This window comes from Myotis daubentonii, chromosome 3 (genome assembly GCF_963259705.1).
Source record: "Myotis daubentonii chromosome 3, mMyoDau2.1, whole genome shotgun sequence".
NCBI classification, from domain to species: domain Eukaryota; kingdom Metazoa; phylum Chordata; class Mammalia; order Chiroptera; family Vespertilionidae; genus Myotis; species Myotis daubentonii.
The window spans coordinates 133,834,883-133,957,085 of NC_081842.1; the positions used below are offsets into that span (position 1 = coordinate 133,834,883).

Genomic DNA, 122,203 nt, shown 5'->3' on the forward strand with positions numbered 1-122,203 from the left:
TTTAAAAATACTAGAGGGACATCATAAAGACAAGTGACTATTGAAATTCCAATTTTCATTCCCAGCTTTTTTGATTTCTTAAAATGCATATTTCTTGATTAGAGTCAAAATGGAACATTTGGGGGAAGTTATGTTAAAAAAGAAACCACTTCAGGAAATCAAGGAAGCTTTTTAAGAATAGGAGGTACATGTCAGGAGGTACATGTAAGCTTCCGATTTTTCAAACACCATACAAGTCTTTCAGTGTGGTTTTTTAATCGACTTCATACAGAGATTTTAGAGATATTTACTTAGATATGATTTTATAATGTCAAGATGTATAGTTTTTTTTTATTGCTTAAAGTATTACAAAGGGTATTACATATGTGTCCATTTTATCCCCCCGCCCTAGACAGTCCCCTAGCCTCCCCTATCACCCAGTGTCTTATGTCCATTGGTTATGCTTATATGCATGCATACAAGTCCTTTAGTTGATCTCTTACCCCCCTACCTCCTGCCCCCCAACCCTCCCCGGCCTTCCCGCTGCAGTTTGACAATCTGTTTGAGGCAGCTCTGCCTCTGTATCTATTATTGTTCAAAAGTTTATAATGGTCTCTATTGTCCATGAATGAGTGAGATCATGTGGTATTTTTCCTTAATTGACTGGCTTATTTCACTTAGCATAATGCTCTCCAGTTCCATCCATGCTGTTGCAAATGGTAAGAGTTCCTTCCTTTTAGAGCAGCATAGTATTCCATCGTGTAGATGTACCACAGTTTTCTAATCCATTCATCTACTGATGGGCACTTAGGCTGTTTCCAGATCTTAGCTATGGTGAATTGTGCTGCTATGAACATAGGGGTGCATATATCCTTTCTGATTGGTGTTTCTGGTTTCTTGGGATATATTCCTAGAAGTGGGATCACAGGGTCAAATGGGAGTTCCATTTTCAGTTTTTTAAGGAAACTCCATACTGTCTTCCATAGTGGCTGCACCAGTCTGCATTCCCACCAGCAGTGCACAAGTGTTCCTTTTTCTCCACATCCTCTCCAGCACTTGTCGTTTGTTGATTTGTTGATGATAGCCAGTCTGACAGGTGTGAGATGGTACCTCATTGTTGTTTTGATTTGCATCTCTCAGATGATTAGTGACTTTGAGCATGTTTTCATATGTCTCTTGGCTTTCTGAATGTCCTCTTTTGAAAGGTGTCTATTTAGGTCCTTTGCCCATTTTTTGATTGGATTGTTTATCTTTCTTTTGTTAAGTTGTATGAGTTCCCTATAAATTTTGGAGATTAGGCCCTTATCAGATATGACATTGGCAAATATGTTTTCCCACACAGTGGGTTTTCTCGTCGTTTTATTGATGGTTTCTTTTGCTGTGCAGAAGCTTTTTATTTTGATGTAATCCCATTTGTTCATTTTCTCTTTAGTTTCAAGTGCCCTAGGAGCTGTATCAGTGAAGAAATTGCTTCGGCATATGTCTGAGATTTTGTTGCCTTTGGATTCTTCTAGAATTTTTATGGTTTCCTGTCGTACATTTAAGTCCTTTATCCATTTTGAGTTTATTTTTGTGTATGGTGTAAGTTGGTGGTCTAGTTTCATTTTCTTGCATATATCTGTCCAATTTTCCCAACACCATTTATTGAAGAGACTATCCTGGCTCCATTGTATGTACTTGCCTCCTTTGTCAAATATTAATTGAGCATATTGGTTCGGGCCGATTTCTGGGCTCTCTATTCTATTCTCTTTGGCACTTTGAGTGTGGCTCTTCCTAAGCCTTAGGAGTACCCTAATTAAGTTAATAACAATGTACCTACCTATATAGTTTAAGTTTAAAAAATTTGGCTCTCAAAAGAAATTTCAATCGTTGTACTGTTGATATTTGGCTCTGTTGACTAATGAGTTTGCCTAGAGCAAGGGAAACAAAGGAAAAAATAAACAAATAGGGCTACATCAAAATAAATGCTTCTGCACAGCAAAAGAAACCATCAACAAAATGAAAAGGGATCCCACTGTATGGGAGAACATATTTGCCAAGTATATATCTGATAAGAGGTTAATTTCCAAAATATATAAAGATCTTCATTTAGTTTTAATTTTTCATTTCCCTGATGACTAACAACATTGAGCATTTTTTTCATGTATATATTAGCTATTCATACATTTTCTTTCGTGAAGAACCTGTTCAAGTGCTTTGGCAATTGTTTATTGGGTTTTTTGTTTTCTTGTTACTGATTAGCTTCAGTTTTAATATATTCTGCATACAGGGTTTTTTTAGTCAGATACATATTTTGCAAATATTTTCTTTTTGTAGCTTGCTTTTTCTCTTTCTTAGTGGTCTCATTTGCTAAGCAGAAGTTTTACATTTTGATAATGTCCTACTTTTCTTTAACAGTTAGTGCTTCTGTGTTCTCTGTAAGAAATCTTTACCTACCACAAGATTGCAAAGATATTCTCCTATGTTTTCTTGAAGCTTTATAGTTTTAGCTTTTACAATTAGGTCTATGGCCTATCACAAACTAATTTTTGTGTGAAGTGTGATATAGGGGTTGAGGCTCATTCCTCTTTGCCCCCCAGGTGGATAGCTAGTGTAGTATATTAACTTCTTAAATGTTAAATCAAAAACCTGGGATAAACTTCATATGAAAATGATGTATCTTTTTAAGTGTGTTGTTTGAATTTAATTTAATATTATTTTGGTAGGGATTTTTCAATTGTGTTCATGAGGGACATTGATTTGAAATTTGTTTTCTTACTATATTTTGTCAAATTTTCCTTTTAGCACTGTGCTAGACTCATGAACACATCTAGAAAGTATTTCCTTCTCTTTTACTTCCTGAAAGAATTTGGGTAGATTAATATTACTTCTCCTTTAAATGTTTGGTAGCATTCAACAGTGGAATAATCTAAGCCAAGTAGTTTCTTTGTAGAAAAGTTTTTAATTATAAATTCATCTTCTTTAATAATCATAGATTTATTCATACTTTTTATTTTGTGTCAGTCTTGGTAAGTCTTTTTTCAAGGAACTTTCTTATTTCGTCTCAGTTGTCTAATTCACTGGCTTCCAGCTATTCATAACATTTCCTTATTGTCCTTTTGATGCCTGTAGGATGTGTCTTCATTGTGCCTTCATTTTTGAAAAACACTTCTGCTGGGTATGGGACTCTGGGTTGACATGGTTAATCTTAATAGAGGCTACTTTAAATTCTCCTAACAGGATGGAATGTTCAAAAGTACTAGTATGTATATTTTTAAACTACCAGCATATTTCTTATCAAAGATTGGCCAAATATCATTCAGTACTTGATTGTTATCAAGACAATGGCTGACCTAGCAGCTTCATGCTTCTTTAAGACTGTGCATTTCACATTCAAGCTTTTCTATTTCGAGGAAGATAAGCATTCTCGAAGAAGATGTCATTACAGGGCCTTCTCAGAACTTTCAAATTGATCATACCTTGTAAGCCTAGTAAAATCAGTTAAGAACCTCTGAACTTCTTAGTATTTAAGATCAGCAATAAAATAGTCGAGGAGTAGAATAAGAAAAAGTTAACACTTGCATATGTCCTATTTTCTAAAAACAATTGTGTACTATTAAGGATATGTTTTTTAAGTATCTTTGGTGTTCTAGAGTTGTTAGTAAGCCAATGGTTGTTGCTGTGTTATATGCATGAATAATTACTAGGTAAGATACTTTATATTTGAATAGCATTTTACAATCTACAAATGCCAAATATTATATGATAATTTCCAAATTTGTATCTTCAAGTCTGTGTCTCTATGCTAAACTCATAAATCCAACTGCCTACTCAACACTTCACTTAGAAATCTAATAGTTTGAACTTAACATGTTAAAAACTGAGCTCTTATTACTCTCTTCTTCCTCCACTTTCCCAAAGTGCTTCTCCTCAGCCTTCCCCATCCCAGTTGATGGCAACTCCATGATTTCAGCTGTCAGATCAAATATTTGGTGTGTCATTCTTGAATCTTCTCTCTCTTATTCTCCACATTAACAGAATCCATAAATTTGGCTTTATAATATCCTGAACTTGACCATGTCTCACCATCCCTGCTGCTCACTACTCTGGTTCAAGCTGCCATCATATATCATGTGCATTATTGTAATAACTTTCTAACTAGCCTCCCCACTTCCACACTTACCCTTCCTCAGTCTATTTCCAACAAACCAGAGTGATTCTGTTACAACACTCACACATCAGATCAAAACCTTTTGCTCAAAACCCTCCAAGGTTTTCCTGTGTCACTCCAATAAAAGGCATAGTGCTTATTAAGACTTACAAGGCCCTCCCTTTTGTTCACTCATCTCCCCTCGCTTACTCAGCTACAGAAACTGGAGCTTCCCAAACATGCTGAACATTTGATGTACCCTCTGCCTGGAATACTCTTACACCATGTAGCCACAGGGCCAGCTCTGGCATTTTCTTCGGATTGTTACCCAAAGGCCACATTCTTAGTGACTCTCTAAATTTGAATACCACCTTGCAACATATGCTTCCCAATTCCTTTTGTCTTCTTTATTTTCTTTCTTAGCACTTATCACTATATGCCATACTATATATGTCCTCATTGAGGTCTTGTGTGTTGACAATCTCCATAACTAGAATGTAAACTCAATGAGGGCAGGGACTTGAGTTGGTTGTTCTCTGCTCTATCTCCAGTGCCTAGTACACAGGGTCTAGTACACAGTAGAAGCTCCAAACACATTTGTTGAATGACTCCACCTTTCTCTCTCTCCCTCTCCCTCCTCTTCTCCCTCTCCCTCTCCCTCTCCTTCTCCCTCTCCCCCTTCTCTTCCCCTCCCCCTCCCCCTCCCCTTCCCTTCCCCTCCTCCCCTTCCCTCCTCCTCCTCCTCCTCCTTTTTCTTCTTTTAATACTCACCTGAGGCTATGTCTTCTATTGATTTTTTAGCACATTAATTAGATTGAACCCACAACCTAGGTATGTGTTCTGACCGAGAATCAAACCCTCAACTATTTTTGGTTTTTGGTGTACAGACAATGCTCCAACTGACCGAGTCAACCAGCCAGCGTTACACTGCTCCACCTTAAAGTCGAGATCAGTGTAGTTTGTGAATCATCTGAAACCAAAGAGTAAAAGCAAATGTTTTTATAAGCCAAGAAGAAGGGACTTTTCAGGTGTTGCTATTTCTATATTATTATAATACTTCCTCCAAAATAATAAGATTTTTAAAATTGTAATAAGATTTTTTAAATTGAGGTGGGATTTATATAATATAAATTTAACTATTTGGAAGTGAAAAATTCAGTGGCTTTTAATACATTCACAATGTTGTGCAAGGAACACCTCTAGAAATACAGAATTTTAGTGATAGGTTTCCTTTCTTTCTTCCCTCTTTTCTTCCTTTTTTCTTTCCTTCTTTCTCTCTCTTCCTATTTTGTTTTCTTCAAATCATGCTATGACAAATATAGAGAACAGGTCAGAAGAAAACTTAGAGAATTCATATTCCTTTTCGTGAATCAGTTCCTTCTTTTCTAAACACTGATATTTTTTCTACTATGTCATTGGACTATTTCTAGACTTTAATACTTTGGAAGTACTCGGAGGACTTTGGAAGAAAAATAGCTTATAAATAGCATGGTGATATATGCATCCTTTTGATGTCTGGTTAGTTATTACTAGTCACAGCATGTTCTTGATACTTACATGAGCATTATCCATAAATTATCTGGTGTCTGTTAAGAGCTCACCTTTGTCTGTATGCTTTCTGTAAAACTGTAGTTTTACATTTACAAAGTCTATTTATTATTATTTTATTTTAAAATATATTTGTATTGATTTCAGAGAGGAAGGGAGAGAGAGAGAGAGAGAGAGAGAGAGAGAGAGAGAGAGAGAGAGAGAGAGAGAGAGAGAGAGAGAAACATCAATGATGAGAGAGAATCATTGATTGGCTGCCTCTTGCATTCTTCCTGCATGTCTACAACCCGGGCATTTGCCCTTGACTGGAATCAAACCTGGGACCCTTCAGTCCACAGGCCTTCGCTCTATCCTCTGAGCCAAACCAGCTAGTGCTATTTACTATTATTTTAGTAACTACATATTATATAACTTATTGCCATTTATTCTTGTGAGTTTGTCTTAAGAACATACCAGGCTCTGTCCTGTCTTGTGTCCTCTCAGTGGGTTCACTTTTCCTAAATGCCATCTCTGTTCTCAACATACCAAATTTTCTCCACACCCAAAAACTCAGGCCGTTTCTGTGAGGTTCTCACCAGCACCTCAAAGTGTCACTGGTTTTCTTCCCCCTCTGAATTTCTTCTTTTGCTCTTATTGCCTGCACCCATGATAATCACTCCATTACATTGTGTCCTGTCTTGTTCATTATCATTTCATCACTTGCTACTCTGGGCCCCCTTGCATTTTCCATAAACTGAAAAGATGAAACTAGATGCCCTTTAAAGTTTCTTCCTTTGCTGAAAATTCTCATTATGTATAATAGTTTTTTTCTTCTTGGATTTTAGACTTCTTGAGAGAAATACTAACCTAGATGTGCTATGAGGATAGATACATAAACTTTTTTAATCCCATAAAGTCTCTGTTTAGCATAGTCAGGTGTTTAGTAAATGATTAGCCACTATAAGCATGCACATTTATGTGTGTGTAGAAGTGTGATATGACTTTTAGAAATGATTATGATGTGTTAGATCAAATTAATAGACTTATAGTGTTCAGGTCTTGGAAGTGTCAGTCTTGCTACTTGTGCTGGTTACAACACACAGGATGATGTGTTCCACTCTGGCAGGTCCACATTAGGGTAGAGATCTTTCAATTGGATACCAAGTTGGGTAGGCTCTGGAAACCACTAATGGTATTTAGCCTGGATAACAAATGATTAATAGGAGACAAGAACACTGTATTCAAATGTTTACAGATATAGAATGAGAAACAATTATTCTGGGAGGTCTAGAAGATAAATCTAGGACAAATTGATGGTCTTTCATACAGGATTATTTCAGCCTAGCATAGTAACAACTTTATCATAATTTGAGCTATTTAAAAATAGAATCAGCCGTGCCCAGCTGGTGTGGCCCAGTGGTTGAGCATCGACCTATGAACCAGGAGGTCACAGTTTGATTCCCAGTCAGGGCACATGCCCGGGTTGCAGGCTCCATTCCCAGTGTGGGGAGATTCTCTCTCATCATTGATGTTTCTATCTCTCTCTCCTTCGTCCTTCCTCTCTGAAATGAATAAAAATATATTTAAAATAAAATAAAAGTAGAATGAACTACCTGCCTCATTGGATCTATTAATTGTACAAATATTTATTAAATGCCCACTATATGCCAGACACTGCTTTTGATGTGAACAAGTAATGATAGACATGGACCTGCTGTAATAGAACTTACATTCTAGTAGGAGAGATAAATATGTATGTGTTTTTTTCCACAAAGTGAATAAAATTTCCACAACAAAAATAAAACAGAGAACTGTGAAAGAGAAAATGGGGTGGAAAGGGTTGCTGAGCAAGCATAGATAAGTGGCCAGGGAAAGCGCCTGTGAGGATGACATTTGAGCTGATACCTAAATGACCAGAAGAACTAGCCATATAATATCTCAGGGAAAGGCATTCCAGGCAGTCGGTGCAGTAAGGGTAGATGTTGGAGGGCCCTCAGCCAATGAACCTGAGGGTTTAAATCTGACGCCCAGTTTGTTTGGTCAAACACTAACCTACATGTGCTATGACGATAGTTTGTAGATGTGATTAACATTTACAACCCATTGGCTTTAAGTAAAGGAGCTTACCCTCCATACTGTGGGTGGGTCTTCTCTAGTCAGTTGAAGGCCTTAAGAGGAAAAACTGAGGTTTCTCAGGGAAAAAATAATTTTGCCTCAAGAGTGCAGCATCAAATCCTGCTGAATTGCCACTCTGCCAGCCTGCTCTGCAGATTGCAGACTTACCAGTCTCTACAACTATCAGAGGCAATTCCTGAAAATAAATCTTATATATGGTGTTTATATATATACTATACATATATAGACACAAATACATACATATATGCACACACATACATGTTATAGTATCTGTGCGTGTGTATTTGTGTGTGTCCTATTTAGTCTGTATCTCTGGAGAACTCTGACTGATACATATATCTTCTGGGGCGTTTCTGAACTACCTGGAATGAAGTGTCTATGAGTTCACAGCCAATTGAGTGAGTATAGAGAGTAGACACTAATGGGTTATGGTGCCAGAATTATTTAGGGACCAAAAAAGCTGTGGGTGAGACTTTTAGAAAACACGTCACAAGCATTTCTGTGGTCTATTGAATCCTACAGTGTAGTGGGGTAGCCTACCAGAGCAAATGTTTAACAAAAATGGAGAATTCATCCCTTACTCCATTTCTGTATTTAAAAATATATATATTTTCTTGATTTCAGAGAGAAGGGAGAGGAAGAGCGAGAGATAGAAACATCAATGATGAGAGAGAATTATTGATTGGCTGCCTCCTGCACGCCCCCTACTGGGGATCAGGCCTGCAACCTAGGCATGTGCCCCTGACCAGACTGGGACCCTTCATTCTGTAGGCCAACGTTCTAACCACTGAGCCAAACCAGCTAGGGCTCCATTTCTACAATTTAAAATTGATTTCTACTTAAGAATTTACTTCAGGGAACATTCAGAGAGTAAGAGGTAATTGTGGGAGTTCGAATTAGATCTGTCTATTCTTTGCTGGATCATTTAAAGTAGACATAATTATATTTTTGAGAACAACTTTTATATTTACAGTCCAGGGGATACTCTAGAAATTCAAGGTGGAATACATGATGATAGAAGCCAGCAACCATTTTGATTTATGATCTATTACAAATACCTGTGAAATCACCTGGAAATTATTTTCCTGGCATTTGCACAACTGCTACAGGTCACTGATAAACATTTGTTATTCTGTCACCACTTGCTACTCCCTTCAAATTTAGCAAATGCTTGGTATAACATTTCACAGACTCAAAGCAACTTGTCCTCATCAGAGAACTGAATCTCCCGGGTCTCCGGCCATAGCTGACAATCATGGGTATATCTTCAATATTTTCCACCAGCAGTGCAAAGTGTAGACGAATGTCATTACCTACCAAATAGCTGATAGCAGAGTAAAAATTACAGTTTACTATGGTAAACAAAAAATTATACATATATTACCTTGGCATGTTATTAGTTCCCTGTTCTTCTCCATACAAAATACATTTTATTTTTATTTATTTTATTTATTTATTTATTTATTTATTTATTTTTTAATTAAATCTTTATTGTTCAGATTATTACATTTGTTCCTCTTTTTCCCCCCCCATAACTCCCCTCCTCCCAGTTCCTGCCCCACCCTCTGCCCTCACTCCCCACCCACTGTCCTCATCCATAGGTGCACGATTTTTGTCCAGTTTCTTCCCACATCTCCCACACCCCTTTCCCCCCCAAGAATAGTCAGTCCATTCCCTTTCTATGTCCCTGATTCTATTATGATTACCAGTTCATTCTGTTCATCAGATTATTTATTCACTTGATTCTTAGATTCACTTGTTGATAGATGCATATTTGTTGTTCATAATTTGTATCTTTACCTTTTTCTTCCTCTTCCTCTTCTTAAAGGATACCTTTCAGCATTTCATATAATCCTGGTTTGGTGGTGATGAACTCCTTTAGCTTTTCCTTATCTGTGAAGCTCTTTATCTGACCTTCAATTCTGAATGATAGCTTTGCTGGATAAAGTAATCTTGGTTGTAGGTTCTTGGTATTCATCACTTTGAATATTTCTTGCCACTCCCTTCTGGCCTGCAAAGTTTCTGTTGAGAAATCAGCTGACAGTCGTATGGGTATTCCCTTGTAGGTAACTGAGTTACTTTCTCTTGCTGTTTTTAAGATTCTCTCTTTATCTTTTGCTCTTGGCATTTTAATTATGATGTGTCTTGGTGTGGTCCTCTTTGGATTCCTTTTGTTTGGGGTTCTCCGTGCTTCCTGGACCTGTAAGTCCATTTCTTTCACCAGGTAGGGGAAGTTTTCTGTCATTATTTCTTCAAATAGGTTTTCAATATCTTGCTCTCTCTCATCTTCTGGCACCCCTATAATTCTGATGTTGGTACGCTTGAAGCTGTCCCAGAGGCTCCTTACACTATCCTCGCATTTTTGGATTCTTTTTTCATTTTGCTTTTCCGGTTGGGTGTTTTTTGCTTCCTCGCATTTCAAATCATTGACTTGAGTCTTGCGCTCCTCTGGTCTGCTGTCGGGAGTCTGTATAATATTCGTTATTTCAGTCCGTGTATGCTTAATTTCTAGTTGGTTCCCCAATATAACATCGAGGGTCTCATTAGTTTTCTTGTAGATCTCATTAAGTTTATCGGCGGCTTCTAAACAGTTCTTGAGAGACCTTAAAAGTGTGGTTCTGAACTCTATATCTTCCATTGACAATTTTGTCCTGTTTCTTTGTCTCCGCATTTTGTTATGCTTCCTTGGTGCACCCCCTAGTGGTCTTTGTTCGCAGTCTTATAGTTAAACCTTGATTGTTGTAGCTAATACCAGGGAGGGTTTTTTTTTTTTTTAATTAAATCTTTATTGTTCAGATTATTACATTTGTTCCTTTTTTTTTCCCCCCCCATAACTCCCCTCCTCCCAGTTCCCGCCCCACCCTCCGCCCTCACTCCCCACCCACTGTCCTCATCCATAGGTGCACGATTTTTGTCCAGTCTCTTCTCACATCTTCCACACCCCTTTCCCCCCCAAGAATAGTCAGTCCATTCCCTTTCTATGTCCCTGATTCTATTATAATCAACAGTTCATTCTGTTCATCAGATTATTTATTCACTTGATTCTTAGATTCACTTGTTGATAGATGCATATTTGTTGTTCATAATTTGTATCTTTACCTTTTTCTTCCTCTTCCTCTTCTTAAAGGATACCTTTCAGCATTTCATATAATCCTGGTTTGGTGGTGATGAACTCCTTTAGCTTTTCCTTATCTGTGAAGCTCTTTATCTGACCTTCAATTCTGAATGATAGCTTTGCTGGATAAAGTAATCTTGGTTGTAGTTTCTTGGTATTCATCACTTTGAATATTTCTTGCCACTCCCTTCTGGCCTGCAAAGTTTCTGTTGAGAAATCAGCTGACAGTCGTATGGGTATTCCCTTGTAGGTAACTGAGTTACTTTCTCTTGCTGTTTTTAAGATTCTCTCTTTATCTTTTGCTCTTGGCATTTTAATTATGATGTGTCTTGGTGTGGTCCTCTTTGGATTCCTTTTGTTTGGGGTTCTCCGCGCTTCTTGGACCTGTAAGTCCATTTCTTTCACCAGGTGGGGGAAGTTTTCTGTCATTATTTCTTCAAATAGGTTTTCAATATCTTGCTCTCTCTCATCTTCTGGCACCCCTATAATTCTGATGTTGGTACGCTTGAAGCTGTCCCAGAGGCTCCTTACACTATCCTCGCATTTTTGGATTCTTTTTTCATTTTGCTTTTCCGGTTGGATGTTTTTTGCTTCCTCGCAATTCAAATCATTGACTTGATTCTTGCGCTCCTCTGGTCTGCTGTCGGGCGTCTGTTTAATATTCGTTATTTCAGACCGTGTGTGCTTAATTTCTAGTTGGTTCCCCAATATAAGATCGAGGGTCTTATTAGTTTTCGTGTAGATCTCATTAAGTCTATCGGCAGCTTCTAAACAGTTCTTGAGAGACCTTAAAAGTGTGGTTCTGAACTCTATTTCTTCCATTGACAATTTTGTCCTGTTTCTTTGTCTCCGCATTTTGTTATGCTTCCTTGGTGCACCCCCTAGTGGTCTTTGTTCGCAGTCTTATAGATAAATCTTGATTGTTGTAGCTAATTCCAGGGAGGGTTTGACCTCCAGGCCAAGTGGCTATGAGAATCAGCTGTGTCAGCAGTGAGAGAACTTCTGTCCTCTAGGGAGGTGCTAATCTAGCCTTTGCCTGAGGCTATCCGGTAAATGCCTCTGTGCAGGGCTTGGGCAGGGCGGGTCGCACAGGATCAACAGGGTAGGCCGGAGAGAGCAGTTATGGCGGCTCTCAGTCCTGTCCCGAGGGGCTCTGCCTCTCTGAGTCCCAGCACCCGCTGCAAGGCTCGGAGAGAAAGCTGCACTCGCTCTGACCGAAGCCAGACAGTCCGCTTCTCCCGTTTGAGCCTGGGTCCCTAAAGACTCGCCTGTATCTGGAGCTCAGAGTCTGCGACTCCCTCCCGATTGAAAACAACAACCGCGCCCTCCGCCGCCAGCCCGCTCCGCGCACTCCGCACCTCAGAATTTGACTTCAGCACTGCGCCTCCTCTGAGTGTCCGTATGCGTTTCTCTTTCCTCCTAGTTGTAGGACTTCCACTCAGCCAGCGTTCCTGTGGTTCTGGGTGATGTCCGTTCCGTCTTTTAGTTTCACTTTTGAAGTAGTTGTTCAAAGCAGCAAACTCCGGCGTTAACCTATGCTGCCATCTTGGTTCTTCCACATTTTATTTTTAAATGAATAATCTTGTCTAATATTAAATTGTGCTAATTAAAATTTGTCAAAATAAATTAAGTCAGTATTCTAAGCTGTGTTTATGAATAGGCAGTTTGTAAGCCTGACTTTTAACTTTTGTCCTGAACAAATTCTGAAAGAATACAAAACAAGAGATGTGTGATGGAAGTCGGTATTTGAAGTGTTGGAGTGTCACCTTTTATCTTCCTCCTAAGGATGTACTAGTCCCATTTTGAGAGGGCTTAGCTTGATTCAAGAATTCCAAGGTCCAGGGAAAAGGTTCTATGATAACAAAATGCTTTTGCTTAACTGGATGCGTTACTTTCCCCAGTCTTCTCCTTTGCACCTTAATGGGTTGATTTTAAGGAAACTTCTTAACAAGCTGTTTTCTGGTTTACCTTCATTCCTAATTATCTCAGATTGTAAAGCACATATTTCCCATGTTCCCATGCAAGTCTTTCAAGTTATTTAGAACCCCTGGATAAGAAGGAGGCATTTCAGGTACTCTGAGGAGAAGAAATACAGCCTTTAAACCATCTCCGAAAGGAACTGCTTACCTGATCTTCACAGAGCACAAAATCTCTGAGTTCAAACCCCCACTCTCACTAAATAGCTGTGTGAGTTCTGCAAAATCCATTCTCAATCTCACTATTTTCAGTTTTGTCTGAAGACCATGTCTGTTGGGGTCCAACCCCAGCAGGTCCAGGGGGCCCCAAAGGTGTGGACGGAGTCGGTGAAGAAGGAATGACACGGAGACAGCATTCGGTTGATCAGCAGCCTAGCCAGGATATCTAGCCAGGATCTCCAGCCAAGTTCTGTCTGGGTTCTCTTGCCATGTTCTCTGGCTAGGTTCTCCAGCCAGGTTCTGTGTTTTATTGTCTTGTTACATCTGTATTTATACCAGTTGTTTTTAATCCTATCAATTTCTATTCCAAAGGTTAGGGCATTTCTTATCTCCATTCCAGGGAGTAAAGATTATGTAGCTTAAGCATGATTGTTTGTAGTTAAAGTGATTAACTACCCGCCTGGCACTTAGTTAAGGGGTTTTATTCCCTCCCTAACTTCAGGGGAAAATCCTTACCTGGGAAACAACCTTTCTTGGAGAGGTGACCTTGGTTAAAACACATAGCGCCAAGAAGGGGAGCAAACATATTAAGAACACTATGCCATATACGCCAGGTCCCTTGAAACTTATGCTGTGCAGATGTTTCTTCCCTGCAGCCACTGTGTCAAGCAGCAAGGATGGATCAGCTTCCGGCACATGTCCCTAAACTCTACACTATACTACTTAACCCCATCTCTGTACAAGGTTACTGCAAATATTTGTAGACTTTATCATGAACCATCTGTGTCTTTCCTTCTAGCTAAATATCCCTGATCCCTTTAATTCATCCTTATTGAGTATAGTGGTTAATTTTATAAGGTCACATGGATAGGTCAAGCATTATAGTTCTTTGGTCAAGCATTATTCTAGAAGTTTGTGAAGGTATTTATAGACAGGAATAAACATTTAAGTCAGTAGACTATGAATAGAGCAGATTACCCTCTATCCTTCCATTAAGTGGATGGGCCTCATTTAATCAGTTGAAGGCCTTAAGAGGAAAGACAGGTCGCCCAAAGAAAACACAATTTTACCTCAAGACTGCAACAAAGAAATGCTGCCTGAGTTTTCAGCCTACTCCCCCCTCCCTGCAGAATTTGGACTCAAGACTGCAAATCAACTTTCGCCAGAATTTCCAGCCTATGGGCCTTCCCTACAGATTTTTAACTTGATAGGCCCCACAATTGTATGAGCCAATTCCTTAAATCTCTCTCTCTCTCTGTCATATATCTATATTTCTCTATCTCTATCTCTGTCTCTGTCTCTATCTCTATCTATCTCTATATATCTTCATCTCATACTTACCTATGTATCTCTTCCTCTGGCAAACCCTAACTAAAACATAAAGCAACAATTTTTTTATTTTTTTCTTTTTACCTCCTTATTGTTTTCTGAATATGTTCTAGATTACTAATACCTCACCTATACACAAGGTATGATAAGTACAAGGTGGGGCAATATTATTCCCATCTTATCCTATCCCCGTATAATTTAGGGCTTAAGAAAAAAGGCTTATATATAGAGAGAGCCACATTTAAGTCGCATGTTACTAATTTGTGTCTTAAACCAGTTACTTAATTCAATCTCAGTTTCTTTAAATCTCTACATGAGGATAATAATAATAGCAACTACATTATAGGGTTTCAGGAGATGATAATAAAAAGATACCCCACTCCAAGGAAAGAACCACTTCTTTGGCTTGAGCAACAAGTGATCATCAGAATCAGGTTTAAACCCACCTGGATTGATCAACGACACCCTGCCACAGTAATCAGTAAGCCAACCAGTGGCGGCTCACATTTAAAAACAGTTGTTTAGCAGTAGCCTCACTATACTTCTAAAGGGCAGCCTATCAACAACTGTCTTACTCAAATCACTATGTTTCCAGAGCTAAATACCAACCAACGCATCCCCAATACCTCTACATCTGAAAAAGCAGAAGTCCCTGAACTCCATGCTGACCTAAACCCTATGTCAGTGCAGCTCTTTGCTCTGCTCAGAGACGCTGCTGCTTATAAGCACAGCTCTCCCTCACTTAGCAACGCTTCCAGCTTCTTATTCCAGGCATTCAGCGGTGGCCACATCTTTTGACAGAGAATAAAACAGGATCATATATGAAAAACATTTAGCATAATCCCTGGCATAGAATAATCACTCAATACAAGTTAGCTACTCTCTTCACATATAATCCTGTTGCTGTCCTCTACAGTTACTTTGGCTTTTCTGCCAGCAAAGGCTGTCAGCCTGGGAACGAGGGTGAGGTAAAACACCCACACACAAAATGGGCATGAAGCCAACATCATATTGGGCCTAGAGGTGACTAGACCAAGGAATGGCCGATCAGGGAGGATGATCAAGACAATAGCAGTTTACTGGGAAGGCTTGTGACCATGGCCACCTCTTGTCTAGCCATGCTCCTGTCTGCTTCCTGAGCTGCTGTCTGAGAGTAATCCTATTACACTGTTGAATCCCAGTGTCAGCTAAATCCCAGAGTTCTTTGGATGGGACACTTATCCCATTAAATTTCATCTTGCTAAATTTGGTTCAATGCACTAATATGATTAAAATCCAATATAAGAAAATGCCTTCAAATATATGTGGATGCAGGATATAACAAGGTTTTAGACACATAGACAAGGACATGTTTGCCCTTCTAGTGAAAGGCTCTGCTCTATTATTCTTTTGTGTATGGGATCCTGCTGACAAAGATGGGACACAGGAAGATAGAATATTTATTTTGTACTTTAAATAGACTTTATTTTTTAGAACAGTTTTAGATTTACAAAATAATTGAGAAAATAGTACAGAGTTCACCTATGTTCTGCACCCAGGTTCCTGTTATTAACGTCTTAATAATGTGATGTGTGGTACGTTTGTTATAATTAATTGATACATTATTGTTAAAGTTCTTATTTTATTCTGACTGCCTCAGTTTTTACCTACTGTCCTTTTTCTTTCCCAGGATTCCACTCAGGATACCACAGTACATGTGGTTTTCAGGTAAGCCTCTTTAGGGTCCTCTACACTGTGAGCCTCCCAGGTTTTCCTTGTTTTGATGACCTTCACAGTTTTGAGGAGTACTCTTTTGTAGAATGGTCCTCAACTAGAATTCATCTGTTGTTTTACTCTTGCTTAGGTTGGGATTCTGGTTTTGGGGGGAGGAAAAGCACAGAGGCGAAGTGCCATTTTCAACACATGATATCAAGGGTACATACTATCAGTATGACTTATCACTCTTGATGTTGACCTTGATCACCTGGCTGAGGTAGTGTTTGTCAGATTTTCTACTACTATAAAGTTACTCTTTTTCCCTTCCTATACAGTACTCTGGAAGGAAGTCGCTATGCACAGCCCAAAGTAAGGAGTGGGTGCCAGAAGCCAATCCCAGCATGTCAGCAGGGCTGAATCATCTGGAAATGGCTGAGGGCATTTCCCCAAATCTACGTGTTATTGCCTCCTACTGACCAAACACCTGAACAGCTGTAGGCAGTTCTTCCAATTTGACAATGGGTTCTGTATACTAAACCCTGGCCTTTGATGTATATCTACTTTGCCTTAGGAAAATTTGTGTTAATAAATAGCAAGGGGTCCTGAGACAAGGAGAACTTAGTTCTTTCAGCTAAGTCTTCTCTGACTCCCCAAAATGCCTTTCAAAATTATGTTTTGTCTCTGGACTCTTTATTAGTTTACACACAGCACCTTCTCCAGATTCCTGAACGCTTCTAGATGCTGGATCAAGACCACCGGCATTAAGTGGGGAATTATGCTCCATCCCCTTGAAGGCGAGGTATTCCACATCAATTATTTGGAATTATTCTATACAGAATATTTTTCTATTCTCCCTCATTTGTTTAATCATGTATTTATATCAGGATGGACTCATGGATTTTTTTAAATATCTTGGTTTATAATCCAATGCTATTTTTTTCTTAACTTGTTCCAGCTTTGGCCATTGGGGGCTCTTTCATATAACTTCTGTGTCCTTTTGACATGACCTCTGCCATTGTGGGGGTTTGTTTGTTTGTTTAGCACTCCCTTCCTTTGTAGCTACAAGATGCTCTGGACTCATCCTGTTCTCCTGGAAGTAGGGGAGAGCTGTTTCACTGAAGCCAGGTAAGGCACTGACACACAGGAGCAGGCTTGGTGATGTCTATCTTACCAACTCCCACACTGGAGACTCTCCTCTACTTCCAGACTGAATCCGGGCAGCCTTCAGGGCTCTCTCCTCCATTTCAACACAAGTCTCAAGTCTCTCAGCTTCAGCAGAGGATGGTGTAAACCATCTGGCAGGGGGTGCCCAGTGGGGAGCCAGTGCAAGACAGCAGGATGATAGGAGTGAATTTCTTGATGAAAGACATTTATTGGAAGCCAATTTTCCAAGCAGTCATTTCTCTGACTTTAAATAAACAAACAAAAACCCCTAAAACAACTTATAAAGTTTATAGCAATTACTATTGGATGGGATGGGTTGTTTTTTTTAAGTTTCGAAGACTTCTGCAAAATTTTGGGTTTCTAACAGCATCTTGAGGAATATTTAATTTGTTTCTGCCTCAAATGTCTACTGCTGTGTTAGAGGGAGTTAGGCAGAAAGGAGATTATTTGCTCGGGGAAGGACAGGGAGCAGAGGTGGAGAAAATTAGGACATTAAATTACATTCCTTACTAATATTTCTTAGTTATAAGACTAAACATAATGTCCTGGCTGGTGTGGCTAAGAGGTTAGAGGATTGGCCTGCACACTGAAAGGTCTCAGGTTTGATTCCCAGTCAAGGGCATGTACTTGGGTTGCAGTTTGATCCCTGACCCCTGTCGGGACTTGTGCAGGAGACAACCAATCAATCAATGTGTCAATGTGTCTCTCTCACAATATTTCTCTCTCTTTCTCTCCCCCATCTCTCTTTTTCTCCACTCCCACCCACACTTTCACTCTCTCTAAAAATCAATGGAAAAAATGTCCTTTGGTGTGGCTCATTAGTTGAGCATTGACCTATGAACCAGGAGGTCATGGTTCAATTGCAGGTCAGGAACATGCCTGGGTTGTGGGCTCAATCCCCAGTGTGGGGTATGCAGGAGGCAGCCAATTAATGATTCTCTCTCATTACTGATGTTTCTCTCTCTCTCCATCTTCCTCTCTGAAATCGATAAAAAATATTTTTTAAAATGTCCTCGGGTGAGGATTAACAACAATGAAAAAATAATATACATAACATTTCCCTCTTTATTGAGAACACTAGAGGTCTAGTACATGGGTGTCCCTCAGCCTGGCCTACATCCTTTCGCAATCCGGGACCCCTCCGGGGATATTGGGCCTAAACCGGCAGTCAGACATCCCTCTCGCAATCTGGGACACCGCATGCACCAGTGATCATACTTTTCATACAGGTGAAAGGTATCTTGCTGTTGTATGGGCAGCTACATTTTTTTTTGCCCTGATTATAAAAAGTAGTACATAACATGATCCTTCTGAGGCAGTAGTGCTATTTTCCCCATCTTATGGGTAGAAAAAAAAAAAAACTGAAGCAGAAAGAAGTTAAGCAATTGGCTTTGTCACAGAGTTATAAGTGTCAGAATCAGGGCTGACCACAAAATGTGCAAGCCAGAGTCCATGCATGTCATCGCTGCATCACCCTGTTTTTTTAGTGTTAGAGTAGCCTTTCCAGGTTTTAATTTTTAAATCTAAAAGACTGTTCCCAATATAATGGGTAGAGTCCCTAGGCCTGGCCGGCAAACAGGGCCATCTGATTGCCACCGCTGGTCACCTCCCTCTGGAGGGGGGCAAGTGCTTAACCCAGGAGCTGTCCCCAGTGGGTCAGTGCACGTCATAGCAACTGGTCATTCCACTGGTCATTCTGCCCTTCAGTCAATTTGCATGTTAGAGTTTTATTATATAGGATATTTGTCACAAAAAATGTAAACTCCATAGGAACAAGGACCAGGCATGGTGCCCATCACTTTATCGTAGGACCCAGAAAAGCATCCTGCACATTGTAAGTGTTCAAATATTTGCTTGAATAAACAATCATACATATGTTCATTATGAATGTGGACATATATAAAGCCTATCTTTAAAAATTGACTCTTTAGCCCAGCTGATGGGGCTCAGTGGTTGAGCATCAATGTATGAACCAGGAGGTCACGGTTCTATTTCAGATCAGGGCACATGCCTGGGTTGTGGGTTCAATTCCCAGTGTGAGGTGTGCAGGAGGCAGCCGATCAATGATTCTCTCTCATCATTGATGTTTCTCTCTCTCTATTCTCTATCCCTCTTCCTTCGAGATACACACACACACACACACACACACACATACACACACACACACATACACACACACTGAGTGGCCAGATTATTATGAGCAGCCAGATTATTATGACCACCCCATCACTACTTCATTGACACTTCCAAAAATACTGAATATTGAAAGCTTCTAAGCAAATAGTCTCAAGGTTTTATTATTATTATTATTATTTGAATAACTAATTCACTTCATTGTACTGATGGGATGGTCATAATAATCTTGCCACTCAGTATATATATATATTTAGAAAAGAGACTGTTTATCACCCATAGACAGAAACCTCCATAGGCAGACAGTGGCATTTTTACTCAGTAATGTCTTTCTGGTACATGAGTCAGGACAGCCTCAGGTGGCTGAGGTCTGAGAGTAGCTTCTTAAATCTCTTCTCTCCATGCCCCAGCCCCAGAATTCATCTTTAAAAAGATTTATCAAACTGTAAAACGCAATGTTATGTGGATAGCTTAGCTATGAGAGGATCAGAAGACCAAGCTCTAATGGACCAATTAATGGACAATCTATTACTGACATATGATATGAAGAACTCTCTTTTGCTTTAACCAAGTGGTATAGAAATATGAATAAACAAAGTGACTATTAACTGAAGAGGTTCATGTTAGAGAATCTGGTTGACTGATCAAAGTGGTTTGTAAGTAGAAATATTAAAGGGTGATTTTTGCCTGTTAAAAATCCTTATTAACTTTATGATCTTTATAGTTTAAAAGATGATAAAATATATTTTCTCTCATTGACTATACAGTTAAAATAAATACTATTTCCTTGAGGAAGTTCAACAACCAAATTGTTTTATGTAAAGACATTTTTAGTCTTAGTTCATCAAATGTCATTCACCATATTTTGAACAAGAATGAAATTGAATTATAATATTTTTACCAAGTAAAAGTGCCAGGTAAAATACAGGACATCCAATTAAATTTTAATTTCAGATAAACAATGAATAGTTTTTGTATGTCCATGCAATATTTGGGATATACTTACACTCAAAAATTATTCATCTTTGCCAAGCCAGTTTGGCTCAGTGGATGGAGTGTGGGCCTGCGGACTGGGGAGTCCCGGGTTTGATTCTGGTCAAGGGCATGTGCCTTGGTTGCGGGCACATCTCCAGTGGGAGGTGTGCAGGAGGCAGCTGGTCGATGTTTCTCTCTCATCGATGTTTCTAGCTCTCTGTCCCTCTCCCTTCCTCTCTGTAAAAAATCAATAAAATATATTTTTTTAAAAATTATTCATCTTAATTCTAATTTAACAGGGCATCCTGTCTATTTATTTGCTAACTCTGGCAACTGTATCACCAAGGCAGGTGTCACCTCACACCTGTTAGAATGGCTAGTATAAAAACACAATATACAGAACAGACTGTGGAATCTCAGAGGGAAGGCAGGGGAGGGTGGGTGGGTGGGAAGGGATCAACCAAAGAACTTGTATGCATATATGCGTAACCCATGGACACCGACAATAGGGTGGTGAAGGCCTGGGTTGGGGGGTGGGGGCAGGCTAGAAGGGGCCAATGGGGGGAGGAAAGGAGGACATACGTAATTCTTTCAACAATAAAGATTCAATTAAAAATAAAAACAATATAACGTCCCTGGCTGGTGTGCCTCAGTAGTTAGAGTGTCAGCCTGAGCACCAAAGGGTCACTGCAGGTTCAATCCTGCCTCAGTCAGGGAGCCTTCAGGAAGCCACCAATTGATGTCTCTCGCTCTCTGGCTCTCTTTCTCTCTCTCTCTCCCTCTCCCTCTCCTCCTTTTCTTCCACTCTCTCTAAAAATCAATGGAAAAAACATCCTTGGGTTATCGAATTAACAACAAGAAAGCAATATAACAAATGTGGGTGAGGACGTGGAGAAAAGAGAACACTTGCACATTGGTGGGAATGAAAATTGGTAAAACCACTATGGAAACAGTAGGCAGGTTCTTCAAAAAATTTAAAATAGAAGTACTACATGATACAGCAATTCTACTTCTGGCTATTTATTTAAAGAAAATGAAAACACTAATTTGAAAGTATATATGCACCCCATGTTCATTATAGCATTATTTACAATAGCCAAGATAGGGAAATAACCTAAGCATTCATCAACAGATGAATGGATAAAGAAAATGTGGCCTATCTATCTATCTATCTATGCCACATTATACACACACACACACACACACACACACATATACACATATATACATACACACATATATACACATATATAAAGTATATATAACTATCTACACTAATAAAAGAGAAAAATGGTAATTGGCGTACGAGCTACCCTTTTCATTGGCTAATCAGGGCTATATGCAAATTAACTGCCAACTAAGATTGGCAGTTAACTGCCAACAAGATGGCGGTTAATTTGCATATGTAGGCACAATGCAGGGAGGCAAAAGGGAAAGCAGGAAGAAGCCCCCTGCCACTGACAGTGATCGGAAACCCAGGGGGGAGCTAAGAGCTGGGGGGCAGGGCAAAGGCGGCCTCTGTCAGAGGCGTCAGGCCTGGGCAAGGGGCCGATCCTGCGATTGGAGGGTGATGGGGGTCAACGCCTGAGGGCTCCCAGTATGTGAGAGGGGGCAGGCTGGGCTGAGGGACACTCCCCCCACCACACACCCAGTGCACGAATTTTGTGCACCGGGCCCCTAGTATCATATAATAGAATATTATTCAGCTATATAAAAGAATGAAATTTTGCTACATGCGACAATATGGATGAGCCTTGGAGACATTATGCTAAGTGAATTCAGACAGGAAAAGACAAATACCATATGATTTTACCTATATGTGCAATTTAAACAATAAAACTAACAATAGAATTGAGCTCATATACTAGTATACAGAGAACAGATTGGTAGTTGTCAGAGGTAGGAGGTGGTGGTGGGCAAAATGGATGAAGGGGGTGTAAACCAAAATTAAATTTAGATTGTAATAAAGAATACTTGAGTGAAAGGAGCTGTAGCTCCAGAGACACAGAGTCAGGTAACAACCTAAACTGTGCTCCAGCGAGAACAAACAAAGGCAGGGTTTATAAAAGTAGAACCTGGAAAATGTAATTCTTTCATGCAAATGAAGTATTGTAGGCTAGGTAAACAGGGATTGGTTAGTTCCAATATGTAAACGAGGGAGGTGAAACAACACTGTTAAAGAGGGTAATATGTTCTCATCTATTATAACAACTGTTTCTCAGGTCATAATATGAACAATATTTTTTCTATTTGTTTTGAAATAACTTAAGCATTAGCTACATTACTCTAAAGCTTCTTTATTACATTTAATTGAACATTATCAATTACATTTATAAGAAGTAACAAAGAAATGGTAAGCTGTTTTTGACTAAAATATCTCAATTCTAATTTTAAAACCTAATCAGAAAAACTATAATTAGTATAATAATAATAATTAGTATATTAGATAAATAGTATAATAATCCATTAAGTACACATCATCATTAGGCTATCTCTATTATGAAGACATTTGTCAATGCTAATAAAAGCTCTTCAGCTGACAAAGGAAAACAAATTATCTTAAAAATAACTGCATTTTATCATTGCAATCGTGTAAATATTTTAAAATAGTGTGAATATTTTAAAAGCTGTAGACAAAGAATTTGGAGGTAAAGTGATCAAAATTACTACCTGAAACTATTTTAACAGGTTTTAAACGCTAAACAAAAATCCCGAGAAACGACTCCAGAGGTAAGATTGTAAAGATTTCCTTCTGAAGCTGTTTGGCAACCTCAAAGTGCCAAGTAAAGATGCTCTAATATGGTCTAATTCAGGGGTCCTCAAACTTTTTGAACAGGGGGCCAGTTCACTGTCCCCTCAGACTGTTGGAGGGCCGGACTATAGTTTAAAAAACAACTACGAACAAATTCCTATGCACACTGCACATATCTTATTTTGAAGTAAAAAAACAAAACGGGAACAAATACAATATTTGTATTTGCATGTGGCCTGCGGGCCGTAGTTTGAGGACCCTTGGTCTAATGGGAAAAGGCTTAGAATGAGAACCAGGTTTAATTTGTATTCCATCTTCGTGGTCTCCAGTTTTCTCATTTGTTCATTTAACAAAGACACATTCCAGACCTTATTCTGTGTAGTATAGTGGGTTTAAAAATGTTGTGCTGCATAAATTTCCCAACTCAACATGAGAGAGTGGCCATTTCATGTTCCATTGCCGGCATGGACACCAATATTATGTTGTGACCAGGTTTGCTGTTTAAAAGTCCTCATTGTCATAGCTGAAGAATGGACTAACTCTGTCTGAATGACTGATTCTAGACCCCAGTCCGGATGCACACACATCCCAGGTCTCTGCTCGGTCTGTCCTGGAAGGAGCTGACTCCTGAGGAAAAGCCACAGTGGGTCTGATGGCCCTGCAATCTCCTGGAATTTTCAAGGGAAGTGACATTGATGGAGAGGCTGCCCTGGTGACTGTAGCTGGAAGGTCCAAGGCTTCTGGATACATGGGCATCGGGGTGTTTTCAGAAGTATAGTTACAGCCCCAAAGGCTCCTAGCTTCCCGCACATTGTCACAGTATTTCAGAGCTGGCGGCTGGTAAGCCTGGTAGGACACTTTGGTGGTGGTAGTGATCACCGTCTGTAGGGCTGGGGCACCTGGTGGGGGAGTGGTGAGGTACCTACCGGGAAGCTCTGCGTTATAAGAGGGGCGAGTGGCCATGGCCTGGAACTGTCCAGGGTCAGTCCTCTGCCCAAGGCCAGGTTTTCCAAGAGCTGGTTTCCAGCCATGTTGTTTACTGGTGAAATCACAGCTGCTCTGGAAGCTGCTGTATGACTTGACGTTATACTGTAGTGCATTCAGGTGGATCCACTCTGTGTCATTAGCGTTGCTGCTGGAATCTTTATACAGGGTGGAATATGCACTCGAATTTATATAACCAGGACCTGCCAATTCATAGCTGCAAGGAGACCTAGGCAAATAGATTCTTGGGTTTGGATATTTCTGAAAGGGTGGCATTATGTCCCCTTGAAAGGTGGCTAGGTCACAGGTAGCCTTATAAGCATCAGAGTTTTGGAAGGAAAAGCAAGACTGCCCTAGAATAGGAAAGCCAGCGTCAGCAGTTATATCAAATTCTTCTGGATTTTCCAGGGTAGGTATGTTGTTGAAGTGTCCACTGTTGTCTTGATCCTCTCCTGCCTAAAAAGATATACATTTTTATTTGTAAATAAAATGCAACTCTCACCTGTAATAGTAGCCAACCAACCAACCAAAAATCCACTTCCAACCAACTTCCACCAGCCCGTGTGCTCAGTGGTGGAGCACCGACCTATGAACCAGGAGGTCATGGTTTGATTCCCAGTCAGGGCACATGCCCGGGTTGTGGGCTCAATCCCCAGTAAGGGGCATGCAGGAGGCAGCCAATCAATGATTCTCTCTTTTTTTTTTCTTCCCATTTCCTTTTTATAAGTGAAAAGCATCTGGTCCAACTACCTCATTCCTCTCAGCAGAGAGGGAAGCCCAGACAGTCTTAAATGAAGATCAGAGGGCTTGCCAAAAAGTCAGGAAGGAAAGCTGGCTTCCAAGGGTCCAGGCTGTGCTGAGGGAAAGCTGAAAGCAGTTGAGGCAGCTGCTTCAATCTTGGTGTGCAAAATAGAGCCGGTAGGTTAGGGTGGTCCCATCCTCTCCCTGGTTTTAGGCCTTTTGTTCAGCGTCTGACTTATTGAAGAAAGGGGGTGTTGAAAGCACTCCCACCAGAGCAGTGGAAGGGTATAATGAGAGGGCCTGGCATGCGTTAAAGAAGTTGGTCATCATTCTAGGTAAGAAGAGCCAACTCCAACTTCAGCACAGCAGGCAAACTGGCCCCCTCTCGGTGCAGTTGACTCCCTGAGCATAGAGCTTGGACAGGGCGGGCCACAGAGAGGAAAGCTCAGCTGCTGTGCTAGTGGAGGACCCATGGTGGGAGGGAAACCCAGGCTTCTATCACTCTCCTTCTCTCTTGCTCTCTAAAATCAATTATATATATATATATATATATATATATTTAAAAAAACTTCCAATTGGTGGGTTCTGTGTTGTGAGCACTACACAGCTCAGGACATGAATTGGGCTTCTGGTTCAGGGGTTGCATAGCTGGAGCTTGCTTGGGTGTATATACCACATGGCTGCATGTGGGTCCACAGTATCCAGGCAAGAGTGGGTCTGAGTGGCAGATGGTCTTGTCCTCCCCTATACTATGTTTGTAAGAGTGGAGATTCTAGAGCCTGACACAGATCAGGGTTCAAATCCTGACCCTGTTCCTCATTATTTGAACAAGTTACTTAATCTCTCCGAGTCTCAGATTCCTAATTTTAAAAATGGGGCTCAATAATAGTAGCCTCCTCTTCAGGCTTTTGTGAACGTCTCATGTGTGAAACTTTAGACCTTATGTGCCTAGCACATAGAAAGAGCTCAAACAATGCCTGTTTCTCTTATCCTCAGACTAACAGTCTGCCCGCTTGGCATGCTTTGGTTGAAAAGCCAAACTGGATCTAGTTGGCCAAACAAATGCTATCTGTTCTATGTAAATAATGTAAAGGGCTCTCTCAAGGATGCATGTGAACTCACTGTTGGTATGCAAATATATCTTTCTTTAGTACCATCATATAACTGCCCTTGTATCAGCAAGTCAGCATACTCACTGTATTATTGACTGTGTAGATAGTTGACTTTTTTTTTTTAAGAGAAGAGATGAAATTGGAAACGCTATCCAAAATGTTAATTCAATGACATTTTGTTGGAGATACACAATTTTCACAGATAATCAAACCTTTTAAATTATTGTCTGACCTTGCTTGGGTGTGAATACCACACCCAACATTTAATACCACACTTAACATTTTACATAATTACCAGTATACGTTGTGATGAAAATAAACACAGACCACAATGTAACGTCAGCTCCCCATTACCTCCAGTTCTCGAATTCTCTTTTCCCGGGGTTGATAAAAACAGGCCATTTGTCTCTTGATGGCACTTCTTCTAGCTTCTGTTTCTGATTTACTCTCTGGTCTTGGGTGATCATGAACCCCCTTGGCCTGCATTAATAGGGAAGGAAACTGGCAATGTTAGTAAAAATTATGTCTTTCCCAAGATCCCAAGTTGATGTCTGTTTTTTCAAACTGACAGGAAAAAATTCTTGAGCTAATAAAACAGCATCAATAATAGACATCTGCCAGCTGGCGTGGCTTAGTGGTTGAGTGTCAACCTATGAACCAGGAGGTCAGTTTCGATTCCTGGTCAGGGCACATGTCTGGGTTGTGGAATCAGTCCCCAGTAGGGGGCGTGCAGGAGGCAACCAGTCAATGATTCTCTCCCATCATTGATGTTTCTATCTCTCTCTCCCTTCCTCTCTGAAATCAATAAAAATGTATTTTAAAAAAATAAGAATAGACATTTTAAAAGATTACCAACAGTCCTTTCACCATATTAAATCAACTCTAACTGCAACATGCTCACTATCTCTTGCCCTTGCAGAGCACACAGTAGGAAGGAGCACACTAATTACTCAAGGAGCCTGAAAGGCCCTGGGAGACCCAGCACCTACTTCTGGCCACGGAGCTGTATTTGGTTTGGTCCAGAGTTCCTAAGGCACATGGCAGGTGGTTTGGTCTCTACTATACAATGAAAATATGCATCCGAAATGGTGGTGTCCCCCCAACCACCTGGAAAAATATGGCGTTGCCATCAAGCCTCCAGAAGTTGGTTACTGGGTATCCGCTGTGCCCTCGACAGGGAACCAATTCCAAAGCGGAATGACAGTTGGGGCATGCTTTCTCTGCAAAGCCAGAGGGGAGAATATTAATAACAGCTCGATTCCAGACCCTTTCAAAAGAACAAAAGGGAAATTACTGGATGTAGGGAACTCAGGACTGCAAGGCCGCCCCCACCCCAGGCCTCGGGGCCTCACTCTGCTGCTTCAGCCGCGCCTTGTCACAGATGGCAGGCCTCAGCTGCAGGCGGGAGCCATCGGGCAGGGCGCAGGCCTGCGCACACACCACCACGCCCAGGCAGGACTTCTTGAGGATGTGGCCGTTGTGGTTGTTGGTGTTGCGCATGGCCCAGCCGCTCAGGTGGCGCTGCGCCTTCTTCTCATCGCTGCGGTAGATGAAGCGCACGAAGCCATCAGGCCACTCGCAGAAGTGGTCGAAGTGGGCTGGCTCCTGGACAGGCGCACAAAAGGAAGGGCGGTCAAGTCTACCAAGACCAAACCCAACACAATGCGCTTTTAATTTTCTCCAAGCATATCAGAATAAAAATTGGTCCCTTTTAGATCTGGAAATGTTGTAAAACTTGGAAGCAATGTCATCACAAATGCTACACATCTTGTCTATAATAGCTTACTGACAACTGGCTAATTGATGTTCATATTGTGCTGTTCTTCTCAATGCTGTACATGTATCAATTCATCTACACTTCATAACACCCAGGCAATAGATAATATTATTCTCCCAGTGTTACCTAATAATAATTGGGGGCCAGAGAGGTTAACTGACTTGCCCAAAGTCACCCAGCTAGTAAGACCTGGCTCTAGGTCTAGGATTTGAGCCCTAGCAGTGTGACTCCAGAGCCTTTTCTCCTTATCACCATGTTATACCACTTCTTGTATATTTAAATGTTGGAAACATTTCCAGATTAAGTATTAAAGAACCAGGGCAAAAAGTGATTGGGATGGTCTCTTACTGGCCTGCAATTGAGACTGTAAATAGCTTTACTTCAATTCAGCACTTTTTCTTCAAAACTCCTGGCTCTATTCCAAACCTGTCAGTCACATTAGCAGTGACACTCAGAGCAAGATCAGAGAGGCAGGAACAACTTCCGACGTTCCTCCCAGTTTAGCTCTCCAAGTTTTCAAGGACGTTGTGATGAAGGGCCTGACATCAAGGTAAACCCCGGCACTGGGAAGAAGCCTGCTAAGAACTGGGCCTCTCCCCAGAGCAACCGGGAATGTCATTCTCAACAAAGAGCCACATGGCTGCAATCATGTTACATCACGTTCTGCATTATTAAGCCGCAATGTCTTTCTTATATATCAGTTTAATATAAAATTACCCTTCAATGAGCACTTACTGACCCCTGCCCTAAAGGCACCTGGTACAGACAGAGGTCAGTAGACAAGGGACTGTGGGCCAAGTCCAGCCTGCCACAGGTTTTAGCACACGCTAAGGATGGTTTTAAATATTTTTTAATGGTTGGGGGAAATTTTTAAAAAATTATATTATTTGATACATGAAAATGATGTGAAAATCAAATTTCAGTATCCATAAGTAAAGTTGTATTGGGTATGTCCATGTCCATGAGTCTATGTATTGTCTATGGCTGTTTTCACACTACGATGCAGAATTGAGTATTTAGGATAGAGACAGTATGGCCCACAAAGCCACATTAATGCAGTATCTATAATCCTTACAGCAATGTTGCATGAGGTGCACGGTTACTCTTATGTATTAGATAAGGATGTGGAAGTGAGAGAGAGAGAACCTTCTACAGTGGCATAGCTGGGATTTAAACAGAAGTCTGAGTTGCCAGACCCCACTGGCTTTACTGGTATGACAGAGGCTCAGAAGAGTATTACCACAGTAATAAGACATTTGCAACATCTCTCCCTCCCACCACCCCAGAGAATTAGATCCAACATTTGCAGAGCAAAAGTATTCTCAGTTGGACAATTCAGACTTGCACACATTGTTAGTTTTGTACATTTTAGCAGTAATAAGTAAATAGGCAATTTTGTTTCCAAAGCCACAGAGATATTGTTGAAATCATTATTATTACTAATAGGCATTCTTATCTTTTCTAGAAATATTATAATTGAAATAAATTAATAGATTGACTTAAGGTTAGTGACAAATGAAATATATAATGATGTGCTATCAACTCTAAGTTCATACTAAATGCTAATATCTTGTTAAAGTGAACATTTCAATTTAAGGACCTTACTAACAAATTGAAAGTTTTCCAGAACAGGCTATTTTTTTAGTGCTGCCCTGTATACAGACTAGACTCCCATGTCTCACACCAGCTACTGAAGTAGTGACACTGAAAATGAAGCCACAGAGACGGTATTTTTAAGTCAAAACAAGAATGGAGGACTCCAGGATTGGGTTTCATTTGCTCTAATGTGTTGGCACGTGCAAGTGCATGCACTCAGACACAGACAAACATGCACACGCTGAACACCACAGCCGACCTGGCCGAGAGCTTAAGATTGTTATCTATTTTGCCCCGTGATGACAGGTGAGCAGCCTGAGACTAAGGCAAATTCAATAACTACCTCAAGGTCATACAGCCAGTTTAGCTCTTGCTCCTTCAATTAGCCAAAACAGGGCTAGAAGCCTACATTTTCCCAGTTCTCTTTATATAGCCCAGTGTACCTGTCCCCTTGGAGATGTCACACACACTCCCTTGCTTAAGAGCCAGTCTCCAAAGGAAAAATTGCCCACATTTATGGAAGTCCAGAAAATATGGCTTGTGAGGGGAGCCCTATTTTAATTATTTGGTTGTGGCTCTAAAATGCAGGATTAGCTTTTTTCCTATGAAAATTTATATGGACTGAAGTCAGCAAGAATGAGATGCCCTTACTGTCCTGTGGTCTACTCTCACAAAAATGATACAGTGTGACGGTAGAGTAGGCAGACTTTAAAACAAATAAAAAGAACAAACTTTCTACAAAAAACACATCCAAAAATTGCTGATCTCTTTGAGAGGCTACGAAACTTTGCTACTGAATTGCTATCCATCTGAACAACTATACGGCACATGTTAGATGCTTAGTAAAAACCAAGTCTCTCATTCCCATGTCACAACAGTGTGGAAAGTCCACTTTTGCAAATGCTTGGGAGGCCACTCCCACTCTCCCTCCACCTACACCTGGGACTTTAAAGTCACTCTTCAGCTTTTGCCCCAAACCAGTATGACAAAGCATAAATTCCCTGGACTTGGCTCCAAACCACTTTGTTTCATTAAAACAAAACCAAAAACACACACAAATCCACCCTAAAAGGACATAGATATTCTTGTCATTAAAGTAAACCCAGAAGTTATGTCCAAACTCTGGATTCCAGGGGCCCTGTGGGCACCCAGGGCCTGGTTAGCATGACTGGAGTTTCCTAGGAGCCATGCTTCATCCAGACAGCACCCCCGGGGATCTGAATAAATTGCCTAAGGCATGCTATTTGTTCACCATTCCCCTCACAGGGATTGCAGTCCTGTCTCACATGTTGGTGCATGTGAAGCAATGCTATGAGATTCTCCCCTACCTTTCTCATGGATTTCAAAGAATGGAAAAGGAGAGATTCACTTGATTTCTACCTTGGTTAAAGGAAAGTGAGGAGCAAGGCATCCCACCCCCGCCCCCAAGAGGACTGGAAAGGTGGAGCCTGGTGGACAGTTTCAATGTTCTTGGACAGGCCATAAGAAAGAGCTGGGCAAAGATACATCTAGAAACCCAACTCTGCCCTTTGTAGAGTCCATCTACATTTGAGGACTCTCCTGTGTTTGTTGGCATGTGTGTTTGTGTATGCTCTGTCCACAGTCTCTGCAAGGACTGGTGGCGAGCTGGCAGGGCCAAGGCATACTCAGCCCCACTTTGGGCGCCTTATGTGCCCAGCCAGCTCAGCCAGGTTCGGTGAGCCTGAGGGGGCGGTGAAGGATTGAGAAAAGACAGCCAAGAGAAGGAAAGCTGGGTCTGGGTGGGACGCTGTCCTCTCTGATGGAGAGCTAGCGACAGCGCCCGCCCGAGAGCCAAGTCTTTATTTTATAGCCAGATTCCACGAGGTAAAGTAAGGACGTGGTCAAGATGTTTACATTGTTCTAATCTACTCAATTACATGCACCTGAACTCTATCAAGCCCACATCACTCAGACACATGGCCACGTGTTCAGACCATAGGTTCAAGCTTACAACTACAGCTGTTGGCTATAATTGTGCTGGGAAGGCTCTGCCCTCCAAGCTGGGACTTGCACGTGGCAGTGAGAGGACTGTGCCCTCTCAGTCCGGTGGTTCTCAACCCTGGCTGCACATTAGAATCACCTGGGAACCTTTTTAAAATCCTGATTTCTGGGCCTCATCCTCCCGAAATTCTGTTTCTTTGTTATGGGGTGGGGCCACAACATTAGTAACAAAGAAACGATTTCCAGAGGATGAGGCCCAGAAATCAGGATTTTAAAAGATTCCCAGGTGATTCTAATGTGCAGCCAAGGTTGAGAACCACTGCATTAGTCCGAGGCTTGAACCTGTCGAAACGCTGTAGCTGCTCTCCACAAGGACTTGAATGCCACCCTCCTTCTTTGGACGGACAGCACTACCTGTGCACTCACGCTGTGTCACATACCTGAGGCATCTGCGGGTCGTTGATGTCCCAACTGAGCTTCATCCCGTAGGAGCGCACACAGTCCGCCTTCTGCATCTGCCCACCTTGCCCACCAAGTCCCGCAAGGATCCTGAAAGATAGAAGACGAAAACAAATCTAGAGGCACGCCAGGTGAATTTTCCCCAATAAAAAAATAAATAAAGAAAGAAAAAAAAGTGGAGATTGGGAGAGAGGGAGTGGGAAGGAGAGGGAGAGGGAGTGGGAAGGAGAGGAGAGGGAGAGAGAAGGAGAGGGAGAGAGAGAGAGAGAGAGAGAGAGAGAGAGAGAGAGAGAGAGAGAGAGAGAGAGAGAGAGATTGGAAGTCCACGGGGATTAAGGACCCGGGTGGAGCCCAGATCTGGGCCTCAGTCCTGAAGGCGCCAGGCAGCTCCGCCTTTACTCTCTTTCTCCAACTCTCAGGTCCCGCACCAGCAGGGCCGGTCACCCCCTCCCGGACAGAATAGGAACAGGAGGGGGAGGTTGACCTGAGCCCTTAGGTGACAGGAAACTGAAGCCAAGATGTTAAGGGGCGAGGCTGGAGGTGTGGAGGTTGGACTGCCTCATTTATATTGATGATTTTTTTTTTGTCTTTCTTTCTTTCGAACCGGCCTCTGGGGTTTCCGGAAGCTTTGGAGACTGTGGCTTTCGAGCCGCTACTCCGTTCTCCTGCCGCGGGGGAACCTCAGGCCGCTGCGCCGCAGGCTGAGTAACTGTGCCCCTGCCGCGGCGTCTGTCGGACTTCTTTGGGCCTTTCCCCGGCTTTTGCTGTAGCTGCTGTTATACGTGTCCGGACTGTGGACTGTGTGCCCTTTTGTGTGAGTGTGTGAGGGGGGCGGGAGGGGGCGCCGAAGCAGATGTCCAGGGGAGGGCCAAAGGTCCCTGTGTGCTCGTGAGCCTGGGTGCACCCACCCCGGGGCGGCGGGGGACCCTGCCCAGTGGGAAGAGAGTCCTGGAAAGTGAACCTGGAGAAAGTGGGGAAGACCATAGGGGCAGGTGGAGAGAGTGGGGGGGGGGAGCTCTGTGCCCCTCAGGTGCAGGAGCTCCCGCAGAACCCGCAGCTCTCTCTGTCTGAGCCAGTTTCCCTATCTGCTTACAGGAGGGATGGGGGCTCGGGTGAGTCGCCATCCACCTGACATAACCCTTTTAAACAATCATCTTTATTACCTTGTATGCATATATGCATAGCCCATGGACACAGACAATGGGGTGCTGATGGCCTGGGGGGGCGGGCTGAAGGGAGTCAATGGGGGGCGGGGGAAGGGTGGCATATGTAATACTTTCAACAATAAAGAATCACTTAAAAGTCATCTTTATTGATATTGTTGTGGAAATACCACGGCAAAATGTATTTACCCCCAGTCCATCTGGGGAGGCTTTTCTGGAGACTCCAACAGCTAGGCGAGGGGGCACAGGACGCTGTGGGCTCCCCGAGGAACCCGGTAGCACCCAAGAAAAGGATTGAAATGACTTAAGTCGCTCATTACCCATGCTGGGCGAGAGAGAAGATGGGTTTCTGGAATTTATTTTGTTTTGCCGGAGGGTTGCCAGTCCTAGCCAGAGAAGAGCCACCCTGAAGGGGCGGGGGTGGGGGTGGGGTGGGGGTGGGGTGGGGGGGAAGGGTGGTGGTCACTGTTAGAGGAGGATGTTTCGAACCTACATCCCTCTAGAGCAGTGGTTCTCAACCTTCCTAATGCCGCGACCCTTTAATACAGTTCCTCATGTTGTGGTGACCCCCAACCATAAAATTATTTTCGTTGCTACTTCATAATTGTAATTTTGCTACTGTTATGAATCATAATATAAATATCTGATATGCAGGATGTATTTTCATTGTTACAAATTGAACATAAAACATAGTGATTAATCACAGAAACAATATGTAATTATATGTGTTTTCCGATGGTGTTAGGCGACCCCTGTGAAATGGTCATTCGACCCCCAAAGGGGTTGCAACCCACAGGTTGAGAACCGCTGCTCTAGAGTCTACATCAGGGAGCTGGCGCTCTAGACCTTGGTCTCTCCGAGCGCATGCCGGCGCACAGACTAGTGCCAGGTGGGACCCGGCTGGTAGGGTGCCCAGGCCAGCGCCTCTTGCAGGATTTGTCTTTTCCTTTGATGAACCTTAAACCCATCACCTGAACAACCATCTACACTCCTGATTTTCTCACCTCTCCAGTCAAGGGCATAGTCAGGCGTGTTAGCAAAGTCAATCCCATTGGCAGTTGATCAGCGGAGAACTCTTGTGACTGGAAATGCCATTTTTGGGCAGTTTTATGACTTATCTTTCTCTAGATTCCAGTTCGGATACTCCTCCCAATCAGAGGCGAAATATCCACGCGGGAGAAAGTGACTTGTTCATCCCCCCAGCCTCCCTTGCCCCAAAGTTGTCTCCTGAAAGGTCGAGTCAGTCTGGGTTTGCGATTAAAATCACTCTCAGATAATCATCAGGAAACGTAGAGAGGGTCCACTCTTCACCCCCTGGTTTTATCCTCAGCTTCATCGCAATCCTGTCATCCAGTTGCTTTTTACGTTGCTTTGTCTTTCAGAGGTTAAAACAATGGACACTTTATTTTTTTTACAAATCGTTATTTTGTTAATTTGATAGTTTAACCTAATGTATACTTTAAAATGTTTTTAATATAACTTCAAAAATATTTACAATCACCTCTGAGAATGCACAGGAATTAATTTCTGGTCTTCCTGTAAACATTGTTAGAATATTTATTGTCTCTCTAATTTTGGGATGTTCCTAGAGAGCCCATATCTTTCAAAAAACATAAATACAAGTTTTAATGTTAAAGCAAATCCATTACTCATGTACGTATTTTCTAAATGGATTCTGGTATCCACATAAATGTCATAGAGTCTCCGCCGTATTCCATTTACAGAATTCCATTTACAGAATTAGAAAACACATATTCCAACTCCCCTAAAAATGTGTCTGGGTAAAATATGTTAGTAAAACGAATCAAAGTGATGATATAACAAAATGAAAATAAACAAGTCGATGTGTTCTCTATTTTATTATCTTTCATTTCTCCTGAAAGACTGAATGCATTAACAACCATATGGCTTGGAAAGGCATATTTTTCCTGAAAAGTCTGAAGATAATGGATTATGAAGTTTTAAAGTCTAATATTAACAATTTTATTATATTATGTTATATTGTTATTATATTACTATATTGTTTTATTTCCTAAAGTAAAATATATTTAAACTGTGTTTTGATTATTGTTTATTCTTCTTCAATTCTTTCCTGCAGTTAGTGTTTGCCCTGATTGAGAACACTCTATTTTCAAAGCTGGCTCTTCCTTAATTACTATTTTGATATTTTAAAAGCCCATTAATTCAAAAGCAAGGAAGAAGGCTTTGAATTTGCTAGGTTGAGATTAAAATTGATAAATTAACGTAAGTATATTTACATCATCTTTCCCCGGAAAGGGATATAATGAGCTTTGAAATAAGTATCATTTCAAATGAACTGGAGGTGGGAGGCACAGTCCTGGGCTGACAGCTGAGATTCCGGTTATAGGATGTTTTGCTTGGATATAAACAAATACCTTCCGTAAATGTCATAACACGAAATACCCTTAACATCTAGTTATAATTCAAGTTGATTTACATCTAAAGAATGTTTGGAATTGAGGGGTCTTTTTTTTTTTTTTTTAAGAAAACACCAGTCCAATTTATTTTTGCCACCGTGTTCACATACCAGGCCACCTACTGGCCTAAACCTGGCCATTAGTACACATACTTGTCCGGCTAAAGGAAGTCGGCAGAAAACAAACTGGATGAAAATATTTGCTTGCTTTTTTGGTTTTGTTTTATTTTGACTGAATACACCTAGGTATTTTTTTTTAAATAACCCTTTTTTGTGATATGAGAAATAGACTCAAATTTGGTTCCTATGGTGAAAGTTCAGCCTTAATTCGTATCAATATTAATGGACCCCAAACAGCTGAAAAGCTGTCAAAAATGGAGAGGAAACTGCTCGCTGAGGCAAAGGGGCACCTATCAGTGTAGAATTTTGCAAATATAGAATGTTTAAATGACGTTGTTCACATTCTTTGAGTAATCACTTAAAGCGTGTGCGCGCGCGCGCGTGCGCCCAGGTGGCCTGGCCAGGATTGCTAGTTCCTTGCAAGCGTCCCTCGCGTCTCTAACACTGGATTCCAGTGCGCTTCAGGGGCGGGCTCAGCAATTAGCCTTCCTGGCCAAGACTGGAATCCTAGAGCCGAGGTCCATCCGGGCTCCCCCGGCAGCACCCCAGCGCGCGGGTCTCAGGAGGCAGAATCGCGTGAAGTTGAGCGCGGCGCGGGCCGGAAGCCTCGGGATGCAGGCGGTGAGTGACACCGGGGAACCCCGGCGCCTTTAGCCCCGGCCTCCTCCCCGCGGTTCAAGAGGGGCGCCAGGGCGCGCGGTCCGCCCCTGCGGGCGCAGAGCCTCGCGTGCACGTCCATTCACTGGCTCGGGACACCGAGCCCCAGCCGCCGCGGGAGGAGCCCTTCGGAGAACCTTTGAGCGCTTCCACCGCTTTAGATCTGCGTGGAGTTTATTGGCAGCTTGCAGTGCGAAAAGAAACCTCTGGTCCTTTGCTAATAGAGCGCTGGGGGAGGAGAAAGTGGATAATCAATGCTTGGAAGGCAAGGAGATGTTTCTTTTCAAGTTGCTTCGGCTGTTTGCCTAGAGCCCGTTCCCCACCTTGCTGCGTACGCAGCGCAGTGATGTTAACCCAGCGGCCCGGGAGTGTAGTTCCGAGCGCTGGGACTTCAGCCAGCCCCGGGAAGTGATAATCCCGAAAACGCAACCCGGGTGGGGTGTGGATTGGCACTACCAGAGCCAATACTTTTCAGCATTTACGGAACGGAATGCACGGCTGGTGAGAAAAAAAAGTTTAGGTTTGGTTTTTTAAATTCTCCCTATTTTTCATATTTATAAATAATGACAACATTGTAAAATATACTGACGTTTAAGGATATGGGCAAGTACATAGAGAAGTAGGGTTGTCCGCCCAAGCTAGATTTTTAAAAAACTTTAGAAGAAGAGATTTTTAAAAATTTCTTTTTGTGTTATACTTTTACATTGAATTAATTTAATTAGGAAGAAGTGAGCAGATGAGATGCGATGCTTCTAGCTCGAATAGTACAGTGTGCTGTTAAAACCATGAGGGCAGACCCAGAGACCACTTTTTGAAGAAAATGTGTAACAATGTGCTGCTGTTTTGTAAATTCCTGCTGTAGTAGTTGTTGAAATGCATCTTTTAAAACCTTATTTTACAAATTCTTGACAGCCTTTCTTCTATTTTATAGTTCTCACTATAGAGTTTAAATTTACCAATCTTGTGTGTGTTTATTACAATGATGTTTGCTTTGCTTCTTGTGATAGCTGAATTTCTCATAGATAGTGCTAAAGAGGTTGGCTAGTTGTTCCTAGAGAGCCCATATCTGATAAGTAGTATCTTACTTAGACTTAAAATCAGGGGCATGAGCAAACAAAAATTTTTTGTTCAATAAAATAATATGAACCTTTATTTCTTTTGTTTTATTTTAAAAACTTGAACTGACTTTTTAAAAATAAAAATAAAATTTTTTTTTGTTGTTGTTCACAGGAAAAGGAAAGCCCTTTGCAATCTATTAAGGAAGATGATGGGAGTGAAATGGCCCAGGATGCTTTCCATGTAAAGATCAAGTTAATTTTGTGTGAGTGTGTGTGTGTGTGTGTGTGTGTGTGTGTGTGGAGAGGGGGGAGGTGTGGTGTGTGTTTTTTGTATGTGTATGTATGTGTGTGTGGTCTTCCTAGTTCTCTGTTCCCTGGGCTTTCAGCACAACTGTTCCTCCAGTTGCTCACACCAAAGACAGAGAAATCACCTTTTGCTGCTTCTCCTTCCCTAATCTCTGACAACCAGTTATCATGGGGTCTTGTGATAAGTCTAAGGTAGTCAAGCCATCTTGTGTGAGGCACTATTCTAGATGTAGGTAGGCAGTACGGAACAAAGCAAACATAGTGTGTCCTCATGGAGCTTACAGCCTTGCAGAGAGCCAAAGAAACAGGTTACTAAAGGAAGGTAGTAGGGGGGAAAGGAACAGGGTATGTGATGGAGACTAAGGGTGGAGGGAGGTACTAGGCTTATTTTAGATAAGGTTCTGGAAGACAGACCTGAAAATGGGATACTGAAGCTGAGGTTTGAGGGATGACAAGGAGCCAGGAGGGTGGAAAGTTGTGGGGAGAAGAGTTCCAGGCCCCCAGTAGCCAGTGCAGAGGCCCTGAGGCAAGGAAGAGTTTGACTCATTTGAGGACTCAACGCCTGGGAGGGCAAGCAGAGGAAGCTGATAGAGAACGAACCAGGCAGAGCCCTGCAGAGCAAGGCAAAGGGTTTGGGTTATTTCCGAGCACAGAGGAGCCAGGCAGAGTGTTAAGCAGGTGGAAGGCTGAGGTTCTGAGTCAAAGAACCTGAGTGTGAATGTCAGCTGGGTGATCTTGTGCAAGTTCTTAACCTTCCCCAGCCTTGCTATTATTATCCCCAGAAAAAGAATCGAACCTCTCAGAGTGGTGGAGAGGATTAAATGAGAACATCTGCAGAACACTTAAGTCGGCACAAAAAGGTTCACTATGTGGTAACTTAATAAAGAAAATAATGTTTAAATCTTTAATTTCAAATGAGAAATCTATACTGAGGATAAGTGGAATTTTGGTCATTATATGGTAAAATATCTCCTTATTAAAATAACCTTACACGTTATAATTTAGTCTGTAGGATTGGATTGGATTTTTATAAATAAAAAAATCATATGTCTGTAGCACAGATAATTAAGGAATTGTATTATTCAAGTATATACTTAGAAGTATGTCTTGGCAAATGTTCAGAAAAAATCAGTTTTATCCTGGCAATTTACATATTTATCAGCTTTCATTATCTGTCATTATTAGTGGAGTAATTTTCTTCCTTTTATGATCATTCATGTTTCTTGGGTGATATTAGGCTTGAATTTTTTAGTGTTTTAGAATTTCTAACATTAGTGATAATTAACACTCTTCACCCTCAGATATCTGTAACTCAAGTGCAATTTCTCTTAAGTCAGTGGTTCTCAAACTTTAGCATGATGATAATCACCTGAACACCACCTTCAACGTTCCTGATTCCTAATAAGTCTCAGGTGATGCCCATGCTACTGGTGGTCCAGGAACCACATTTGGAAACTGCAGGCATACCTCATTTTATTGTGCTTTGCTTTATTGCACTTCACAGGTGTTGCTTTTTTTTTTTTTTTTTACAAACTGAAGGGAAAACCTTCTACCAGGAGAAAGGTTACGACTGGCTTTGTTGTGATACTTGCTTCATTGGGGTGGTCTGGAACTGAGCCTGCAATATCTCCGAGATGGGCCTGTACTGTCTTAAGCCAATGAACTTGCTCACTGGCTACATGACTATTTACTGCTCAAGATATAACTCTCTGTTTTATAGTTACCTTTTATTATTTCCACATTGAATTATTGTTGAGAATAGTAGTTACAAATGTTACTACAAAATTAATGTTTTTGGGAAAAAAGTAATTTGCAAACTATCAACTTTCCAGCTTCAGTCACTTATTATTGATGCATTCCATGGTAAAGGATTTCAGAAAATAAAAGAATATTTTCAACAGAGAGGGAGCCACATTCCTCAAAAATATAATCATCTTGAATTATACCATCTTGACGAATCTATAAATAAGGCAAGTAAGTTGTTTTGTTTTGTTATCTGACCAGAATCCCAGTGTATAATGATATTTGTCAGGCTTTCCCTCCAGTTTTATTTAAATGTAATTAGCATGCAGCAATATATAAGTTTAAGGGATATGGTATAGTGATTCGACTTACATATGGATGGGAAATGATTGCCATGGTACGTTTTGTTATCATCTGTCATCTCATATAATACAAAATAAAAGAAAATTTAAAAAATATATATTTTTCCTTGTGATGAGAACACTTAGAATCTACCCTCTTAACTTTCACTGTAAGACTTCTAACTTAGTGTGGTCTCATACCTAGGAACTGGATAAAAATGAATTTCAGTATGTTTCACTGTTGCTGAAATGCATTCAGCGGTTCTTCATTGATGGCCTCAAAGAAGATGAGCCTTTGCTAATTCAGCAGGGACTGATCCCAAAGATAAGTGTCCTGTTTTAATTTTGTATGGCTTTGGGTAACTTAAAGAACTAGAGTGGATTCAGTTATCTCACGAAGTTTGGTATTTTCTGTTCCTTTAAAATCAAATATGAAAACAAATTGGTAACAAAGTTTATTGCCCACTAGAGGCCCGATGCACGAAATTCATACAAGAGTAGGCCTTCCTTCCCCCGGCTGCTGGCACCTGCTTCCCTCCGGCACCCAGGACCTGGGCTTCACTCACAGCCCCGGCTTCATCCAGAAGGTTGTCCGGAAGGACATCTGGTCTAATAGCATATTATGCTTTTATTATTATAGATATCCAATCAAAACTTGAGGTCAACATATGTTTCCTGATGGAGGTGCTGGACAGGGCACTTTGGGAGCCTACAGCAAGGAGTCAGACACCACCTCCTTCTCCCCTTGACAAACCAATGCAGTGATCACATGTTTTAATTATTTTAGTGAATTTGACTCAGGAATATAGGATGAGAGGAGTAGACTATTCCACACTTCTTCCCCACCAAAGGCTCTAAAAGTATTTTAATAGTCGTTAGTAACAAGATTGGACCTAGATAAGTTATCAAATACTTCCCCTTGCCATAGTCCACTTTTCCAACTTTCTAAAAATCCCAGTTAAAGCAGAAAAAAAATGGCAAAAACATTTTATGTTTATTTTAGGTCATCCCAATTATGAAATTCTATTCTGCCTTTTAATTAACTAGAAGGTAACATTGTGGGTGCCTTAGAATGGCATCTGGAAGCAAAGCAGAGTTCCCTTTTCATGATGGGATTCAGGTTTACTGGGCCTGTGATGGGTCCCAGGCCTCGGTGTTTCTGAGCTCCCAGGGCTCCCCGAATGTGCAGCCAACGGTGAGAGCTGATTGATTTGCTCATGGTCTTCAGCTGGTGTGCCTTGTGTTCTTGGCTCCAAATTGGACAGCTTCCAAGCCCCACTCCTATAAGAATTGTTCATCATGAGCTCATCATGTCACCGACTTTGTGTTCAACTGACAACTTCTAACTATGCACACAGGGTTTTCCCTTTTTCTTTTTTTTCCGTAAGAGTGAAAATGGCCTTTGCTTAATTGAATAAATATGTGGTAGGAGGGTTTATAGAAGTTTATTTTAAATCATCCCAATCTTAGCAATGCAATATGAATTTAGATATATATGCCTATAGAAAAGAAAAATCTCCAAGTAGCTGGAAAAGAAAGGCAAAAGAAATGTAGCCAGATGTAGGCATATGTACTGTACTATGTGTACTTCTGGAGCACGTTCCAAATTCTGCATCTCTTTGGATAGCTTGTCTTCTACAGCTTCCCAGAGGACAGGAACTCCTCCTGTGCTGGGAGCTCATTTACCTCTTCACCCTTCCTCACTAGTCCCTTCATGTGCCTCTCTGGCATTGCTACTGGCCAAGTCCAACCATTTCTTGCTGGTATCTGAGAACTTACTGCAACTCGGTAGCAGTACGATACCATCCTGGAGTGTTCTAAATGGAGGCCTCAGAGCCAGGCCCAGTGGAACTGATGGAATGGGAAAAGGTCTTTAAAATTATTTGCTCTAGTGAAAGAATTATCTTAGGAAATTTTATCGAATAGGGAGTAGTTATGCAGTCATGGGAGTTCCATCTGTGTTTCTTCTTCTCATGCACATGGCTACCTGGTTTGAAAGAACAGTAGAATTTCTGACCATGGAAGATCTCGCTTCAGACACATCCCTGACTAATGTCACGGAAGACTTCTTTGACACAGTGCTGGTAAGGAAGGGGGGTGGGTGCTTTGCTGAATAGATAACATTGGTAATTTGCAGGAATCTTTGAGTTATTTCTAAAACTTACATTTTTCTAAGATGTGGGTTTTACTAAAAATGTTACTATTAGAATATTATGTTAAATAGAAGCAAGCATTAATATAATCAATGTTATAAAAAGAGGTGTTTTATTTTCGTACATACTAGTATATTATTCACCTGATTGACAGTGATATGCTGTTTTTAATAAAGTGAAGATCAAATAGGATTTCTCTAAATTTTTTTCTACTGTATTTAAAGTCAATTCTGCCTGTTAGAGAAATGTCAGCATTAATGTATTAACATTATAGTTTATAATTTTTTTTAAGTACAAGCTTTACTTTTTCTCGTTTTATTAGATTATTTCCAGGAGGAGTAGTAAAGGTAAGTGAATTATTTACCACTAATTGCCTATTTACTTTTTATTAATAGAATATTCTGTTACAGGGAGAATATTTATCTAAATGATATATAAAACTAAAGTGGGTTTAATTGTTATATTTGCATTTATTGACCATCATATGTGATGTTGAAGTGAGCTTTGTTGTAAAGTTTGCCTCAGCCTGAGGACTACCTTAATTTAGCTGCTCCTATCCCATTGGCTACCTGCTCTATTCAGACTGGAGAGCCACTTTTGTCATGAGGAACCAGCAAAGTTTAGCTCTTACTGATTTGACTTGGAGCGGATTCAGATACCTTCTGTCTTTCAAGAGTGTAAAAGGCAAATTTTTAGAATATTTGGAAGTTATACTGATAATTCTGTTCCATTTACTCAAAGGTAATTGGATATCTTGAATTATGATACTATGGATTCAAACACACTGAAAATATTTGAATATTTCAGAAATTGAGGCCATCTTAAAATGGATATGTTCTCTTCCTATTTAACTTCTTATTTTTCTTTTGAGAAGCTGTTATTAAATTGATATTATATTCTACAATGGATGGTATCTCATAAGAGAGGAAATTCAATGCTAGGAGATTAGGTATATGGTGTTTACTTGATTAAAACAAAAAAAAAGGTCCCCCTATTCTAGTCAGTGGATCCAAATACTTTCAAGCCAATTTTTTATGAACTTCATAAGTGATAGTTACTGTCTCTAAAATTAATGAAATACACAACAGTAAAACTTTGAATTTTGTAACATTTAAAAATAAATTTGTCTTTTATTACAGCAGTGGATACCACTGCATATTTGAAAAAAAAAAAACATATGAGAGAGATCTAGTTAGTACACTGCTCTAGATGTACTGTTTTAATAATCCCCGGCTGCCATCACAAAATACCATAGGCTTATTGGCTTACCCAACAGAAATTTACTTTCTCGAAGTTCTGGAAGCTGGAAGTTTGAGATCAGGGTGCCAGGATGTTGGGTTCTGGTGAGAACTCTATTCCTGGCGTGCAGATGGCCACTTCTTGTTCCTTTTGGGACATTTTATTCTTTGATAACTTTATCAGTTAGAGCAGCGTTTCTCAACTCTGACACTATTGCCATTTGGGGCCAGGTAATTCTTTGTTTTGGGGTGATTGTCCTGTACATCTAGAATGTTTGGCAGCTTTCATAGCCTTTATCCACTAGATGCCAATAGCAGCCCCTCCCACTTCCCCAGTTGTAACAAGCTAAAAAAAATCTACAAAAATTGCTAAGTGCCTCCCTGGGTGAAGGTGGGGGTAAAAGTCATCTCTAGTTGAAAACCATTGAGTTAAAGTGTTTTTTGGTATATGTCACAATATCTAGTTCAAGTAGGCTTGACTGATTAAGATAAATTACAGGCACAGGAGCTAAAAAGTCCAGAGACAGGAGTTTCAGGAGAAGTTTGGTTGTGGCTATGCGCCATTCACTGCAGTTCTTTCAATTCCGCCTTCCTCAGAGTCTCGAGTCTGCTTTCAAGTTGGTCTCCCTTGATGGTTGTTAGATGGTGGCCAGTAACCAGCACTTTGTGCTTCTAGGACCAGGGGTGGGCAAACTTTTTGACTCGAGGGCCACAATGGGTTCTTAAACTGGACCGGAGGGCCGGAACAAAAGCATGGATGGAGTGTTTGTGTGAACTAATATAAATTCAAAGTAAACATCATTACATAAAAGGGTACGGTCTTTTTTTTCAATAGTTTTATTCATTTCAAATGGGCTGGATCCGGCCCGCGGGCCATAGTTTGCCCACAGCTGTTCTAGGTTTATGTCCAAGGAAAGAAACATTATTTCTTCAACCACCAAAAGAAAGCCCTAGCTTTGCTCTAACAGGATGCCCCCTTTAATGAACCAATCACTATGAAAAGATGAATGGGATGTCAGCATAGCTTAAGCCAATCAGGATCCACCCCTGAAGCAAGTCCGCCCATCCCATAGAAAGACTGCTACATAACTGAGGAAGGGGAAAGGATGATGGGAAGGCACCAGAAAGTCCATTACAGTTACTCCTTCCATTCTATTCTCTTTGTAAGATTATCTGTTATTCATCCATTGCATCTTTTTTGTCTTCATATGCATCATTTTTTGTCATTTCCCCCTGTGTATTTTGAAAGCAGTTCTTAAGTTTTTCTTGGAAGCCATCGCTTTAACTAATTCTGCTCATTGCTTCCAGTGCAGACTTGAATTCTGCTATCACATCTTTGCTTCTTGTGGTGGGTGTGATCTGCCTCTACTTTTGTATCCATTGCTCTCTCTCTCTTTCTCTTTGTAGTACACTTTGTATTACAGAGAACTACTTTTTCTAGGTTTTCTTATCAACTGGCTGCCTGCTAGGTTTAGCCAAAGGAAAGAAATTAGAAGCAGGAAGGAGCAGAGAAGGCATTTCTCCCCTCGCTTCTGCAGTGCCACCTCCAGGAGTATCTGCATAGTCTCTGTGGCTCTGGCTCACTCATGTTACTAGAGCTTTTGCTAGGTGACCTTGATTCTTGGGATCTGGTAATACCTCCCACTTCCTCCACGTGACTTTGGGGGAGGGTGCAGCTGCTGGGAAGGGGCTAATAATTATGTTAATGATGTTAATTTCTGGGCCACCTCACTTTCCAATTTGACTTCTTAGCTTCTTTCATTGTTTTTGTAATTAATTTCCTGTATTAAGTTCCCTCAGATTGAAATATCTAGAATAACTTCAGTTTCCGTATTGCATGTTTCTTTCTCATTTACTTCTGTGTTCTCTATGTTCATCTTAGACTGTTGCCTTTTCTTGCAGATCTAATTTTTTATTTCATAGAATTCTGTGTTCATTTGAGATGATAACTCAGATGCTTCAAAAAAAATTTGTTTCCTGAAGTAAGCATATTTTCAAAAGTCACTTTTCTGCTACCTCTTGACTTGCCATGCTCCTCTCTCCTTTTTCAGTGGGCAGTATAATAGGTCTGATCAAATAATTGAATCAACATCCACTCCCCTGGGAACTGACCTTTAGACCCTTTCACAACTGACATTCCCTTTTGCTTAGTCCGCATTTCAGTTGCTAAGACCACATTCCACTTGCTAAGACCATTACCTTTCCCTCAGAACCCGCCCAGATAATTCTCCGCCCAGAAAAAGCCCGCCTAGAGTCCTTTAAAACCTCTGACTCTGGGTCCCTGGGTGCTGGCGCTATTTTGGGGCTCAGCCCATCTGGTATCCAGATGACCTAATAAATTCAAAATTCTTTACCCCTTTTGGCCTCATGCGTTCCTCCTTTGGCAGCCCTAACATTATATTTGTTAGTTTTTCTTTATTACCCTTTAAATGAAAAGATCTAATGACAGCTGATATTTGCTAATAGGGTGCATTAATATCTTTAAGGTCCCCTGCTGTCCACCTGTGCTCTGTTAGAATCTTCATCTCAAGTTATAAACTGACAGGCAAGTTGTTGCCACAGTCCCTAGCCATATATCTGGTTTCCAGAGATTATCTAGCAGTATTAATCTGGCTCTTTTGGGATTGGAGAGGGATCTTTAAAGAACAAACAAATGTTTCTATTGATTTTTAGAGAGAGAGGAAGGGAGATGGGGAGAGAGAGAAAATTGATGTGAGAGTAAAACTGCAATTACTTACAACTGGGAATTGAACCAGCAGCCTTTTGGTGCATGGGACAATGCCCAAACAACTGAGCCACACTAGCCAGAGCTGAAGAGGGACCTTTTAAAGAACTGCTTTCTGGTTTGGGTTCCTACAATTTCATAAGTTACAAAGGAGTTTAATAGTGTATGATATGTGATGAATTCACATATCAAAATTGCACATCTGAACCTATCAAAATAATACTGTGATCTTACTATACATTTTTGCAATGTACACTACTGCTGTCATTTCGTATCTTATCAGAATGTGCTTAAATAAAATAAAAAATAATCTCTCTATATAAAAGCCTAAGCGACTGTTTGACCGTTCAACTGGTAGCTATTGCGTGCACTGACCACCAGGGGGCAGATGCTCAATGCACAGGCATGGAAACATGGAACAGACTGATGAATCTTGGAGGGAAAGGGGAGGGTGACAAAAGGTTAACTAAAGATTTCATATGCATACTAGGGGTCCCTCGGCCTGGCCTGCACTCTCTTGCAATCCGGGACCCCTTGGGGGATGTTGGAGAGCCAGTTTAGGCCTGATCCCCGCAGGCCAGGCTGAGGGACCCCACCGGTGCATGAATTCATGCACCGGGCCTCTAGTTGTTTAATAAACATCGAGTATTACCATATACCATTTATAAGCTATGTACTGACATCTAAATAGTTGTTGATATTTCTGTGATTATGCTATTTAATAAAGGTCAACACTTTACTTAAAAAGAATTCCTGCTCTGTTAACATAAGACCTTTAAAATTTTTAATTTTTAGTCCAGGCGGTGTGGCTTAGTGGTTGAGTGTTGACCTGTGAACCAGGAGGTCATGGTTTGACTCCCGGTCAGGGTACATGCGTGGGTTGCAAGCTCGATCTCCAGTGTGGGGCATACAGGAGGCAGCTGATCAATGATTTCTCTCATCATTAATGTTTCTATCTGTCCCCCTCACTTCTTCTCTGAAATCAATTAAAAATAAAAATAAAATTTTAATTTTTATAAAATATGTAAATGTAAGAAACACATAGAAGCAGGAGGACACTGTGTGCAGGAGCTGCCCTTTGCACATGGCTCAGTCTGGACCAAAGTGGCTTTGTTTGAGCTGTGATATCACAACAGTCCCACGTTGCATGTGCTGCTCTTGTTTTCCTTGGTGGGCGTCTGCACAGTAGAAGCGTATTGTGGCCTGGTGGTTTCTAGACCTCAAAGCAGGTGTCTTGCGCAGACTATGTAATTTCCAGTCTTTGCCTCTTCCTGCAGTGTAGGAGGCATTTCCTTATTCTTTCCGGCATCCATTTGATTGTTTTAAAATTATATTTTCAGGGAAAATTCAGATGTTGTATTCCTTCATGTTTACCTTAGGATTTCTAGTGACAGAAAAGACAGTCAATCATTTGATTCAACAAGAGGTAAGTTGCAAATAACAAAGCAGATAACAAAGTAGAAACCTGGGAGAAGGTTGTGCACTGGTCCCTGTTTTGTTTCTTCCCTATGGATGCTTTTCTCCAACTCTGAACAGGCTTTGATGACTTTGAACAGCATTTTGCATGCTGTACCTTGGGAAGAGAGAAAACTTCCTTTATCAGAAGACCGGTGTCATCTCATGTAAGTGACCTTGTACTCAACTCTGTGATGATGTCAGGCAAAATCTCTCTTTGTTCTCCTCAGGCCTGATCGCTTCATTCCTTCCTTCAGCAAATGCTTTGCACTTATAATGAGTCTGGCACTACGCTAAGCAGTGAAGTAGGACTGGGGGAAAAACTAGCCTTTTTTAAGCTTTTCTTTTTTAGTAGTATGGGGTGTGTGTGTGTTGTTTTTTATTTTTAAAACCTCAGGTTTTTAAAAAATATATTTTTATTGATTTCAGAGAAGAAGGGAGAGGGAGAGAGAGATAGAAACATTAATAGTGAGAGAGAACCATTGATCAGCTGCCTTCTGCACACCTCCCACTAGGGATCATCAAGCCACAACCTGGGCATGTACCCTTGACTGGAATCAAACCTGGTACCCTCAGCCCCCAGGCTGACGCTCTATTCACTGAGCCAAACCAGCTAGGGCTGTTTTGTTTTTATTTGTTTGTTTTTCTAAGTATGGATTTTTTGGGTTTTTTTTTGTAGTATTTTTTTGTTTTTGTTTTTGTGTGTGTTTGTTTTTTAGTAGTATGGGTTTATAATTTTTTTCCCATCAAGTTTGTGAGGTAAAATGCTTTCTCGGGCTATAGATAATTTTTTCACTGTTACTGTGAACTAAATTGCTAGTTACTCATGGGACACTGTTGAGTATAGATCCTGCTGGTGAACTGCTTGGCTTCAGATCCTGATTTTGCCATTTATGCTCATTGCATTATCTAGAGTACAGTCTTAACCTCACTGTACCTTGGTTTGCTTGCCTATAAAATGAAGCCAACATTAATACCTGATTGATAGTTATGTACTGGTTGAATCAGGCGATCCATTGAAAGTGATGAGCACATTACCTAGTAGAGAGCAAATACCCAAAGGTTACCAACTATTAACATACCAGTAGGGCATGGAATTTATATTTGCATTTTGGTGCCTCACTCACAATTATGAGTTTGGGGACATTGAAATTTGGAGTGAAGTTTGTAATGTGTGACCATGGAAAGAGCAAAACCTGCCCCTGTTTTGAAATTGAACTTAGACCTATGACTGTGAGCTAACCACTAAATAGCATTGGTGACATCAGAGTGGCACGCAGTCCTTCATGTGAAAAGCACCCATGACTGCGTGAGGAAGGGTGACCAGGTTTACCATAGTGTAGGCCTGGAAGAGGTGACTGGTCAGCATGAGCTCATGGCTATAATGTTTGTCCATTTAGCTAGTCTTTGCAGGATGCAGTTTTTCCACTAAGGTTTTCCTAAAAAATATTTATTGAATATATTAGGGCAGCGGTTCTCAACCTGTGGGTAGCGACCCCTTTGGGGGTCGAATGACCCTTTCACAGGGGTCGCCTAAGACCATCGGAAAACACATATATAATTACATATTGTTTTTGTGATTAATCACTATGCTTTAATTATGTTCAATTTGTAATAATGAAAGTTGGGGTCACCACAACATGAGGAACTGTATTAAAGGGTCATGACATTAGGAAGGTTGAGAACCACTTTATTAGGGAAATCATTCTTTTTAAAAAATCCTCACCCAAGGATACATTCTAATTGATTTTTTAGAGAGAGCCCTCGCCAGTTTGGCTCGGTGGAGGTGGATAGAGTGTCAGCCTGCAGACTGAAGGGTCCCAAGTTTGATTCCGGCCAAGGGCACATGCCGAGGTTGTGGGCTCGATCCCCAGTAGGGGGCGTGCAGGAGGCAGCCGATCAATGATTCTCTCTCATCATTGATGTTTCTCTCTCTCTCTCCCTTTCTGAAATAAATAAAAAATTTATTTAGAGAGAGAGGAAGGGGAGAAAGAGAGGGAGAGAAACTTCGGTGCAAGAGAGAAACATTGATGGTTGCCTCCCTTAAGCATGCTGATTGAGGATGGAACCCGAAACCTTCAGGTGCAGGGAACAGTGCTCCAACCAACTGAGCCACCCGGCTAGGACACAATCATTATTCTTAGTGGTGTATTTAGACTTTGATAATCACCAAGTTATATATGAAAGTCTGGTTACTCCAACCTCTTTTCAAGTGTATTAAAAAAATAAATAAATAAAACCGCCTGTCGGACCCCTGAGTGTAACCTGAAAGAAGACAACGATGCTTTTAGCTCTGTTCTGAACAGAGGTAAATGCACAAATTACCAACATCATCTTAAAACAAACAAATAAAAAATGTAAGCATCTACAAAGTTTAAGGTAAAAGCAGTTTTGTAAACAATAACTGCAGATGCCGATGTTATTGTAAAATCACAGTTTATTAATGTCCATCAAACTGATCAGGAGGTTCTGGGTTTGGAGCTGACTGAATTTTTCTCCTAAGCTTTCAGTCTAATCCTATGGTCCTTCCTACCTTATTGTTTGTGTGTTCCAGAAAGTTTGGAGTATTCTAGGTTACAAGTAAAATATGCAAGTATAAAATTAAGCAGAACTGTCAGTGGTGCTGTTTTAAGGCTTCTATTTAATAGTAACAAATCAATCATTTATTATGAGAAACCAAAGTACTCCAAGATTTCTTAACAAATCTGTTCTTTAAAATGAGAGCTATTTCAAACATTAAAAAAAGTCTTCATCACACTTATTAGCATTTAATTAAAATTGTTAAATACAGATGCTCTTCTACTTGCAATGGGGTTATGTCCCAGTAAGCACATCATAAATTGGAAATATTATTAGTTGAAAATGAATTGACTATACCTAACCTACTATCATCATAGCTGAGCCTAGCCGACCTTAGGTGTGCTTAGAACACTTGTGTAGTCTAAAGTTGGGAACAGTCATCTAACCCAAAGCCTATTTTATAATAAAATGTTGACTATATCATGTTCCTTATTATGCATATGGTTTTTGCACCATTGTGGGTCGAAAATATATAAGTCAAACCATTATAAGTTGGGGGCACTCTGTGTATAATATGGGAGTCTGTGTTAGTTACAATAATGTAATAACTTAATCCCACTATACCTGTAATATAATCAGTTTTAAAAATAAGTTCAAAAAACTCACTGGAAAGACTCACAGCACCTGTTGTTAATATTTCTTCCAGATGTTAAACTATGTTAAAAAAAGGGTACACATCCTCACAAGGTTGGTGAGATGATTATAAAATTCCAGAATCTTAACATTTGATGAATCCTCAGAGATCAGAAGGAGAACTAGAACTACAGCGGTGTGTGTGTGTGTGTCTTAAAAAATGTACATTTAAGTTATTAATATACAAACTTGAGAAAGATTGCCATAAAAATCTATTTTTGACATTGAGAAAATGCTGATGCTAAATTGAAATAAATAATTTCAAAAACATAAATCTTGGTTTTAAATTCTAATGTCAATAGAGTGAAGTTTTGCCTACTTAGGTTCATATCTGTAAAATGCAGTTTATCTAAATGTTTTTCAGGAAAGATTTTGCAAGAACAATCTTGACTGTGGGTGGTAAGAAATATTTAGAATTTTAAATATAAGAATATTAAATATTGGACATTAGATTGTTTTTAAGCATCTTGAAACTATGGGGAATAAATTATGGCCAAATTGAAAATAAGAATTAGGATTTTGTTTTTCATTTACTATGAGAAACTTCAGCATGCTAAAAACCATAAAGAATAATTAAAGAATGCTCATTTACTCACCAACCAGCTTTATCAAATATTATCATTTTGCCACATTCGTTTCAAATATTTTTAAAACTAAATCTGGGTCCATGTCACTGTTCCCAATCCCCTCTTTATTGGTGGAGGTAATCCTTGACTTGGATTTGTTTTTCATTCTTAAGTATATTGTTTTACTTTTTCATTATGTATTCAAAAGCAACATACATTATTGTTTTGCGATTTTAAAAGCATTTTCTAAATCTCATCCTGAGGTACATATACAGCTGCAACTTTCTTTTTATCCTTAGAATTATTTGAGATTTAAACATGCTGATATATGTAGTTTTTATTAATCTTCTGTGAAATTCCACAATCAGTCTTGAAATTTAATCTTTGTAGTAGAAGTATTTTTTAAAGGCTATTTGATGAGCTGCTTTTGATGAATGTTTAATATATGTAATATAAAATGCAAAGATATTTATTTAAAATTGTTATATGCTGACCTACTGTTTAGATTTTCTCCTATTTCTTAAATATTGAATTTAAATGATTGTATTTACTCCCGGATACATCTTGCTGCTTATAAGATGATGCTAGGCTTCTAAGATGGAATTTCTTAGAGCAAGTGCTAATCTTTGGAACTCATTTCTTCTTTTGCTTTGAGCCTAGAATTACCCATGTCTGCCATGTTTTTAATCTCTAGATTATGGCCAGCAGGTTGCTCTTTCTGAAGCATTGTGTAGACTGACAACTAAACAATCAAGGGATGACCTTGTCCATCAGTGGTTTGAGGATGACGTCATTGCTGAAGCTTTCAAAAAAATTAAGGATCACGAATTTGAAACGGTGCGATTCCTGGTCCTCAAAATTCTGTTTAATCTATATTTATTTTTGTTGTTAATTCTCACCTGAAGATACGTTATCCATTGATTTTTAGAGAGAGTGGAAGGGAGGGGGGGAGAGAGAGAGAAAGAAAGAAAGAAATGTGAGAGAGACAAATTGATTAGTTGCCTCCCTCCCTCATGTGCCCTGACCAGGGGTGGGGGTGCGGGAAGCTAATGACAACCCAGGTACGTATCCTTGACCTGGGATTGAAACCGAGACCTTTCAGTTCTTGGGCTGGCATTCTAACCACTGACCACACCAGCCAGGGCAGAAAAGGTAAAATTCTTTATAGCTGTATTCATGTTGAACAAAAGCTTTTTGGTAAATGGCTATGCAATTAGGATTCTGTTAAATCTAAACCTTTAAATATATAATTAAATATATTATATTTGACTTTGAGCCTATGGCCAGATCTGCAATAGTCAGGATTTAGTTTGATCTGTATAGAAACACCATGAGCCCCTGGAGTCCCACCTTCCTGATTTATATGTATTTTGATGCTTGCATTTTGGCAAGTTGATTTAGGAGAAACCTGAGTGTCTTCATCTGTAAAATGAAAATGAAACTGATCTCAATATTTAGAGGATGAAATGAGAGAAAATGAAAGTGCTAGGACACTCAGATGTTAGTTTCTTTTCTCCTCTGTGTCATGCCCTCATCTGCATGGAAATTAGATGAAAAGAAGACAAAAGTAATTATCCTGGTTTTCAAGTTATACCTCCCACCCCAGAGCCATCAACTTCTTAATTGAACTGTTTTTATATGAAGGTTTAGATTACCGTTGTCTATTTCGTGCTGAATATAGACAGAGGGTGAGGACTGAAGACAACAGCCAGTCTTCACTTTGACAAAAGGGACAAAATGCCTGGATCAGAGTCTCTTTGGCTTTTGAATTTTGGAGGCAACACATTTACCTTCCTAATAGCTGTTGGATAGGAGAACTCTAAAAAATATTCTTTATTCTTAGAACATATACTGGGAGAGAAAACTCAGAAGTAGCAGGAAAGAGTATTCTGGATAAGGAAAATTGGCAGGTGATAATATAACCAGGTAAACCCAAAGTCAGTAAGTTTTATGGGTTTGTGGTTGGCTTGTGCTGGGCAGATGTTAGGGAAATGGAAGCCCAGTGGGTTAATCACATATTGTAATGCAGCTCATCAGTAAGATGTATTTCTATTGCTACTCTTCTAACCAGGAGAAATGTAATTGCGCATATAACTTTCGGAGACCTACACATTCCTCAGCTGAAAATCTCCTGGCTGGGGGACTCCTTCTAGAACATATGTCTGGAGCCTCCTCTTTGTGACACAAAGTATTATTTTAGTTGGCACATAATAATGAATCCTTGTGAAGCCTTGTGATATTACTAGATCCTGGAAATTTAGAGGCACACACTGGCCCTTACGTGCTGGTGAGAGTAGTACTGTTTAACTAAGACATCTTGGTGTTCTGTTAAAAAACTTGCATTATTTACTTTGAAGGACAGTAGGCTGTTTCTCAATTACCTAAACAACAGACTTGGTGACCAAAGAAGGTAAGATGTTTCTCTGAGCATTATTTTATTGGCTAGATGTATTTGAAAATGTCTAATGTAAAAAAATCTAGGATTTATTTTATTTTATTTTAGGACAGAATATAGGATACATAATTTATTGAGCACTACAGAGTTATTGAGTAGGAACCTCAGAAGATTAGACACATTCTCCCTATTGATTCATTTTGTTTTGAAAAATAATCTCTATCAGTCTTTTAGCATATTTATGATTTGGAGTATTTTTAACATTACGTTCTCTGGGAAGATTTTATGAAGAGTGATCCCCTGCAGACTTGAGGCCACTAGGGAGAGGTGTATTATGGACAGTAAAGTACGTGATGAAAAGATATTTGCTAAATTCACTCCTTTCATTGGGGATTTTGCCAAGTGACTGAGCAGAGATATAATATTGGTAAACCTGGCTTGTAGGCTAACAGATGGAGACTTGAAATCCAGCCACAATGGATCTCCACTTGGAGGTTTAAGGTCCTCTTCCATACTTTGTACCAAGAAACTTGATGGCATCCCCTAGTTATAAATGCTTATTTGCAGAACATCTGTAGGTGGTGCATGGGTTGCATCCATATTATTACCTTTTTAATTGTGAAGTGTTTTACAGGGTCTATTCATTCCCATGTATTGCCGCTTTTGCTGACTGGCATGAGGTATGTTTGTATTTCTTGGGTGCTGTGAGGGTGGTGTGTAATGAAACCCATGATTTTGTTTACTTAGTCACGCTGCTCTTACTACTCAGGAGGGCTCTTTAAAAAGGAAGCTCACTTCTTGTAGCGAGGTCTCAACTCTGAAGCTTATTGCCCCTTTTCCCTGTCTTCTCTCACACTGTAACTGCGGTGCAAACCGGTAAGTTTAAGTGTCCTGCTGTTATTAGATCAAGACATTTTAGGGTGTATATGTGTTCATGAGCTCCATTACAGGAACCTAGCCTTATTTTACTCTGTTAGTAGTTAACATTATTCATGTCTGGATAAAAGAGAAAAGAGCAACTATTTTGCTTCTTCACACAGTTGATGCTTCTTACTCCATCTCCAGCAAATTGGGGACACTTTTCTTTTTTTCTAAATAATTTTATTTTGTACTCTACAGTCCAAAATTGAGTAGCCTCTTTTTACTCCTTCCTTTGATTTCCAAGGTCCTTCATAGTTAAGGTGCCCCACCCCGCAACATCTCAATTTTGGCATAAAATCTTTAAAGGTATCTGACCCTTGACTCTATCGGGGGTTTCTTGGACCATGTCTTCAGAATGTCCTAATTAACCATCTCTTTGTTTTGGGTTCAGAACCCCTTTCTTGGCCTCTGTGAACTGCATCTGTAACTCATGACTACACTACAAATTTCTCTCTGGAACTGGTTTTGGTAGCCTGACTTCTGTATCTAAATTCTATTTGTCCTTTTAATTGTCTGGGGAATCTAATCTCTGTTTGGTTCTTCTTTCTTGGACTTCAGAATTTCCATCAACTATAATCAGGGCTCTTACACTGGCTTTTAGTAATATACATTGTGGGTTAAAACCTTTATTTTAACTCTATAGCTATCAGAAAGTAGGTATATGTGATGAAAGGGTGTCCAAGAAATACTGTTTATTGGAAAACCAGGTGGTACAATGGTAAGTCTAATATGTGCTTCATTGTTGTGGAATAAAAATTATATTTCCTGATAATTTGTCTACAATACGTCTGGGAGAAAACAAAGGCATTGTTAATGGTGCCTAAGTGAAGATACCTCTGGGAAGTTGGGAGAGGCAGAGAAGGAGATATTTGCTGTTTCTGTATAAACACCGTACTGTTTGACTCTTTTTTTCTCTTGTGTTGTTTCCTTTTGGTCTTCATAGATTTTTATTTTTAATCTTTATTGTTGATATTATTACAGATATCCATCTCCCCCCCAACCCCCACCCCCCCATAGCTTTCCTCCACCTGGTTCCCACCCCGCACCAGGCTATTGCCACCCTATTGTCTATATCCATATGTATTGCTTTACATGCTTATAAGATCTTTTTCTAATCTCTTCCTGCATCCCCCCCCCACACCCTCTCCCCTCTGAGTATCACCAGTCTGTTCCATTTCCATGCCCTTGATTCTATTCCATTCACCACTTTATTCTATTCATCAGATTTTTTATTCATTTGATTTTTAGATTCAGTTGTTGATAGATATGTATTTGTTATCACTTTGTTGTTCATATTTTTTTTATCTTTTTCTTCTTCTTCCTCTTTTTAAAGAATACCCTTCAGCATTTCATATAATACTGGTTTGGTGGTGATGATCTCCTTTAGCTTTTTCTTGTTTGTGAAGCTCTTTATCTGACCTTCAATTCTAAATGATAGCTTTGCTGGGTAGAGTAATCTTGGTTGTAGGTTCTTGCTATTCATTACTTTGAATATTTCTTGCCATTCCCGTCTGGCTTGCATAGTTTCTGCTGAGAAATCAGCTGACAATCATATGGGCACTCCCTTCTAGGTAATTTGTAGAGTGCGGCTATAATAGGGTTAAGCCTCGGACTGATCTGTTGGCAAAGCCACAAACAAGTCCCAGCTTAGAGGTCACAGTCCTCTTAGCATAATTAGGCTTGACCTTATGATGCTCCCTAGATCCTTCGTAGGAAGCTAATGGGCTGTGGAAGGTGCAGCAAGTGCTGCCAAAACAAGTGAAACTCACAACAATAGTGTAACTATGGTAACCACTACCTTGTTTATCTCTGACTATAAAATAAAGGCTCAGCTTGCCTCTGGATCTCTCTCTGTGGCCTCAGCCAGGCACAGGAAGATCCACCTAGACCAGTGATGGCAAACCTTTTGAGCTCAGTGTGTCAGCATTTTGAAAAACCCTAATTTAACTCTGGTGCCGTGTCACATATAGAATTTTTTTGATATTTGCAACCATAGTAAAACAAAGATTTATGTTTTTGATATTTATTTTTTATATTTAAATGCCATTTAACAAAAATCAACCAAAAAAATGAGTTCGCGTGTCACCTCTGACACGCGTGTCATAGGTTCGCCATCACTGACCTAGACCTAGCTTATTCTCTTTGTCTGTCTTTTCTTCATCCGTTCGCCGCCCTCACTCAGGCTTTTGAACCCTTGGCTGAGCTGGCTCGGCACAGTAACTGACTGTCTTTCTCTTGCTGCTTTTAAGATTCTCTCTTTGTCTTTTGCCCTTGGCATTTTAATGATGATGTGTCTTGGTGTGGTCCTCTTTGGATTCCTCTTGTTTGGGGTTCTCTACGCTCCTGAACTTGTAACACTATTTCTTTCACCAGGTAGGGGAAAGTTTTCTGTTATTATTTCTTCAAATAGGTTCTCAGTATCTTGCTCTCTGCCTTCTTCTGGCACCCCCATAATTCGGATATTGGTACGCTTGAAGTTGTCCCAGAGGCTGCTTACACTATCTTCATATTTTTGGATTCTTTTTTCCTTTTGCTCTTCTGGTTGGGTGTTTTTTGCTCCCTCATATTTCAAATCATTGATTTGATTCTCGGGATCCTCTAATCTACTGTTGGATCTCTATATTATTATTTATTTCGGTCAGTGTATGCTTAATTTCTGACTGGTCCTTTTCCATTTTTTTGGCATTCTCATTAAGATCCTTGAAAGTCTCACTAAGTCCCTCTGAGGTTTCTAGAAGATTCTTGAGTAACCATATAACTGTGGTTTTGAACTCTATATCCAGTAGTTTACTTTCTTCCATTTCTTTCATTTGTGACATGTTTCTTTGTCTCCACATTTTGGCTGCTTCCCTGTGTTTGTTTCTATGTATTGGGTAGCTGTTAAGTCTCCTTGAGTTTATAGAGTGCCCTTGTGTGGTAGGTGTCCTATAGGGCCCAGTGGCTCAGCCTCCCCAGTCACCTGAGGTGGACACTCTTGGTGCACCCCTTTGTGGGCTGTGTACACAGTTTTGTTGTAGTTGAGCCTTGATTGCTGTTGGTGTCACTGGGAGGAACTGACCTCCTGGCCAATTGGCTGTGGGGACCAACTGCGACTACAGTGGGAGAGTTGCTGTGCAGGAGACACCCTTATGCAGCAGGACTTGCTTCAGTGGGGCTTTGGTGCTCACTGAGTCTGCCCCTTGAGTGTGTTGCTTATGGATGTGAAGAGTTGTAATCTGGTGTGGTCTCACACTGACCACTAGTACACTGGCTCTTGGGTCTCCAGGGAGATGCAAAGTCAGCCACTGCCTGGAGCCGTCCAGCAGGAGCTACAGAGAGATCTACAGATTCCTTCTCTTTGTATTAGGTTTGGAAGTTCCCAGACGAGGCCCAGCTGTGAAGCAAGGCAGGCTGGTGCTGGGTCTTGGACCTTTTATTGATAGCCTTGGAGCTCCCTGACCCAGCTGCAGCTTGTTTGGGGCAGGGTCTCAGGGAATCACCAGGTCAGAGTAAATAGAAATGGCTGCCAGTCAGCCCTGCACCTGGGAGGTCCCAGCACAGGAATAATGACCTCTGAGAGTACCTCCGTCTGGAAGAAAGCCTCCCCTGAGTTTCTGCAGACAGTCCAGTTTCTCCCCGTATGTGTTTGGGTCCCCCAGAGCCTCCCCCAGCACTGGAGCTCAGAGGGAGTGGGAGCTTGTAAATTCAGTTCATGGTGCTGGTCTTTTAAGAGGAGCAGCTGGGTCTCTAGCAGCCTGTGTGTCACTCAGCCCCAATCCACACTGGTTTTTACAGTTCGTAGTTCTTACTGCCCGTAGGGACTTCTTCCCCAGCTCTGAGACCCTGGCTGGGGGTCTGGTGTGGGGCTGGGACCCCTCGCTCCTCCGTGCAGCCTCTGCAGAGGCACTCTCCCTCCGGATTATAAAAGCGGCACACCCAGGTGCCGGACCAGCCCGTTCTGGGCCTCTGCACCTCCCACCAGTCTCAATGTGCTTTCTTCTTTACTTCTCTCATTGTAGTACTTCCACTCAGCCAGCTTTCCCATGGTTCTGGATGATAGTTGTAATTTTGTTCTGTATTTTAGTTGTAGTTTTGATGTGGTTGTGGGAGTCAGCAAGTACAGGCATTTACCTATGCTTCCATCTTGGTTCTCCTGTTGCCTCTTTTTACTATAAGCATATATTTACTTTATAATAACTAAAATGAAGATAATTTGAAATCTTTAGGTCTTAGCTCTATTCTAATACAGTGGGGCCTTGACTTATAGGTGTCCCGACTAACGAGTTTTTTGAGATACCAGCTGTCTCTCGGCTGGTTTTTTGCGTTGAGTTGATAGAGTAATTTGAGTTAACGAGCTCCTTAACGAGCTCGGTCTCGGAACTAATTAAACTCGTAAGTCAAGGCCCCACTGTAGATGGTAAGTTAGAGAGTGAATAACCACTTATATTTGATCACAGTACTTCCTTTGATAGAAGTTTCCATCCATATGCAGTGTGAATTGTTACTGTTTAGACATAGAATGGTTGTCTCTGTGATTTCACCAGGAAAAAAAGTTTGTGTGGACAGAATCCTCTGACACATTTGAACATATATTAAATAGTTAAGGATAGTGGTGTTTTTTTCCATAAATAGTTTAGTTGTATAAAATTGTGACCTTCCTTTTGTTTGCAGAAATGAGTAAGGCAATAAAGAGATACCCTGTAATATAAGGGTGGTATTAAGCACTTCTGTTTTTAATGGAAATTTTTTCATTTGACCCTTTGACATGGTACTGATGTGTATAATTTATGCTGAAATTATATCTTACAGATGAGAAAACCAGCAGATGAAAAATTAGAGAAATTTTGGATTGATTTCAACCTAGGAAGTCAGAGTGTAACTTTTTATATAGATAGTACAGAGGTAATCACGTTTGATTTCTGTTTAAAGTTAAGCGCTTAGAGATTGCTCTATGTATGTATTATATGCTCATGAATTTCACATATTTTTTCCCCCTAAGAGTGCTCTGTGGGACTCAGTAAGACTTTCGAAGGAAGCAGTGATTAATTTCAGCATAATAGGTAAGATGATAAACTATCAGAGTATTATTTCTGTTTATAGTTGCAGTATATGTTTAGTTAATTACAGAGAAGATTTAATCCCTTAGGGTGGAAGTGTAGTGGAAGGAGCACTGTGCTTAGGACCAGGATGCAAGGGAATGGAACTGGTGACTTCTTTGCTTTGTGACTTTGGGGTTCAATTACTTGCCTGGTTTTCTCATTGTAGAAATGGTTTAGTTTTTTTAAAAATTAAAAATTAAATTACTATGTGATCTAGCAATATCACTTCTGGGTATATATCTGGGAGGATTGAACACAGGACTCGAAGAGATATTTATACACCCCTGTTCATTGTAGCATTATTCTCAATAGCCAAGAGGTGGAAACAGCCTAAGTGCCTATCAGTGGATAAATAAACAAAATGGGGTGTATACATACAGTGGAATATTATTCAGCTTGAAAAGGAAATAAACTCTGACAACATGGATGAACCTCGGGGACATTTTGCTAAGTGAAATAAGCTAGTCACAAAAGGACAAATACTGTATGATTCTACGTATATGAGGTATCTAAAGAACTCAAATTGATAGAGGCAATAGAATGGTGGTTATCAGGATCTGTGGGGAGGGGAAAATGGGGACTTGTTTAATGTGTACAGTTTCAGATTTACAAAATGAAAATGTTCTGGAAGATCTGTTGTACAACAATATATACTAACTGAACTGTACACTTAAACATGGTGTTATTTTTTGTACCATAATTTAAAAAAAATGTCCTTCTCTTCCCACAGATTTATGGTAATTATCAATGAGTTTATGTGGGTATGTGCCACCTCTGTCTAAATAGCATCCCTCTGACCCCCCTTCTTAAACTTGATCACTCACCTTCCTTCTCAGATTGGTAGACAGGAATGAGGGACATAAAATCAGGAGTGATGCTTTTCTGGATGGCCGCAGTAACCTTAGTCCAGTTCGGCATTTCAGCTATAATCATACTTAAACATCTATTAGGGTTCACGAATTGGGCTTTAAAAATAAAGGGATGTTGGGGGGTACTAGTTGGTTTGGCTCTGTGGATAGAGCTTCGGCCTGCAGACTGAAGGGTCCCGGGTTCGATTCTGGTCAAGGGCACATGCCTGGGTTCTGGGCTTGATCTCCAGTAGGGAGCGTGCAGAAGGCAGCCAATTGATGATTCTCGTCATTGATTTTTTTTCTCTCTCTCTCCCTTTCTCTCTGAAATTAAAAAAAATATTTTTAAAAAGGGATGTTGGGGTGTGGAGGAGGTAGAAGTTGGCAAAGGGGGATAATTGGGGACAAAAAGAGACTTGACTTTGGGTGGTGAGCACACAGTGCAGTGTGCAGATGATGTCTTGAGTTGTACACTTGAAGCCTGTATGTTTATTTTTTTAAAATATGTTTTTATTGATTTCAGAGAGAGAAAGGGAGGAGAAAGAGATAGAAACATCAGAGAGAATCATCCAGCTGCCTCCTGCACGACCCCCACTGGGGATTGAGCCCACAACCTGGGCATGTGCCCTGACCAGGAATCCAACTGTGATCTCCTGGTTCATGGGTCAACTACTCAACCACTGAGCCACACCGGCTGGGCCTGTATAGTTTTATTAACCAATGTCAGCTAACTTCATTGTTCTATTAAACAATAATTTTTGAAAAGATGAAATCATGATCCTCATACAAATATTAAATGAATGTGAGTTGAAGATTTTATTTAATTCATGAATTAATGAGGAAATCAATGAGATGTTATAGCCAGTTCAAAGGAGAATTTAAAATCATACATATGTAAGCAGTGCTGAAATGAACATACAAAGAGATTTAAGACTAGGCAAATTATTCCACAGATAAAATTAATTTGAATTTCTCGAGACAAGAATCATTATCATTATTATTATGATTATTTTTCCACAACTCACAGATTTATAGAATAGCTCAAAGACAATGAAAAGCTCAGATAACCCAAAAGGGATTTGAGAGAGGCACCCAGAAACTTTTTGGCCCATTTCAAAATGTTTCACAGTTTTCTGTATTAGTTCTTTTCAGTGCTTGTGAGAATTTCTTCTAATGTGCAGGGATTTTTACTTTCTCCTGTTGTATACTATTAGGAAAAAAGGGAAATTTTAGGAGAAGGATAGACGAGGCAGTAAAGCAAATGGCAGAAGAGGAGGAGAGACTTTCCCAGTGAAGCTCTGGGAGAAAGAAGTGAAAGATGAAGAGAAGGGAACCTAGATTTTGGAATTACAGGTATATTACTTGACATTTGAGGAGCCTAGAGTTGGAAGAACAGAGAAAGTATGGAAAACTGCACACTCATAACACTTCTGACACCAAATATATAGTTTTTTTTCCCCCTCACATTAAGCAATTCTGATGCTACCTACCTGGAGTTAGTACAGACCTCACACCTTGAGGGCTCAGTCCCATAAGATTTCCCCTACTAATCATAAATCCCAGTATTACCAGAGAGCCACCCGAGTCAAAGGTGGCTCTCTCCTCCTCAGTTTTTATTACACTCACAAGAAAGAATTCAGATGAGTGACAGAAAGCAGTATTGAAATAAAGCAAGGGGATTTATTAAGAATACACTTGGCAGCCCTAGTTGGTTTGTTTCAGTGGATAGAGCATCGGCCTGCAGACCAAAGGGTCCCGGGTTCATTCAAGTCAAGGGCATGTACCTTGGTTGCGAGCTCCTCCCTGGCCTGGGCCCTGGTTGGGGTGTGTGCAGGAGGCAACTAATTGATGTGTTTCTCTCACATTGATGTTTCTCTCTGTCTTTCTCTCTCTCTCTTCCACTCTCTAAAAATCAATGGCAAAATATCCAGGGGTGAGACAACAACAAAAAAAGAATACACATGGCATAAGGCACAAGCAGGCAACTCAGCTAGTCTGAGTGCCCCACTTGGTGGGGGTTCAAGGGTTTTATACTTTCCCCCCAATAGGTTTCAAGGTTCTCCTATCAGATAGACTAGATTTCAAGGTTCCCCTTTTACATTGTTGGAGCTTTCCCCATAATTTATGACAACATCTGGCCATATTGTCTTTGTAAGTCCCAAGAGGGCTGACTTCTTTGTTCAGTGGGTGAGATAAACTCCCCCTTTTCATCCCTTCCCCTCCTCCTGCCCTGACAGCTATTTATCCTGCCTGACATTCCCCCCTCAAGTAATATTATCCAAATGCTTTTGGATTTTTGTTATTTGTCTCCAAGACTTCATCTGTCCTTGGGTTTAGCTGGCACAAATGGCATTAATTGGGTCTGTGTCCTCTGTTTTCCCAGGCCAGGGTGATTCAAGCTATGTATTCTCTGGTTAAGGAATTGCTCTCAAGTGTCCTTAGTTGGGGAAGATAAGATCTTGCAGTTCAGAAGCTGGCTGCAAGCTGCCCAAAGTGTTTGGTCTTGTTTAATTTTGTTGTCTCAGTTTCCCCATTCCACTTGCCCAGGGATTTCCCTAGCTTCTTACCTTGCTGGCACACCAGATGGCCACCTGTCAACTTCTGACCCATTTGCTACAAATCGTGGGTTCTCACAACCTCCTCAGGTTTGATAATTTGCTATATTGGCTCACAGAACTCAGGGAAACACTTATTTAAATTACAAGTTTATTGTAAAGAATACAATCAAGGATACAGATGAAGAACCGGGTAAAGAGGTACATAGGGAGAGATCCAGAAGTATCCTGAGCATAGGACTCCTGTCCCTGAGAAATTGGGTTGCTCTGCCCTCCTGATCCAAGGAGGTGTCAACCTGAAAGCTCTTTAAGCCTCTACTTTAGGAATTTTTATGGAGGCTTTATCAAAAAGGCACGATAGATTATTATCTCAATCTCTGGCCCCTTTCCCCTCCCTGGAGGTTGAGGAGTGGGGTCTGAAAGTTCCAACCCTCACATGGTGACTTAGTCTTTCTGGGACTGGCCACCATCCTGCTGCTCTAGGAGCCACCAGTCACCTCATTAGCATACAAAAGATACTCTTCACTCCAGGGATACTAAGGGTCTTAGCTCTTGTGTTAGGAATAGGGGTCAGAGACCAAATATACATTACTATTTGCTAGATGCTTCTAGCAAATTACAAAGAGTTTTAGGAGCCCTGTGTCAGGAATCTGGGCAGAGGCCAAATATATAGTTCTTATTGTGTCACAGATGAGAAGAACTAGAGTTACGCAATCACAGAATTGGAAAGATAGGATACATTAGTCGGCAGTATCACCTACCTGTAGGAAATAGAAGGGGTTTATAAATAACTTACTAGAAATGTGAATTAAGTATAATCATAAATATAAATTAAGAATAACTTTATGTTGTCATTACCTGTTACTGTTAATTTCAGATATATAAAATATTGTTGATATTTACTCTAAGTCATTATTTTGGAAGGACTTCCATGGATTTTCTGACTGTGGTAGCCCTAACATTGTTTTTCTTAGTTTAAGTTCCGAACTCCAAACCTTGCTACTGTAATGGTTTTCAGGAACTAACTTGCCAAGTTAATATTCTATACTTCACTAATATATCACATTTCTGTGAGACTCCATAATTTACAAAGTGCCTCACAGTGTTTGAAGGAGGTAGGTATTATTTTCTATTTTTACTTTTTTAAAAATATATTTTTATTGATTTCAAAGAGGAAGGGAGAGGGAGAGAGAGTTTCATAGAAACATCAATGATGAGAGAGAATCATTGATGGGCTGCCTCCTGCATTTCCCCCCCCTCCACCCCCCCACTGGGCATGAGCCCACAGTTTGGGCATGTGCTCTTGATCAGAACCGAACTCAGGACCTTCAGCCTGTAGGCTGGTGCTCTATCCACTGAGCCAAACCAGCTAGAGCTATTTTCTATTTTTATAACCAAGGAAACTAAAGATTGTTTAGCAAACTCTCCAAGCAACACCTTAGTTTTATATGCAACTTCTTGCTAAGCAGTTGGCAATGTTTTAGTAGTATGTTGAGTGCTTGGTGCAGTCCTGAGATAATTTCTTCTGAACCTTGTATGCCCTTGTATGTTTGCATTGAGCTCTATATCCCAAATAGCTGTTTATATTTTTAGATATAGTTTGAATTACTTTTGTTGCAGTGTTTCATAGACTTTTCCTGTAGTGACTAGATGTCCAGTAAGATTGGTGTTTGGGGGATTGCTGAGGTTGTCTCTATGCCAACATTGTCCTATAGAAACACAGTATGAGCCACATATTTAATATTAAATTTTCACATCGCCACATTAAGAAGTTATTTTAATAATATACATTTAACCCAATATATCCAAAATATTAACATTTAAATATGTAATTAAAATGAAAAATTGATGAGATATTTTACTTTCTCTTTTTTTTTGTACTAAGTCTTCACAAACTGATGTGTATTTTATGCTAATGGTGCACTTCGATTTGTACTAGCCATATTGTAAGTACTCAGTACCCATAAATCTAGACCTAGGTGTGTCTCATTCTTTTTTCCTCTTTCTGTCCTCATCAATTTGTGACTGTTAGCTTTGCCTATTCTTTCATAGACTTTCCTCTTTTCTCTCCTGCTGCTTCCAACTCAGCATGTACTTACTGTGGCTTATTCTTGGACTCTCCTTGAATTATTAGCCAGTAATTTTCAACCTTTTTTCATTTCATGGAAATGAACTAAACTAATTACTAAAATTCTGCAGCATACACAAAAATACATGATATTTTTTGTTGATTCAATAAAAAATAGGTATAATTTTGACTGATTAATAAAAAAACTCATAGTAATTACCTATAATTTTTGTTCCAAAGTGATTTTTAAAAAAATCAGGTGCCTATATTTGTATATAAGGATTTCTGGTACCAAGAATTAACCAATTAGATGCAATCTTATTATTCTAGGTAACCAATAAGATGCAACTCTTTTATATGATCTACGTAAAAGACAGGGCATTCACACTGGACAGCTATTGTTGTGTTGGCTCTGGTCATTTTTTTATTTGACGATCTAAGGGAAAATAAGTCAGTACCTCTGACTAAATAGTCAGGTATTGCATGTTTTAAAAATTCTTGCAGCACACCATTTGAAAATCGCTGGTCTAAGCTATTTTCTGTTCTAAATCAATTACTATTTGTCAGTAAAGGGCTGGTGTCCTGGAAGGGGGCTCTCTTGGAGACTGTTGTCTAAGAAACAGGCCTGTTTCTATGATGTTTCCATTTCTCCTTTTTAAATGGAGGCTATTGAAAGGAAGGTAGATTATTCCACTTTGCACATTGCACACAGTGACATTGAATTTGAATTTTAGAAATAAGTGGGATCTGGGAGAGAGAAAGAATGAGAATGAATGTTGTGCTTAATATATTGGGAAGTTAAATACCTGTTGCATATGATAGCTTTGTATTCACAGAATGCTCTTTGAAAAATGGTTTCAGTAGATAAGGACATCTCCATTGCTATTTTCTATTTCTGTCAGATTAACCACTTCATTTGTGCGTCTATCAACACATATGTGAATCTAATAAAAATAACTAAGTAACTTTTTAAAAATTATTTAAACTTGGTTGCTTTATTTTGCACTTTTAAAATTCACAAAGCTTCACAATATCTGTTTGATCATCAAGGTTTTATAAGACAATGAAAATTTTATCGCATCAACTGGGCATACTCAAAAACAATGGATAATTTACAAACAAATTTTTTTTAATGAAGAACATTTTGCAAAATGCACACTGGTACACATCTGATTAAATCTATCCTAAAATTAGACTTTAAAATAAAAACAAAAAACCAAAAAACCACAGACAGATTTAACACTGACAAGCCTACCAGAATAATGCTGGTGGCAGGCTATAAACAGCTTTAATGTTGAGTGTAATTTGGGGGTAGCAGGAAGAAAATATTATTCATTTAACCTGCAATTGAAATAATCTGTGAGTAAAAGTTCTATAATTTAATGAAGTGAACAACAATTTAAAAAAGTGAACAACTCTTTTGCCTATGGGTTAGTTTCTCAGGTTTGTTTGTTTTTAACTGTGAAATTTTGACTAAAGAAAATGGATCCTAGAACTAAAATCCTTAAGGAAAAGAAAAACCTGGGGGTGAGGGAGAAACAAAATCAGTACTTTAATCTTTCTAACGTGGTTGTAACAAACAAAATCATTGTTCATATTAAGAAAGAATATCAGAGATGATATAGGGCAGTGGTCGGCAAACTCATTAGTCAACAGAGCCAAATATCAACAGTATAACGATTGAAATTTCTTTTGAGAGCCAAATTTTTTAAACTTAAACTACATAGGTAGGTACATTGTTATTAACTTAATTAGGGTACTCCTAAGGCTTAGGAAGAGCCACACTCAAGGGGCCAGAGAGCCACATGTGGCTCGTGAGCTGCAGTTTGCCGACCACAGATATAGGGGGTTGAGTTTTGGCTTATGTAACTTCTAAAAATATGATTTCTTTTCAATTACTCATTGCAGAAAAATCTGGACTATTGATAAATATCTCAGTGTACTTATTTAAAATTATAAAATACAAACTTTCAATGTGTTGATATACATTGGTATATTTTATTTTTTGCTAGAAACTGAAAAGAAAAAGATGTTCATCATTTACTTGAAGCCTATTAATATTGGAAACAAGGAAGTGAGGAAAGTAGAAATTCATTTTGATTTGCAATTCAACATATCACAAGCTTCCGTTAAAGCTTTAGGAGAAGACAAACAGGTGGCAGGTTTAATTCTCTTTAATTATTTGACTGTGTTTTAGTATGTTTTCATGTCTCTTAAATTTCCATGTTGGGTTTTTTTTTAAATTGAAATATAATCGACATAATATTATACAGTCATGTGTTGCATAATAATTTTTCAATCAGTGACAGACTACATAGATGAAGGTGGTCCCATAAGATTATAATGGAGTTGAAAAATTCCTACCACCTAGTGACAGCATAGCACTCATAACATCATCATAGTGCAATGCATTTTTAATGATGTTGATGTAAGCAAACCTACAGCCAGTTGCATAAAAGTGTAGCACATAATCCTTGGTAATGATAATAAACAACAACATTATTGATTTATAAATTTACTATACTATATTTTTTTGTCATAGAGTATTCTTTCTCTTTATTAAGAAAAAAGTTTGCTGTTAGACAGTATGCTGTGTTACATTGGCAGCAGCCTCATACATCTGAGGCTTATTGTGTCTTTTGCTTGAATCATTTCATGTTGTGTTTGTTTTAATCTCATGTTGTTTTATACAGTAACATGCTATACAGGATTGTAGCCTAAGAACAATAGACTCTATAATATAGCATAGGTGTATAGTAGGCTATACCATCTAGGTTTGTGTAAGTGCACTGGATGATGTTCGCATAACAAAGACATCACCTGATAATGTATTTCTCAGAACATATCCCCATCATTAGTGGTACATGACTGTACTAGTTTCAGGTGTACAACATAATGATTCAGAATTTGAATATATAGCAAAATGACCACAACAAGTCTAGTTAACAGCCGTTGCCATAAAGATTTTTTTCTCGTGAGAACTTTAAATTTACTTTCTTAGTAATTTTCAAATATGTAGTTTTTGTCTATTTCTCCTTTAGGTTTGTTAATATTTGTTTTATATAGGTAGGTTCCTATGTTAAGTGCATAAATATTTTAAAATATTATATTGTGTTGTAGGATTGATCCCTTTATCATTATATAATGACCTTCTTTGTCTCTTATGTCAGTCTTTGTTTTAAAATCTATTTTGTCTGATATAAGTATAGCTACCTCAGCTTTTGTTTGGTTTCCATTTGCATGGAATATTTTTTCCATTCCTTCACTGTCAGTCTATGTGTGCCCATATAGATGGATCTCTCTCTCTTTCTTAATCTATTCAGACACTTTATGTCTTTCGATTGGAGAATTGAATTCATTTATATTTAAAGTTATCGATAGGTACACACTGATTGCCATTTTGTAAATTGCTTTCTGGCTGTTCTGTACACCCTCCGTTCCTTCTTCTCTTGTCTATTCCTGTGTGATTTGATGATTTTCTGTACTATTATGCTTAGTTTCCTTTTTCCTTTTTGTGTCTACTATACGTTTTTGCTTTGTTACCATGAGGCTTATATAAAACAACTTATAACAGCCTATTTTTAAGTTGATAATAATTTAAGTTTGATTATATTCTAATGCTCTGCATTTTTACTCTTTTCCCCACATTTTATTTTTTTGATGTTAAAATTTACAACTTTTTATTTTGTGTTCCCTTAATGAAGTATTATAATTATTTTTACTACTTTTGTCTTTTAGCTTTCATATTAACTTTATAAATAATTATAAATAGATTATTCTGAATTTTACTATATATTTACTTTTATCAATAATTAATAGTTTTATATATTTTTATAATTGATTTTAGAGAGAAAAAGGTAGAGAGAGAGAGAGACATCAATGTGAGAGAGAAACATCGATCAGTTGCCTCCCACACACCCTGACTGGGGATCAAACTTGCAACCAGGGTATGTGCCCTGGCCAGGAATTGAACCCACCACCATTTAAAAAAAATATTTTTATTGTTGTCAGAGAGAAAGGGAGAGGGAAAGAGAGAGATAGAAACAACAATGATGAGAGAATCATTGATCAGCTGCCTCCTGCATGTCCCACACCGGGGATTGAGTTCTCAACTCGAGCATATGCCCTGACCAGGGATTAAACTGTGACTTCCTAGTTCATAGGTTGATGCTTAACCATTGAGCCAGCTGGGCTGTATATTTTCCTGTTACTAATTAGCACCCTTTCATTTAAGCTCAGAGAGTCCCTTTGACATTTCTTGTAAAGATGGTTCAATATTGATGAACTCCTTTAGCTTGTCTGGAACACTTTATCTCCAATTCTGAATGATAGCATTGTCAGTAGGGTATTCTTGGTTGGAAATTTTTGTCTTTCAGCACTTTTAATATATTGTGCCACACACCTTTGGCCTGCAAAGTTTAATTGAGAAAACTGAGTCTTAGAGAGGTTCCCTTGTATGTAACAAATTATTTTTCTCTTGCTGCTTTTATGATTCTCTTTTTGTCTTTAATTTTTGACACTTTAGTTATAATGTGTCATGGTCTCTCTCTCTCTCTCTCTCTCTCTCTCTCTCTCTCTCTTTCTCTCTTTCTCACTCTCTCTCTTTTCTTTTTAACCTCTTTGGTTTTCTGAATCTGGATGTCTATTACCTATTCCAGGTTAGAGAAGTTTTCAGTCATTATTTCTTCAGATAAAGTTTCTATCCCTTTCTCTCTTTCTTCTCCTTCTGGAACCCCTGTAATATGAATGTCTGTCTGCTTGATGTTGCTCCGTAAGTCCCTTACACTATCCTCACTTTTTTCATTCTTTTCCTCCTTGCTGCTCTGGTTGGGTGAGTTCGACTGCCTTGCCCTGTTCACTGATCCTTTCTTCTGTTTCATCTAATCTGCTGTTGGACCTCTGTAGTGTATTTTTCAGTTTAGTTACTGTATTAAGGTCTGTGAGTTCTATTCGGTACTTCCTTATATTTTTTACATCTTTTTTTAAGGTCTCACTATGTTCCTCCATTATTCTCCCACCTTTGGTGAGCATTCTTATGACCATTGTTTTGAACTGCTTATCGGGTAAATCACTTTCTTTTCATTAAGGTCTTCTTCTAAGGTGTATTTTGTTTTCATTTGGAACATATTCCTTTGTTTTTCGTTTTCCTTAACTGTGCTGCTTTCTATGCATTAGATCAAACAGCCACCTCTCCCAACCTGAAGGAGTGGCCTCATGAGGAGATTAGCCTTGTTGCTCAACCTTGCCCTAGCTTTTAGTTGTCTCTCAATCCTGTGGTTGCCCAAGCAGTCTTTTTTATTTTCAGGGGCTCCTAGTATTTGAGGTTGTGTCAAGAGTTGTCTGTATCCCAAAGGGGAAGATTTCAGTCAACACCTAGATTTAGGCTGATTGGAAAACAGACCATCAGCCAGCAGTTTTTTAACTATGCAGATATATATATCTCCATCCCCCACCCACCCCCGTGGGACTGTGAGTGTAAGCCCCACTATCCACTAGAGCCAGGTGATCTAGAGGTGTCCCCTGGGTAGCAGCCACTAAAATTGGGGTGCTAAGTGATGGCACAATCTCCTTTCTGGCAGACACTGGTGATCTGTAGTGAAGCAGAGAAAGAGTGCAAAGGTAGCATCTCTGGGCCTCTGTTTTGGAGAGTACCTCAGTAGCCTCTATACATGTGCCTATCCAGAAAATCTGCCTCTCTTGTCAGCGCTTCAGGAAAGCATATAGGCCTTTTTTAAAAAAAGACTTGGGGTACACTTTAGTCTGTGGAATGTGCTGTGCTCTAGGGATGGTCTCCCCAGTTGTTATAGTCCTATGGGACACAGGAATGCAAACCCTGCTGGCCATCAGAACCAGGCAATCCAGTGGCATACTCTGAGTGGCAACCTCCAAACCTGAGGCACCAGATGCATGCACAAGCTGCCTTCTGGGAGATCCTGGTGCTCTGGGGCAGGTGGAGGGAGAGTATGAGGATAGCATCTGCCCTCCAAGTTCTCTGGAGAGGTTTATGTACAGTTGGCCCTAAGGTGTGTGTTTAATTAGAAACCTGCCTCTCAGGCAGCAGCTATGAAGATAAGTAATAGGCCTCTTTCACAGAAGGACTGGACATTTCAGTCTTTTGTGTCACTGCTGTGTCCTGGATTGGTAGCTGGTTAAGAACTCTCTCTTCAATGGCTGCAGTCTGGAGGGACCCATGAGATTAAGCCCTGTGGCCACTAGAGCCAGGGAATTTAGAGGTGTCCCCTGCATGGCAGCTGCAAAAATCAGGGCACTAGATGAGAGTACAAGCTCCTTTCCAGGAGACATTGGCAAGCTAGAGAAAGGGACTCTAGAGTGCAAAGATGGTACATTTTGGCTTCTGACCCTGGAGAATATTTCAGTAGGCCCCTAGATGCGTGTTAAATTAGATGCCTGCCCCTCAGTCTGATGTTTTAATATAAACAAATAAGTTTCTTTCACAGAAAATTTGTGTGTTTTTTCAAGGATTGCCTCCAGGCTGGGCCCTGGGGAAGGTGAGCCTGCATGTGCAAGCGCTTTAAGAACTCTGTCTCAGTTTGTTACAGCCTATAGGTCTCATGGACTTTAGTCCTGTTGGCTTTCAAAGCTAGATACGTTGTGGGGGAGGACACTTATCTCTCAGATACAGGTGTTAAAAGTTGGGGTACCAGAGTTTCTTCTCTTTTTCAAGGAGGAATTGGGGGTTTTGAGTTCCTTCCTGATTGTGGGTTGCCAAGTGGTAGGGTGTATGGTGAGATTGTGTCTCAACAGCTCCTGTCTGCTTCAATGTGGGTTTTTCTTGTTCACCTAATCTATGGGAATAATTCAGCTAGATTTTTTTCCCCAGAGGAAATTGCACTATGTGTAGCTGAAGATCAGTGTGTCTGTGGGAGGGGGTGAGTTTAGGATCTTCCTACATTGCCATCTTGAACCAGAACTCCTTGTTGAGTTTTGATGTGAATATTTGATTAAGCAGAAGATTGATCTTTTGCAGATCATAATAGTTGTGAGTTCTAATCCCAATTCTTCCTTTTCAGTTATCATTGTCTTAACTACATAGGGCACAAAGCCTCTTTGTGTCTCAAGCAGCCTCTTTGTGTCTTAATTTTATTTATTTTGAACAGTTGAAAATTTTTCTAGGATAGCACCTCCTTAACCATATTCTTGGAGAAATTCTGAGGATACTTGCTGTGGACTTCTTGGCACTTTCCTATCACTGAGCTCCTTGAGGATGAGGGGAATCACTAGGAATAGGGTCTTTTTGGAAGTTTTTCAACAGTTCTATCTAGTGGTCTTATATTGTGGAAATGAGATGAGCCTTGTGTAGACTGTTATGGTCTCTGTCTTGCTGAGTATAATATTTCCTATTTATCCACAAGAACAAGGAGCCTTTCTCTATCATAGACAGTAGGCAGGGCAAAGAAATTTGTGGCAAGAAGATACAAAACACTATGGTATGGTCAGTAGGGGTGGAATTAAAATGTCAGAGACCTGAGGGAGTATGTATTAGGCTGGTTTCTTTTTGGCTTTGAATTATATATAGAATCATTCTATACATGCTAAAGTGCTCTGCAAATATAGTTTACAAAGACTTACCTATGAGAAGACCATTTCATGGCTGAAGATGAGAAATAAAAGTAGAATCAATTAATTAATAAAAAAACACCTCCTCCATCATACTTCATATGAGTTGGCCTGACACTGTAGGTTTGCCTTCATTCATGAAAAACATCAGAATTATATGTATTACCACATTTCACAAAATGAATAAAAAATTTTGGGAGAAAACTGGGCTTTGCACACTACTAAGCCACAGTTCCTCGATCACAAGACCCTTTGAGGAAGGGGCGGGGATGATGAAAGCCTGCAGGTGGGACTCAGCAGACTCATCCTGAGAGCTTCAGTCCCTGCGTAAAGCTCAAGGGGCCAGACTTGGGACAGAGGAAGCAAAGGCTGTTACAACTTCAGAGTAGGAGTGACTGAGAGTTGGAAAGTGCTCAACCAGAGCTGGTTCTGAAAGGAGGAGGTAGGCAGAGACCCTGGAAAGAGTGAAATGATCCTTCCAAATGACCAACTTCTAATTTTTTATCTGCTATTTCTCAGCTTTAAATTTTCCTTAAATTAAAAAAGAAAAGATTACTGGTTTTAAAAGTCATGTGGCTTTTGGCTTGCATTTCAGATATTGTTTGACCAGATAAAAATCTCCTCACAACTTCTTGATAAATTTGTAAAGGAAGAACCTGAGAGTCCTATCAACCACAAAAGAGAGACAGGTATATTGGGAAATAACAAATTTTCGTACTCTGAATACCCTATAAAAATAATGATAAAACCTTACTTGGAAGAGGTCACTGAAAACCTATGATCATATAAGAGTGATAAATGTATTATTGTGCCTTTGGAGAAAGAAAACTACTAAGAGCCTTGAATCATTTTGCCCACCTGATACAGTCTCTCTTCTGGGTCAGTTGGAAATAAAGGAGAAAACATGATGTGGGTGGCAGGCAGCAGGAGACAGGGTGTGCAGGAGCATCTACCTACAAAGCTGACCCCACACATCACATACCCCTTATGAGTTACAGCTCAGGGCTGCTTTCTATAGCCACTATAGATTTACCAGCTCTTACCTAAATATGGTATGTCCCTACACTGAGGGTTCCACGAAGAGCACTTGGAGAGAATGCCCACTGTCATGCGTGGATACTGTGATCACCTTTATATGCTCTTTTCTTAATGTGATAGACCAGGCAGAAGAATCCACCAAGCTGGCAGAGTTAACGCCTGCCGAAGCTGACTACTGCCTAATAACTATCCCCTTAAACGACCAGTCTGAGCTTTCTGTGAGTATGGGGTGTGGGGGACAAGATTCTGAACTGTGTCCACTAGGATGCCACCAGGTGGAAGCACTCTCCTGGCTTGCAGTCCGTTTTCTCCAGGCTAACCATCAGTCTCTGGTTTGGCCATCCCCTCCTTTAGATTATTTTTGCCTGTCATGATTTTGTGATCTCTCCTTGCTCTCAACTTGGCTCTCTCATGGAATGAGTGACTTGGCGGGCTCTGCCTCATTCCCTCATTTGGGATCTGGTGACTGAGATGTAGGGAAAGGAGCCTACTCTTCGGGGATATACTGTTTTTTACTTACTACCTGTGGGAACTTGGACAAGTTTCCTAACATCACTGAGCCTGAAGATTCCCATCTCTAAAACAGAGGTGATAGCTGGTTCTCAATGTGGATCTCTGCGATCAAAAACAGAATGTGTGTACAGCACCTAACACACTGCTTAGCATGGATAGGTATTCTGCCCCTTCTCCTTTGCTTATATTTGATTATCTGGACACATCATACAGAAGTGCGATGACATTGTAATGGTATTTTAAAAACAAACATACCAAAGATTACTCCTTTAGATAGTCGGTCTCCTTGTCAGGTTATGCATTTATCCCAACAATTTTGATGCTATTAAAGACAGTTTTTGTAAGTCTTCCTTTGATGTTTCCCTTAGTAACTTTGGAATGCTGTGATTGTCTTTGATAGTGGCAAATTTTTGCCTGAGAATGAATATCAATTTATTAGAATAGCCAACTCTAATAAATAAAGAGCCTTATATCTTAGTATTTAATGGAAATGCTTTTCTTTGGAGGTGGCTCCAAAAGAATGATAAAAGAGGGCTTCAAAGACACCATAATTAAACACATATTTTTTTGCAGCAAACAAAGATAGCTGATAGTTCACCTGAAAAATGGAAACTGGGTGATATACAACAAGGTCAGATTTTTTTAATCTATCATAAATAAGTCTTGAATGGTATTTTATATTTAAATATTTAATTGAGAAACTTTTTTTTTGTTTTTAATTCCCATTAGAAGTTCCTTCAAAACATGAGTATTCTTCAGATTTACAAGAGCAATCAGGAAAAATCCTGGTTCCTAAATTAAAAGATAAATCCAGGTAAATGATTTTCAAAACTAACCAATTATGTAGATTGCTGTTAATGTGACTAGTTAATGCACAAGTCAACAGTCTAGGTGTGTGGTTGGCAAACTCATTAGTCAACAGAGCCAAATATCAACAGTACAACGATTGAAATTTCTTTTGAGAGCCAAATTTTTTAAACTTAAACTATATAGGTAGGTACATTGTTATTAACTTAATTAGGGTACTCCTAAGGCTTAGGAAGAGCCACACTCAAGGGGCCAAAGAGCCGCATGTGGCTCGCGAGCTGCAGTTTGCCGACCACAGATTATCCCTCTTTCCTGGACCTGGCCACGCCCCACAGAAGGAGAGAGCACTGTGTGCAGTTTTCTGTAGGATTAGAGCAGAGGTGGAATGTTCTCCTGACCTATAGGTCTCTACCATTATACCCCCAGTGCTTTCTTTTGTGAGGTATTTTTCTGCAGCAAAACATTGAATATCCCCAATCAGAAAATATATATCATTGGCATTAATTAATTGGCCACTTTTCCATATAGGTCTCTGAAGAACAGATCATAAGACAAGTGATTTTTTTATGGTTTGAGACATAATTAAAATGAATTAAACTGTACATATGTTAAGTGTATAATTTAATGAGTTTTGACATATGTCTACACCCAGGAACCATGACCACAAGCAGATAATGACCAATCACCACCAAGAATATCTTCCTGCCCCTTTGAACTCCCTCCCGCCCTTCTTTATACCCCTCCCACCCCCACTGCAATCACTGATCTATTTTCTGTGACAGATAAGTTTGCCGTTTTAAAAATCATATAGAAATGGAATCAAACAGAAGCTATTTTTCTAGTTTCTTTTTTGTGTGTAATTATTTTGAGATTCATTCACGTTGTATGTATCAGCTGTTCATTCTTCTATATTGCCCAGTGGTGTTACATTGTACGGGTGGATACACTGCAAGCTGTTTATCATTCACCTGTTGATTGACATTTGAGTTGTTTCCAGCTTTTTGTTGTTATAAGTAAAGTCCTTAGGATTCATGTATAAGTCTTTGCAGGGACACATGTTTTCTTTTCTCTTGGGATGGAGTTGAATGGTTGGATCATTGTTGGTGTATGTTAATTTTTTAAAAAAATACTGTCAAATTGCTTTCCAAAGTGGTTGCATCATTTTACATTCCCATCAACAACTTTTGAGAGTTCTAGATGCTAGTCATTCTTGCCAGTAGTTGGTAATGTCTTCCTTATCTTGCTATTGCAATGGAAGTTTAGTGGTATTTCATGTGGCTTTAATTTGCATTTCCTTTATTTGTAACAGACCCAAACTAGAAACAACCCAAATGTCCATCAATAGATGAATGGATAAACAAATTTTGTTATATACATACAGTGGAATAGTGCTCAGAAATAAAAATAAATTAACTATTAATATAGACAACATGAATGACTCTCCACATAATACCAAGTCAAAGAAGCCAGACAAAAAAAAGAGTATGTATTGTATGATTCCATTTACATAAAATACTAGAAAATGCAAACTAATCTCTAGAAACAGAAAGATCAGTGATTGCCTGGAAATGGGGGTTCATTGGCCCTTTTTTATATTGTGATAAGAACACTTAACATGAGCTTTGCCCTCTTAATAAAATTGTATGTGCCCAAACAATATTGTTAACTATAGGCACATTATTATACAACAAATTTCTAGGACTCATTTATCTTGTGTAATTGAAACTATACTTGTTGAATAGCAACTTTGCATTTCCTCCTCCCTTCAGCCCCTGGTAATCACCATCCTATTCACCCTTTCTGTGAGTTTGACTCATTCATTCATTCATTCATTCATTCATTCATTTCCTCACCCAAGAATATGTTTTATTGATTTTAGAGAGAGAGGGAAAGGGAGGTGGGAGAAAGAGAAACATTGATGTGAGAGAGAAACAGATCAGTTGCCTCCCGTACACACCCCAGCTGGGCATCAAACTTGCAACCTAGGTATGTGCCCTGACCAGAAATCAAACCCACAACCCTTTGGTGTATGGGATTATGCTCCAACCAACTGAGCCAACCATCCAGGGGTGAGTTTGACTCTTTTAGATACCTTGTGTAAGTGGAATTGTGCAGTATTTGTCCTGTGACTGGCTTATTTCACTTAGCATAATGTCATTCAAGTTCATCCATGTTGTTGCACATTGCAGAATTTGCTTCTTTTTTAAGGCTGATAAGTATTCCATTGTATGTATGTATCACATTTTGTTTATCCATTCATTCATCTATGGACATTTAGATTGTTTCTGTATCTTGGCTATCTATACTAATAAAAGGGTAATATGCTAATTAGACTGGACATCTTCTGGACATCCTTCCGGACAAAGCCATGGTGGCGAGGGCCAAGGCACAGGCAGTTAGGGGTGACCAGGTCAGCAGGGGAGGGCAATTGGGGGCGACCAGGCTGACAGGAGAGGGCAATTAGGGGTGACTAGGCTGGCAGGCAGAGGCAGTTAGGGGCAATTAGGCAGGCAGGCAGAGGTGGTAGGGGCAATCAGGCAGGCAGGCAGGTGAGCGGTTAGGAGCCAGCAGTCCGGATTGGAGAGGGTGCAGGCCGGGCTGAGGGACCTCCCCCCTCCTGTGCATGAATTTCATGCATCAGGCCTCTAGTTGTAAATAATGCTGCAGTGAACATGGGAGTGAAGATATTTCTTCAATATCCTGATTTCAATTCCATTGGATATATGAGATTGCTAGATCATATAATAATTCTATTTTTAATTTGTTTGAAGAAATTCCATACTGTTTTCTATAGCAACTACACTATTTTACATTCCCATGAATTATGCAAGGGTCCCAATTTTTCCACATCTTCAACAACACTTAGATTTTATTGTTGTTAATCCTCACCCGAGGATATTTTTTCAATTGATTTTTTTTTTTAGAGAGAGAGTGGAAGGGAGGAAGGAAGGGATGGAGGGAGGGAGGGAGATAAGGAGGGAGGGAGGAAGGGAGATAGAATGTAAGAGAGAGAGAGAAACGTCAATGTAGGAGAGACACATTGCTTGGTTGCCTCTCACATGCACCCCAACCAGGGCCAGGGATTGAACCTCTAACCCAAGTACGTGTCCTGGACTGGGAGTTGAACCGAAGGCCCTTTGGTCTATGAATCAGTGCTCTAACCACTGACCCACACTGGCCATGATGAAAGCTATCTTTTTAGCACCTGAGGGGATTCTAAAGCAGAGCCAGACATGAAGCACTGCTCTGCAGCTTTGCCAAAGCTGGCTGCTCATTTGCGGGTCCTACCCTGCCTTCCTCTTTGTATGCCTGACAGAGAAGGGTTCCACAAAGGTTTGTTTTGTTTTAAATAACTGGTTGTTGTCAGGCAGAGAATCTATGGAAATGGATTGCAAGTTAAGTTCTGCACAGGTTATGGTGCTTCCCATGCACGGGGCTCACATCAGACAAAGGGCATATGAAGGGGAAAGTAGTTAGGGCTGTGAAGGGAGGGAAGGAGGAGGTGATGGTTGTATAGTTCCACTGATTTGATATATTTTGTTTTAGGAAAGAATCTACTTTCAAGGGTGCCAGAAAGCAAGAAAGAAGGATGTCGGTAATGAAGTAACTTTTCTTGTTTGGAGGCATTACTTCCCAAATTTTAGTTATTTGCATACCATCTTCAAAATCTGTTATGGCTCTGCTCTTTATCTCTATTTTTCTCCATTTAAATTGATCTTAAACTTATTTTAAAGGGAATTATTTCACTTCCAAATGGAAAAGCAGCATGAGTTGTAACAAATAATAAGGCCCCAAATAAACACAATAGAAATAACAGTTATCATATCAAACTGTACTTTTACTTGTATCAGGCTTTGAGGCTAAAGCCTGTTCTTGCTTTTAAAGAAAAGATAAGTAGAAGAGAAGGGCTCAAGACCTACTGACACTTGAGATTTATCCTGAATGGAAGCAGACGTGGTAATGAAGTGAAAGAAATGTTTTGCTCTGAGTCAGTGACATGGTTTTGTTTCTCTGGGCACCAACTTACACCTCGCCAGCTTGTCTGCCACTTTGGGATGGTCAGTGCTCTAAATCTGTAGTCAGAGCATTTAAAAAAATCTCTATAATGAATATTAAATGAAATTTTCTACAAACTTGAGATCATGAGCTTCAAAGAAATGAGTTAAGGCTCTTCCTGGCTTGCTTTTAGCAATGGCTCTCACTTTCCACTGCCCATCTTCTAGTTGGAATCATCAGGGGAGCTGATACAAAACTGCAGCCTGATGGTTCTGACTTAGTTGGTCCAGGGGAGAACTCAGGCATCGGGATCTGTTTCAAAGCCCCCTCCTGATATGAGCCAACTTGAAAAACAGCTGCTCTGGGTACTTGCACTTTTTAAAATAACTTTCAGCCCCTGAAAGTTATGTATATGTATATATGTATACACACACACACAACTTTTTTAAAAATTGACTTCAGAGAGGGAGAAAGAGAAAGATAGAAACGTCAATGATGAGAGAGAATCATCGATTGGCTGCCTCCTGCACACCCCCTATTGGGCATCAAGCCCACAACCCGGGCATGTGCTTGACTGGAATTGAACCCTGGACCCTTCAGTCTGCAGGCCGATGCTCTGTCCACTGAGCAAACCGGCTAGGGCTTCAGCCCCTTTTATAAAACTAAAGAAAGTGGGAAAGCCTCGCTGTGAGATTTTTTTAATTGGGTGCATTCAGTGAAGTGATGCTTGCTCCTTTACAAGACACTGGCTGGGCAACTCTGGAACAAATGTGGGGGTTCCGCCAACCTTTTTTATTTTTTTTCACAAAAGGAAGATGGAGATAGGCCTGGCTCACAGAGTGCCTTTCACACACGAGCTTCTCTACAAAAAGGTGAACTGCTAAACATTTAAAATAAACTCATTTGGAAAATAGATAGTTCACCATCACCCACCTTAAAGGTTGTGGATTGTGTTACCATCAACAAGGGTGACGCTGCTTCCCACCCTAAGCTGCTTCTATGCTTTGCCATTTCAGGCACAGGGTGGATCCTCCAGCTGACATGTGTTAGGTTGAGAAGAGCATGGGAGGTACTATCACCACTTTGGGATTCCTGGGAATCCTCCCTGACCTGAAATGGGAATGAGCTGTTATGGGATGAGTGGTGGAGCCCCTGTTGAGAGAGGCATGGCAGCACCAGGACCGGGGCTCCGGAGGGCACAGGAGACGGGGCTGAAATAGAGAGGTGCTTTATTAAAGTCAAAACACACTTCATGTTAACGTTTCTTTGTTTCAGCATTTCTAATAATGAATCCAAAAATAGAAAATTAAAAAATATATATATATGTGTGTGTGTGTGTGTGTGTGTGTGTATATATATATCATTATAGGGTTGAGTAATCCACTAGAACAGATTAAATTGTCCTTAAGTCTCTAACCTTTACAATTCAGGCTCAGTTTCTTTCTTTTTTTAAAATCCCCACTCAGGGATTTATTTTTTATTGATTGGAGAGAGAGGGAGAGGGAAACATCGATGTGAGAGAGAAACATTGATCAATTGCCTCACAGAATCAAACCTGTGGTCCTTCAGTGCATGGGACGACATGCTAATTACTGAGCCACACCAGTCAGGGCCTGCTCAATTTCAAAAGGCTTTAAGGTTTAAATGAAAAGGACCCTCTTATTTTTATTTTGGTTCCTCTAAAATGTAGACAGGCATGTCTCTGAAAAAATCATTGTTATACTTCCTTTTGCTGTTTCTGGTAGTATTTTGAAGTTACAGTGTTGGCACGATATTGAGGTGCACCAGCTTTTAAACAGCTACTTCGCAGCTCTTCAGTTGCAAGTATTTGACTAGAGAGGATTTTGTCATCCTTTACAACAGCCGCTTGGCTGAGAACTGACTAATGAAATCATCTGTTTCTTCTTCCCCTCCTTACTTCGGTGCCTTTTTATTATGTAAGAGACCTTGTTACTCCTCTTTTGTCTAACTTTGTAGTGATATGCTTAATTGTACATAATGGGTACTGACACCCCTTTAATAGGGTTCATTTACTATCTGTGTTTGTAGAAGTTCAATTACAGGAGACACCTCTTCTCGGAGAGTAATCAAGATTCAAGTTCTAGTGCTACTGTACTATCTTGGGACATTAACCAAGACAGGAAATCCCTAAAACCATATCCTGGTAGAAGAAAGACAAGAACCAGAAGTAGCTTAAACAGTAAGTTTGGTGCATGTCTTCTTTCGAGTCATTTTTCAAGTAAATCAGCAGGTGTTTATTTCTCAGTATGTGATGAGAGAGGGTGCCAAAGAGATGTGCGATCCTGGGATTCTCCTTTCCTGCTACAATTACATGGAAAAGGCAAAATGTACATATGTGAAACAGTACAGAAACATGGAAGGGGCCATAACCATTAAGTCTGAGCTGTAGATAAGTGGAGTGGGAGTTCAGATAAGAGGAATCTGATATGAGCTGGAATCTTCAGGAAAAGCTTCAGGGAAGAGGTGGGTGGGGCCTGAGCTCATCCTTGGAAAAAGAATAGCTGTGCAGAAGGGGGAGCATTCTAAGTTAGGTAAATCTCCAAGGACAGACGGAGGACCCAGGACCACATTCAGGGACATGATCGGGAACTGAGACTTCGTGCCGGCTGGTGAGGAACAATGTTGAATCACTAGAAAGGGATCTTAAGAGACAGACACTAGAACCAGTTGTAGGAAATAGGAGTTGCTTCTCGCCTGGATGTGGATAATTAGGAGAGGGATACATGAGTTTTTATATTTGTCATAAGCAAAGTTATCCATTGAACACCTTTTCCTTTCCTTTCAGTCTTGCCACTTTTCCCTCCCAGTCCTGCCAGTGACCGTTATAAAGACCAAGTAAGTCAATGGGGGGGATGAGGACACATTTGTAATACCTTAACTAAAAAAAAAAAAAAAAAAAAAGACCAAGTAAGTCAATTTTACCTGGGCTGCCTTGTGCCCTGTGGCATCAGCATGGCACAGGCAGATCTGCTTAGGGTTAAACTGTATTTATTTCTTAAAAAGAAAAAGCAGTGGTTGTAATCCACTGTCAGTAGAAACTGCAAGGACTTCTAAACATTTAGTATGACCTTGGGTAAAGACTTAGGATCTTTCTTCATTGTTCCCAGATGTTGCTGCAAGATTATAATAGTGCGTAAAATCTGGGCTGTTCTGATTTACTACAATGTGTGCTCTTTTGAGTTTACTTTTAAAAATAGACTTCTTGGTTTAATTTTCCCTTAGTGTTCAGTTTGTTGATATGTTACTTCCAAAGCTTTTAATGATTTAGACATTTAAACCTTTATTTTGCAAGTGGTTGAAATGCCTTCAGGGTTACGTAAATATTGAATAAACCCTCAAACTTTCTTAATTTCCTTCAATTATCCTTGTTTTATAGAAAAGTAGTTAAGAGTAGGAACACCAGTGTCCTCCAGACCAATTCAAAGCCTAATTTTAGCTGAATTACCTCTCTCAGCAGTTGGCTTTTGTTTCTTGTTAAATGAGAACCATCCGGTCTGGCTGCTGGGATTCTGAGGGCATCCACAGCAATGTGGTTAGTGCTCCAGTCATAGCTAGAGGTCTGCCCCCACCCACCTGCCTCCTTCAGCCAGGGCAGTACTGCCCACAGTGCATCTCAGGGCCTCTCCGGTCCTCTGTGGCAGAGAACGTTTGCAGGTTAAACCTGTGAGCCAGAGTAAGTACCCGCATATTTATTCAACCTGAAACAATGAGTTATCAGTTAGAAATAGACCAAGAGAACAGTGTTTAGTAAATACACCTTATGTTTTAAATAAGCACCAAAGAAACGTCAAAGCTCCAAGAACTCATAAATTTAAGCTGTGCAAGTGATGAGAAGTCTATGGAGGGCATTGCTGACTTTGTACAAATAGTGGTATTCAAAATCCACTTCTCTGTGTTGGAGTATAAGAGAATAATTTAGAGCAGAGGCCAGCAAACTTTTTCTGCAAACAGCCAGAGAGTAAATATTTTCAACTCTGTGGGCCATATGGTTTCTGTGGCAACTATTCAACTCTGCCATTGTAACTCGAAGGCTGCCCTGGACAAAACCGAAACAAATGTGTGTGTTGTGTTCAAATAAAATGTTATTTACCAAAACCTGATTTAGAGCAGTGGTTAACTCTAGCGGTCATCAGAATGGCCAGGAGGGTTTGTTAACATGCAGGTTGCTGGGTTTCGTTCCCAGAGTTTCTGGTTGAGTAGATGAGGCTTGAGAATTCGCATTTCCATCAGGTTCCCAGGTGTTGCTGATGCCGTGGGCTGGGACCACATTTTGACTTTGAGTTATTTTTTATTTAGAATTATCAATTGATATATGACCTAATGTGCTCCAACTCTGGGATCTTATAGTCTTGGCATTTCAAATGGAGCAAATCCAACACTTAAACTTTTAAAAAGGATATTGGAAATGCCTTAGAACTTTTTGATGACTTGTCTTGAGTGGTTATGAATGTTAACCCTTCTAAAATGTACTATATTTTAGGCTAAACTTTTAACACCATTATGGAAAGGTGCCTCCAGGCAAAACGACGCCACACATCCAAAAATTTCTGAAACAAAATTTCAGGGTAGTTCTGCCCATTTAATTCCTGAAACCTCTGCCCAGAAAACAGGTATCTGATTTCTGTTGATTTACATAGAAAACAGTTGTATTTTGGGAAAGGTAGTTTGAAATAAATAAAATGTTTTCCTTTTACTGTCTGTTAAAGAAAGTGTGAAAATATGCTGTTCTCCTTTTAATATTCTCATTCGCAAAAAATAGAGGATGATTAAGTTGTAATTTTACTTTAACAGCTGAGATCAGCTTGTGTATAAATGAATGCTTTGTTCTCTTTTAAAGAAATAAGAAACTCAAATGATGACTTGCTAGCAGGGAGTGGTAAACTTTTTTTGGTAAAGAACTGTATGGTAAATATTTTTTTGCTTTTTGGCCCCTATAGTTTCTGCTGCAACTGTTTAATTCTGCAGTTGCAGCACAAAATCAGCCACAGATAAGATGTAAGTCAATGGGCATTAGCTGTGATTTTATAAAACTTTATTTATAAAACCAGGCAGCAGAAGTGGCATAAGGGGCCAGAGTTTGCCACCCCTTGACCTATAGAGTTTATCTTAACCACCACTGTATTTTATTGAAACTATTTGCATCTTTTAAACTTGTAAGAGTAGGGGTTTTGTTTCTCTCACCTTTGTCATTCTGCAGCTTACTTACCATCCTGCCAGGCACATAATGCCACCAAGAAAGGCAACTGACAACCTTTCAGCTTGGCTGCCACTGGCAGAAAAGAAGGACAGAAAAGAAACAAGGAGAGAGGAAAATTAGCAGTAGAGACTAAGAGGAAATAGGGGAGTGCAACTAAGAGAGAGAAGGAGAGGGACCACAGTGTTGAGGCAGTAGAATCCTGGCCCATGAATTTGGGGCCAGATCACATCTATTAAAAGTGCTGATCTAATTGAAGGTAGTGGCTATTCATTTTATCTACAGTGCATCTTAGGGCCTCTCAGGTGAACTGCTCACCCAGTAACCATACTTGCCATGAAAGATACGAAGTTTGGGGTTTCCTTTCTTTCAGTTAGTACTGTGTCCCATTGTTTTTGACGGTGAGATTTACTATGTAGAGGGACAGTGAAGTGTTAGCGCCTGAAGTTGCTTCGTAGTGTGTTCATTCCCTGGAAACTGTTCTCTCTAATACTCAGAACTTGAGAGCCCCCACCCACCGAGCAGTGTCTCTTCACTGGAGCACTCAGAAGAACAGAATGTATCTAAGGTACTATTTAATTGTTGGGTTTTCCAGAATTAATGTTATATTTGCATAATGTACTGGCTTATTCCTTCTTAAAGGATAACATAACATCATTTGTGTTTTATTTGGAAACAAGTATGTACATGTATTTGTGGTCTGTTTGCCTTTCTTTCAAGACTGTAAACGAAGACTCATTGATGAAAAGTGCTAACCTCAAACATAAACTGGAAAACCTGGAAGACAGAGGTGAGAGAATACTAAACTCTTTTTGCAGAGTTAGACAAAGAAAAATTAATCAGATTGGGGCGGGGGGCTGTGCTATTATTAAAATTGCATCAGATAAACATTGTTGTGAGAGAGAAACATTGATCGATTGCCTCCTGACTGGGGATTGAACCCACAACCTAGGTATGTGCCCTGAGAGGGAATTGAACCTTTTGGTGTCCGGAAAGATACTCCAACCAACTGAGCCACCTGGCTAGGGCTGAATTATTTTCTTTCAAACATCATTTACCCTTGAAACAATGCAACCCTCTAGAAAATATCCATCCGTACTTTTCAGACAAATGAATATTTACCCCAGGGGTTTTGTTTCTCTCAGCTCTATCATTCTGCAGCTTGCCGCATTGTCAGGCACATAATGGAACCAAGTAAGCATGCGACTGACGACCTCTCAGCTTGGTGATGAACTCTTTTAGCTTTGTTTTTATTTTTTATTTTTTTATGGGAACATGTCTTGTAAATCTAAGCACAAAGAGAAGAGATAGTGGCTCCTATGGGAGTTGAGAGCATTTGAGAGTTGAAAATTGAGAGTATTTGTTATGCTTTAATTTAATTTTTTATTACAGAGAAGCTGGATATGGGCTCTTTCTTTTCCAAGTTCTGCAGAGCGGGAATGTGACCTTTAATGAAGTTTTCAGTTTATGAAGATTTTATTATAGCAAGCCATGAACTTCATCATTCATTAATCATTTTATTTATATACCTGGTATATAATTATTTTAACATTGACTATTCTCTAGCATAATTATAACAGCAAAATTATTTTCCTTTTGTCATCTTGAAGTCTATGACTGGTATTTCCTACTGTGGTGCTATTTCTAAAAATTTGTGTATTTACAGTTCCTCCCAAAAAGTAGTTTTAGCAGATCTTAAAATGCTAAACTTTATTAATTTCTATTTATAACTTATGTAGCAGGTATTTGGGTCTCTGAAGTTTTTGATATTCCTCTATTTCTTTATTAGTAATATAAGGTAACTAGAATAAATTATCTCTTTTATCAAGATTCTGTTCTAGGATATAAGATGTCCTTTTATTAAGTCATTTTTATTTTTTAATTACATTTTATATACATTATTATATTATGTATGTTTCAGGTGTACACCTTCAGTGATTAGATATTACATAACTTACTAAGTGATCATCCTGATAGATCTCACACTAATCTGACACCATGAAAAGTTATTAGAATATTATTGACAATACTAGAGGCCTGGTGCACGAATTTGTGCATGGGTGGGGTCCCTTGGCCTGGCTGGCGATCGGGGCCCATTGGGGCCAGTTGGCCAGGGGGAGGGACCATGGGGGGAGGTTGCCTGTGGGAGCACACTGACCACCAGAGGGCAGCTCCTGCATTGAGCATGTGCGTCAGAATGACTGGTCAACCAGTCGTTTGGTTGACCAGTTGTAACAGTCACTTAGGCTTTTATATATATAGACTAGAGGCCTGGTGCACAAAAATTTGTGCACTCGGGGGAGGAGGGGGGGTCCCTCAGCCCGGCCTGTGCCCTCTCGCAGTCTGGGACCCCTCGGGAGATAACGACCTGCTGGCTTAGGCCTGCTCCCGGGTGGCAGAGGGCAGGTCCAATCCCTAGGTGCAGCCCCTGGTCGGGCTCAGAGCAGGGCCAATTGGGGAGTTGGGGCACCACCCCCTGTCATGCACAGAGCAGGGTGGATCAGGAGGTTGCGATGCCACCCTCAGTCATGCTCAGGGTAGGGCCGATTGGGGGTTGGGGCACCGTCCCCTGTCACACTCAAGGCAGGGTCGATGGGGAGGTTGCGGCGCCACCCACTGTCATGCACAGAACAGGCCCAATCAGGGGGTTGGGGCGCTGCCCCCTGTCACTCACAGAGCAGGGCCGATAGGGGAGTTGGGGCACCGCCCCCTGTCACACACAGAGCAGGGCGGATCAGGGGGTTGGGGCACCGCCACTGTCACACTCAGGGCAGGGCCTATGGGGAGGTTATGGCTCTACCCCATCACACACAGAGCAGGGCCCGTGGGGGTGGGGGGTTGGGGCGCCACACCCTGTCACACACAGAGCAGGGCCGATCAGGGGGTTGGGGCGCAGCACCTTGTCACACACAGAGACGCAGGGTGATCAGGGGGTTGGGGAGCTCCCCCCTATCAGGCACAGAGCAGGGCTGATCAGGGGGTTGGGGCGCCTTCCCCTGTCATGAACAGAGCAGGGCAGATAGGGAGGTTGTGGCCCTGCCCCCTGTCACACACACAGCTGCAGGGCGATCAGGGGGTTTGGGCGCTGCCCCCTGTCACACTGATCCCGGTGCCGGGAGGCCTTTCAGCTCCGCTGATCCCGGTGCTGGGAGGCCTCGCGGCTCCTCTGATCCCGGTGCTGGGAGGCATATTACTCTTTTACTATATAGGATAGAGGCCTGGTCCACGGGTGGGGGCCGGCTGGTTTGCCCTGAAGGGTGTCCTGGATCAGGGTGGGGGTCCCCACTGGGGTGCCTGGCCAGCCTGGATGAGGGGATGATGGCTGTTTTCAGGCTGGCAGGTGACTGAAGCTCCCAACTGCTCCTTTTTTTCTTTTCTTTTTTTATTCTGGGCCAGCTTTAGCTCTGGCTCCAGCTCTGAGGCCTCTGCTGTTGAAAGCAGGTATCTGGTTTGTTTGGGTTCTATAACCGAAACACTGTATCAACTCCAGCTCTAAGATCCCTGCTGGCTGAAAGCAGGTTTCTGGGGTTTTGTTTAGCTTCTATATTTGTAACAATGTTTCAAACTGCAAGCTCAGAGGCCGGCAAGGCAGTCGGGGAATGTTGGTTTCCTCCGTCACTGAAGCAAGCAAGCCTCATGTTAGCTTCAAGCTGCCTGGCTGTCGACCGCCATCTTGGATGGCAGTTAATTTGCATATCGCCCTGATTAGCCAATGGGAAGGGTAGCGGATGTACAGCTAATTACCATGTTTTTCTTTTATTAGATAGGATTCCCTATGCTGTACTTTACCTCCTGTGACTATTCTGGAACTACCAATTTGCACTTCTTAATCCCTTCACCTTTTTTAACCACCTCCCTATCCCCCACCCCTGGCAACCGTCATAATGTTCTCTGTTTTTATGAGTCGGTTTCTGTTCTGCTTGTTCATTTTTTTTATTTATTTTTACATGCAATCAGTGATAGATATGCATTTATTTCCATTTTATTGTTCAAAATTTTTCTCCTTCTCCTAGTTCTCAACTTGTGGGCCGCAACCCCTGAAAATACATTCTGCATATCAGATATTTACATTATGATTCATAACAGTAGCAAAATTACAGTTATAAAGTAGCAATGAAAATAATTTTATGGTTGGGGTCACCACAACATCAGGAACTGTATTAAAGGGTCGCAGCATTAGGAAGGTTGAGAACCACTGTAAGACCCTTTAAACCTTTCTTGTAATACTGGTTTGGTGGTCATGAACTCTTTTAGCTTCTTTTATATGGGAAGCCCTTCATCAGTCCTTCAATTCTAAATGATAACTTTGTTAGGTAGAATAATCTTGGTTGTAGGTGTAGTGCTTTTCAACACTTTGAATATTTCATGCCACTCCTTTCTGGCCTATAAAGTTTCCATTGAGAAATCAGCTCACAGTCTTTTTTTCTTTTTTTTTAAAGTCAAATATCTAGAATATTCTATATTACAATTATTCTTTTTTAAATATGTATTTTTATTTCAGAAAGGAAGGGTGGGAGAGATAGAAACATCAATGAAGAGAAAATTATCAATCAGTTGCCTCCTGCATGCCACCCAGTGGGGATCAAGCCCACAACCTGGGCATGTGCCCTTGATTGGAATCAAACCCGGGACCCTTCAGTCCACATGCTGATGCTCTATCCACTGAGCCAAACTGGTTAGTCAGCTGACAGTTTTATGGGAGCTCCCTTATAAGAAACTAACTGCTTTTCTCTTTTTTTTTTATAATATATTTTTTTAATTAAATCTTTATTGTTCAGATTATTACATTTGTTCCTCTTTTTTTCCCCCCCATAACTCCCCTCCTCCCAGTTCCCGCCCCACCCTCCGCCCTCACTCCCCACCCACTGTCCTCATCCATAGGTGCACGATTTTTGTCCAGTCTCTTCCCACATCTCCCACACCCCTTTCCCCCCCAAGAATAGTCAGTCCATTCCCTTTCTATGTCCCTGATTCTATTATAATCAACAGTTCATTCTGTTCATCAGATTATTTATTCACTTGATTCTTAGATTCACTTGTTGATAGATGCATATTTGTTGTTCATAATTTGTATCTTTACCTTTTTCTTCCTCTTCCTCTTCTTAAAGGATACCTTTCAGCATTTCATATAATCCTGGTTTGGTGGTGATGAACTCCTTTAGCTTTTCCTTATCTGTGAAGCTCTTTATCTGACCTTCAATTCTGAATGATAGCTTTGCTGGATAAAGTAATCTTGGTTGTAGGTTCTTGGTATTCATCACTTTGAATATTTCTTGCCACTCCCTTCTGGCCTGCAAAGTTTCTGTTGAGAAATCAGCTGACAGTCGTATGGGTATTCCCTTGTAGGTAACTGAGTTTCTTTCTCTTGCTGTTTTTAAGATTCTCTCTTTATCTTTTGCTCTTGGCATTTTAATTATGATGTGTCTTGGTGTGGTCCTCTTTGGATTCCTTTTGTTTGGGGTTCTCCGCGCTTCTTGGACCTGTAAGTCCATTTCTTTCACCAGGTGGGGGAAGTTTTCTGTCATTATTTCTTCAAATAGGTTTTCAATATCTTGCTCTCTCTCATCTTCTGGCACCCCTATAATTCTGATGTTGGTACGCTTGAAGCTGTCCCAGAGGCTCCTTACACTATCCTCGCATTTTTGGATTCTTTTTTCATTTTGCTTTTCGGGTTGGATGTTTTTTGCTTCCTCGCATTTCAAATCATTGACTTGATTCTTGCGCTCCTCTGGTCTGCTGTCAGGCGTCTGTATAATATTCGTTATTTCAGTCCGTGTATGCTTAATTTCTAGTTGGTTCCCCAATATAAGATCGAGGGTCTTATTAGTTTTCGTGTAGATCTCATTAAGTTTATCGGCAGCTTCTAAACAGTTCTTGAGAGACCTTAAAAGTGTGGTTCTGAACTCTATATCTTCCATTGACAATTTTGTCCTGTTTCTTTGTCTCCGCATTTTGTTATGCTTCCTTGGTGCACCCCCTAGTGGTCTTTGTTCGCAGTCTTATAGTTAAACCTTGATTGTTGTAGCTAATAGCAGGGAGGGTTTGACCTCCAGGCCAAGTGGCTATGAGAATCAGCTGTGTCAGCAGTGAGAGAACTTCTGTCCTCTAGCGAGGTGCTAATCTAGCCTTTGCCTGAGGCTATCCGGCAAATGCCTCTGTGCAGGGCTTGGGCGGGGCGGGTCGCACAGGATCAACAGGGTGGGCCAGAGAGAGCAGTTATGGCGGCTCTCAGTCCTGTCCCCAGGGGCTCTGCCTCTCTGAGTCCCAGCACCCGCTGCAAAACTCAGAGAGAAAGCTGCACTCGCTCTGACTGAAGCCAGACAGTCCCGCTTCTCCCGTTTGAGTCTGGGTCCCTAAAGACTCGCCCGGATCTGGTGCTCAGAGTCTGCGACTCCCTCCCGATTGAAAACAACAACCGCGCCCTCCGCCGCCAGCCCGCTCCGCGCGCGTGCACTCCGCACCTCAGAATTTGACTTCACCACTGCGCCTCCTCTGAGTGTCTGTGTGCGTTTCTCTTTCCTCCTAGTTGTAGGACTTCCACTCAGCCAGCGTTCCTGTGGTTCTGGGTGATGTCCCTTCCGTTTTTTGGTTTCACTTTTGAAGTAGTTGTTCAAAGCAGCAAACTCCGGCATTAACCTATGCCGCCATCTTGGTTCTCCCAATAGTTTTATCTGCTTTTCTCTTGTTGCTTTTAAAATTCTCTTTGTCTTTGACCTTTTGTATTTTAATTATGATGTGTCTTGGTGTGGGCCTGTTTGAGTTCATCTTGTTTGGAACTCTCTGTGCTTCCTGAACTTTAATGTCTCTTCCCTTTACCAGGTTAGGGAAGGTTCCTATCACTTTTTCAAATAGGTTTTCAATTTCTTGCTCCCTCTCTTTTCCTTCTGGCACCCCCATGATGTGAGTATTGGTATGCTTGAGGTTGTCTCGGAGGTTCCTTACACTATCCTCATTTTTTCTTCTTCTTTGGGTATTCTTTGCTTCCTTATATTCCAAATTGCTGATTTGATTCTTGGCTTCATCTACTCTACTATTGATTCCTTGTAAATTACTTTTATTTCAATTAGTGTGTTTTTCATTTCTGACTGGTTCTTCTTTATGCTCTTTTTTTAAAAATATACTTTATTGATTTTTTACAGAGAGGAAGGGATAGGGATAGAGAGTTAGAAACATCGATGAGAATGAAACATTGATCAGCTGCCTCCTGCACTCCCCACTGGGTACGTGCCCGCAACCAAGGTACATGCCTTTGACTGGAATCGAACCTGGGACCCTTGAGTCTGTAGGCCGATGCTCTATCCACTGAGCCAAACCAGTTAGGGCATATGCTCTTAAAGCTTATTGAGCATTCTCATAACCAGTGTTTTAAACTCTGCATGTAGTAGATTGCCTGTCTCCATTTTGTTTAGTTCTTTTTCTGGAGTTTTATTCTGTTCTTTCATTTGGGATATGTTTCTTTGTATTCTCACTTTTTCAGCCTCCCTGTGTTTGTTTCCATGTACTAGGTAGAGCTGCTATGTCTCCCAGGCTTGTTAAAGTGGCCCAATGTAGTAGGTGTTCTGTAGGGTCCAGTAGCACAGTCTCTTTGGTTACCAAGCTGAGGTGTGCCCCCTGTGTAGGCTGTGTACACCCTTCTCTTGTAATTGAGCCTTGAGTGCTGTTGGCACATCAATGGGAGGTACTTACCCCCAGGCCAATCAGCTACAAGGACTGGCTGTGATCATAGATTACCATGGAGGAAAAGCTGTGCAGGGCCCCACCCAACATAGTAGAACCATTACTTTAGTGGGGCTCTGGTTCCACTGAGTGTACCCCTTGACTGAATCACTTATGGGGGTGATTGGGTGGTGATGCTTCAACATGGTCTGAGGCTGTCCACTAGGTGTACTGGCTCAGGGGTTTTTCAGGAGGTGTAAGCCAAGCTCAGTGACTGCCTCTGTTCTGCCTGGGGCCACCTGGCATGAGCTAGAAAGCAATCTGTAGATGGCTGCGACTTGTGCTGGGCTTGGAGATGCCCAGGCAAGGCCAGCCTTTGAACCAAGGTTGGAAAAGCCACTGGAAACAGCTTGGGTGGGCCTGAAAGTTGGGCGGTGTGTGACCTCAGAGAATCACTAGGGTGGGACAGACAGTGTAGCCAGTTTGATGGAGTCTCAGCTATAGCACCCACCTGGTGGCTCTGTGGGAGGAGGGCTCACCAAAGGAACAATGGCCTCTGCCAGCATGTCTGTCTGGGAGAAAGCTGCCACCCCAGCATTGGAGCTCAGAGGGCGTAAGTCTGAGTAAGTCCATGGGTGGGCCCTGTAAGAGGTACTGCCTGGGACTCCAGCAGCCTCCATCTCACTCAGCCTTAATCCCTGCTGTTTTTCACAGCCAGAAGTTATGAGAACTCTTTCTGGTACTGGAACCCTGACCTGGGAGGCCTTGTGTGGGGTTGGGGCCCTTGCTCCTCAGGGTGGTCATCCACAGCCAAGATATCCCTCCCGATTTTTATCCAACACAAGTGGGTTTAGGACCAGCCCATTCTGCGTCTTCGCCCCTCCTACCAAGCTCTATGTGGCTTTTTGTTTAATTCCCTAGTTGTAGGACTTTCATTCAGTCTGTTTTCAGCGTGTTTTGAATGATGATTTTGTAGTTTAGCTGTAATTTTGATGCGGTGTGGGAGGATGTGAGTACCATGTTAACCTATATCACCATCTTGACCAGAAGTCAAGATGTCATTTCTTATTCAAGATCTTATTTCATAGTGGCTTGGATATTCTGCAGCAGTCAATCATTCCTTTACTCTCTGAATGTCTACTGAATGTCTGCTATGTGTGAGACATTTTTCTACATGTTAGATATTCTACAGAATAAAACAGAAATAATGCCTGACCTCATTGGAGCTTACCTTCTAGTGGGGGAGACATAATACACAAGAAAAGCAAAACATGTAGTATATTATATTGTGATAAAGGCTAAGAAAAAATTAATTGGGAAAGAGGTTTAGAAGTTGGGGGTGGTATTGAAATTTTAGGTTGAATGGCCAGAGGAAACCTCAGTGCAGATATGTGGGGGGCAGGACTCAAGTTAGAGGAATAAGTGCCAAGGTCTTTAGGTGAGAATGTGTCTGGGGTGTCTGAGGAACCGCAAGGAAACCAGGGTAGAGGAGCAGAGTGGAGAAAGAGAAACTTGCCTCTATGCTTCTCTACTGTCTTCCTACCACACTGTACAACTCTTTGCACACAGTAACATTCAATTATTTATTAAGCAAATTAATTAAATTAGATTCTAGAGCTTTCAAAGGGAAAACCAATAGTGATTAAGCTGGATATGTGAGGACAAGGGGGAAAGCAGATGACTTTGCAGGTAAGTGTGTGTGTAGGGGCTAAGTATATGGTGGAGAAGAAAGTGGTTAGGGTGAGGAGGGGTAGGAAGGAGTGGGTTCAAGGTGGAGCTGTTGAGTAGGCAATTGGAAACACAAGTTTGCTGCTTAAGAGAGCTCAGACAAGAAAGGTATTTGGGAGATGACGACATTATGGGATTGATGAGATCCTCCAGGGTCACGGTGTGGGAATGTAGAAAGAGATATGGATTCATTCTACAGGCAGGACCTCAGACCCTGATGATGGAAGAGAAGCAGACAGTAAAGAGAAGCAGGAGTCAGGCTGAATGCTAGTGTACTCTTGACAATGGTGGTGCCTCTGATAAGATCAGGAAGGCATGGATGGGGCGCAAATGAATATTAGAATAAAAAATATTTACTAAATGCCTAAAAAGAGAATCTGCATTTAAGTCTCATAAGCTGAGGCTCTCAAAGTCTCAAGCTGGTGAGGAGCCAAAATGACCTCTTTTATAAGGTAGCCCTCAGTACAACCCTAAAGCTCCAGTGTTACCAGCAGGTGGCGCATTCCGCAGGGTGACAGAAGGGCTTCCAAAGCCCATTTGCCTGGAAACCTTGCTACCTGGCCGTTCAGCCTTGAGCCTGCGAAATGTTTGTTGTGGTAGTTGTTCTTTTGTTTTGTTTGTTTGTTCTGCAGGACATGGAGGGGAGCGGTATTTTCGATGCCAATGATTACTGCTTTTTGTCTGAGCCAGTCTGTGCTTGCCTAATGGTTCAGAGCTCCTCAAAGGGAGGCCTGTTCCCATGTGTCCTTTTTAGGCACCAGTAGACTTAGTGCTTTGATACTTGTTGAATGTGCCAAATGGCGAGTAATTAGTAACAGGGAAGAACTTTCACTTACTGCTCGTCAAGGTTAGATATGAACTGTCGAAAAGAGGACTAACTAAACTTGGGATAAAAATAATGTATGTGGTTATGAATGTGCTGTGCTTGCCTTTAGACACATCGGATGGTAGTTTTGCTAAGTGGAAACAGTCAAAAGTGGAAGAGGATGATGCTCCAGGATCACTTTCCTCCGTGACAGAAGAGGCAGACTTGGCAGGTAACGTTATGCATCTAGCCAGCCAGTCAAGCAAGACTGTGAGAAAGTGTGAGCACTGAATGTACCAACACGAATTACCAGGGGGTTACAGTTTGAAGATCATAGCAGCTGCAGAGCCCTAAAAACTAAGCGTTCTGTCCTTTCAGAGACACATAAATTGCTGCACAAATTACAGATAAAAGCCAGCACATCTCCTCCCTAGCCTTTAGATTTTTGCCTCTTAACTCGTCTTTATGGCAGTTTTCAGGGCCTGGGCATTCCTGAACGTATAGGTCTCTGCTTTAGTTGATAGTTATTAACTAAATTTCTGTGGTGGATACATTCACTCTATACCAGTGAAGGAGGAGGATCTGAAATGTCTGCATTTTGGGGGATGGCCTTCTGGATGAGTGGCGCCACTATATTTTGAAACACAAGTCTCCAAGAAGGCAGATTTGGAAGCCCAGAGGTACTGGAGGGTGGTGAAGAGCCAGGCAGCCTGGCTTCCAGTCCTGAAGCAGTTGGTGTGAGCTTGCACAAGTTATCTGCTCTCTCTGTTTTTATGAGGATTAAAGGAGTTGACACACGCAAATCTCTTAGAACAGTGGTCGGCAAACTGCGGCTCGGCAAACTGCGGCTCGCGAGCCACATGTGGCTCTTTGGCCCCTTGAGTGTGGCTCTTCCACAAAATACCGACTTCTACGCATGGGCCACAAAGTTTCAATCACACTGTACGTGCGCGCCCGCACGTGGTATTTTGTGGAAGAGCCACACTTAAGGGGCCAAAGAGCCACATGTGGCTCGCGAGCCGCAGTTTGCCAGCCGCAGTTTGCCGACCACTGTGAATGATGCCAGACCCCTCATGTGTTCTCAGGAAACGTCTGGCATCCGGAGTTGTTATGCCAGTGTTTCCCTCATAGAAATGCCCTACCCATCACATCCTCCTTAAAACCTACTGCACCTCAGCCTGCTTCTTAGACATCATATCGGTCGCACTGATGTAAAGTGCTGGGAAAGTTTGGATGAAGCGGGCACTTGCTGGAGAAGGAGGTTTGGTAAGAAGCAGCATGAAGCGCCTGCCGTGGGGACTCTTGGCCTGAGTTGGCCTTGTCGGCATCAGCCAGAGTCAGCCCTCTGCAGTCAAGCCAGGCAGCCAAGGGCTTTGTGGATCGGATGTGTGCTTCTGCCTCACTCCATCCTCCCGGCAGCTGATGGACTGAGCACATCTACTTCACACTTTGTTAATTTTACTTAATGTTCTGTTTTTATTGTTCAGAAAATATTTCTACTCCACCCCTGGCCGTTGTGCCGGAGAACTTGAATAGCTCTGCTGTTATCACAACCTTTGAGAACTTCACTAGAGAACTGGAAAGAAAATGTGAGGTAATGGTCCACTGACAATGAAAAGCTAGCTTGTTATGAGTTTAAAGTAACAGGTTCATATTATTTATTAGTACCGTTATCTTTCATGTGTGCAAGTATTCCTGAGTCTGTCTTAGCTGTGGCCCCTGACTTCAGCGTCTTGGTGAATTGTGGTGTGTATTTATAAGAGAGCTACTTCATGTTCATTTGCTGCCATGGGACCAGAAGGACTATGTGCGAATTGGACTCATGGTTAGGTGTCACTGATGGCATTCTCAGACAACTAAACTAGCAGGAAGCAATGATTTTGTCACAGCGATGGACAAGGAGGATTCGGGAGAAGAAGGCATGTGGCTAAGAGAGGTGTCTGGGACAAAGATGGGGTTAGGCTGTGGGAGGGTGCCCAGCAGAGTGGTGGCTTACCTGACACTGCACCTGTAGGCTGTCCCAAAACTGTACCTGCCAGATGAACTTTGGAACCGTTTCAGTCTCCTCTTTTTTGTCCTATTTTTGTATATCCCTAGAGTTATTTAATAGCACATTTGAGAGAACTATCTTACACTAATACACATTCATTTAACTAAGTTGGAAGATCTCCAAAGTCTTATTTTCTACAATACTCCGTAAGCTAATTTACAATGGAAAGTTGTACATGATATTCAATATGTGTTGCAATAGTATGAATGTAAGTTTTCCTATTTTAGCTTATTCTGTATTGGTACTGGCCCTGAGATACTACACGGGAGGTGTGTAGCATTGCACCTTTTCACTGTTCGTTAGCAGTAATGTTTGCTAAGAATGTTGTGTGCTGTCAAAATCTTTTTAATACAAAGCCTGCACTCATTTTGTGTGGTTATGGTTGACCCAGATGTGATCTTGTATTGTTATTATGGTTTAGCTTAGGTACAGAAGGAGTGCACTGTATTCAGAATATGCAAAGCAAGCACCGAGCTGCCTAATAAAACTTTTAAACCAGGTACATCACTGTAGGTAAGTATTGGCTTTCAAAACAAGTTTATAAAAGTGTGATTGCTCACAAATGTTTGTCTCATGACCACTGTGCTGGGTCGTGAGGAGTTGGAGCTGGGGAAGATGTGAGGTTTGATACATTGCTTAACCCTTCCAGGTGTCTGATTCTTCATAAGATGAGGGACTGAACTGAAGGCCCTTCTTAAGCCTCTTTATGGCATACCATTATATGGTTCTAAAGGACTACAGTAGGTCCTTGGGTTACGTCGGAGATCCGTTCCTACTACGGTGCGACATAATGTGATTTTCGCCGTTAAGTTGGAACCCACCTACATAAGCACCTACGTCACTCACATGGAGCACATACATAGCAATAATGAAGTGAAACAGTAAAAAAAAAAATGTAAAAGGAAGATAACAATTCCTGACCTTTACTTGTGGTAAACAAATAATAAAAAACATAAAGCACATATGTACATACGTTGAAATGATGGAACTTTTTTTTATAAATAAATGGGAGATGGCGACATAATCACGAAACGACGTACATCGAGTCTGACGTAACCCGAGGACTGCCTGTATTCTTAAAAAGTTCATAATCCAACTGTGAAGACAGGGCAAGCATGTAAAAATGCTGGATAAGTGATATGTGGTATAGACATACAGTGGGATATTCAACTTAAAAAAGGAATGGAATTCTAATATAAGCTACAACATAGATAAATCTTGAGGACATTATTTTAAGTGAAATATATAAAAGGATAATTATTATGTGACTCCACTTATATGAAGTACCTAGAATAGGCAAATTCATAGAGACATAAAGTGAAATAGAGGTTACCAGCAGCTGGGGGAGTGGGAAATGGGTAGTTATTGTTTAGTCAATAAAGAGTTTCTATCTGGGATGATGGAAAAATTCTGGAAATGGAGAGTGGTGGTGGTCACACAACATTGTGAATGTCCTACCGCTACCGAATTGTACACTTAAAATGATCAAAAGGGTCAGTTTTATGTTATGTATATTTTGCAACAATAAAAAATAATACTACACACTCATGCACACACAGACCCTTGTCACCATGTAGCAAGAAGTAAAAAGGAGCTGAGATTTCAGACAGATGTGAAGGACAAGAAGTGCGAACGGGGAGATGGGTTTCTGTAGTGACTGGAGTTGATCCAGAGTGATTACAGTGGAAGTGCTTCTGGAGTGAGGTTTTGGAAACAGATTTGAATGGAATAGGGAAGGTGAGTATAGAGATGGTGCCTGTTGGAGAGAATGGCCTGTAAGGGAAGGTGGGGAAGAAGGTGATGGCAGGCCGATTTGCTTAACCGAAGTAGAAAGCTTCTTAGGGCAGAATATATAACGTGAATAGAAATTTACAATTTTTTTTCAAACATTTATACATGCATGTACTGTCATTTGAGTCTCAAAACAAGCCCGTGAGGGACTTCGGACTCGTGGAACTTCCATCATCTTTTAAGGGGCGTGCATGAATTCATTAAAAAAAATAGTTTTATTGATTTTTAGAGAGAAAGGAAAGAGAGGGAGAAAGACAAACAACCAAGTGAGAGCAGAACATGGGTCAGCTGCCTCCTACACGCCCCCTGCTGGGGATGGAGCCCCGCAAGCTGGTAACGTGCCCTGAGGGGGAATAGAATCGGGACCTTTTTGGTGCATAGGATGATGCCCAACCAACTGAGCCACCCAGTCAGGGCTTTACTCATCGTTTTGTTCAGCAAATGAACACAGCGGCGCTCGCTGGGTGCCGGTTCTGCGCTCCATGCACAAGTGCAGGGAAGCAAACTTTAGGGCGGCTTGCCTTCGCAGAGCCTCCCGCCCAACGGAGAAGACAAACCAGAAGCAAGCGAACAAATAAGCAGTTTATATGGTGGTTGGACACAGAATAGTGACTGTTAGAAATTTCAAAATGAAAACGTAGAAATGGAAAAAAAAGTGAGCCAATATCAGTTTTCAGAGCCCGCTTACGCAAGAAAACGGGGAGCAAAGGGAGGTAGGAAGCTCGGGGGCCGTGGTTAGTGGGACCGCGGCTGCTGCTGGCCCAGGCCTGGCGTCCGCCCCCATTCCCTGAGTCCTCTCTCCTTTGCTCTGCAAAGTATGATTTGAAATACCAGCGTCCTCCGGCTCCTGTTGAAAGGCTAAATCAAAGTTTGCATAGTACGTTTCGGGGTGAGGATGGGCAGGCAGTGAGGGGAGGGAAGAGAGACATGTATTCTTAAAACGAATGTGACATATCCCTGCAGGAAGAGGATTAAGAGGGTCTTTGCCACAGCCAAGCAGTTCCGTGAGATCTGTTCCTTTTACCTTTATCAGGCTGAATAAACTAGAGCAGTTTAACAATATTGTTCTTCGAGAGCTGACCAGCCTTGAGAAGGATATGCAGGCTCTGAAACACCTTGAGAAGGACGTTCTGGTAAGTTCTTTGTGTTTACCACGTTCTCTGTGACTTCCGAGAATCTGTTCCAGGGTGGAATAACAGCTTACTGCATAAAGGCAACTTTTGTTCAATTGTAGGAGTTTTGGGGGAAACAGGCTGCTGATCTGAAAACCTTCTGCGATCTGCAAATGCTGAGGTATTTTTTTTTTTTAAAAAAAATTCTTTCTAGAAGTATCTTTCTTGAAGTGTGAGGTAGAGGGGGCTGATGTTGGTAAAACTCCACACAGGAGCCCCGTAGCTGCTGCTTGTAAAACCGGCCACTTCTGTGGCGCTCTGAGCAGAGTGTGGCTTCGGACATCCACCTAGAAGTGTAAATTTTGAAAAGCCGGAACAGGGTCATCCAAATTGCAGTGTTTTTGATCCAAGTTGATTTATTTTAAAAAAATGAAAGTGAGTAGACTTTGAGCAAAATATTTAGATTTGTGAGTAAACAGTTCGTTTTCAGTTGTATACGGAATTGTGTTCCTGGTACAATCGACTCGATCAAGAGCACACACGTATAAGACAACAAGCGGCTTTCCTCCTCACATTCTGCGGCTGCTGCTTCAGTCCCTCTGGAGTCCCCTCCCGCTGCGTGGAGGGAGGGGCAGGCTTCTGCCTGGGAGGAAGCCTAGTGTTTTCTTCCGCTTGAATACTCGGAGGGATCCCTGTGTAAACTTGCAGTGGCTAAAGCTGTATCTGCCAGTTGAGAACCAGCTCTGTCACAGAAATCTAAGTCAGGTGGTTTTAGGATGGACAGTATTCTGCTTGCACCATATATTCCAAACAACACTTTAGAAATCTGAGTTATTCCTCCTCTGTTATTCCATTTAGCACAATAATAATGACAGTACAGACCATGGATTTTCAAAATTCTTTCACACGCACATCGCCCTCCATGTGTTCTCAAAGGGGATATGCTTTTAGAACCTCTTTACCGAGTGCCCCAAGTTTCGAATGGTTCTCAAACTTCTTGGAATTAGGACCTCTTAAACTTAAAAATTTTTTTAAAGATAATTTCCATTGTATTTTTTTTTTTTTTTCAGAGAACGTTACTTTAGTCCTTAAGGACTTAGCTCCTTACATGGGCTTTGGTGGAGGTCATGGGGCAGCACCCAAAGGTCTAAATTAGGGTGGGGGTGTTCAGTCCTTCCCAGCTTCAGGAGGCAGCCAATCAATGCTTCTCCCTCATCATTGACGTTTCTATCTCTCTCTCCCTCTCCCTTTCTCTCTGAAATCAATCAAGTAAATATATTTTTAAAACATTGACACTTGGATTTAAAAAACATATATTAAAAATAACAAATAAATCTGTACATATTTATGTAAGTAACAGATTTTTATGAAAAATAAGCAGATTTTTGAAAGCAGGAAATGTGAGAAGAGTAGCGCTTTTTTATGTTTTTGCAAATTTCTTTAATGTCTGGCCTGATAGAAGGCAGATGCATTCTCATGTCTGCTTCTGAATTCAATCTGTTGTGATATCAGATCCTGCAGCCTCTATAAAATTCAACTGTATACTCATGAGCGAGTAAGAATACAAAAAGCAAGTAATGTCTTATTATCATTACCATTTGCCAAAATACATTTTGACCTCACAGAACCTTTGGACGCTTAGTTTCCTTAGAGGTCCCCAAGGAAAGGAGGTGGGTCCCTTTAGAGTTCCAAAGATTCACACTTTGAGAAATGCTGTTATAAAGCAACACTGTAATAAGCATTAGAGAAGACTATGCCCCCTAGTCTTCTGAAACCTGGAGAAGTCACTTATTTTGACTGAAGCCCAGATTTTAGATCCCTGTCTCTCTAGTTCACACAGATCACATTGTAGGATACTAATTACTATTTACATTCATCTTCCTTGTTAATAGGCCCCTGTGTGGATTTAGAATACCTCAAAGAACAGACTGCTTCAATATACATCCCCCTGGGTTTTGCACTCGCTCTCCTTTCTTCCAAACACCCAAGGAAACCACCCTGTGGCTTACATATGAGAGAGGATGGTGCTGCTCTTAGCTCATGCTGAATGCTGACTGGGCCCAGGCTCCAGGCGAAGCGCTTGAAGTGCCGCGAGCTTTGGAGAAGTTAATTAGCTGGGTGGATATCCAGTATCTGGATCTGGTCAGTATCCAGTGTCATCCCTTTGTCATGTTGCCACATTAGTGTTGGCCTTATGTAACTTTCTAGGGAGATGAGGACATTTCTCAGACTAGATTATTTCAGCCCCTAGCACAGGGCTACAAAGAGATTGGGATTCAGTGATTTGAGTTGTGGTCATGAAATACCTCTGCATATGTGTGAGCTAGTGGTATTGGCAGACGACGCATAAAATAGAATCAAGTAAAATATTAATTTCTTATGTCAGTATCCTAGATTGGCCATTGACTCTCTCAGCTCACATAGATAACCATCTATGAAATAACTCTGTTTATGTATATACATAATATGCATATTCCTATTTTTAATTGCCCAATGTGAATATAATGAGATGGACTAATTTCTTCCAGGCTTAATGCAATTCAGCCTTCCTGAAGAAAGCCAAAGTCCAGTTTTATTATCGCATTCCTGGGGTAGGTACAAGACTAGCTTTGTTCAGATGATGTGTACTGGAGTGGGAGAAGCAAGCACTAACAGATATGTTGTCCATATTACAGCTCTTCACTGAGCGTTCTCCTCTTTCACAGTATCTCCCATTTAGCTATTATCCTCTTGGATCTGGGTCATTCATTCACTAAACATTTACAATTGAGTGCTTGCTCTGCTGCCAAGCACTATGCAAAATGTGGAAATACAATGGTTATCACACAGACATTCTCCCACCCCTATTAAAAATAAATTCCCTGAAGGAAAACAGGAAAAAAAAGACAAATAAACAAAAATAATTGCAAGTTTACTAAATGCTTTGAGGATATTAAGGTGTTTTGGCAGAGAGTAATAGTGTAAAGCCATGGTCGGCAAACTGCGGCTCACGAGCCACATGCGGCTCTTTGGCCCCTTGAGTGTGGCTCTTCCTAAGCCTTAGGAGTACCCTAATTAAGTTAATAACAATGTACCTACCTATATAGTTTAAGTTTAAAAAATTTGGCTCTCAAAAGAAATTTCAATCGTTGTACTGTTGATATTTGGCTCTGTTGACTAATGAGTTTGCCGACCACTGGTGTAAAGTATCAATTTCAGATAGGATGCTCATCAAAGGTTTCTCTAAGGAAGTGACATTTAAGGTGAATAGACTTGGGAACAGTTTACAGCAACCAAATTGGGTGGGGAAGAACCTGACATCTTTGAGGAACTCAAGTTCTTGGCTCACAGTGGTATAGGGACAGTTATTTGAAATGAAGTTGGGAACATGGTCGACTCTCACTGAGGTAAGGCCTCATTGCCCTTGTTGAGGAGTTTGAATTTTTTTCCTTCACTAAGGGTGAAGGAAAATTTGGATGGGTTTTGAGTAAAGGCATTGAGGGTGAGGGTAATATAATCTGATTTATATTTTAAGAAAAACATTCTAGCTACTGTGTTGAGAATTGATTGGGGAAGTAAAGAATAGAAGGTGAGGGGAAGAATAGAAGAAGAAGGCGTTGGAGGTGGACAAAAATGGAGATTCCAGATCCATTTTGGAGCTAGAATTAATAAATTACTGATAGATGGAAGGAATAGGCAAAGGAAGCAGAAATAAGGATGACTCCTAGATTTTTGCCTTTTAGCAGTTGGATGGGTGGTGGTGCCAGTTAGACTGATAGGGAAGATTTGGGGTGGGAGGAATGAGTGGGTGGAGCAGAAACTAGAGTTAATTTGTTAACATTTTAACTTTCAGATGTCTATGCAATCCAAGTTTTGATGAGAACCTGGAATAATGGACAACTTTCCAGGAAAATATAATTTAACGAAAGAGACTCCTGAATACATGGAATAATAGGCAAATATTCATAGAAGAAATAAAGTTGATAAAGAACTACCCTACAAACATGTATGGTCCAGATTGCAGCACAGAGGAGTTCTACTGTTTGTTTAAAGAATAACTTTAGTGCTGTTCAGGTTGATTGGTACTGGTGAAATCATTATAGGAAATGGTCTTATGACTTTCCTCTGGGGTAGGGAGTGCTCTGACCCAAGGGCAGGGGACACTAAGATATATTCAGCCTCTTATAGTCATGGGCTTCTGGGGTTGAGTCAGATCAGTTTTACTCCTCTGTGAGGTCTTCAGGCATCACTTTATCTATTGAGTATGTTATATTCTCTGGTTCAATTTATCCACCTGAATGTAAGATTCACTACATGAGAATAGAGGCTGGACCACATCTGTATCCCAACCAGAAAGCAGACTGCCTGGGTGAATGGATATTTAAAAGAAAAAGAATGCTGCCAGAGATGGAAACTCTGAATTTAGGGGTAAAAAGGAGGCAGCTGAAAGTGAAGAACTACATAAAACTGCTTTAAAACATTGGCACAAGAACTCAAAAGGCAGAACAGTCTACGACAATTTACTGTTCAAGCAGCCAATCATACCTTCATGGCTCCTCAAAGTACTATACCCTTCAAACACTGCCTGATATATATATGTAACAGTGAGCTAGATATCTGGAACTCTCAGAAATTGGTCTTAGATATAGTGGTACAAATAATGGTTTTGTTCTCAGAACAGCCCCTACGAGTCAATGACCTCTATGATACAACTGAAATATTTGTAAATTGCAGTAAACATTACAGAAAACAATTCTAGAGCCATTGTTCTTTTAAACATATGAAAGCCATATTGTAATACTAATAAAAAAAAGGTCCATATCTTGCGATGCTCCCCAAACTGCTTGTCTGGTCCAGAGCCCAGGCCCACTTGGTGAAGACTGAATCTCCTTTAGGCCAGTGGCTTTGACTGATATCCCACACAGACCACTGGAATCTGAAATGGAGAAATATGGCTTTGTGTGAAAGAATGGAGGGAGGGCTAGCACTTGCCTGAATTAGGCCAAAAGGTATCTGATTCGCCACTAGGACAAGGGTGAGGGCATTCTCATTAACTTGATGCATCCAGACAAAGTGCATCTATTCTTTATGAGACCAAGAGCAGTGTCAGACCCTCACTGTATCCCCAGCGCCTATTGACTGGGACACTGTTTACAATAAATGTATTTTGAGCAAAGGAAACAATGAATGGATGATAAATTTTCCTAAAGAAGAGCAGCCAGTGAGAGAGGCATGATCACCCTAGCCTAGGGATGAGAATCTAGTTCCCCGTTGCCTACTCCCAGGATGTCTAAGCTATGGGGCTAGAAGCCAGCGAGCTAGGCTCAGAGCAGCAGCTCTGAGCCAGCAGGAGCCCCGCACCCCATCCAGCCACCCAAATAATGAAACTTCATCTCCCATAGAAAGGCCTGCTACTATTGTGAGAAACTGGAGCATTTCAAAAAGGAATGTCTAAAATTACAAAAGTCACTCCAAACCAGCAATAATCAGTTTCAACCCCAAAGGCTCCCCTTGGCCAAACCTAACAGTGGAGCAGCTGAGAGAACTTAAGGGGACCGAGATCTTTCCTTTTCTCCAAACTAATACCTTGGGAAAAATTGACTTAACTAGAGGGAATGAGGTGACTAAGGCTCTATTCGATACAGGAGTTACTTTATCAATCTTTTATCAATCTTTATCCCCTCCAGTCTCACTAGCCCCTGGCCTCAAAGTACTCAAGTCAAGGTCTCTAAAACTGCTATTAATCACTGTGCAAGAGTAATTAAGAAACGCATGGGGTTAATACTAACTTTTCAGAATTTTTCATATTAGAAGCGTGATTATTGATCATAAGGTGAGGCTTGTGTAGTTTTGGAAAAAAACAAGCTACCCACAAATCCCAACTTGAGGATTCTTTAAGTCTGGTTTCTCAGTCTCGGCACTATTGATACTTTGAGTGGGCAAATTGTGTGGCTGTCTGTGCACATAGGATGGTTAGCAGAATCCCTGGCCTCTACCCACTAGATGCCAGGAGCATCCCCCAGTCATGACAATGTCTCTAGACCAGGGGTGGGCAAACTTTTTGACTCGAGGGCCACAATGCGTTCTTAAACTGGACCGGAGGGCCGGAACAAAAGCATGGATGGAGTGTTTGTGTGAACTAATATAAATTCAAAGTAAACATCATTACATAAAAGGGTACGGTCTTTTTTTTTTTTTTTTTAGTTTTATTCATTTCAAACGGGCCGGATACGGCCTGTGGGCCGTAGTTTGCCCACGGCTGCTCTAGACATTGCCAAATATCCTTTGGGAGCAAAATCACTCCAAGTTGACAGACACTTCTGTAAAGATTTTAAAAGACAGCTTGATCCTTATGCAAGAACAGCAGTAGGAATTGTTCCATACATTTTTTTTTTCAGAACCATGTAATCAACCAGCAGAAAGATTTGATTTTGGTAAATAGATTGCTGGCTTACCTTCCAGTATTAAATGTATAGCAGGTAGTAATACTGATGTATTAACTATGACTCACTTTAATTGATTACCAGAAATAATAAGGTCTTCCAAGGCCCTACCAGTCAGTCAAAATTATTAGTAAACCTGCCCTCATGGAAAGGGGATGAAGCAATGCAGGCCACAAGTTAAGGCTCCAAAGACCATTCTCAGGGTGTATAATGGGAATAATAGTACCCACTTCTTGCACTTATTAGGATTAAGTGTGATAACATCTGCAAAGCATTTAGCATGGAGCCTGGCACTATTATCAATAAAATAGAGGCCCAGTGCATGAAATTTGTGCACTTAGGGAGGTGGTGCCTCAGCCTGGCCTGCATCCTCTCACAGTCCTGGAGCTCTTGGGGGATCTCCAACTGATGGCAGTTGGACATCCTTAGCGCTGCCATGGAAGCAAAGAGAGGCTCCTGCCACTGCTGCTGTGTTTGCCAGCCATGAGCCCGGCTTCTCACTGAGCGCACTGACCACCAGGGAAGGCTTCTGCATTGAGCGGGATTGGGTTGAAACCAGCTCTCCAACATACCCCGAGGGGTCCTGGATTGTGAGAGGGCACAGGCCAGGCTGAAGGACCCCACCGGTGCATGATTGGGCTGGGGAGGGACGCGGGAGGTTGGCCAGCCAGGGAGGGACTGCGGGAGGGCTTCAGGGCATGTCTGGACAGTCTTGCTCAGTCTTGAATGGCCAGACCCCAGCAGCAAGGTAACCTACCAGTCGAAGCGTCTGCCCTCTGGTGGTCAGTGCACATCATAGCAACTGGTCGACTGGTTGACTATCTGCCTCTGGTGGTCAGTGCATGTCATAGTGAGTGGTAGAGCAGCCTTAGCATATCATTAGCATATTATGCTTTGATTGGTTGAATGGATGACCGGACACTTAGCATATTAGGCTTTTATTATATAGGATATGCAAATAAAGTGTCATAGGAACATGATATTAGCTACCATACTTGTTTCCAAATTACCTAAAGTATATGTTTCTAAATTAGTCTTAACTGCTGGATAAAACAAGGGCAATCCAAACCCTAGCCTGAGGTGCATTTGAGCCAGTACCACTTGCCTGATATCCACTGGCAGGATCCCCAAATCTATTCCAGTGTTTGATTTGTACTTCTATACAGCCAGCCCTGGGAGTCCCCTTCCAAATGACCACACCGAAGCAAAAGAGAGGAAGAGGGAGAGGGAAGGGAGGTGGAAGTGGAGAGCTTTTCCTGCTTCACTGAAGCCCAGCCAGGCACACAATGGTGCTGTGTATCTCCCTAGGGGAGCCTACACCCCAGGATTAAGGGAAGTGCCATTGTGCCCTGTTGCCCTTGTTTCTCTCAGACTGGACTATGCAGGAGTCATCAAGGGGGTGAGGTGCCTAAGGCCCTCACCATCAGTTACAGTGCAGGATGATGGGCTCTGCCCCCTGTGACCCATCATTCTGGCCCTGAAATCTCTTTTCCAAGGATATTAGTTTTCATGAAAGAGGAAAAAATGAGCCCAATGTGGTTTGTCCCAGTGTGAGTAATCTAGAAAAAATTTTAAAAACTGGGCAGGTTATTAAGATTATAAAGGAGATTGATCTCACCTTTGTGAGACCCTGAAAGTGGTCCAGCATTCAAAAATGATACTTCCGTTTAGCACTGGCTGGAGGGGCTCAGTTGGTTGAGAGTTGTCCCATGCACCCAAAGGTTGCTGGTTCCATTCCCTGTCAGTGCACATACCTGGGTTGCAGTCTCAATCCCCAGTAGGGGGTATGCAGGAGGCAGATGGTCAATGTTTCTCTCCCTCTAAAATCAATTTAAAAAACATATTTTTAAAAAACCTAAAAGAAACTTAATTTCCCTTTATTTGGTACTTCCTCATTTATAGTTTTTTTCATTCTTTTTCCCTTGTTATCCATTTTGTCTCAAGGTTCATTGCTATTACTTGTGACTTGGAAGAGAAAGATTTATAGAAGTCAAAGTTTATGACTATATTGGTGGTAGCATTGAGTGTGTTAATAAATCTGCATCTGGGTGATTCTATGAGATCAAAGTTTGGTCCTGGAGTCACTGAAAGTTTGCATCCCAGCTTCACGTATGAGCAGTGGAACCTTAGCTAAGTGAGGACTTCTTTCATGCCTCATCTGTGTAATGGGGATAATAGTACCCACTTCTTGGAGTCGTTAGAATTAAGTATGACAGCATCTGCAAAGCATTTAGCATGGTGCTTGGCACTATTATTAATAAACTAGAGGCCCGGTGCACAAAAATTTGTGCACTCGGGAGGGGGCGGTCCCTCAGCCCAGCCTGTGCCCTCTAGCAGTCTGGGACCCCTCGGAGGATGTCCACCTGCTCCCCGGGGGGATCGGGCCTAAGCTGGCAGTCAGACATCCCTCTGGCAGCCTGGGAGCCCTCGGGGGATGTCCACATGCCAGCGGGAGCAGGCCTAAGCTGCAGTCGGACATCCTTAGCGCTGCTGAGGAGGCGGGAGAGGTTCCCGCCAATACCACTGTGCTGGCAGCCATCAGCCTGGCCTGTGGCTGAGCAGAGCTCCCCCTGTGAGAGTGCACTGACCTCCAGGGGGCAGCATTGAGCGTCTTCCCCCTTGTGGTCAGTGTGTGTCATAGTGACCAGTCATTCCCAGTTGTTCTGCTGTTAGGGCCAATTTGCATATTACCCTTTTATTATATAGGATAGAGGCCTGGTGCATGGGTGGGGGCTAGCTGGTTTGCCCTGAAAGGTGTCCCAGATCAGGGTGGGGGTCCCACTGGGGTGCCTGGCCAGCCTGGGTGAGGGGCTGAGGGCCATTTTCAGACTGGCCACACCCCCTTCAGGGTGGAGGTCCCCGCTGGGGTGCCTGGCCAGCCTGAGTGAGGGGCTGAGGGCTGTTTGCAGGCTGGCCACGCCCCCCAGCGACCCAAGCTCCCAGCCTCTCCTTTTGGGCTGGAAACAGGTATCTGGGATTTATTTATCTTCTATAATTGAACCTTTGTAGCCTTGAGCAGAGCTGAGGGCCGGCCAGGGCAGGCGGGAAGCTTGTCTTCCTCCATCATGGGGGGCAACCCAAGCCTTCTGCTCACTCCAGCTCCTTGGCCTGGCCACCACCATCCTAGTTGGGTTAATTTTCATTCTCGCTCCTGATTGGCTGGTGGGCGTGGCTTGAGCATAGCAGAGGGATGGTTAATTTGCATGTTTCTTTTTTATTATATAAGATATGCAAATAAAAAGTGTCATAGGAACATGATGCTCATACCATTCAACATAGTCCTCAGCCCCAAGAGTTGCCAGTGGGATTTCAGAACATCCATGAGAGTCACTGGGCATCATTGGCAGACCTAAGGAGAAGGGTTAAGTAGGGGCTGGAATGAGAAATGACTACAAGATGGATAGAATGAAAAGAAAACAGAGGCACAGACAGTTAGAATTCTGTAGAACAGTGCTAACTCCCCAAATATTGAGCCAGGTGCTAGCCTATATAATAAAAGCCTAATATGCAAATTGTTCCCTCCACGGGGAATTCGACCAGGAGTTTGACCAGGGGGTGGGGCCGGCGGCAGCAGCAGGCAGCCGCTAGGGACCCTACCTGTGCATGAATTTTGTGCACTGGTCCTCTAGTGCATTCTATAAGAAAAAGATGGTCTCTGCCATCAAGGGCTTGTAGTCTTTTGAATGAGACAGTCAAGTGAATAGAGTGAGATAAATTGTGACAGAGAGGGTACAAACTGAACTACCAAGTGAAACAGAGACAGACTCTTAGATAGAAAGCAGTTTTGGTGGAGGTGGGAGAGGGGGGAGGGTTAAAAAAACAAAACTCATGAACATGGACAGCAGTGTGGTGATTATGGGGTAGGGAGGTGGAGAGCATAGGTAGGAAAGGAGAGGGAGGAACATCAATTGGTTGCCTCCTGTATGGGCTCTGAGCAGGAATCAAACCCAGGACCCTTTGGTGCACAGGATGACCGCTCTAACCATGGACCAACACAGGCCAGGCAGCTGTTGTGATTTTTTATTTATTTGACAATCTAAGGGGAAAGTGGTCAGTGCCCCTGACTCAATAGGTGCTGCATGTTTTAAAAATTCTTGCAGCACACCGGTTGAAAATCACTGCCCTACAGTAAGACACCTTACAGATGGAGAAGAAAAGAGAAAGCTCTTAAGTTCAGTGAAAAGTTCTTGCAGTCGACAAGAATTGTAGGGTCTCTGCAGTGCACGCTGATAGGTGTGGGACCAGGCTCCATCCGGAGGAAGGCAAAGTGAAAGACATTAGGACAGGGGGTTCTAAACTTGTTAGTCCTGGGCCTCCGCAGGTCTAGGGAGACCCCACGGGCGCCGGGGTCCCGTGTGCGTTTCTCTTGGGACTGAGGCGAGAGAAGTCACTCCCAAGCGGACGTCTCCAGAAGGGCGACTGCCCTGCCCTAAGATCTCATCCATGGCCACACTGTCACTGCTGGGAAAAACAACAGGTCAGGTCGAACACCCCCTCCTCCCAAGCAGGGGAAGGCAGAAAAATCTGTAGGATTCCCCCAACCGAAGTTACTCCACACAACCGGACCAGGCTACAAAGCTGGGATGTGCACGCCCGTCGCGGAGCATTGTGGGGCTGGTAGTCCAGTCCAGGGCGCTGGCGTCAGGCTACGGGAGCCACAGAACTACATTTCCCAGGAAGGACCGCGACGGGGGCGAGCGGTGTGTTTGAAGACCAGACAGCCGAAGTACCCGGGGCGGGACCGTTGGCGGAGGCTGGGTCCTAGCATCAGGGTGCAGCGCCCTGTGCTCTTCTGCACCCTCTATGGGCGGGTCCCGGCTCCACTACCGTGACGGTGGGGGCGCGGCCTCTGGAAGAGGCGGGAACAGTTGGGATGTCCTGGGTTCTCACCTGGTTCGCAGACCGGGACCCGCGGCGCGGAAGCCAACCGCGTCTTCCCCGGGCCCTCCGCGATGTGCAAGGTGAGGAGGCCGAGAAGGTTGCCGCCACGCGGCGGGGGAGATTCACGTGAGGGTGAGCAACTCCGGGCTGGGCGATGGGCCCGTGGTGGGCTCCGCCGGGGCGCCCTGGTGTCTGGAGGGGCGCGGGCTGCGTGAGAGGGGAGAGGGCGAACATTTTCCCTGGGTTACCTTTCTGCTCCTTCAGGGCCGTTTTGATTTGGGAGCTCCTTGGGGCCAGCTTTCTAAAGACCCCTGGTCTGCTCCACAAGAGTTGCAATGTGGTGGAGCCAGGTGGTGTGTCTGAAGTGGCGTGGGGCTGGAAGGGACTTGCCCCCTGGTCTCCTTACCTACAAAGGGAAACTGGTGAGTTCTGGGCTGCAGGAGGTCTTCTCTTTACTTTCCTGGGAAGCCGGTGGAGAGCTGGCTTTGAAAACTGCTTTGAAATTTCACTCCAAGTAGTTTTAGCTTGGCGCGCCCGCTCCTGGGCCGACTCGCCCGAGGGCCGGGGAGAGAGAGAGTCAGAGGGGAAGACCTGAGCTCTCGATGGCCCCGTGGACACCCGGAGCTGCTCAGCTGCTAGTGGGGAGACCGTGGCCCCACTTGTCTGTTAAACGGAGAGTGTGATGCTGTTGTTAGTGGAGTCTTTTGACCTGAGTGGATTTGCTGTTGCCAATCAAGTTAATGATCTTAATTATAGTATTTTGGGAGCCAAGTCGGGTATCTCTGCCCTTAGGTAGAGTTTCTTTGGCTTTATTGGCTTTTTGTCTTTCTTTTCTACTTAAAAAAAAAAAAAAAGGTTTCCTCTAATGATAATTCTTTGTATTTGATAACGCATTAGCTTACCAAGTTATTTTGCACAGATAGATGATGTTGATCCCTACAGACTGGATAAGTGGGAGGGGGCAGTGTGTTAAAGTGGCTCAGTATGTTCTGTAGAAGGAATAGTCAAGGATCCTCCAGAACCGAAGCCAAGTGACTCTTGTTCCTACCCTTCCACCTGTTCCAGGGCTACCCTGTCCTGGTGTCACGTATTCCAAGTCTGATTAGCAATAGGATTTTCTATGGGAATTCACAGAGTTAATGTAAAATGTGTAATCTGGCTCTACTTTTAGGATTCAGTGCCTCAGCTGAAAAATTGGGACAATAAACTGAGATTTCAAAATACCTGGATAAAGTGGATAGCTAATGGACAAGTAAAATAAAGAAAAGGACCATATCTTAGTATTCGTATTAACCTGTTTACATTAATATTTAGTGCACATGTCTCCCTGACCTTTGTTTTATAATTATGTATTTGCTTAAGTAAAAATCTGCAAGCCCTCCCCTCAGGCTAAAGCCCCAAACCATCCGATTCCAGCTACATTATTCCAAGAAGTTACCAGGTGATCCTGTGGAGATCTCCATTGGCTTTTTAGGGTTATCAGTCTCAGTGGCACCCATTTTCCCTACCAACATTCTTTCCTGAGATGCCAACACTACTTGAATTTTGCATTTTCTGTTCTTCAACATTGATTTATTCATTTAATTTGTTTGCCAGGTATTTATTGAGTGCCCAGCAGTGTCAGACGGTTGGTAGGGTCACCAGAAACGTGGCTAGAGCGGGGAGGAGGAGAGTCTGGTCCCAGATACTTTGCAAGTGAGATAACTAATTAAAATCCACACATTTATTGAACATATCTATGTACTTAATTGCTCTCTCCAGGGGGTATCCCTTGCTCCATCTAAGGCCATGTTGTCCTCTAGCACTTTGTGAGTTGGATTCCTTTGCGCACATGTGTAAGATTATCGGGGTAGGTTATGTGCTAAGTCTTGTTGGTTCCACCTTTGGAATGTTCTTAGAGCTGACCCTTCCCTTTGACCTGCCAGCTTGCCCCGTTTAGGCTCTGCCCAGGGCCAGATGACAGCAGTTGCCCTTATCTTGTCCCCTCTATCTGCATCCTAAGTGGTGCATTATTGTCTTCTGAAGATCTCGTCTGCTCTTGTGACAGTGGCCCTCATGTGCCTTTATCCTGACCTTCATATGACACATCAGGAGCATTTATTGTAAACTAGATACTCAGCCAGGTGGGGAGGATCCATTGACAAGAGACTGGTCCTTGTCCTCAATTCCATCATCTTGCTTCCTTCTATGTTCCCTTCTCCCCATGTACCAGAACATTGAAAAAGTCAGACTACGGGCATATAGTGTGTTTTAACATCATTACACTTGACCTAACCTAGGAAGCTGGCTGAAGGAATAAAATACGGTATTATTAAATTTGTTTAATAATAAACAAATCCTCCCCTTTTTAGGCAGAAAGACCAACTGCTGGGAACTGGAAGTAGTTCTCCAGTTGTCCATACTGTGCAGTGAATAGGTATGTTCTTGAGCTGTCTCGGGAAGTTTTGTATGGCACAGTGGGTGTGGGTAGGTAGGAGAGGGGATGGGAGTGGGGCACAGGTTTTGCACTTGGCGGATTTGTCTCCATCAGTATGGAACTGGGAAGAGGGGCTGCTTGCCTGAGGCCATCTGTGTTCCTTCTCTTCCCTGAGAGGAATTTTTGTAGTCTTTTAAGCCACCTTTGGGGTTACCCTAGCTTTGTTTATTCTGCTTAGCTGGGAGGGAGGAGCCAACTTATAGAGTGAGGTCTCTACAGAATTGTAATCCTCATCTGTGTGTGTGTGTGTGTGTGTGTGTGTGTGTGTGTGTGTGTGTTTACTGTGGCCGGCACCCCAAGGCAAGCTCTCTGAAGCCTGTTGGTTTCTCAGGCAAACAAATCAAGGTCAGTGCAGGTTTGACCCTGGAGTGAATGTGAGGTGGCTGGTTCCCACAGGTGTTGACTTGATTCTGACTAGGGTGTCTCTGTGCTAAGGAAAGGAGCAGGAACTGCTGTTAGAGTGGGAGTGCACTTCTCTTTCCCACATGTCAAAGTTAGCATTGAGAGTCTTAAGTCATGTTGACATCATGGTCTCTTGATAGGATGTGTTCTGTCTGGTCTGTCAACCTCTAGTATTGCCCCATTCCAAACTATTCTCTACTCTACCTGCAGCCCGAAAGATATATGAAAATGTAAATATGATCATGTGTTTTATTTAAAACTGACAGTGGTTTTCTGTGGCCTTTAGAAGTAAGTCCAAAATCCTTAGCATATCCCTCCAGGCCCTCCATATGCTGACCTTTGCTTATTTTTCCAGTCTTGTTCCTCCTTCACTCCTTTCCTCTGGTCACACTTTGCGATCCTCATTGGCATCATACTTTCCTACCACAGCTTAGAGCTGTGTCATGCCTTGCGCCCAGAGTTGCCCTCTGGAATAGTTGGAAGACTGTAGATACTTCTTTTTAATATCTCCCATCTTTCCTTGTTGTCCTCTCTGCTCCCACACTTACCCATTTCTTGCAATACCAGGAAATGATACAACCTTGCCCACATTCAGGAGTTGTAAGTATCTCATTCATTGTGGAAGCTGAGGATTTTAAGCATGGGAATCCTGATGAAAGTGTCTTTCACAGGAGGGATTTGTTTTTCTTACAAAGTAACAAACCCATAGGTGGGTGGATCTAGGATTGAATTCAGCTGCTCATTCTCTTCACTATTCACTCATGGTCACAATATAGCTGCCAACAACAGAAAGGTGGCACAGCACCCAGCATCAAAGAAAGGAAATGAGTCTCCTCTTTATTATTGTTCTTTTTCTCAGGGAGGAAAATATTGTCTTGGAAATCATCTCTGAGACTCTTTCACAAGCCCATGACCACAGGTATCCCAACTGTGAGGGACATGGGCTGTTGAGCACCAAACTGCTACTAACGGAGGCTGCCTCTGCCCAGGAGGATGAGGACGAGTCAGGGAATGGCCGTGGGAAAGTGGTCTTCCTGTGTATACGATGGGCGCTAATGGCCCTGTAAATGTCTTCTGTGTGGACTTGTGGAGGAAAGGTATCCTGACATTCAGGGATGCCTATTTTCAGCCTATTTGCTAGTATCTTTACTCTCTCCAATATGATTACCACTAGCTACATAAAACTCCTGAAAATTAAATTTACATGAACTAAAATGAAGTAAAACTTAAAATTCAGTTAGTGTTGACCTTTCGGTTTCCCTTGGTGGATACCTGGGGAGTGTTGGCTTGGTTTATAGACCAGCTGGTTTTCATTCAAACCAAATAGAAATCAAAAGTTAGAAAATGTGTCTCCCCTCAGAGCAAGAGTATTAACATGAGAATGACCGCCTATGGGCGATTCAGCCACATGTTTGTATGGATTGACATGATGTGACTTCATCTTACACAGCAAGCTTTCTTTGTGAAATATTTGCTACAGATCACATTCCCATTTTTTTATTTTGGCTTAAAAATTATTGACATGTTGGGTTTAATTTTAATTATAGGTTGTTTCAGTTGTGTCAGTGAACTGTGGCCCTTCAGGTAGGACTAGGAAGGTTTTCCTTGTTTTCATACCATCCTGTCCCAGTGCAACCATTGCCTGTTCCTCAGTTGAATTTGACCGGTATGTTCAATTCTGGGCTCAAGAAGGAAACATAAAACGATTAAGTAAGTGTTCAATGGAGAGAGTTCTTTTGCATTATTTCAGTTACAACCAAAGCAATGCTCTTTCTATCTCTAGTGATTTTAAATATTATTAGCCAGCCTAGTGGCTCTCAGTGCTCAGATAGCAAATCAAACTAAACACTGAGGGAAGTAGAATGTAGCTCATTAAGTTAGTTTTGCTTTTGATGAGATCATTTCAAGATCTCAAACAGCAGTGGGGAAAATTTAGAAAGACAATATTGGTGAGATAATTAAAAAACTCTTAAAATGTCTTCTATATAAATAGTTAGTCTTGAAATATCTGGTGATGAATATATGATCCTCGTACAAAAACCAGAAAATAGACTGAGCAAAAAGGGAAGAGCCAGTCACTTATAGTAGTCCCTCTTGCAAGAGTTCACAAGTGTTGACATTGTGGTGGATACATTTCCAAATTTTATTTCTCTATTTTATCAGTTTATATTTGTTTACTTATCACAAAATTTAAATCTGTTTTAGAAGTGATTTAAAAATGTATACTTCCATATTTATAATGGTTACACATAATGCACAGTTATTTATTATGCATATGTATATGAGCAGGTATTGTCTACAGATATTTTTAATCAACAACTTTATTTCTATTTGTTCCAAAGTATTTCATTTAATGGTATATAATTCATTTAATAGAAACTATTGTTTTTGGCTATTATACATATACTGTTGGGGTGTATTCCTTTTATTTATATATTTAGGATAATTGCTTAGAATTTTTAAGACAGAAAAAAATAAGGTTCAAAAAGACACCTCCATGACGACTTCGGGTACAGCTTCATGCCTGGCCAGGCCAGGGAGAGGCCTCTGGCTGGACCAGGCGCTGGCCCCTGAGCAGGCCCTTCCTCTGGCTCTGGAGTGCTCTGGAGCCCTGGAGGTGGACCTGGAGCAGGAGAAACGGACAGATTCACACACAGACCTGACGTTCCGTGCCTTGCCAAAGACAGGAAAGATGCCACTGCCTATAAGGGCACTGCGGCCCATGAATCTCCCCTCCCCAGATCACCTTCTCAGAATGCATTTCCCTCACCTTCCAGCATGGCCTTGGTGGGCTCCAGATGCTCCAGCTCCATCCAAAGGAGATGGGCGTGGCCCGCGTGGTGTGGGGCAGGGAAGTTGGCCTGCAATGAGGCTTGCTTCAGCTGGAACCAGGGGAAGCGGAGAGCCCGGCCAAAACCCTGCACCTGGTCGGGCCAGGTTCCCACCGTAGAAGCACTGGCTCTGGGGAGAGGTGGGTAGGCAGCGGAGTCAGAATCTTGGTCTTTGCTTACACACAGCCCTCCCAGGGCACCCTTGTTTGGGACCAGACCTCTGTGCCTGCCCCTGCCCATCTAGGGGACAGCTTCATGCCAGCCCCGACCCCTTAGTGGCTGTTCTGAGAGCAGCAGGCCTGGTGATTAAGCAACTTTCACACGGCACCTGTGTGAGTCTTTTCTTCCCACTGACAGTTCTGAATGTCCTGTCCCCTGCCCAGCCCTCCATACACCTGGGCATCTGCACTGAGGGTTGAGACAGATGTGTGAGCAGGCCATTTTGAGCCTGGTGTTGGTGGTCAGGAGAGATGATTGTGGAAAGGGGCAGGCAGAGCAGGATGGGACTGGGGTAGGTTTGGATCTCTGGGGGACAATTCAGCCCACCCCTCTTCTTAGGTCCTGTGAGGCCAGGGGCCCATCCACAGTCCTCTTGGACCCCTGTCCTCCCAGAATAGAAGCCATCAGGGCTCAGGGATCCCTTGGGAATGAGAAGATGTGTAAGATCGTGGTTCTGCCAGGCCCTCCCCATGCATTGCCTTCATCCTGTGGACTCAGGAGGCCCTCCTTCTGGACCCAAAGACCACTCGCATTTTGACTTGGTCCTGTGGTGTGTCACCCTGGTCATTATGAGGAGGTATGCCTCCAGATGTGGAGAAGACCTTGATGGCATCAGATCTGATGGGTGGGGGACAGGACCTGAGAATGATGGACAGTGTCACTGTCTGATTCACCGAGTGGAACTGGGGCCCAGGGATTGTGTCTCCTTGATTCTCCGAGTTATGCTAAGTGTCTCCAAAAGTGCCTACTTGTGGTAGGTGTTTAATACACATTGTCGAATACATGAACTCCAACGAGAACCATCCCAGATATATGAGTGGGCCTGTGGCCCCCTGCTCTCCCTAGGCTGCCAACACCAACGATGAGGACAGGGATCAGCTAAGTGGATTCCTGAACTCCTTGACTGCTTGTTTTCCACGTGCTTTTGCAAACTCAGAAATGTCACAGGCCAAGGAAAATATAAAAACTAACAGAATAAAATAAAATGAAAAAACAGAAATGCCACAGGCCACTGATGGGTCAGGCAGATGACTTTTCATGGGGGACAGAGAAATAATGGGCATGAACAACTATAGCCCATCCAGCAGCCCTTTCAGCAGAGCCAGGCAGCAGGTTGGCACCTGCCATGGCTCATCCCTACAGTAGCCTCTGCAAGAACCTTATGAGGTTTATCCTCTACCCCCCACTCCACTTTTCAGAAGAGCGAGCTGAGGCTCACAGAGATATGGCGACATTTTTAAGACACAGAGCTAGCAGTGCTCAGAATCACCACTGTGCCCAAGAAGGAGGAGTGTGCTCACCTATTATACAGCAGGTCCAGGAACTCTTGGGCTCTGGATAAGGCCGGGTGAATGGATATGAACGTGGTGGTGCGGGAGATGTTTCCACCCGGAAGAGCTGGTACCACCGACACTGCCACCTTCCTCAGTGTGCCTTCCTGTAGGGCCTGCATCCTGTTAGCCTCACTCAGGTTGCGTGTTAATTCAGCTGCACACTGGGTGGGTCAAGGAGGGATCCGTCAGTGGCATCCCCGTGAATCATGAGGAGGATGAGGTCTGGAGCTCAGGCAGGAACTCTCAGACCCTTAGGGACGTGTGCCAGAGGAAGGACAGGAGTGTCCGTACTGAACCAGGTTCTAGATTTTAAAGGTACCACTTAAGTTTGGTGGACGGGGGATATTTATACAATTGTTACCTTCTAGTAATGTTGTTTTAGCTAAGGAGCAACTGACCTCCTTGTCTAAATAGTCTTTATGAATGAGGACCATTGTTCCAATGAGTTCTCTAGAAACATCTCCATTATATAGAGATGAGAGCCCAGAGGCTTAGGGATGGCCAGTGGCAGCTCCAGTGCATGCCGGTCAGAACTGAAGACTGTCCCAAGCTAGGACTGCGTGACATTCCCTCTTAGCTGCCTGAGACTTCTCTGCTTCTGACCTGGATGGAAAGGGCCTTGGGAACCAAGTTGGAGGACAGGGTACAGGGTAGACCCAGCCTACGAAAACCATTGTCTTCCAAAATGACACTTCTGTTTCTTCCTTTTACATTAAAGGACATTTTTGGACCCTCATTATGGAGATCCCAGATTCAGCCAAGGGGCAAAGGCTTGATGAGTCCAGACTGGAGAAAGTTGGAGTGTGAGCACATGACTCAGGAAGTAGCTAATCCATGTGGCTAGTGGAAAGCTGATGGGTGAGTCAAAGTACCCATGAGGCAATTGCCAGTAAAGGAACACTGTGATTGCCTTGAACAACCTGGTTTTGGATTGGTCAAAATTTAAATGAGTGAGAGATCCTTGGGCCAGATTGGGTGCTAGTCAGTGGCCATCATCACAAAACTGATGTTGGCAACATCACTGCTACAGCCTTTTCCATTTGTAATCAGGCTGCAGCTCCTAAAATGTTACATGTGCACATCCTTCCATCTGGACTGGACGTCTGTCTACAGCTGTATATCACAATATTATATCCATTGTGGTATGAATTGTATTACCCAAATTCCATGACCTTGGAACTGCTAGAACTTGAGGATGTGCCTGTCCTTGAGTTCTAGTCTCTAAGCAAGCCATTCAGGTAAAGGGAATTCAGTGGTCTTGGTCTTAATCCAATATGACCAGTGTACTTTGAAGAGAAGGGGAGGATATACGGAAGCAAAGAGGGGACTCTCTGTGGCACAGAGATAGAAGACACCCATCCACAAGCCCAGGAGAGACCCCCTCAGGAGGAACCAGCCCTGGTGACACCCTCATCTCTAACCTGTAGCCTCTGGAATTGTGAGAAAATGAATGTCTGCTGTTTATACCAACCAGTCTGGTTTGATGTTACAGCATCAGGAGGAAACTCATACAGTACATTTGGACAAACTTAAGTGTTTCTCACAGCACTGCCGGTGTGGTGCCTGAATTGAATTATGCCACTGTCCCACAGCACTGAAAGTCTGCATGGCAGTGGCAGAGGACCTCTGTGATTGGAGAAGGTCTGCAAGGACAGGATACCTGGGGCAGGTAGTTTAAACAACATAAAAAGGAAAATGTAAATGTGCTTGTGGCCTACTGTGAAATGAAACAACATATTTTTTCTCTCTAATATTCCTGCAAATATGTGTGGAGTGTCCTCCCATGTAGCTGGAGGGAGAAGCGGAACTCTAGATTCCTTTGTGCATGGGACTATGGGACACTCTAGGGCAGTGATTCTCAACCTTCTGGCCCTTTAAATACAGTTCCTCACGTTGTGACCCAAGCATAAAATTATTTTCGTTGCTACTTCATAACTGTAATGTTGCTACTGTTATGAATCATAATGTAAATATCTGATATGCAGGATGGTCTTAGGCGACCCCTGTGAAAGGGCCGTTCGACTGCCAAAGGTGTCGCGACCCACAGGTTGAGAACCACTGCTCTAGGGGCAGCCCAAGGAGGATCCTGGGGAGTCCTGATTTGAGTCTGGGTTCTGAGCACTACCAGGTCATCTCAGGGTGGTGGGTGAGGAGACACACTCCTCCCCCTCAACCACCACTGGGCCAGCTCTTACCTCAGTCTGGCACCGGATGGTGTCTGTGGCCTGACGCACCTTCCCCTTGTCTAGGGAGATAGAAGAGTTGAACCCACCGATGAGCTCTTCCACAATGTCCTCTTTGGAGCTCTACAGAGACAGAGCCCGTCCCCGGCCAGTAGGCATTAGGAACCCTCCACCCAATCTGCGGTTCTATCTTACAGCAGCCCTGGCAACTCAGACAGTCTGTTAGGACTCAATGAGGATGTTCCCGGCAGCCCTGCTGAACTAGCAGCAGAATTGCTCATAAGTTCCAACAGCACTGAAAGGCTGAATCACTGAGGAAAATTATGTCCTTTCTGAGGTGATATGGAGATGCAGAAGGTCATGACTGCTGACGTGGCCAGCCTGCAATGGTTTGCTGTGCTCTGTGAGATGACAAGTTGCACAGAAGTGTATCCAGTTCTTGTTCATACCACCAATCAAGTGTGATGATGTATAAGGCTCTGAGGAGGTCTCTAAAGACAGTTGTTCTGACTGCACCACAGGATACCAGGGTCAGGTAATTCAAACCACTAAAGAGCAACATGCAAATGTGCTCGTGTTCTACTGTGAAGTGAAACAACATACTTTTTTTTCCTAATATTCCTAAACTATGTGAGGAGAGTCTCTCCTACCATGTAGCTGGAAGGAGAAGTGGAGGTCCAGAATCCTTTATACATAAACCTGTGGACACTCTAGTGGGAACACCCTGGAGGAGTCCCCAGATTTGAGTCTGGGTTCTTGACCCTCCCTGGTCATCTTGGGTTCTGGGGTGTGGAGACCCCCCGAGGCCAATTCTCACCTCAGACCAGCACTAGCTGCTGTTGTTGGCCTGGTGCACCTGCACCCTGACCCGGCAGATGGTATAGTGGGGTCCATGGACCACCTCCTCAATGACATCCTCATTGGAGTTCTGCAAAAATAGAGCTGGGTATTGAGCCAGTAGGCATCCAGAACCTTCCATCTGTGGTCTCCTGTTATGGCAGACCTAGCAAACTGATACATTCTGTTAGGACACAGTGAGGATATTCCTGGAAGCCCTGTTGAACTGACAGAAGGATTGAATCATGTCAAGGTCCAACAGCACCAAAATGCTGGTGGATAAGGCCACAGCTCCTGACCTGGCTGGCATACAATGGTTTGTCGTGCTCTGTGAGATGACAGGTTGCAGAGAAATGTGTCCAATACCTTCATTCCTCCCCATGCTTTTTTCTTTTTCCTTTCTTGTGTTTTTGTATAAACTACCCTATCATGTATGATGATATGTAAGGGTTGGAAAAGTCATTCAAGGACAGTCGAGCTGACTGCTCCACAGGATACCTGGGGCAGGTAGTTAGACAATCATAATGAGCCAAATGCAAAGACAGCAAGAATTTTTCTCTCTACCATTTCAACAAATATGTGAAGACTGTATTCCTACCCTACCAGGAACCTGGATAGGAGTATTGGAGGTATAGATGTCTTTGGGAGTGGGCCTCAGATTTGAGTCTGGGTTCTGGTCCCACCCAGTCATCCCAGGTCCTATTTGTGGGACAGCTCTCACCTCAGCCTGGCACTGGATGGTGTTCCTGCCTGACGTTCTTGTCCTTTGTACCGGTTGACAGCATAACTGAATGCCTCAACCAGCTCCTCTACAACATCCTCGTTGGAGCTCTACAAAGACAGAGCCTGGTGCCAGGCAAGGAGGCATCAGTGGCCTGCCTGGGCGTTGCCAGCTTAGGGAGATGCCCACCACAAATTCTGCTCCCCAGATCAGGCGCAGAGGGGCATCTGCAAAGACCTCAGCCAGGGAAGGCATGAGATGACACCTTGTGGGCTCAAGATTAACAAGTGTGTGAGGAGTTTGGTATCCAGTGTTCATATTTCCATCCCACCAGCTATGAGTTGGGTATGAACATGATAGACCCACCAGGCTTCCAACCACCAACAACCAGCTCCTGCCCAGGATGAGTGCCCTTCATCCCCCACTTGCCCTCACCAGGCCCAACACACACAGGTATGTAGGATGAGGGGTCAGAGGCTGGGGCCTGGTAGGATCCCAGTTGGGGCCTGGCATGGATGGGCCAGCCATTGGTTACCTGAGGGCTCCTCCTGCCAGAGGGCGAGAGGTGTCCATGGTGGTGCTTGCGCCAGACTCCACAGCAGAAATATCTCTCACTCTGGGCTTTCTTCTGCCCAGAGCCTCGGCACGAAGTTGGGAAGCAACAGAGAAACATCCTCCTCTCCTGACTGTCTGCAGTCAAGTGAACTAGACTTCTCTTTTCTGTTGGGATTCTGTCACCGAGGAAGTGAGGTCACCCTTTCAAGGTTCCATGACCTGCGCCCCTTCCTCCAATCAGAGCGACCAAAAGCCCCCTCTGGGCTGTTGACTGTTGCCCCTCCTGGCCCATGTCATCTCCACACATGTGCAC

The 122,203-nt window shown here is 41.8% G+C and overlaps 2 protein-coding genes across 2 annotated transcripts; one reads left to right on the forward strand and one right to left on the reverse strand.

The window, feature by feature from the left end:
* Positions 1–23,570: 23,570 nt before the first annotated feature.
* Positions 23,571–31,756, reverse strand: GCM2 (glial cells missing transcription factor 2). The gene is made up of 5 exons (XM_059686056.1): positions 31,682–31,756; positions 27,259–27,511; positions 27,014–27,126; positions 26,261–26,386; positions 23,571–24,509 (listed from the first exon to the last, which is right to left on the reverse strand). The coding sequence occupies exons 1-5, from the start codon at positions 31,754–31,756 to the stop codon at positions 23,571–23,573; spliced, it is 1,506 nt and encodes a 501-aa protein (XP_059542039.1).
* Positions 31,757–36,032: 4,276 nt separating this feature from the next.
* Positions 36,033–106,913, forward strand: SYCP2L (synaptonemal complex protein 2 like). Its single transcript, XM_059686213.1, has 31 exons — positions 36,033–36,041; positions 37,308–37,376; positions 39,274–39,411; positions 39,731–39,850; positions 41,505–41,609; positions 42,001–42,025; positions 46,982–47,067; positions 47,178–47,263; positions 50,674–50,708; positions 51,570–51,712; positions 53,233–53,285; positions 53,905–53,950; positions 58,980–59,072; positions 59,170–59,230; positions 66,753–66,895; positions 72,914–73,007; positions 73,477–73,574; positions 74,443–74,500; positions 74,599–74,683; positions 78,223–78,271; positions 80,722–80,872; positions 81,479–81,528; positions 83,174–83,303; positions 84,385–84,455; positions 84,608–84,677; positions 94,207–94,308; positions 95,564–95,670; positions 96,548–96,639; positions 98,951–99,050; positions 99,152–99,210; positions 106,823–106,913. Exons 1-31 carry the CDS (start codon positions 36,033–36,035, stop codon positions 106,911–106,913), a joined length of 2,619 nt encoding a protein of 872 aa, XP_059542196.1.
* Positions 106,914–122,203: the final 15,290 nt, after the last annotated feature.

Excerpts from the sequence above, each read along its gene's own strand:
- GCM2 (XM_059686056.1), bottom strand. The coding sequence starts at position 31,756 with ATGCAGAAGGCGGACTGTGTGCGCTCCTACGGGATGAAGCTCAGTTGG. Across the intron at positions 27,512-31,681 it reads ACGACCCGCAGATGCCTCAG|GAGCCAGCCCACTTCGACCA; the intron begins GTATGTGACACA and ends GCGCCTGTCCAG. Across the intron at positions 27,127-27,258 it reads GGCGCGGCTGAAGCAGCAGA|AGAAAGCATGCCCCAACTGT; the intron begins GTGAGGCCCCGA and ends CTGGCTTTGCAG.
- SYCP2L (XM_059686213.1), top strand. Across the intron at positions 83,304-84,384 it reads AACCTCTGCCCAGAAAACAG|AACTTGAGAGCCCCCACCCA; the intron begins GTATCTGATTTC and ends TCTAATACTCAG. Across the intron at positions 95,671-96,547 it reads AACTGGAAAGAAAATGTGAG|CTTAGGTACAGAAGGAGTGC; the intron begins GTAATGGTCCAC and ends ATTATGGTTTAG.